The sequence below is a fragment of the Nicotiana sylvestris genome, chromosome 5 (genome assembly GCF_000393655.2).
Source record: "Nicotiana sylvestris chromosome 5, ASM39365v2, whole genome shotgun sequence".
Classification (NCBI taxonomy): domain Eukaryota; kingdom Viridiplantae; phylum Streptophyta; class Magnoliopsida; order Solanales; family Solanaceae; genus Nicotiana; species Nicotiana sylvestris.
In genome coordinates this window covers 20,341,322-20,485,500 of record NC_091061.1, presented here as the reverse complement: position 1 = coordinate 20,485,500, position 144,179 = coordinate 20,341,322, and the positions used below count along the sequence as shown (strand labels likewise).

The following is a 144,179-nucleotide window of genomic DNA, read 5'->3' as shown; positions in this document are numbered from 1 at the left end:
TTATAAGGAATTCATTAATCATTGAAATGTGCGGAAAAACATTACAAAAAATAGACCAACACAGTCCAAACATCTGGTGTCACGAGTCTAGAGCCTCTAAATATATAAATCTGACTGTCTAATACATAACCAGTCTAAAATGCAGAAAGAAACAAGATAGGAAGGGGAAAAGCAGGGTTGCGAACGCTATACAACTACCTTGCAATCTCCGACAAACTCCAACAATGTTGGGGACCCTCACCCTGCCGCTCGGTCACCTGGATTTGCATACAAGGTGCAGGGAGTAACATGAGTACGCCAATTCAGTAAGTAACTAAAGTAAATAAGGTCTGAGTGCAGCGACGAGCAGTTAAAAATGATATATAAGAGTACACAACAGAGTATCAAATCAAACTAATAATTTAAAAGCCAGTTTCTTCATAAAGTTTCAGTTTCAATTGAAATACTTTTAAATCACTTACTTAGCGGTTTTCAACAGAGGCTCGTTATAAAAGAAGAGTGAAATCAGCAAAAATATCATCAATGGGCTCCTCGGGCAAGGTATCACTCATAAATTTAGCCTCTCGGTCAAACCTGACTCATCTCTCGTCACTCAGTACTCACACTCAGCACTCAGGCTCAATAATATCTCATAATAGTAATAATCATAATAACTACTGCGGCGTGCAGCCCGATTCATAGTTTATAATCGACTACGCTAACTGGGCGTGTACAAACTCCGGAGGGGCTCCTACAGCCCAAGCGTCATATCGCTACGGCGCGCAGCCCGATCCAATATATATATCGTTGCGGGGTGCAGCCCGATCCATATAAGTATCGCTGCGGCGTGCAGCCCGATCCATAATATATATATATATATATATATATATATATATATATATATATATATCCTCACCATTAGGTCCTCAACCTTCCTCAGTCATTAACCTCACAGCCACTCGGGCATAACAGTGGAAATCAGGGAAATGCAGCCCAAACAGTTCTCATATTTTAAGAAATACAGTGATAAAAATCAGATTTAAACAATAAACAGGTAAAAACATGACTGAGGATATGCTTTCCAACAAATAGAGTGAGGGAAACAGTAAAAATACCTCTAAGACTAAACAGGTCGGTACAAGGCCCCAAACATGGCATACATCCCATAATATAGTATCAATCCCTAACATAAGTGATATCATAAGATTTAGAATCAAATACGCAGCTTAATAGTCGCTACAGGACGGACCAAGTCACAATCCCTACAGGTGCACGCCCACACGCTCGTCACCTAGCATGTGCGTCACCTCATTTAACAAAACAATACAAAATACCGGGTTTGTACCCTCAGTTCCAGATTTACAATGGTTACTTACCTCAAACTGGAAGAAATACTACTCCACAATGCCTTTGCCTCTTGCCTCGGCCTCAACTCGCACCGAATCTACCCAAAATCAGAATCATAATATTAGAATATGCTAAGGAATCGAAGCCCAAGCGAAAATAATCAAATTATACCAAAAATCCCGAAATTGGTCCAACCCGACCCCCGGGCCCATGTCTCGAAGTAAATAACATCAACAGAATCCTTATCCTCCCATGAGTCTATACATACCAAGAACACTGAAATCGGAGTCCAAATGAACCCTCAAATTCTCATTTTAAGGTCGCTTAATCTCAAGCCCTAATTACCCATTCTTGCACTGATTTCTCCAAATTCTCACCACTAATTAGACTTTTAATCACATATAAATGAGTTATGAAGTCAAAAATATTACCTCCAAATGATTCCCCTTTGGTTTCCTCAAAAAAAATCTCTCAAAAGCTTCAATCCCGTTCAAGAATGGTGGAAAAATGGAGAAGGGTTGCGGATTGGGCTATTAAAGCACTGCCCAGCTTTTTATAAAATTCTTCAGTGTGTTCGCGATCCATCACACGCATTCACGTAGCACTGGCTCTCCTCCCTCTAGGCGATCATGTACCTCCAACCGCATTCGCATAGAGTAACCAATCACCCTCTGCCACACGCTCCCATATTGTGTGTTCGCGTACAACCTCATGCGACCGTACTGCTTTGACTCCTCTCACTTCGCGATCGTGGACCAATTCTGGCGAACGCATAGCACAAATTCTGCCGCCTCACCAACAAACCTATGTGATCGCAGCCCCACTATTGCGATCGCATATAAGGAAACTAGAACCAAGAAATACAGCAGCAACAACAGTTCTTTTAAGGCCAAACACACTCTATTAACCACCCGAAACACACCCGAGGCCCTCAAGACCTCAACAAAACCTACCAGCATATCCCATAACGTCATTCAAACTTGTTCCAACCTTCAAAATGCTCAAAACAATATCAAAACACCAAATTTGTATCGGATTCAAGCCTAAGAATTCTAAAAACTTTCAAATTCCGCTTTCGATAAAAAAGTCTATCAAACCACGTCCAAATGACCTGAAATTTTACACACACATCCCAAATGACACAACGGGCCTACTGTAACTCCCAGAATTCCATTCTGACCCTTATATCAAAATTTCACCTATCAATCAGAAAATGCCAAAATTTCAATTTCGCCAATTCAAGCCTAAATCTACTTCGGACCTCCAAAACAGATACCGATCACTCTTCTAAGTCCTAAATCATCTCCTGAAGCTATCCGAACTATCGGAATGCACATCCGAGCCCTTATTCCCATAAGTCAACATCCAGTTGACTTTTCCAACTTAAGCTTACTCAAAAGAGACTAAGTGCCTCAAACCTTACCAAAATCACTCTGAACCCGAATCAATCAACCTGATAACATATAATACAACTGAAGAAAGCAATAAGAAGCAGAAATGGAAAAAACGGAGCGGTAATTCATGAAACTACCGGCCGGGTTGTTACATCCTCCCCCTCTTAAACAAACGTTCGTCCTCGAACGAGTCAAGAAACATACCTGAAGCCTCAAATAGGTGAGGATATCTGCTCCGCATCTCCCGCTCAGTCTCCCAGGTAGCCTCCTCTACGGGCCGACCTCTCCACTGCACTTTTACTGAAGCTATGTCTTTTGATATCAACTTTCGAACCTGACGCTCCAAAATAACCACTGGCTTCATCATAAATCAAATCATCATCCAACTGAACCATGATGAAATCCAAAACATGAGACGGGTGACCAAAATACTTCCGGAGCATAGAAACATAAAATACCGGATGCACACTCGACAAGCTGGGTGGCAAAGCAAGCTCATAAGCCACCTCCCCAATCCTCCGAACCATCTCAAAAGGCCCAATGAACCGAGGACTCAATTTACCCTTCTTCCCAAATCTCATAACACCCTTCATGGGTGAAACCTTCAATAGAACCTTCTCACCAACCATGTAGGACACATCCCGAACCTTCCTGTCAGCATAACTCTTTTGTCTCGACTACACTGTACGAAGCCTCTCCTGAATCACCTTCACCTTTTCTAAAGCATCAGGCACCAAGTTTATACCCAATAGCTTGGCCTCACCTGGCTCAAACCAATCAACTGGAGATCTACACTGCCTCCCATACAAAGCCTCATATGGAGCCATCTAAATACTCGACTGGTAGCTGTTGTTATAAGCAAACTCTGCGAGCGGTAGAAACTGATCCCATGACCCTCCAAAATCAATGACATAAGCACGCAACATGTCCTCCAATATCTGAACAGTGCGCTCGGACTGCCTGTCCGTCTGAGGGTGAAAAGTTGTGCTCAACTCAACCTGAGTACACAACTCTCGTTGCACAGACTTCCAAAACTGCAAAGTAAACTGAGTGCCCCTATCTGAAATAATGTAAACTGGGACACCGTGCAAACGAACAATCTCTCGGATATAGATCTCTGCCAATTGCTCTGAAGAATAGGTAGTACACATAGGAATGAAGTGCGCGGACTTGGTCAGTCGATCCACAACCACCCAAATAGCATCGAACTTCTTCAAAGTCTATGGGAGCCCAACTACAAAGTCCATGGTGATCCGCTCCCACTTCCACTCGGGAATAGCTCATATTTCACATGCTGACAATTGAGACACCGAGACACAAATCCCACAATATCTTTCTTCATTCTCCTCCACCAATAATGATATCTCAGATCCTGATACATCTTTGCGGCACCCGGATGAATAGAATACTGCGAGCTATGGGCCTCTTCCAGAATCAACTCCCGAAACCCATCTACATTGGGCACACATATCTGTCCCTGCATCCCCAACATCCCATCATCACCAATAGTCACATCTCTGGCATCATCATGCTGAACTCTGTCCTTAAGGACAAACAAATGAGGATCATCATACTGGCGCTCTCTGATGCGATCATATAAGGAAGACCAAGAAATCACACAAGCCAATACCCGACTGGGCTCCAAAATATCAAACCTCACGAACCGATTGGCCAAGGCCTGAACATCAACTGCAAAAGGTCTCTCCCCAACTGGGATATATGCCAAACTCCCCAAACTCACCGCCTTCCGGCTCAAAGCATCGGCCACCACATTGGCCTTCCCTGGATGGTATAAAATGGTAATATCATAGTCCTTTAGCAACTCCAACCATCTCCGCTGCCTCAAATTGAGATCCTTCTGTTTTAACAAATGTTGGAAGCTACGATGATCAGTAAACACCTCACAAGGCACACCATACAAATAATGCCTCCAAATCTTCAACGCGTGAACAATGGTAGCCAACTACAAATCATGAGCAGGGTAGTTCTTCTCATGGGACTTCAACCGGCGAGAAGATTAAGCAATAACTCTACCCTAATGCATCAACAGACACCCAATACCAACTCTCGAAGCATCACAATACACGGTATATGAACTTGAAGCTGATGGCAACACTAACACTGGAGTTGTGGTCAAGGCAGTCTTGATCTTCTGAAAGCTCTCCTCGCACTCATCCGACCACCTGAATAAAGCACCGTTCCAAGTCAACTTGGTCAAGGGCGATGCGATAGATGAAAATCCATAAACAAACCGGTGGTAATAACTCGCCAAGCCAAGAAAACTGCGAATCTCTATAGCTGAAGACGGTCTGGGCTAACTCTGAATCGCCTCTATCTTCTTTGGATCAACTTGAAAACCCTCGCTGGACACCACGTGCCCCAAGAAAGCCACTGAACTGAGGCAAAACTCCCATTTGGAGAGCTTTGCATAAAGCTTTTCTCCCTCAACCTCTGCAACACAACTCTCAAATGCTCCATGTGCTCCTCCTAACTACGCGAGTATACCAGAATATCATCAATGAAAACTATGACAAATGAGTCGAGAAAAGGCCAAAACACGATGTTCATCAAATGCATGAATGCTGCTGGGGCATTAGTCAGCCCAAAAAACATCACCAAGAACTCATAATGGACATATCGGTTCCTGAAAGCCATCTTAAGAATATCCGAATCCCTAATCTTCAACTGGTGATAACCTGAACGGAGATCAATCTTGAAGAACACTCTCGCTCCCTAAAGAACAAATCATCGATACGAGGCAAATGGTACTTGTTCTTGATTGTTACTTTGTTCAACTGCTTGTAATTCATGCACATCCTCATCGTGCCATCCTTATTCTTCACAAATAGAACAGGCGCACCCCAAGGCGACACACTAGGCCGAATGAACCCCTTATCAATGAGTTCCTGAATCTGCTCCTTCAACTCCGTTGGTGCCATACGATACGACGGAATATAAATGGGTTGAGTGCCCGGCACCAGGTCAATACCAAAATCAATATCCCTGTCCGGTGGCATGCCCGGCAGGTTTGCAGGAAACACATCGGAAAAATCCCTCATAACAAGAATAGAGTCAATACTAGGAGTCTCTGCACCGACATCCTCACAAAGGCTAAGTATGAAAGACAACCCTTCCCAACCATACGTTGGGCCTTCAGAAATGAAATCACCTTACTAGGGACAAAATCAGTCAAACCTCGCCGCTCAATCTATGGCACACCCGGCATAGCCACTGTCACTGTCTTAGCATAACAATCCAAAATAGCATGACATGGAGATAGCCAATCCATGCCCAATATAACATCAAAGTCTACCATACATAACAACAACAACAGATCTACTCGGGTCTCCAAACCCCCAATAGTCACCACACATGACCGGTACACACGATCTACAATAACAGTATCGCCCACCAAAGTAGATACAAGAACAGGTGTAACAAGAGACTCACGGGGCTATCCAAATAATGAGCAAAGTATGATGACACATAAGAAAAGGTGGAACTGGGACAATACCTGTAATGACATCATCGGAAGCAATAACATCAGGCCTAGCTAGAAGTGCATAGAAACGGGCCTGACCGCCACCTGATCGACCTGCCCCTATGGGGCAACCCCTAGCTGACTGACCCCCACCCCTAGCTGCCTTAGCGGGTGGTGAAGTAACTGGAGCTGAAGTCGAGGGCTGACCACTCTGCTAAGACGGACCCTCAAGAAGACGAGGACACTTCCTCCTCATATGCCCAAACTCTCCACACTCATAATAACTCCCCGGTGCTGGAGACAAGGACTGAAGGGAACCCCTGGCACCAGAATGACTAGTAAAAGGACCTAGCATGGAAGAACCCTGAATTGATGGAACACGGGACGAACTCTGGGCTGGAAGGGCACTGAGTGATGAATGGCCCTGATGAGAACTGTGATAACCATGACCCGACGATGGCCCACGATAACCTGGGCGAGCTGACTGAGCCTGTCTGAATGGACGACCCCTGTCGTGCTGAAACTGACCCCTCGAAGGAGCACTACCAAAGCTACCAGATCCCCGAGGCCTCTTGGCCTCCCTCTCCTCTCGCTCCTGGCAATGAACCGACTCAATCTCGCGGGCGACGTCAACAACCTCCTTAAAAGTAGAACCTGACATCCTCTCCCTAGTCATGAGAATCCGAAGCTGATATGTGAGGCCATCAACAAACCTCATGATCCTCTCTCAATTTGTGGGAACCACCAGACCGCATGATGAGCTAAATCAGAGAACCGCATCTCATACTGTGTCATAGTCATATCTCCCTGACGCAACTGCTCGAACTGCCTGCGCAGCTCCTCTTGGTGAGACTGTGGCACATACTTCTCTAGAAAGAGAACATAAAAATGTTGTCAGGTAAGGGGCGCTACACCAACAGGCCTGCACCTCTCATAAGCCTCCCACCAAGCAAAGGCAGCTCCAGAAAACTGAAATGTAGTAAATGCTATACCACTTGTCTCTAGAATACCCGGCGTACGAAGAATCCTCTGACACTTGTCTAATAAACCCTGGGTATCCTCGCCCTAAGTACCGCTGAAAGTCGAAGGCTGAAGTCTACCAAACCTCTCCAATCGATGCTGCATGTTGTCAGGCATAACCGGTACCACATACTCCTAAGCTGGTGCAACCGGCTGGGCTGGAGGTGCCTCTGGTGTCTGAAGTCCTTGCTCAGGTGTGCGAGCAACGGGAGTCTGAGTACCTCCCCTGGCCCGAGAAGTAGTTGCGGCCGTAGTAACTGAGACCGCTTGAGCCAAACCGATATACACTGATAGAATCTAAGCTAAAGCCTCCTGAGGGCATGGAACTACAATAGGCACAGCTGGTGCCTGAGCTAGTGCTGCTGGAGCGTCCGCAACTGGGACCTAATCCTGAACTGGGGCAGCTAGTAGATCTGCAGGTGCTGCCCTAGCTACTGTGCGGGCTACACCCCTGCCCCTACCACTGCCTCAACCGCGTCCTCGGCCTCTAGTGGCCCCATCTAGTGGTACTGGTGGTCTTCCATCCTGATCGGTAGCACGTGTCCTCACCATCTGTGAGAGAATGGAATAACATAAGTTTAGTACTCGGATCAACAGATTTGTACGACAAAAATTTCAAGAATATGACATTTTTCCTAAAGGTTTTGCAGCCTCCCGAGGATAAGTACATACGTCTCTGTACCGATCCGCGAGACTCTATTAAACTGGCTCATGACTCGCGAGACCTATGTAACCTAGGCTCTGATACCAACTTGTCACGACCCCAAATACCCGGTCGTGATGGCGCCTATCACAATACTAGGCAAGCCAACCCAACAAGTAACCACTGTCAATTTCTTTTAATAAAAACATTTTTCTAATATTTAATTAAGTCTCAACCTTTATAAGGAATTCATAAATCACTGAAATGTGCAGAAAAACATTACAGAAAATAGACCAACACAGCCCAAACATTTGGTGTCACAAGTCTAGAGCCTCTAAATACACAAATCTGAGTGTCTAATACATAACCAGTCTAAACTGCAGAAAGAAATAAGATAGGAAGGGGGAAAGCAGGGCTGTGAATGCCATGCAACTACCTTGCAATCTCCGACAAACTCCGACAATGCTGGGGACCCTCACTCTGCCGCTCGGGCACCTGGATCTGCACACAAGGTGTAGGGAGTAACGTGAGTACGCCAACTCAGTAAGTAACTAAAGTAAATAAGGTTTGAGTACAATGACGAGTAGTTAAAATCATATATAAGAGTACACAATAGAGTATCAAATCAAACTCAATAGTTTAAAAGCCAGTTTCTTCATAAGGTTTCAGTTTCAATTGAAATACTTTGAAATCATTTACTTAGCAGTTTTCAACAGAGGCTCATTATAAAAGAAGAGTGAAATCAGCACAAATATCATCAATGGGCCCCTCGGGCAAGGTATCACTCATAAATTTAGCCTCTCGGGCACTCATGACTCGGCTCTTGTCGCTCAGTACTCAAACTTAGCACTCAGGCTCAATAATATCTCATAATAGTAATAATCATAATAACCGCTACGACGTGCAGCCCGATCCATAGTTTATAGTCAAATATGCTCACTGGGGTGTACAGACTCCGGAGGGGCTCCTACAGCCCAAGCGTCATATCGCTGTGGCGCGCAGCCTGATCCAAATATATATATCGATGCGGCGTGCAACCCGATCCATATAAGTATCGCTGCGGCGTGCAACCCGATCCATAATATATACATATAATATTAATGCGGCGTGCAACCCGATCCATAATATATATATATATATATATAATCCTCACCATTAGGTCCTCAACCTCCCTTAGTCATTAACCTCACAGCCACTCGGGCATAATAGTGGAAATCAGGGAAACTCAGCCCAAACAGTTCTCACATTTTAAGAAATAGAGTGATAAAAACCAGGTTTAAACAATAAACGGGTAAAAACATAACTGAGGATATACTTTCAAATAAATAGAGTGAGGAAAACAGTAAAAATGCCCCTAAGGGTCTCAATAGGTCGGCACAAGGCCCCCAAACATGGCATACATCCCATAATATAGTACCAACCTCTAAAATAAGTGATATCATAAGATTTAGAATCAAATACGCGGCTTAATAGTCGCTACGGGACGGACCAAGTCACAATCCCTACTGGTGCACGCCCACACGCTCATCACCTAGCATGTGCGTCACCTCATTTAACAAAACAATACGAAATACCGGGGTTTGTACCCTCAGATCCAGATTTACAATGGTTACTTACCTCAAACCAGATGAAATACTACACTGCAACGCCTTTGCCTCTCGCCTCGGCCTCAACTCACACTGAATCTAACCAAAATCAAAATCATAATATTAGAATATGCTAAAGGATCGAAGCCCAAGTGAAAATAATCAAACTATACCAAAAATCCCGAAATTGGTCCAACCCGACCCCCGGGACCACGTCTCGAAGTTTGATAAAAATCACATTAACAGAATCCGTATGCTCCCACTAGTCTATACATACCAAGAATACTTAAATCAGAGTCCAAATGACCCCTCAAATTTCCATTTTAAGGTCTCTTAATCTCAAGCCCTAATTACCCATTATTGCACTGATTTCTCCAAATTCTCACCACTTATTAGACATTTAATCACATATAAACGATTTATAAAGTCAAGAATATTACCTCCAAATGATTCCCCTTTGGTTTCCTCAAAAATCTCTCTCAAAAGCTTCAATCCCGTTCAAGAATAGTGGAATAATGGAGAAGGGTTGAGGATTGGGCTATTAAAACACTGGCCAACTTTTTTATAAAATTCTTCACTGCGTTCGCGATCCATTACACGCGTTCGCATAGCACTGGCTATCCTCACTCTATGCGATCGCGTACCCCCAACCGCGTTCGTACAGAGTAACCAATCACCCCCTGCCACACGCGTCCACACTGTGCGTTCGCGTATAACCTCATGCGATCGCACTGCTTTGACTCCTCTCACTTCGCGATCGCAGACCAATCCTGGCGATCGCATAGAACAAATTCACCCGCCTCACCAACAAACCCATGCGTTCGTAGCCCTACTATTGCGATCGCATATAAGGAAACCTGAACCAAGAAATGTAGCAGCAACAACAGTTCTTGTAAGGCCAAACACACTCCGTTAACCACCCGAAACACACGCGAAGCCTCAGGAACTCAACCAAACCTACCAACATATCCCATAACATTATTCAAACTTTTTTCAACCTTCAAAACTCTCAAAACAACATCAAAACACCAAATTTGCATTGGATTCAAGCCTAGGAATTCTAAAAACTTCCAAATTCCTCTTTCGATAAAAAAGTCTATCAAACCACGTCCGAATGACCTAAAATTTTACACACACATCCCAAATGACACAACAGACCTATTGAAACTCCCGAAATTCCATTCCTACCCCTATATCAAAATCTCACCTATCAACCGGAAAACGCCAAAATTCCAATTTCGCCAATTTAAGCTTAAATTTACTCCGGACCTCCAAAACACATTCCGATCATGCTTCTACGTCCCAAATCATCTCCCGAAACTATCCGAACCATCAAAATTTACACCTAAGCCCTTATTCCCATAAGTCAATATCCGGTTGACTTTTCCAACTTAAGCTTACTCAAAAGAGACTAACTATCTCAAACCTTACCAAAACCTCTCCGAACCTGAACCAATCAACCCGATAACATATAATACAACTGAACAAAGCAATAAGAAGTAGAAATGGGAAAACGGAGCAGTAATTCATGAAACGATCGGTCGGGTTGTTACAACGTGTGTATATACAAATCTGAGGTGTAATTAGGGATGGAAATGGTCGGGCCGGGTCGGATATGAGCGGGTTAAAATGGGTAATTTAAAAGAACGGATTAATTATCCGACCCGGCCTGTATTTGAGACGGATAAAAATGAGTTTATTCGGCAGTAATATGGATATCCATATTATCCATGGCTTCTTAAATATGATCATTTATGAGAGAATTCCTAGTCTTCTAAACTTGATGAACTCCAATTTAAGGCTTTACAAATGTAAAAGTTAAAACACATTTGTTATCCATTTGGTTAATCATTTTCTAAATAGATAATATGGTTCTTTCTCCATATTCGACCAGTTTTTAAATGGTTCATTATCCAACCCATTTTTTGATGGATAATATGAGTGGATAACTGTTTTCTTTTAACCATTTTGCCACCTCTAGGTGTAATAAATATCCAATTAAATATTGTCACTTGGTTTTTCTGTCCATGTCAAACGGGTCAATGTTAGAATACCCGAACCCGACCGTATTTGGGTAAAATTACGTCTGCTTCTTATTTACACAAGAAAATGACAACACTGAAAATAAAATTCGAAAATGGTTCACTTACTTTGTCAAATTTATACCCATAAAAACGACGACCTGAATTTCTCGGTGTCCATGATACTTTCAATTCAACTTGAAATCCACAAGAACAAATATCCATTCCATTTTGAAAAAATAATTTTCTTGAGACATGGATTCACTTTAAACTTCAAGCTTAGATAAAAACCCACAAAAAAATTAATTAGAACAAATAAAGGAACAATAAAATTGCAAAAGTTTGAAGTTTTCTGGATGGCCATGTATGAAATCGGCAGATGAAAACTTTGGAACTTTGAGAATGAAGATGGGGCAACGGTGAATGGGAAAGGAAATAATGAAGATGAAATAAAGGGGAAGGGAGTTGGGGGATTAAATATGGGGCCAATAGTTATTTTATTACTATTGGGAAAGGAATTTTGCCAAAATGAATCTGCCTCACGCGCCTACCAGGTGAGTCAATTCACACTATGTGACTAGTCAGCTTTTGTGTTAAAGTGAAATATAAGAAATAGAGCTAGAGGGCCAAAATGGAACAAGGTTGAGATAGAGTGCCAAAATAAAAAATGAAACCAAGTTGAATGGGCTGTATATGTATTTGGCCAAAAGCTTATCATGAAAAAAGAATATTGAAAGTCCTTACCGAAATCTCGACGCTCTTACATGACTATGAAATAAAATCACTTTAATTTTAATTACTACGATAAATATTTTTTAAGGGAATACATATTGCATGAGTATTTTTGTCTTTAGATGTTCTTATCCATATGTTGTTAATACACATATAACTTATTTAATCTCCTATCTTTTATATAAAATTATACTCCTAACTTATACCTGCATTAGTTATAAGATGTTTGGGTTTTGGTGTTAAGATTCACATAAGTTATGGAGATTATAATAAATACAAAAATACTTTAAAATAATAAAATAATAAAAGTTTGGGTCTGTTTGGAAATTTCTGTGTAATTACTTGGGTAATAATTACACAGCCAAGTAATTACACAGTATAGTAATCACAATGACATATTTATTTATCCTGATGTAATTACAGCGTAATTACATATATTGTTTGGTTGTACAAGTGTAAGTATATAGATATATATAAATATTTTTTCAAATTTACATATAAATAATCTTTACTATGTGATAAATATTTATATATAATAATAAATATTATTTATTATAAAGTACCTATAATAACTATTTTGATCCTTCTTTTTCAATGCATTATATATATTCTACTTTCAGATATATATATATATATATATATATATATATATATATATTAGGCAAGATCTTTAGTTTCCCGCCGTTAGCAACTCTAAGACTTTCTTTGATTTTTTTCAAAGAATTTGGTTGGAATAAGCCCTTTTTATATGCAGTTGAGATCTGCACCTGTATCAAATAAGGCAATGATATTCAAGGTGAAAGACTTATTGACAATTAAGATGACTCTCATATGCTATTTTCTTATGTAAATTCTGGAAAGGTGGTTGCAAAAAACTTCTTGTTCAACTGGTTTAGCTTCAGTTGGTTTGGTCTCTTCAGGTTTGCTAGAGAGCTGTTGGAGAACAAGACGGTCTAATTCTTGTTTAGCCTTAATTTCTCGGATTTCTTCCTTAAGAAATGTTATCTCAGTTTAGAGATCTTGAATAGTTATTACCTTAAGCTTTTGGGAAGGGAATATACTAAGGATATCAGTAATATTGTAAGTATTAGCAACTTGAGGATATTGGTAAAGACACTAGAGGAAGATGTAGAAGACTTATCTATTATTCGTTTGAATTGCTCGAGATAATACTTCTTTTGCTCAGAGTCTTGGAGATTGCTTATTATTTCATGAAGAAGATCTTTTTCTTTAGAGAGAACATTAATCATAGGTTTTTCTTGACTAGACTGCGATGAAGATGATTTTGTGTTATCATCTTCGATTTGGTTAAATTGTTGATCAAGTTCATCATCAGCAACATCAGAAGTGTCACTATCTTCTAATAAAAGTTGTTCGATCTGGTTAAGAACAGACCCATCTAAATCAAGATTTCTAACTTTGTTAGACAACTTGCAGTATTTGGCTATATGACCTGGTTTTTTGCACTTGAAACATTTGCCAGAATTGGAAGTTTGGAAGTTTGTTGGTTTATGTTTACGGGGAAATGTTTTGGATTTAGAAGGAAACGGTTTGGTTTTCCTAAACTTAGGTGCAGAAGACCTATATTTCGTAATCTCCATATCCTTGGTTATTCGTCTCTTATGAGGATTTTTACTACAAGGTGGTAAGCCAAATTATTCACAGAAACTACCTAAATCTTGGCGAGTCTGTGTTCTATCTTTAGCTAATTTTCTCAATATCTTATCATGTCGACATATTTTGAGAGCGACATATTGAATGAGACTGGTAAGTTGCTCATAGGTGATTTGTTCATAAGGAATAATATCACAAGAATGCTGATTTTGGAGTTCTTCTTTAACTAAATCCCTAAGAGACTTAGGTAGGATCTAGGAATTTTTCAGCCCAAAATGGGACATTTTCATCAGGTTTTTTGTAGATTCGGGTAAGAAAGGAATCTTTATACCATCTAAAATCAGAAAGGGTTTTACACTTAAAGTTGTTAATTATCTCAGAAGATCTTTCCCTAAAGATACCTGGACTACCTATGAATATTTTGATAATAGTATAAATCGGGGTGTTGGTTGAATCAGAAATGGTAAGGCCATCCGTAAGAATTGGTTCTCCCGTTGAATCAACTCGGACACTTAAGAGAATTTTATTCTTATCTTCTTTGCTAAGATGGGTATCCCACCATCTTTTAAATTGACCTGTGAAACCTGCTACTAAGACATGGGTAGTAAGATGGTCAGAACAAAGTTATAAGAAGTTCGGTATGCGGTGGCTACCATAGTCATTTGTTGTAATTTGGCCAAAATATTGTATTCAGAACAACCATCTATGTTCCATTCATAGATATTATTGGCATTATAGTTGTTTTGCATAACATTGGGTCTCTCTTCTAAGGCTACATCAGGATGGGTAGCTCCAGAATAGTAAAGTCTTTGGGGCTGACGCCAGTTGAAGGATCCTATTCTAACAAGGTTAATTTCTAGGGAAGGATTTTCATGAAATTGTTCTGACTGCGAATTGGTTTCTTGGTCAGAATCGGCTTCTCGGAGAACATGTACAGAAGAATCCTTAGAAGGAGTATCCTGAGCTATCTGGGTTTTCTCCCTGATATCTATACCACAAACATATGTATGGCATTCCAACCACGAATCACATCTTCGCTGGATTATTCCAAGCCTTAGCAATTTGCTAAAACCTCTCCACGATAGGTTGAAAAAACCTCCACCTCCGTGGACTTCAGTTCACACCAATGTTATCAAAGAAATTAAATTAAAAGTCAAGGACATTCCTTGCTTATCTCTTCCTGATCCTTCTACATTCAAAATAGTTGAGACTGATGCATCAGACATTGGTTATGGTGGCATTTTAAAGCAAAAAAATAATGACAAGGAACAAATTGTTGCATTTGCATCAAAACATTGGAATAATTCCCAGCAAAATTATCCTACAATTAAAAAAGAAATTTTAGCAATTGTTTTGTGCATTTTAAATTTCAAGCTGATTTATTAAATAAAAATTTTTTGTTAAGAAAAGATTGTAAAGCTGCAAAATCTGTTTTACAAAAGGATGTACAAAATCTTGCTTCTAAACATATATTTGCTAGATGATAAGCTATTTTATCTATCTTTTATTTTGATATAGAATATATCAAAGGGAGCTCAAACTATATTCCAGATTTACTTACCCGAGAATTCTTGCAAGGAAGATAAAATGCCAAGAAAAAAGAAAGCAGAAATTTCAGATCCCCCACTACCTGCTCTTCCATCGCCGGAGGTAAATATAACTGAAGCAGTACCAGAACAGTCTGCTACATATGTTGTTTCCAAACAACAAACCATTTCAGTTGCCTCCAAGAAACTCTCAAAAGGCGCAGCTGGACCAAGCCAAACCAAATATAAAAAGCCATCAGACTACGTCATGAGCGGAGTCCCCCAAATTCATATGATAGAAAGTTCAGGACCCATCCCAATTTCCTATCCAAAAAGATGGGCAAACCTAGTTGAGGAAAAAGAATCTCAACAAGCTCAAACTCAATTAGCACAGAACATGTCTTCTCTTTGGACAGAAGAAGAATTCATGCAATGGCGCCAACTCATGGGAATTAAAGATCAAATGACCATGCATGGCCTATTTAAAAAATAAGTGAGAGATCAGTACCAATTATATAAAAATTATTGTTCCAATGTGGCGGCACAAAGACACACATCCTCTTCCAACCCCGTGGTGAACCGAAATCACATGGACTCTTCACTTCATGTGGTTGCTCGAAGCACCACACAAAAAATATTGGAGAATAAAAACCCCATCCCCATTGCAGGTATTGGATGTCTATCCAACTTCCCAAAAACTATAAAGGCACTCTCTTCACCAGTGCCACAACCTATTTCTTCAAGCAAGGACTCCTTCTCAGAGGAACCCACTTATATTGAGAATGACGGTGTCTACCCACTCTTTCAAATTGAACCAGAATTCTGGCATTCCAACCCCCAAGATACAACTAAAAAATACTTAGCCTTTCAGCAAATTTCATCCAAATTACTCACAAACATACCCAAAAATACTATGAGTTCATTCTCACAGATGCCAGATCTTTCTTGTTTAAACCCCACAAAGAAAAGCAAACCCAATCGTATGTCACACATACTACTGTGTAGATTAACAAAATAATCTCACTAAAAGAATGGGGAACCCATCCAGCCAAATACAAAAGACTTACTCAGCATTTTGATCCAGAATTTTACAACTATTATGACTACCAAGCAGCATGGATGAATGTTTTCACCTTCCAAAACCAACTTAGAAAACATTCATGGTTTATCCTCTGGAGTAAACAATTAATCTCTGAATTCCCTCAGTGGTTTATACATCAGTGGTGGCCTGCTTGTGATCATAGAGCTGAAATCCTCCCAGAAAAAAAGGGTATGATTATTTTTGCCACAAGTTTTCTAGTGAGCAACAGATACCCATACTCCTCCAATTTTCCCACAGATTTCATATCCATAGATATACTCATAGAAGGTTTCCTTCCACAAACCAGAAGGACGTAAAGGACAATCGTGGCTAGCCCTCCAAGGTCAATGCAAATGGTACAAAATGTGAGATTCATCCGAAGCCGATGTGCCAGCACTAGAAAAGTGATTTCTGTCTCATCCGCAGTATCTAGCTATAACAGAAGCTGCCAAAATTTTATTTTTACAACAAAAGTCCATTGGAAATGCACAATTGGCCGATTCCAGTAGTAGGCATGATTTTATTCAGCAAATGGAGAAAATTCTTGATATCCTCAAGACACAAGTTCCAGGTCAACAAAATCAAACATCTTCATCTGAAAAATCATCAGAAGATGAAGAAGAAGAAGACTCGGATTTAATATTCTGAGGAATTAATCAGAAATTACATCACCGTGACAGCACAATGACATCACACCTGACATCATCCATGACATCAGCTAGCACTTACTCGTAATGATATCATGGATGATATTAGAAAACACTATGTAATTTTTAGTTTTTTTTCTATAAATAGCCCCCCATATCACTTGTAAGACACGCACCTTACACTGCCATTTTGAGAAAGAATTCTCTCCCTCTCTCTAGAATTGGTTAGATCTCTCTCTCTAGTATATTAATATAAGTTTTAACTTGTATTATCAATTTTTCAGTTTCAATAATAATCAAGTTTATATTTATTTTACTCTTGTCCAAGTTTACATTTACATTACTCTGCATTATGGTCGGTTATACCACCTAATTACTTTATCGCATTTTATTTACATGGTCGGACCTGCCCCATAAATTTATTTACTTGCACTCTAACTATATCTTCTGTAGATTTAATTATCATATTGTTATTTGCTTTCTATCTTATCTATTTATTCCCTAATCTTTTAGGGGCTTCGCTTCCAGTCCCCTTGGTTATAAATAATCATCTATAAGACAACTGAGAATTATCATATCCACTTTTCTCAGAAAAACTGCTTACAATGTAGATCCGGAGGGATCACAATGCCATCCTTAAGAGATCTTTTAAAAAAAGAATAAGATTTAAGAAAGATATATAAAAGAAGCCATATACCTATAGATCACTTGGAGCCAAGTTTCTTATACATACATACATACATGCATACATACATATATATATATATATATATATATATATGAGAAAGGGAAAGAGAAAAATATCTTACCTGGAGTTATTGAGACACGTTGGAAAGAAGTGAAATGCTCTACGTTATTTACTTCCTAGATAAAAAATATTAAGAGGGAAAAAAGGTATTGAAAAGGTTAGATTGCATCATGTAATTACATCCAATTTTTTACCCTCCCTTGAGAATTGAAAAGTGTAATTACTCTCTCCCAATTACACCCAATTCCTCACTCACCAAGTAATTACTGACAATCGCAAAACAGAACACGAAATTGATACTCGCTAGCCAAAGATTGTATGTATAATTTAATGATCATCTCCACAAGAATTGGATTTAAACAATGTTCAAGTAATTTTTGGTTTAATCGTTATTCAGGATGATTAACACTTGAGTTAAATGATTATGATCTAAGTTTAATTACTAAAATAACGTAATTGACAATTTACAACAAGGAATCGGGGATTTGTAGATTGGTTTCTTATCAATGTGAGGGATAATGCATTGATAGGATTGGTTGAAGATAGTTATTTGGGACTTAACTCTAGTTTAATTCACTCTAATGTTCTAATGATTCTCACGAATTCAATCGATAATTAGTTCAAATGTGCAGTCAAAACTCCTCTCTTGATGAAATCTTAACTATATGAGATGAACTAATATAAGCACTGTGAAGTATGCAAGCATGTGTTAATGTTCGCTGCTAGATAGTTTGAAGCAAACCTTGCTTCAACTCAAAATTGTTCGCTGCTACTGTTGGAGGTCTAATACTGGACAGTCTCTGATTGTAGACTGGTCTGGCGTAATCACCCAATGCTCGACCAGGCCTGGGTACTGCATTCTCGAACTAATCTTCAATTAAGAGTCGATTCAGATCGAATCTTCGACCCCCATCATCATTGATGGTCTCATCAGCAGCTCCACGGGCTGCCTCAACTGCTATCCTTGCAGCTTCTTCTCTGTGGTGTGTTGCTTCTCTTGTAGCTAAATTATTAGCCATGTGTTCTTGGTTTGAAGGTTGCCCTAAGAACTTTCCGGTGAGTTATTTCCCTTTCCTCAACTTTTGCAGACTCTTTTCTACCTCTGGATTGTATGGAATCAATTCCTTTGGAGAAGATCGAGTCATACACCAGAGACGTCAATCTGTTGCCTGCACATGAAAGAGGAACTCGTGAAGAATAAAAAAGAAAAATATAATAAAATAAAATAAATTCCTTAATTAGCACCAAAAACTAATTCGAATACTATTGATTGCCAATCCCCGACAACGGTGCTAAAAATTTGACGAGCCCAAACACAACACAATATTGATACTCGCTAGCCAAAGATAGTATAGTTTAATGATCGTCTCCACATGGATTTGATTTAAAAAATGTTCAAGTAATTCCTAGTTTAATCGCTATTCAGGAGGATTAACACTTGAGTTAAATGATTATAATCTAAGTTTAACAACTAAATAATGCAATTGACAATTGAGAGAAAGGAATTGGGGATTCGCATAGTGGTTTCTTATCAATGTGAGGGATAAGGGTTTGACAGGATAGGTGCGAGATAACTATTTGGGACATAACTCTCGTTTAATTCACTCTAATGTTTTAAGATTCGCACGAATTCACTCGATGATTAGTTCAAACGTGTAGTGAAGACTCCTCTCTCGATTAAATCTTAACTCTACGATATGAACTAATATAAGCATTGTGAAGTATGCAACATGCGCTAATGGATTGGTCCTTAGGAAACGTGTCTCATATATTTTGCTAACTTGATTTAATCAACAATTCAACAACCTCTTCCAATTACTTAAGAGAATCAATGAATTAAATCAAATAAAATAATGCAAATATAACCAAGATATTCATCTTTCGATTAAATAAACTGATGAACAAAGTTGCAACAATTCAAAACTCCATAAACGAATTCAAGCACGAACTAGAGTTAAAATCCACAACTATTTATCAACACACCATATCCGTCAAACCCTAAGGTAAACTACTCTATAATCATGGAGAGGTCATCACAATTATAATTGAAGAATAAGAAAGCATCAATCTAACTTTACAATCCAAACTCTCGTATTAAATTGATGGGAAGATGATGGAATCCCGTGTCGTGTAGCCTCCAATGCTCTCCCAAAGCTTCCAAGGTCAAAAGTCCATTCAAAAACATCTTTTTGCATGTAGGAGTGGACCCAGGTGAAATTACCTTTTCCAAGTCTAAACAAGACAAATACTCTGATAAATTTGCAAAGGCACGCCATGCATTATGTCGCCCCATGCGGGGCGCTAGTGGGGAAGTTCAAAGAGCAAGGTTTGATAGACAACAGTAAAATGTACTATCGTGCTGCCCCATGCGGTGCGCCAATGGATGCTTTCCAGAGTGAAGTGTTTTTCTTCGATTTTTGAAATTCAGACGGAGCTCCCGACCCCCGAACGCGATCCCGGTTTAATCCCTTGGACTTTTACTTAAACTCAAAGGTCCAACTTATTTCATTTAGCTCTTGAATATCTTTTTAACTCGAAATCACTTCCTACAAGGTATTAAACACATAACAAGTGCAATAAACTAGCATTTAAGCTCAAACACAAGTAAAGTACATTAATTAGGATGCAAACTATGACTAAAATATGTGATTTTAGCCTAATACCAATTATTTGGCCAAACAAACATGCCAAAGTGTGTAATTACATCCAATTACACCCAAATTTAATTCCCTTATGGCTTTTCAAACATGCTTTTTGATAATTTTGAACTAAGACATGAAGGTCGTTAATAAGTGACTTTGTATTTTAGAAGAATTTTCAGTAACAATAACAACAAAAAAAAAATCTAGTATGTTCCCAACATGTGGGGTCTGGGGAGGGTAGTTTTTATGCAAAGCAGGTAGAGAGGATGTTTCCAGTAGACCATCGACTCAAAAATGGTGAAAAGAAGAAGAAGGTGGAGGAGGAGAAGGAGAAGGAGGGGAAAACAAGAAAGGAAGAGAGAAGAAAAAGAGGGAGATAAAAAGATCAGTAGTACCAAATAATAGCAACAGAGAATACAGTACCTGAGACAAACAAAATTACATAATGCAACAAAAATTTAAGAATATGAAGGGACATGCTTGATACTAAGACTATCGGTGAGCAACTAAGAAACTACCTACTATCCTTCAACCCTAATCCTAGACCTCCAGACCATCCTATCAAGGGTAATGTCCTCAGTGAGCTGAAGCATCATCGTGTCCTGCCTAATAATCTCCTCGGTAGTTCTTAGGCCTACCTCGACCTCTTCTCAAACTCGCCATGGCCAAACTCTCACACCTACTAATGGAAGCATCAGTGCTTCTCCTCTTAACATGTCCGAACCATCTAGCCTCGACTCCCGCATCTTGTCCTCCACGAAGGCTACTCCTATTATGTCCCAGATAGCTTCATTCTTAATCTTATCTCTCCTGGTACACCCACACATCCATCTCAATATCCTCATCTCTATTATTTTCATCTTTTGCATGTGGGAGTTCTTGACTGGCCAACACTCAACCCTATACAGCATAGTCGGTAAAACCACCACTTTATAAAACTTACCCTTAAGACTTCGCGGCACATTCTTATCACATAAAACACCGGAAGCAAGTTCATCAATCCCGCTCCGATGCGATGAGCGATATCTTCGTCAATCTCCCCATTACCTTGGATAATGAACCTGAGATACTTAAAACTAGCTCTCTTGGGGATAACTTGAGCATCAAGCTTTACCTCTACATCTGTTTCATAGATCCCATCATTGAATTTCCACTCCAAGTATTCTATTTTGGTTACGCTCAACTTGAAATTTTTAGACTCCAAAGTCTGTCTCCAAACATCCAACCTCGCGTTCACTCCGTTTCGTGTCTCGTCAATCAACACTATATCATCGGCAAATAGCATGCACCAAGGCACCTCCATTTGGATGTGTCGCAACAAAACATCCATCGCCAAGGCAAAAAAAAACGGGCTAATAGCCTATCCCTGGTGTAACCCTATCACAATAGGGAAATGCTCCGAGTCACCTCCCATAGTCCTCACCCGGATCTTAGTACCTCCATACATATTCTTAATCACCCTAATGTATGCTACTGAAATGTCTCTAACCTCCAAACACCTCCACAGTGTTCTTAGTTAACGAATATGCAATATTATAACTCATATTTGAGTTACTCTTAATCTTATAGATGAATAAAATTTAATTTTTTTATTTGTTAAAGAATTTTGAGGGTCCACAATGCTAATTAGGAAATTTGACACATGATTTGAGTAATAACTATTGGACGAATCCCAAGTGTTAGGTATTAGACGTGTTTAGGGCGTACTTGAGGCATAAGCATCATATAACTAAGCCAAAATTTTGATGAGCCTAAAACACAACATGATATTTATGTTCGCTAGCCAAAGATAGTATAGTTTAATGATCGTCTCCACAGGGATTTGATTAAAAAAATGTTCAAGTAATTCCTAGTTTAATCGCTATTCAGGAGGATCAACACTTGAGTTAAATGATTATGATCTAAGTTTAACTACTAAATAATGCAATTGACAATTGGCAGTAAGGAATTGGGAATTCGCAGAGTGGTTTCTTATCAATGCGAGGGATAATGGTTTGACAGGATAGGTGCAAGATAGCTATTTGGGGCTTAGCTCTAGTTTAATTCACTCTAATATTTTAATGATTCGCACGAATTCACTCGATGATTAATTCAAACATGAACTAATATAAGCACTGGTATGCAAGCATGCGTTAATGGATTGGTCCTTAAGAAAGCGTGTCTCATATATTCTCCTAACTTGATTCAACAATTCAACAACCTCTTCCGATTACTTAGGAGAATCAATAAATTAAATCAAACAAAATAATGCAAAGATAACCAAGATCTTCCTCTTTCGGTTAAATAAACTGATGAACAAAGTTGCAACAATTCAAAACTCCATAAACGAATTCAAGCATGAACTAGAGTTAAAATCCACAAATATTTATCAACACACCATATCCGTCAAACCCTAATGTAAAACTACTCCATAATCATGGAGAAGTCATCACAATTATAATTGAAGAACAAAAAAACATCAATCCAAACTCTCGTATTGAATTGATGGGAAGATGATGGAATCCCGTATCTTGTAGCCTCCAATGCTCTCCCAAAGTTTCCAAGGTCAAACGTCTATTCAAAAACACCTTTTTCGTGTATTTATACCATGTAGGAGTGGACCCGAGTGAAATTACCTTTTCCAAGTCGAAATAAGACAAATACTCTAAGAAAATTGCACAGGCATGCCACGCATTGTGCCGCCCCATGCGGGGCGCTAGTGGGGAAGTTCAAAGAGCAAGATCTGAAGACAACAGTAAAATATACTATCGCGCCGCCCCATGCTGTGCGGCAGTGGATGTTTTCTAGAGTGAAATGTATTTCTTCGATTTTTGATATCTAGATGGGGCTCCCGACCCGAACGCGATCCCGGTTTTATCTCTTGGGCCTTCACTCAGACTTTAAAACTTCAACTTATTTTATTTAGCTCCCGAATATCTTGTAACGCCAAATTACTTCCTACAAGGTATAAAACACTTAATAAGTGCAATACACTAGCATTTAAGCTCAAACACAAGTAAAATACAATAATTAGGGTGCAAACTATGACTAAAATATGTGATTCTAGCCTATCATCAATTACTTAGTCAAACAAACATATCAAAGTGTGTAATTACATCCAATTACACTCAAATCTAGTTCCCTTGTGGCTTTCCAAACATGCTCTTTGATAATTTTGAGAGACATAGAACTAAGACATGAAGGTCGTTAATAAGTGAATATATAAATTTTGGTTTATTTTAGAAGAATATCCAGTAACAACAACAACAAAAAAAATCCAGTATGTTCCCAATAGGTGGGGTCTGAAGAGGATAGTTGTATGCGGAGCAGGTAGAGAGATTGTTTCCAATAGACCTTTGACTCGAAAATGGTGAGAAGAAGAAGAAAGAGGAGGAGGAGAAGGAGAAGGAGAAGGAGGGGAAAAACAAGAAAGGAAGAGAGAAGAAAAAAAAGGAGATAAAAGATAAGTAGTACCAAATAATAGCAACAGAGAATACAATACCTGAGGCGAACAAAATCACATAACGCAATAAAAATCTAAGAATATGAAGGGACATGCGTGCTACTAAGACTATCGGTGAGCAACTAAGAAACTACCTACTAACCTTCAACCTTAATCATCGACCTCTATACCCTCCAATCAAGGGTTATGTCCTCAGTGAGCTGAAGCATCGCCATTTCCTGCCTAATCACCTCTCCCCGGTAGTTCTTAGGCCTACCTCGGCCTCTTCTCAAACTCATCATGGCCAAACTCTCACACCTCTTAACAGGAGCATCGATGCTTCTCCTCTTAGCATGTCCGAACCATCTCAGCCTCGATTCCCGCATCTTATCTTCTACGAAGGCTACTCTTATTATGTCTCGGATAGCTTCATTCTTAATCTTATCTCTCCTGGTATACCCACACATCCATCTCAATATCCTCATCTATGTTATTTTCATCTTTTACACATGAGAGTTCTTGACTGGCCAACACCCAAATTCATATAGCATAGTTAGTCAAACCACCATTCTATAAAACTTACCCTTAAGACTTGGCGGCACATTCTTATCATATAAAACACCGAAAGCGAGCCTCCATTTCATTCATACCGCTCCGATGTGACGTGTGACATCTTCATCAATCTCCCAATTGTCTTGGATAATGAACCTGAGATATTTAAAATTAGCTCTCTTGTGGATAACTTGAACATGAAGCTTTACCTCTACATTTGTTTCATGGATCCCATCACTGAATTTACACTCCAATTATTCTATTTTCGTTCTGCTCAACTTGAAATCTTTAGACTCCAAAGTCTGTCTCCAAACCTCCAACCTCGTGTTAACTCCGTTTCGCGTCTCGTCAATCAACACTATATCATCGGCAAATAGCATGCACCAAGGCACCTCCCTCTAGATGTGTTGTGACAGTACATCCATCGCCAAGGCAAATAAAAATGGGCTAAGAGCTTATCCCTGGTGCAACCCTATCACAACAGGGAAATGCTCTGAGTCACCTCCCATAGTCATCACCCGAGTCTTAGTACCAACATACATATCCTTAATCACCATAATGTACGCTACCAAAACGCCGTAAGCCTTCAAATACCTCCACAATGTTCTCAATTAATAAATATGTAATATTATAACTCGTATTTGAGTTACTCTTAATCTTATAGATGAATAAAATTTAATTATTTATTTGTTAAAGAATTTTGAGGGTCCACAATGCTAATTAGGAAATTTGACACATGATTTGAGTAATAACTATTGGACGAGCCCCGAGAAAAAAGGCGGGTCACAAAAAAATTTTGACCGCGAAATCTCGATCCAACATGGAAGTGGGGTCCTGGAGAAACTAGTTGGGCCTAGCCCATAAGAACCACGAGACCCTATATGTATTAGGGGTGGCAATTAGAGCTCAAACCCATCTAACCTGCCCAGAGATTAATGGATTGGGTTACAAACATTTTAGCTCATGGGTCAATTTGGGCTGAGCCCAAGTTAATCCATTATATTTTATAGCCCATTCTGACTCATTGAGCAGCCCAAATACAACCCATGAAACTCACCCAAAACAAAAGGTATCTCAACCCAACTTATATAGAAATTTATTTAGTTGCCTCAATTTTATTTTATTTTTTGTATTTTTAATTTTATGTTCTTTTGTTTTTTTGCACCACCCCCTCCCCCCGCAAAACCCCCCTCCCCTAAAAAAAAATTACTTTTATTTTTGTATTTCAAAAAAAAATTACGTTTTTTAAATAATTTTAAATTTTTTATTTTCTGTTTTTTTTCTTTTTTCTGCATCACCCATCCGTCCCACCTCCACCCCCAATTTTTTTTCGACTTACACATTTTAAGGTAAAAGGTTTTTTTATGCAAGATGAACATGGTTCTAAAACATGGGTCAAGTTGGTTGGGTTATAACCCATTTTTAGCCCATCTTGACCCAGCCCATCTTAGCCCGAATACACTTTGGGCTGGGTTGGGCAATGACCCATTTATTGACCTAACCATCTTAACCCGCCCAAATTCAGCCCAACCCGCCCATTTACCACCCCTATTATATGAACACTGCTTTTGGTTCAGTCTATGTAAGATCTGGTTTTCTCTCTTTCCCTTATATTTTTTGAACACTCCATTTGTTTCGAAAAATTTTAATTTGTGTCTCATACAACTGACACTAATTGTATGAGGCAATTTTTTTGCCTCACAGTTTTGTGGTCCCAGATTTATGTGGACCCAGAAATATAAGATTGGGATCCACAAATTTGTGAGACAAAAAGTAGCCAGTTGTATGACACACAAAATAAAATTTCTCGTTTGTTTCCGAAGAGCAATCTTTGTTCTTTCAATCGAAAAAGATCATTCGTCTTTGTTCTGCTCCTTTTCTTCCCAGGTAAGTGTATTTCAGTTTTAATTTCTACTCAAATCTATATATTAGTCTTCTGACCTTGAGCTCCTTTTTCTCTTTCTTTTTAAAAATAACTCTTTGCACAATTTAATACGCACACACAAACACAGTAATCAAGACTCCTCTTTTCCCCTACCTATTTGTACTTGTAATCCAAATTTCTGTAATCAAGACTCCTTTTTTTGTTTTGAGAGCACTGATTGACTCTGGTGGTTGGAAGAAGAAAGAAAAATTTAAACTTTTATCTCATTCCGTTAATTGTTGTGCTGCAGGAGACTCTCATGGCGAAAAGACCGCAGCTTTCCAATAATTTTGCTCTAAAGAAGGTAAATCCTACTACAAGATTTGTGCTACTATTCTTTTCTCATTGATTGGTTTGATGAAACTTGTATATTTCTAGTGTTCAAGACGAGCTTGCACTGCAAAGGATCGCATTAGTCAGTTGCCTGATGATATTCTGGTACATATACTGTCTTTCCTTAGCGTTAAGGAAGCAGCAGACACCAGTGTCCTCTCCAAGCGGTGGTTACCCTTGTGGAGATATGTTCCTCGGCTTGATTTTGATGCTACCAAACAATTGGGTGAAGTAGCAGTGCATGAAAAGCTTCAGAAAAGGTACATGAAGAAGTATGTGAGATGGGTCAACCGTACTTTGCGAATGTGTAAAGCTCAAAGATTAGACCTATTTCGTGTTCGTTTTGACTTAAACGAACTTGCCCAGCATGATATTGACAAGTGGCTTGAGTTTGCCTTTTCTAGGCAAGTTCAAAGGCTAGAGTTAGACTTGTTAGAAGGTGGGGAGAGGATTCAAGCTTCAGATTATTGCTATACGTTTCCAGCGCAGCTCCTTGGTCTCAATCATTGTGCTGGTCAGCCTCAGTCAAACAATGTCCACAAGTTGCCACCTCTTTGGTATAATTTTAAGTCTGTAAAGGTACTGTTATTTAAGTCAGTACATGTGACAGGTGAAGTTCTTGAGTTCTTTCTGCACAATTGTCCATTTGTTGAAGAAATGGTAGTTCATGGATCGGGAACTCTGGTTAATTTGGAAGTTGTTGGTCCTTCCCTCAAGTTGAAACACTTGGAGATATGGTTCTGCCTTGGTTTAAAATCACTTAAAATTTGTGATACAAACATCGTAACACTTAGGACTTCATCAGCCCACAAATTATTGCTTTCAAATGTTCCAATGCTGATTGAGGTAGACGTTGGGGGTCACCCGTTCCGGCATATTTTGGATACCATAATGCCTCGGGGTTCCTGCATACTCTCTCAGCTGGAGGTCCTTAAAATACATGCTTATGGGGGATTGGTCAGTCTACAAAAATTTGAAATGTCAATATACCTTTACTTTGCTTGTACTAACTGGTGTGTTTTAAATATTTCCCAGGAGTACTTGGAGCATTACAAGTTCCCTCAACTCGCCAAGCTCAAGAAATTTGTCGTAGAAGTTTTAGCAAAGGAAGACATGAGTGTCTTAGGTTGCACACATGTCATAGGGGCTGCTCCACAGTTGAAGGAATTTGAGTTGAAGGTAAGTGTCAAGTCTGATTTGATCATTTCGAGTTCTGGTTCAAGAAATTAGTGCTGATTTTGCTTGTATACTGTAATTGAGTTACATCACACGTCAAGCTCGAATAAAATAGGTTATGACAATCTGGACATGAATGTGTGTTACTTAATAGGTGCTGTCTCTTTGAAGAGGGAAGTTGACCCTTTTTTTATATAGTAAAATGGTGAAATAGAAAAAATATAGTAAAAATTTAATAGAACCCTTTTTTCTTCATGGGTACTTTCACTGACTCCAGCTATTTCTTTGGTAAACCTATTTCAATTTTGAAAGTTCCCAGTGGATTCCAATGCCATCTCAAGTTTTCAATGCATATGACCTGGTATGGGATGAACCAAGTAATCATTTTTATCCGTTCTGCAGCCTATTTGATAGGATCCTTTAATAGATCTTTCAATTTGATATGAAGTACTTAGTAGACATCTAATTCGACGATTATGTCTTTTCCAGCACGTTAGACATTTTTTCAGTTCTTGTGTATTGGCCTAGGAAAAATAAAGGAAAGGGAAAGAGGTGGGGTAGCACTCGTTCATTCCCTGTGGAATCATTGATTTGAGGTATTGGATAACATTTGAAAATCTGTAAGTTAGCTCTTTGGATGTGCACGTGCTGGCATAAATATGACGGTTGAATATTAATCACTGGTTTAATGGCTTCCAAAATTCTTTCATTATGACTTCCTTGGCTTAAGCCCTTTTGGTAGAATATTAACCCGAAGTGTGATCATAGTAGGGCTGTGCATGGATTAGATCGGATGGGATTTAGCACATTTCGGATTTCGGATTCCATGCAATCCAAATCTGATCCGAATTAATATTGGATCAGATTGGATTTTAAACTTCAGATCGATTAATATTTTGAATTTTTCGGATTGGATTATACGTATTATTAAGAACTTTTTCTTTTATCCTTTTTTGCCTTTTTCCATTTGCGGTATTAGTTAGGTAAAAAGATTAACTGCAAATCACCTTCACATGGCCACTTTTTCCAGCCAAAGATTCAGTAGTTTTCTGGATTGAAAGACAAATCTGAACAAGGATAAACAGCTAAGGACTAAGCCTTTGTTGTAGTGATGGGAACTAAAGTCAGATAGTGACTAGAGCTTCAACATAAACTAATTCTCCATGATTATAATGTTTAAATCTGCTTAAGATTGTAGGCCTCTTATTGTGAACTGGGTGTCAAAGTAAAATGTTGATATCTCTGAATACCAATAAACAGTGTGTATCATCGTTTGTCAAAGTGCCACACAGAGAAGAGACAGAGGAAGCGAGCAGCAATCTCGGACTCTCGGTCTGTCGGAGTTGTAACACAGAGAAGAGTAAAAGACTGAAATGAAATAGACCTAACCCTAAAATTAAAGTTGGTATTTATATTTGCCCTAATAGTTTCAGATTTCGGATTGGATCGGGTTAAAATTATACCATTCTGAATCCGATCAGAATATCCAAAATTTTAATAAACTAAATTCGGATCCGATCCAAATATCCTAAATCCGAAATTGAGCGGATTGGATTGGATTTCGGATATCCGATCCAAATGCACAGCCCTAATCATAGGCAGCATGTAGCTCTTTATTTGTTGCAGCCTGTAGATCTCAATTGTGATTTATCTAGGGCCTGCAAGGTTGGCCACAAGGCTGTGCTAGCTTATACTTGTGGTAGGTTAGTTCTTTGAACGAGTTAATAAAATTATGGTGATAGTTATGAGTTTGACATGAACACCAAGTGATAAGTCACTTATGTCTTAATTCGTGACCTTATTTCTGGGCTTGTTTTAGAATTTGCTTTTTTTTCTTTTCTTTTCAAGTGATAATGGGCAACTTATAGATGATGATTGCAAAATGTTGAATTTGTCAACTCGAGAACGAGTTATGTTATGTGGTACTGGGAGCAGTCAAACAGGGCTAATAGGTTTATAAAAACCAAGTCCCTGGTGCTTTTGCTAGCCCTTGGAGATTTCTTGGTTATAAAAAAAAGCTCCATTTTCATATTCTCCTGATTTCTTTCTGTGGTTTAATTTTCTTATATGGATGGCAGTTATTGTGGGTCGACCCCTCGAGGTCAGAAAGAGAGTGTAGGAAGGCTGTAAGATGTCCACTCCATCACCTCAAAGTGCTCAGATTGTCTGGATATTATGGCCGCACTAGTGAAGTTGAACTCGTTAGGTATTTTCTGGAAAATGCTATGGTGCTTGAGAAAATCATCGTTGATCCTTCTACTCAGTATGTTCATCGTCACAGGGTGGCACCAGATGAAATTTTAAGAAATTTCGCTAAGCTGCAGCTTCAAGGTGAAGTACCTCCACATATTGAGTTGGTGATATTGTGAAAGTAAGTTAATTACGAAAATAATAATACTATATGTTATTTAAATTTTCTGCTAGAGAGGAAATGTGGTTTAATATAATGATTGTATGTATGATCTAATTTTTATATATAGAAATTTGCTTATCTTGACCTTATTTTCTAAGCTCCAAAGCTTTGGCATTCAACACTTTTTATGCATTTGTAAATTTCATAAACTAGTACGTAGGCCATCAATCAAAGAGTTTAGCGTTTGACTTCTCCAGGATTAAAGACTGGAGGCTATTTATATATGTTTTCTCTTTACCCAAACAAATACTAATGGTGGCTGAATTTTATAATTGAAGAAATATTATATCAATTAGGCGTCGGAGAATTTGAGCTAGTTTAAAAATTACTATTGAGTCAACTAAAACAGTTTTCTTTTTTCGCTTCTAAAAGTTATGCTAACCACTTCTTTGTTTTTTTTTATAAGAAAAGAAATGTTAATCGTCAATAAAATTACTGCTTATAGTTTTGGCCAATCTAAAATAATCTTTTTTATCAGCTATTGTTGTGTGATCTTCTCCCTCCAAATTGGGAAAATCCTTGATATATTGAAATATTTAGATGTTATGGTGAGTGTGGAGTGTTATTCTAATGAGTTCCACTAGATGTTCCGCTATGTGAACTTGAAACATAACCTTTTCTTTAGGATCTCAGGAAATCATGTAAATTAGTTATCAATTGGGTTTTTCTTTTATCCTTCTGTACTTTAACTGGCTTTTTCTTTTTCACCTGAAATTCTAAGTTTGATTCGTCCATTTTGTCTGTGTTTGTCTTTTGTTGTTTTGGCGTAATCCTTTCTCTTGGAAATCTCGAAATGAGTATCTTTTCTTAAACTTTACCGAAATGCTGTAAAAGATACTCAAAATTTGTTGTTCAACAATGGAAAATGTGGTGTATTATTTTGAATCGAACTATTAACGGAATGAATGCACCTTTTTTTTCTTGCATATTTAACTATATTTATTACTCCTATATATAAGGAAATGTAATTGAAGTAATTACTCCCATATTTAACTATATTTATTACTCCTATATATAAGAGATCAGCTACATGTAGTATTCAATAACATGGAAGATGCACCTGCTGATACAATCATCATATCATCATCACCACCACCAGCACCAGCTGTCGAAATCTGCACTCGTCTAAGACAAATTAAAGCAGGGATGTTGGGACCTGAGATCAAGCAGAAGTGCCGTTGATGATAGCATCCGTATTAGAAATATAGGATTCCCCATCTTCCATGGTTGTGTCCATAGACATCTCTCTAAAACTCATCTTTTTCTATTTTAATAAATTGCTGGAGTCACCCTTCTAATTCGCTTAAAAAAGAGTGACTATCTACTGGAAAAGCCATGAATCCTCTAACGTTCATTGCAGCTTCTAATAGGTCTTTTCCTATTACGAGTGATTTGCACTAATAAGACACTTTGGTGCCCACTCTTGATTTTTTGACTCTGCAAGCTCCATTCACGCAACTTCAAATTTAGTAAGTGTTACCCCTCGCTTGTCCCATAGGCAACCCTGTTGACTTTTGATTTTAAAGGTTTAATTGATTCAGAAAACAATTATCTATCCATATTATTCATTAGAAAATAAGTTGGATAATAATTTTTTTTAAAATGGATCAAATATAGATAAGATCCATACTATTCCCTTAAAAATGAATAACCAATGGGTTTAACTTTTACATTTACTAAGACTGAAAGTTGGGGTTCCTCAAGTTTGGAAGACTATCATATCAAAAAGCCATGGATAATATGGATATTCATATTATCTAGTTAAAATAGCACGGTCTAGCTAGTTTTCGGACTGGTCATTCAAAAATAGTCAGCGTTTGCCAAGTCAATGAAAAATAGCCGCTATTTTGCTGCAACATAGACCGGTCCAGCATAATATATTGGAGTTTGGTGCATCTGTGTATGAACTTCCAGTATATTATGCTCGACCGGTATATTATACTGGCACTCCAGTATATTATGCTGGAGTATTTTTCTAGATTTTGAACAATATTTTCGTTCAAATTTATCTTTACATGAAAAGTGGCTAATTTCGATTACTTTTGAAACTGTGGTTATTTTTGAATGACCACTTGTAAATCTGGCTATTTTTGAATTTCTCCCTATTATCTACCATATCTATATTATCCGCCAGTTAACCCATTTTTTATTTATATTAAATATGGGTTGGATCAGATAACTTAACCATTTTTGCATTACCCATTTCGTCTCGCCCATATCCAATCTGTCTCGCCTATTTGCCACCCTACTCATGAGGTAGGGAGGGGGGGGGTCAGAAAATCAAGGACATCCATTTTCAAGTCATTGGGTATAATTTCCTGCATTCTAATAGGAAATAGCCCAATCCAACATATTATAGGGTGCTGCCCTACCCCTTCAATACAAAGAGGCTGTGTTCCTTATTCCAAAGTTTCTGTGACCTCGCATCCTTATTTAATAAAGATCAAGATGAGTAGCACCAGGTAAGGTATCTCCCTCTGAAATCGCCAACATCAGTCTAAGTAGCTTAAATTTTTTAAGAAAAAGGTAGAGAAGGAAAGGTGGTTGACACCTACCTCAGTCTCGTTATGCCTTCGGAAAAATTACAAAACCCAAGTTTCATTAAGCAAACTTTCTCGCTTTCATGCTACTTACAAAACTATGTGTGTAATCTGCAAATAGACGCATTCTCCCTCTATATGTTAAGTTAACTACTTTTTTTATACACAAAATATAACACTTTATTTTTTACCTTTTTATCATCAAAACCATGCATCGTAAATCGTTTGGTTGGTCGCATAAATGAAAATGATCTGCCAATAATTATGCATACATAGTACTAAAGTACTCAGGTGGCTGCTTAAGGAAAAAAATATCAGCATAGCTAACTCAAATCAATGTTTGGTTGGCGATATTAAACTCTCTATAACTTATGCAATATTTGACTGGCAGTATTAAATCTAGAATAGCTAATACGCGCATATGTGTAGGGATAGACCAAGAAGTTCAGGAATCAGAACAGACGCTTATATTCTCCATATCCTTCAAAGAGGAGCAGCAGACTCTGATAAGTTCTTGGATAGATCATGGCGATCAGGAACAAGGACAAGTGACAAACAACCACGAAAAATAAGGCGACATTTAAATAGTTATTTCAAGAATTAAGACTAATAATTCAGTAAAATATCGTCCAGTGAGAAAACACCCTCTTTCATTTACACATACAACAACATCACCTGATAGTTGAGGAACTACCTAGTCTGAGTTCAAGAGAGTTCCTTGGTTTCAAGAGCTGCAATTTCTTTGACAACCTGCGTTTTCTCAGCCTCAAAACTGCTTATCCTCTGCAGATAAAGTTAGGAAAATTATGAGGCATTCTTTCACAAGATACAGCTCTGTATTCATATTTATTGTGCATGTACCTATTCTTAATCGATATCTACTGTGTACGTATCTTTGTCAGTCTTAAAATCAGCAAAGAGGCGCAGGAGCTTGCTTCTGCTAGCGACAAGGATGCTAACAATATCTGGAGGCTTGTTCTGGTTTGCAGCAAATAACTGCAGAACTTGAAAGTCAGAGAAAAAGCCGCTGCTAATGAAACAATCAGCAGACATGGTAAAAATATTAAATCAATAGAGAATACCTTGAAAACATGGAATGCTTCTATCTGGATACTCTTGCTTGACTCCTGCAAAAGTAGTAATCAAGCAATCAACAAAACTTGACAGCAATTTAAGAAGATAATTTAATAAGGTCATCAGCTAAAGTGATGGGGAAAGGAGCCGCACGACTTTCTCTATCCTCGTATAACATACCACTCTGCCCTAATGCTGCACTGTGGGCCGGTCCCGAACCGGACCGACCGGGCCCGCGGTCTTAACGGGCCTCACGGGCCTAGTGGGCCGGTCCTGGTGGGCCGGTCCTAGCGGTCTCTTAAAGCCCGAGGCGGGCTGGTCTTCCTTGGTAAGCCCACGAGCCCGGGACCGGCTGGCGGGCCTGGTCCGGGCCTAACAGCTATAAATTTTTTTTTTTTCTTTTTTAAAAAACAGCCCAACGGCCATATTTAAAAAGTAGCCGTTTGGGGCTTTTTTTGACCGTTTGGTAGTTTAGAAAATGGCCATTTGACCCCCAAACTTTATTTTAACCCCAAACTTTATATAATTACATTTTTCCTCATTTCTCAACTATAAATACCCCCTCATTCTTTCATTTTTATTCACCAATTCATCAATATCTCTCAATCTCTCTACTACAATTACTTAATTTATTGTTGAAATTTCGTAAAAAATTGTGAAGTTATTGAATTGAAGTTTTCAAGTGTTCAACGATTTTCAATTTTCAAGAAGTTGTTCGACAATCCGGTAAACTCGTTTCAACTCTTACGTTTTAAGAATATATTTTTATGTGGTTTAGTTTGCATAATTATAATTAATATGACATTTTCTTTGAAAAAAATGTTTGGTAAAGGAAAAGATAAAACCGGTGAAAGTAGTGGCCAACCAACTACCCTTCCCCCGGCTCCCCGACCTAGAAAAGATAAGCAAATTGAAAGTAGTCGCCAACCTAGACGTCCCCCTCCTTCCGTAATTCTTGATAGTGATCACCCTTGTTTTCAATTTACCGATAGTGAATTTTGCCATAATGTTGCACCAGGTGAAAGATTAGATGATGAAATTATGAATGCTCTTTATCCTAATGAAACTATCTTAGAAAATAATGAGGAAAATGAGGATGATGATGAAACCCAAGCACCGGATTTAGATGATACACCTACTAGTCCTCTTAATAACCCAACTGATGCACCGGCCGACCCACCTGTAGAAACTCCTACTTTTAATAGAGAACCTGCTAAACGCCTAGAAACATCATTAGTTTGGAATTTTTTTTTACTCAAGTAAGAGAACAAAATAAGGCTAAGTGTAAAGCTTGTGGGAAATTAATGGCGCATAAATATACTGGAGATCGTAGCGGCACGGGTAGTTTGACTAGGCACATAAAAACACACCCTAGAGATAAGGCTAGATTTTTACAAATGAAAGCGCAGCTAGAGGGACAAGTGTAGATTCTGCGGTTAACCCTAGTACAGGTTCAAATCTAGTTCAACCAGGAATTAACACTGTCACCGGAGGTATTTTATATTACGATCCAAATAGAGATCGTGAAGAATTAGCAAAGATGATTACTGTTATGTGCTTACCTTATACTTTTGCTTCTAATCCTAATTGGGTTCATTATATTAGAAGAGTTTTTAATCCTACTTATAAAGGTTGGCCTCGCGCAACAGTTAAGAGTGATATTTATAAATTCAAACATGAATATGAACAATATTTGCGGTATTTATTTACTCATATACCTAATCGGATTTCTATTACTACTGATATTGGTAGAAGTGGTAATGATTGTGATTATCTAACTGTTACAAGTCATTGGATAGATGAGGAATGGACAATGCAAAAACGCATAATTGCGTATAGAATAATTAATTCGCGTCACACAGGTAAGTTTATAGCTAACACTGTTGCAGATATTTGTAGATATTTTTGCTTTAGCGATAAAATAATGGCAATTTCTATGGATAATGCTTCTAGTAACACTAGTGCTATAGGCATGCTTACAACAACACTAAATCCTGCATTTACTAATATTTTCCATGTTAGATGTATTTGTCATATTTATCATTTAATTGTCGGTGATGGTATGCGAATTTTAAACATAGAAATTGAAAAGGTTAGAATGGCTCTTAATTGGCTTTTTTATTCAAACCGTAGAAGTAGACTTAGAGAGTATTTTAAAAAATGTGATGAATATGGCCTTAGAGAAAGAAAGGTTCCTAAACCTTGCCCGACTAGATGGAATTGTATGTACGAAAGTTTAGTAGTTGCATATGAATATAGAAACCCAATTAATGCAACGTTTAATTCTCGGGTAGGTGGTGAGGATGATGATGAAATGCTTACTACTCAAGATTGGACGAATGTTAAAATTCTTTTAGATTTTTTAGAACATTTTCAAATTGCTACAAATGCATTTTCTGGGCAATATTATCCTACTATTTCAAACTGTTTAGTTTATATTGCAGCACTATCTGATTTGTTTGTTGAATTTGGTGAGGGTGGGGACATTTATGAACTTGCTATAAATGAAATGAAACAAAAGTTTAAAAAATATTTTTTCCCTATCCCTCTTATTTATGGTGTTGCTGCAATGTTAAATCCTACAATGAAATTAGGAGGTCCTCATTTTTGGTACTCAAATATTTATAAGGCTTTAGACCTTTCAAATGAGGAATTTGCTACACTTGCAGATGCAAAAGCCTCAATTAAAATTAATGCTCAAACAGTTTATAATGCTTATCAACTTGCCTTAGAGCATGCTAGGCCAACTATTCCAACCCCTACTTCGTCTAGCTCACAATCGTCTAAAAGAGCTGCGGGCTTAAAAGCTCTTAAATCTTGGACGGAGTTCAGGGGTTCTCAAGGTGATAATTATGATGAAACTTCACATCTAAATGAGCTTCAAGTTTATTTGTCTCAGGGACTTGAAAAGGAGAATCCAGACGGCTCTTTTGATCTTTTGGAATGGTGGAAGGCAAGGGAAAAACATTTTCCGGTTCTTGCAAGGATGGCTCGGGATATTTTATCAATTCAAGCTTCAACTGTTGCATCAGAGAGCGCTTTCAGTCAAGCAAGACTGCAAATAGGTGATCATAGAGCGTCTATGAGGGATAGCTTGGAAAAATCAGTATTGTTTAGAGATTGGATCCGCTCGGAAAGAAGAAACTTTGGAATTGCAGAAGCACAACCGGCGATAGATGAAGCTTATGAAGAAATGATAGCGGAACTTGCGGAGGATTCGGCTTCGCCCGGAAGTGGTGATGAACAAGCTTCTTTTCCACCACCACCAACGCAACCTCCTCCGAACCTTGAAGGATTTATGAGATTTGTTAGAGATAATACATAGACTAATATGTAACTTGTATTTTGGCACATCTTCCTTAGTTTTTTTTCCTTCTAATGGTGGTATTAGTACCTTGTTGTGCTCATTCCATTGGGGGAAGGATGACTAAGAAAGATATGCCATTTTTGGTAATAAAATTTATTGCTTCTACCCTTGAATATCTTTTCGCAATATTTCTTTGTCTTTACTTAGAATTATTTATAAGCTACAATATATACATAACATACAATATATACTACAAGAAAATATATAAGAGAATATATATACATAAGATACAATATATATACTATAAAAATATATATAAAAGAATATATATACATAAGATACAATATATACTACAAGAAAATATATAAGATAATATATATACATAAGATACAATATATATACTATAAAAAAATATATAAGAGAATATATATACATAAAATACAATATATATACTACAAGAAAATATATAAGATAATATATATACATAACATACAATATATACTACAAGAAAATATATAAGGGAATATATATATACATAACATACAATATATACTACAAGAAAATATATAAGTAATAAGTTATAATATATATATATATATATATATATACACATAAGATACAATATATATACTACAAGAAAATATATAAGAGAATATATATACATAAGATACAATATATATACTACAAGAAAATATATAAGATAATATATATACATAACATACAATATATACTACAACAAAATATATAAGGTAATATATACACATAAGTAATAAGTTATAATATATATACATAAGATACAATATATATATACTACAAGACAATATACAAGAGAATATATATACACATAACATACAATATATACTACAAGAAAATATATAAGAGGATATATATATACATAACATACAATATATACTACAAGACAATATACAAGAGAATATATATACATAACATACAATATATACTACAACAAAATATATAAGTAATAAGTTATAATATATATACATAAGATACAGTATATATACTACAAGAAAATATATAAGAGAATATATATACATATCATACAATATATACTACAAGAAAATATATAAGGGGATATATATATACATAACATACAATATATACTACAATACAATATACAATGAAATATATATACATAACATTCTATACTAGTATACTATATATATATATATATATATATATATATATATATATATATATATATATATTAATATGCTTCATGTTGTACTTTGTTATTAATTTATTATGCATGACAATTTAGTGTTTTACTATTGTTTTGTTATTTTTCTTTTTCGTCAAGCACTTTAATAATTAGATTTCTACATATATACTACATATATATTTTTAATATAGCCATGATACTACAATAAATTGCCTTACAAAAAAAAAAAAAACCCGCTAGGCCCGCGAAGCCCATGAGCCCGGCCCGTTTAGCCCAGGACCACATGGGCTTAGGCCCGTTACAGGCCGGTTCCACCCAGTGAGCCCACGAAGCCCGGGACCGCCAGATCTGGGACCGCCAGAGCCCAGGCCACGAAGCCCAGGCCCGCGAAGCCCGGCCCGTTTGGCCCACGAAGGCCCGGGCCCGGCCCAGAACCACACGTTGACTCGAACAATTCATTGTGGCAATTTGATACTGTTCACGTGAGTGAGTGAGTGATAAAATCAACTTCAAGTCTAGTTGTGCTAAGCAAAGAGTGGTGCATCTAATTTTACTCATTTCACAAGTTCACAATTTGTCCATTGGGTTGAGATGGACTTATCACACACAAAAACATGAACTGGTGCGGTGAAGCAGAATATCAACTGCCAAACTTTAACACAAGATTTACTTGTTCAGAATGTTGCTTTCTTAACTAATTAGTCTTTTACAGTTTCCCATATTCTACGATAGGCTTTCTAGTTGAGAGGGCAATAAAGCTTGAATACCATGGGAGACTAGGGCTCAAATCTCAGTAACAACAAAAAATTTGGTGATTCTTCTCATCTGTCTAAATATTGGCGGGCAAAGTTATCACGAAACCTTTGTTGGAGGTAACAGGAGACCGGTGGATTAGTCAAGGCGCTCGCAACTGGACATTTACACCACCATTATCCAAAGATTGATAGGCTTTTAAGTTATAATGGTGTTTTTTTTATTTAGTAAATTTTTTTTGGTTTTTTCTTTTGAAATATAAGGGTTTCATATAGCCGAACATAACTTGTTAGAATTGCAGTGCAGTTGTAATTTATTCAAAAATTACAAGGCACTTGTAGGCTAGTTATCAATAGTGGACCAACCCAAAGTTGACCCCTAGTATGCGTGGAATGTCACTGTATACCATTCTTGTACTGTATTAGCTCAATGTTGACCTGTCCAAATTACCTGCCCAATTGGCACCCATTAACTCTAGTCTTGTCTAACAATGAACTTGAATTGCACTATTGCAGCAAGGGTTTCATGATCAATATTATAAAGCCCCCACCACCCACAACATCGGAAGAGAACATAATTAAATAAAATACAGCAACAGAAACTTCAAGAGAATACAAGATTAAAGAAGAGAGTAGAATAACAGGAAGATAGGGCTGAAATAAGAATGATACGACCAAATATAGCTTAATACCCTGAGAAGATTCATAAGGATCCTTAAGTTGTCTCTTGAACTAACACAACGCGTCATTACTGCAGAATTCGAGTGGCCAAGCAGGATATCTCCCAACAGCTGCAACAGTAAAACAAACATCTTTAAATATGTAAAGAAAACAACCAAAAGAGATCTCCATCAGGCTACAAGTCACAATTGCCTGAACATAAATTGGAACAAATATGACAGATCTGAAAATAAATATCTCAATACACAGGAAAAGCTCTTCCACTTGTCACCTCAATAATAAATCTCTCAATGTTTTTGTGCTTTTTTCCTAAGCACTGATATCTTAATGCAATACCAAGAAAAACCATACTGGCCGACTTAGTTTAAAACCTGAAGGAGATTTAGTCAGACAAGAGTTAAAGAGCAATTAAGGCAAACCAGCAGCAATTCAAAATCTCAAAGATATGATCCATAGTTTGCTAAATAGAAGCTCAATAGACCTAAAATGGTACGAGGGAAACACCAATTCTCTAAAGCACATACCATGATTCTGCATGACCTGGAACATCGACTTCTGCCATACCATTGATAACTGTCAAGTAATATTGCGGTTTAGAAAAGGACAAAATATTCATTCTATTAACTTATCAAGAAAAGTGCAGCCGCATTGCATTAACCAACAATCAAAAAGCTTTTAAAGATGAGGTAATGAAACATTTGCGTAGACTTCAAAGATGTCGCATACCTCTCATCTCAGCAAAGCTTCAATTTGATAAGACATCATGAAGAGAAGAAACAAGGAGAACTCTGTCAGCATCAGTTTCTAATATAGGAACATCTGATGAGAAGCAAAAACAGAACAAACAACTGAAACAAATAATAACATAACAGATTATCATAGTTCTAGGAACAAAGAATTGTTTCATTTTTTTCCTGGAAGCTTTACCAATACCCAGAAACAATTTGAATAAAAGCCTGGTTATTAAAATTAAATAATCAATGTTGCCAGAGCACCCTTTACGCTATGGCTCTTCTGGGATGGTATGAGAAACAACCTTTTTTTGACCGTCTTAAATGAAAGGATAAGCTTGCAACGTTTATGAAAGTTGCCCAACTAATTGGATAGTTTTAAAGGTAAATTGATAGCAATCAGAAATTCAGAAATAGGTAGCAAAAAGGAAGCTAATTGTAGATCATATAAATGAATCTTCTTTTTAAAATTTGTTAAATTAAATAGATAAATTGCTAAAATAGAAAAATAATTTTTTTTTGGTATCTTTTTAAAAGTATTTTTTATTTTGTTAAAACTATAGTGCACGGGACTTTACAATGACTTTGTTTTGAGATTGTTTTAAGAAGAAAAAAAAGTGATCAAATTCAAACGTTGTATGTTTGTCATACCCAACACTGCTTATATTAACACGTATCGTTACTTTTTTCTGAACCCGTTTATGTAAAATTTTGAGTCCGCCACTAATAATAAAGATGTTATTTCGACGAAAGATAATTTGCGATGAATCACTTATGGAGAAACGCCAGACCATCGATAGATTTGGCTTGAGCTTCAAGATATAAGGAATGTCAATTAATCCTTTTGCTTTTATACAATTTTGTTGATAAATATAATTTATTATTAGTTCCTATAAATAATTGACTAAATAGCATGTATATAGAAACTAGTGATTCTAAAAGAGAAAAAGGTTATTACAAAGAATTTTCGATGTTTTTGCTTCATTTGTCATTATCGCGCCAAATGTTATCGGGAACATAGATTATTACTCCTCATTGACTACAGTTAGATAAAGAGTAAAACGGACAAAAGTTGGCAAGCCCCATATGTATCAATCATACCTATAAAAGATACTGTGAACTCATTTGACTGAGTACGGAATTTAAGAAAAGAGATAAGACTTTTAAACTTGTGGTGTAAAATGAAGCATATATATTTTGTGTGGTTATAAATCATTGCATAAAGATAAATTGCTTCAAAATAGGGAAAGAGATTATTCTTTTTAGTACGAACTAAAAAGAAAATAGATTGATATAAATTGAAATGGAGAGAGTATTGTACTATTATAAAGCAGACCAATGAGTACCTTCCAAAATTGTGGTGAATAGTGTAGTTTACTTTTGTTTTCAAACAGCTAAATAGAACCATTAGATTCACTCTCATATATATATCTATAATATATCATAATAAAGTTACCATATATACTTGGTATTGTGGTTATTTCAAGTGGCAAACTAATAAATATTAATAGTATATGCTAATTTTATTTTATATTTGACTATGTTAATCAAATACATATATATAAGGATATTCCGAATGGTATATGCAGAAATATCACATGCCATACAGATTGAGATAAATATGAGGATCTTTGAAAAAAGGGGCTCGAGATTGGAATGTTATTGCACGTGAAGTAGCATACATACGCAACATTAGAGCTACTACTGGCATTCAGAGAGTAGTATAGAGTTATATTTTTGTTTGAGTGTATAGAATTCAAGTTACATAGGTGATAGAGTTGTAATGAGATAGCTAGCTGTGTAAGCGATGCTATGATTATGTACAGTTTTATCGGTTATTAATATAAAAGCGATTAATTACCCAAAAAAAGAAAATTTTGAATTTATAGATATAGTATTTAAATTTGAATTCAAATAAAAAAGAAACTTATCTTTTGTTATCATGTTATCATACTTAATTCGGTTAATGATCATATGCAATCATATTAGAGACTTTTGTTATCTTAATTCAATTGTTTAAATACTACTTCGCCTCTGACAAAAAGGAAAAAAAATACTCCTTATAACTATAAAACTCTTTTACATTTGAAATCCTATAGTTATAGTTCTTTAAAATGCTATAATTAGATTTGAATAAGCTAATTTCCTTTAAAATAAATATAATATATAGGGTACACGTCTATGTTTATCGAGATAACAAAAAAAGTGTAAAAATCTCTCTCTCTTACTCTCTATCTATCTATCTATCTATCTATCTATCTATCTATCTATCTATCTATCTATCTATCTATCTATCTATCTATCTATCTATCTATCTATTTATCTCTCTCTCTCTCTCTCTCTATATATATATATATATAGAGAGAGAGAGAGAGAGAAAGAGAGAGAGAGAGAGAGGAATTTGATCGCTGCCTCGATGGAGGTGAATTGCATCAGGCGAAAGTGGTTATCGGAAATCGATATCCTTTATTGGGATTGAGGAAAGAAGTGGGATGATTAGGCCGTAGTGGTTGGTGAAGTCGTAATTTCTTTCTTTTCTTGCTTCCGTCGCGAAGTTTGACTTCGGGCAGCAAGCGGCACAGAGTGATTTTCGCTTCGCCATCGCAACACCAATCTCTGTTGATTCCGGTACAAACTTGCCTCGGCAAATACAGCTCTACCCGACCCCCAACCCCCTCTCCCCGGTCCGGTTGAAAGCCTCACTCCCTCCCTCGATTGGTCCAACCTTCTCTATCAGCTTGGTCCGGTAGAGGATCATGCTAGGATCAGATGATCCTCCCACCCCTGCTTCCGGATTTTGATCTGCTACTCTATCCGCATTTGCCGATGGATGTGTATGACACTCCTCCGTAATATCTTCCTATACCCTTTAGCACCTATGGTCTAACTAAAATCAAAGTACTCGTCAAGGGCCCAAGCGTGAACCTTGACTTACGCATCTAGCCAGCAAAAGAAGACGCAAGATCTGGGCAGCTTTATTATAACATTAGAGAAGCGGAACCCCCCAAGCTCAGACATCTCGAACTCTGAAACTACCCTTCCTCCAGCACCGAAAGCAAAACTATCTGATCGAAGGAGATAGACAAGAAGGGAAGAGGATGGCATAGAATCATCTATCGTATATGCGGTGGATGGTGTTGGAGGAATTACCAGTGCTATTGAATCAGATGTGAGGGAGGGAAGGCTTGTTTGCAAGACAAATCCCCAATGTCTTAGAAAACTGCAATTGGTATTGAATTCCTCCTACTCTTATAGATGTTCTCGTAACCGGTGTGACAGTATCCGTTGGTGCCGTTGTTTGCGTACCCGTTGTTCGAGAATCTATAGAATCAACTATTAGCAAGAATGGAATCAAATGCCACAGAATACGCTCTTTATTCCTCACAGCTACTTTTCTCAGTGCATTCGATGGAGCTAGAGGAAGAACTTCTACGCAAACAGAAAAGACTGGGACCGTCTACTCTAATGTGATAGGGGTAATGCCTCCAAGAGCTCCTAGGCAACAAGGGGATATTGCCTTATTCCTGTGAGCACGTGATTTTTGCTTCACACGACAATCGCTCCAAAAAGAAATAAAAAATATATAATTGGCCCCGCTGTACAATTTCGGATTTCTGTGCGGCACCTTGTGGATTTATTTGTGATTTTGGCCCATTCTTATTTATTTACTTTATTAAAATAAAGTTCAAAAAATATGTGTCCTGCGTAATTCAAACCGTAATTCGGTCATTAAATAGAAAATCGTGAATAGGCATTTTTCGTCCATGATTTTGTTTGGTTTGACTTTACCGGTTTTGAAATACTTTAGTATGTGCGCAAATAATTATATTTGAGTGTGTATTTAATTTTAATTTGATTTTTTTTAGTTTTGTTTTAAAATAAATAAGAAAAGAAATAAAAATAAAAAATAAAAAAAAAGAGAGAAAGAAAAGGCCCTTCCGGACTTGGGCCAATTTGTTAAAATTGGCCCAACGAACTCAGCCCAAGCGGACAGCCCAAGCCACCAGTCCAAACAGCCCACCCCCAGGCCATGAAACGACGTAGTTTAACACCAAAGCTACGTCGTTTCGATGCCAACCCATCACAACCGTTTAAACCAAGCCGATCCAACGGTCCAAGATCAATCCCCATAACCCACCAATAAACCCGACCCGTCTCACCCGGACCGACCCTAACCCTTCACCCTTGGAACGACGTCGTTCCCTGTTAGCCGAAGGATCCTGGCCCTTCATCTCGTCTCATCCAACGGCCAGGATCCATTTGCCCACTAACTATATAAGTACATAACACTACCCTACCCCCCCTATCCAATACCCCGGCTGCTTCGTCTCCCCAAACGAACAGCCCTAAAACCCTAGCCGCCTCTGCATACTTCCGCCATGAAAGCCGGCGGCATGGATGCCGGTGACCTTCCCTTGAACACCATAGGACCCCCAGGCCATCCTGAACCCAAATCTACCAACCCCATGTTTCGAATCACCCCCCAGGTCCTCGAATCTTCATTCGAAGATTCGAGTCAAAACTCGATCTGACCCAACCAACCCCAGTTTTGTACCAGATACTCCCCAGACCCCCCTCGTGACCGAACCATACTTGGTTTGGTCCGAATCTAACCAGGGAAACATGAATCCCGGATCTGAGTTTTGGAACTTTGTAGTTCCTCGTCACTAGTTCATACCCGTTCGAGCCAAAGAAATTAAGGTCCAAGGGACCTTAATCGAAGTGTTTCTCATCTGAGAAACACTTCGATTAAAGTCCGTTCAGCCTTAAGAAAGTCTGTCCAAGTCCGGTTCAAGGTTTCCGATTTTTCAAGATTTGAGGTGAGTCTGCCTTCTTCCCTTATTTGTTTGGTCCATGTGAGGGATTAGATGTCTGTTCATGTTTTGTGTCAATTTGTGTTTTGAATTTTTATCAACTTTTGTTCGTCCACTCTGTTTGAACATCTGTGTTTGTCTGAATCCTTCTCCTCCTATTCTGATACGGCATGCGTATTGGTTGTATTCCAATTTGTACTAACTAACTGATTCCTCGGATGCACCATTCTATTTTAATCAGTATAAGTCGAGTCATGTGTCCCATACTTCTGAATGTTTGATTTTCGGCTACGATTGTGTACGATAATGCTAATATAGTCGAGTCGACATGAGTCGTCAATTAGTTTCAACTATCTGAGCATAGCAAAGCGATTTGTTTCTGTCGAACATTTTTTTTTTTTTTGAATCAATTGAGAAACAATTTTGTTTACTTATAGCTGTTGATTTAGATCAGTAATGTAAAAGGGATGTTTGGTTAAAATGCTGAATTGGATGGCATGTGCACTCCTGCACAACATTTGCATTGGTGCACCTCATGTGCATTGGTGCTCCTCATGTGCTTTGTGCACAACCTGTGGCCTGCATAAAGGTCCTTGTTTGATTTTAAAATGTTTTGACAGCATATGCTATCCTACTGCCCATACTTGGCTTTAGTTTAAAGAAGTGTTTAAACCTTTTAAAAGTAAAATCTGCCAGGGAATGTTGATGGGGTTTAATATTTAATTAGCTAAAGTTTGGAATTGAAAATAGAAGGCACATGGGAAGGGTACTGGATTTCTGAAAACAGGCTGTTTAAAAAAGAGTAGGATAGGGACTTATAAAAGGGGGAGATATACAGAATTGGGAAAGGAGGGATCTGAGATTAGGACACAGGGATTAGAGAAGAAACACACACACACTGTGAAGATAGAAAGAAAAGAGAGAGTTGACAGAAATAGAAAGGGAGCAAGAAAGAGGAAAAACAGATTAGGAAATCAGAAATTTGGTCTTGTTTGTCTGAACTTCATCTATTGTCAATACATTAAGCAGTGTTGCTTCTTCTAAAATCCCATCGAGATTATTGTTAGTGTTTTGTGGCATTTGGTATATTCCGGAATTGGATTGTCTGAAGCATTGTTGCTATCACACTGTGTGCTATTTCGTTTGGCTGTCATTTTCCTTCAACTCTAGTTCCACCTCGCATCAGAATCCTTTTCTTTTATGCTGTTCTGTTTGTTGTTGCTATTCTGCTCACTGTTGTTGCTGCCCTGTCCTGCTGCTACTACTAGTCCTGCTTCTTTCTGCTGCTGATTTCCACATCTTCTTCTTCTTCTCCTTTGCATTTTCAGCATTTCCAGGTACACATTTCAAGTCCCATATTGATGTAATTAAAATAGTTGGAAAGCATGAAATGAAAAGAGGTTGAAGAAGTTCAAGTATTTGTCGTAGTATTCATAATACATTAATAGGCCTGTGAAAGTTGATTTAGCTTATGATTCAACAGTTCGAAAGTATGTATTGATATTTGACTGAGTTTACCCTGTTGTATTTTAATTCTGTAGTTGTTTGTCAGTAGGGGCATGTATATTTCGACTCTGTACAATACTGTTCTTGTTTCATTTAGTTTTTGTTTAGTTAAGACTAGTCCACATAAGTTTAGTTAAGTTAAACTCGAGAAGTGCTCGGATTAAGTGTTGTATTTCGTTTAGCTCGTACATGATTCCTTGCCAAACTAAAGTACTTTACTTTGCTAGTTATCCTTTAATCTAGTCCAAATAAGTTCAGTTTAGTTCAACTCAAGAAATGTTCGGATTAGGTATTGCATTTCATCAATCTCGTATGTAGTCTTTTGTTCGACTGAAACGTCCTCGCAAGGCATGGCGTTTTTACTTTATAAGTAGTTAATCAGAAACTGACAAAATCCGGATTAGGCAAAAGCCTATAATTGAATTAGCATGTACTTTTTCTTCTAGTTTTAAAGACAAATGCATTAGAAATGTAGCCATTTTAGGATATCCTTTTCTAAAATAGAGATGAGCCTCGCCAAATAAAGATGCAAAATTGCGGGGCCCTCAATAAATAACCATGATAATTATTCAGAATTCAAGATAGGCCATTTAATAAATTTCGTGGCCTTATACAAAGATAATAACGCGTTAGACTCTGTTGGCGCGGTTTAATTAAATCGCATTCTTAAATTCGGGTGCACATTGATGTGACCCAAATCCGAATCTCAACAAAGTCAAAATGTGTTAACAACTACGGGCGCATTGATTGTGACGTGGTTCGAGACGCATTTTCACGATGTTGCAATTCTATAAAATAAATGATAATAATAAAAGCGGTTTAAACTTAATAAAAGCACGTAAGTCATAACATGTATTTAAATCAGATATTTAGCCATTATAACAATTTAAGCGACCGTGCTAGAACCACGGGATTCGAGGGTGCCTAACACCTTCCCTCGGGTCAACAGAATTCCTTACTTAGAATTTCTGGTTCGCAGACTTCACTTGGAAAAGTCGAAAATTTCCTCGATTTGGGATTCAAGATAAACCGGTGACTTGGGACACCAAAAACCAAACCTTTCCCAAGTGGCGACTCTGAATTAAATAAATAATCCCATTTCGAATATTGTCACTTAAATTGGAAAAACTCCACCCGCGCATCTAACCCTTCGGGGCAGGGCGCGCAAAAAGGAGGTGTGACAGCTCTGGCGACTCTGCTGGGGAAGACGGACCCAGAACCACTGGTTCAGGGTTCAAGAATTCGAGCTTAGAATAATTGTTATATTTGGCTTTATTATCTGATCTTTATTACATGTTTTTGCATAATGTGCTAAATGCTGTCTTTTACCGCTTTGATATTATCTGAACTGTATATAAACTGTGCCGAAACCCTTCTCTTCTTACCTCCGGGGAGAAGCTCGCTGGTCGAGACTCCCTATTCTGTTAATGTCAATACCTAAAATAAGAAAGAGGACGGACAAGTTACAAAGCCGGACGATCTCGCGGGTCCCCGGTACGTAGCCCCCTCCTCGACTCGAGTTGTCCGCTCGGGTACACAGTCTAGAACAAATACCAAGGTTTAAACCTAGTATAACGAAACTTCATGCCGGATCCCTAATAGGAACGCTTATTTGCATCACATTGCATTTGACTTAGGGGACTCAACACAGGGGTTGGGTCCGTCTAGGACAGGCAACCTGAAATGGAAAGACCATCATGCTGCATTCCTATCTGTGTTATGCATTTATTTGCTTCGATTCCGCATGTCGACCGGTTCATAAAAAAAAAAGGGAAAGTAACAGCGTAGGGGAGATAATTACTTAATTTTGGAAAAATAAAACCAATGTCCAAGTAGTGTCAAAACCTTGCCGAAATTTTCTTAAAAAAAAAAAAAGAAAAAAAAACTGTCTTGTTTATTGAGAGTCATTAAAAAAAAATTTATAAAAATCTTCTTTTATCACTTTCAAAATCAAAAAAAAAAGGGGTATTTATTTTTAAAGTAAAAAAAAAAGAAAAAAAAAAAAAAAAAAAAAATTCATAATTCAAAAAAAATGTGTTGTTTCTTTCGTAGTGCCCCTTTTATGAATTCAGACTAAAGGTCCAAATTTTTCCTAAAAAGAAATACAATATAATCTTTATCTCTTTTCAAAAATGTAAAAAATACGCATTCTTGATTTCTAGGTTTATTCGATTTTTTCCCTATTTTACGATATCCCCGAACTACGCCGGTTTGATTCTCACCGGATGTGAGATACGTAGGCAACCCTCGTCGGGTTCAACCCCCATTTTGCTAAAATAGCCAAAATCAAAAAAAATATATGTTTCAAATTTTTAAAGAGTCATAAATAAGTCAGGTGATGCTGTTTTGACATGAATAGCCGAATGTTCCCGAAAGGGACGCCGGAAGGCTGACTTTGCATAAATAGCCACTTTTGGGTTTTGCTTAGCATTTTTAGACCCACACAGCCTTAAAATCTTCGTCCCCGAAGTGCTTAAAGGCCGTGTTCAAAGCTTGGTCCCCTCTGTAAAATATTTTGAGTCAGTCATTTTTGTTAAAATCACCTTAATAAATGTGCAGGATGAGCACGATGCAAAATGAACATTTTTCAATAATGACCAAAATCCCTATCAAGTTACGGCTATGGTGGAATGATCTAGGTGTTGAAGGGCAAAATGAGGTTAAGAAAAATCTGAAAGGTCTTGTGGGTCTGTTGGAAATCCAGCCTCGGGGAGATATCATAAGAGCTTTGGTTACCTATTGGGACCCGGCGCACAATGTTTTCCATTTCTCTGATTTTGAGCTCACCCCAACTTTGGAAGAAATGGCCGGATACATCGGGAATACTGAACTTCCGTTGAGGGAAAAATACTTGGTCGCCCCAAGAGTCGTCACGGTACATCGGTTCCTGGATTCATTGAAAATACCTAGAACAGTCCACAACCCGGATCTAGCAGCCGGATTCTGTACTCCATGCTTCATATATGATAGATACGGTCACGAGGGGGGATTCAATAATCCAATCAACAAACTGTGCAGCAAAGGAGTTCGTCAGAAGTGGGACGAGCACAGACGGGTGGCGTTCATGATAACGTTTCTGGGACTTCTGGTATTTCCCAGGAAAGATGGAAACATTGATTTGAAGATATCGGGGGTCGTCAGCACTTTACTCACGCAAAGTGACAGTACTCTCGCGCCTATGGTGGTATCCGACATCTTTCGAGCTCTCACAACTTGTAAAGCTGGGGGAAATTTCTTCGAAGGTTGTAACTTGCTCCTGCAGATATGGATGACCGAGCACCTTTGCCATCATTCCGAGATTTTGAGCCGTGGTTCCCCGGGTAAGACCCGCATAGAAGAATCTTACGCAAGAGCCAAAGAGATCAGTTTGCCCGAAGGAGTCCTGGCTTGGACCTCGTTCTTTCAAGCTCTTACTGCCAGCCAAATACAATGGAAGTTGGGATGGTTGCCCGTTGATGAGGTCTTATATATGTCAGCGACTAAAACTCATTTCTTGCTGATGGGGCTTAAGAGCATTCAACCTTACGCACCCGGCCGAGTTTTAAGACAGTTCGGAAAATGCCAGACAGTACCTCATGAGGAAGATCTAAGCACTCAAGCAATCGAGATAAGTCCTAACGGACAGTTCCCAGAAGCAAAGATTCGCCAAATCTGGAATGAGGGTCAATATTTGAAATCAGATACTTGCGTGCGGGATCAAGCCAAAGGAGAAACGGCGCCAGGTTACCTTGCATGGTACAGAAGGGAACTCGAGCACGAAAGGCCAGCTAAGAGACCCCACATCCGGAATTTTACCGAATCATCACAAAAGCAGTGGGATTGGTTAGCAAAAGAAAGAGGCTATTGCACCGAAATCAGCAGGTTAAAGCAACAAGTGGAAAAATTGAAATATGAACACAACGTGCAAGTTGCTACCGATCTGGGAGAACGGAACAGGTTGATTCAAGAAAATGAAATGCTCAGAGCCCAGATCAAACAGATAAGGTTGGATGCAGATGGACAACCAAGGCGTCGATCGGACGAGCAGTTGATAAAAGGGCTAAAAGGTGAAATCAGGGAATGGCGAGATGGTTTGGAGAAATCTGAAAACATCATAGCAGAGCTCAAAGCACAGTGGGGTACAAGAACAGACAAGCATCGCAGGTACTTGAATCGATTGGAAAGCGACCATGAGAAGACTGTTGCTAAGATAAAGAGAGAGATGGCTGCACTTGAGATCAAAACAGCTAATCAGGCCAAGGATTTCCAAATTGAGAGCAGATACTGGTATGACTCAATAGCCCAGATGAAGTTGGAAGTACGACGACTGAAGCATCAGCATGTACAAGATGCTCAAGTTTTCAAGATATGCAGCGATCAGACAAAACGCCTGCTCGTAGAGAAGAAGCAAACCAGAGATAGGATCAAGGCCATTGCCCATGCCATCACCAGACGATGCCTACGATGTGAGAACATGTCCAGCGCTACCGTCCTCTCGGCAGTAATGGGTTATGTCAAGCAGACTATGCACGAGCTAGAGCAACTTGAGTGGGATCTCACGCCTAGGACCGCGGCGAGGCCGAACGACGCCCCGCGGAAACCAATTTTTAAAACCATAATGCATTCATAGGTCAAATCTGTATCTATAGCATCTTCTGCCTTTTTTTTTCATCAGGGTGATTTTTAGTCTATTTTTGAGTCTAGGTTTATTTCCAAAGTTTGCTTTTTCTTTTGCAAATGTAGTTTGTAATAGACTGCTTCAATAATAAAGAGTTTGCTTCTTTCACGCTCATTCGTGTTTTCGAACTACGTAATGATCTGATTCACGTGAGTATCGTGATACGTAGGCAATCCTCATCGGATCCGATCGCATTTTATTTTGCTACAAAAAAATATATAAAAGAAAAATAAATGAAAATAAATAAAAAAAAAATATATATAAAAGAAAAATAAATGAAAATAATAAAAAAAAAAAAGAAAAAAGGGGGGAATAAGAGGAAAATACCGGAATGACGCATGCTCTCGTAGCAGACATATAGTAATCCACTTAACTGTATAGGTGCATCATGCCCAACGTGAGATTAACTATCTGTTATTTGCTACAAATTAACCGTGCGCTTGTCACTGAGCATGTTTCCAGGGTTTTTGAAAAGACGGTTGGTTTGGTGAAAGTCTGGCCTCGCACTCATACTTCACGAGGTCAAAGAGAGGTGTTCAACTACCTATTGTTAGGACCAGAAACAGTACTCACACCTACTTCACCAGGTCAAAAGGAAGTGTGGAAATGTCTTCGGAAATTCCATTGCAAACAGTCCCCGTCTCTGAGGAGAGCTCAATCTCAGCCGTCCTCACGCCTGAATCCGCAACTGCAGAAGAAAATAGAATCCTACGGCTCCGCATGTTGGAAATGCTGGATGATTGGAACAACGGGAAAGAGCCGCCAAGTGTCGTCCCCGGATTCCCTGAATTATTCTCCAGGTCAGGTGGGACTTCTAATGTCCCCATAAATTACCCTGCTACCCCATTCGGGTATCCAGCCAACTCCGTTTTCTCCGCCGGATCACCTTCTGAGCCTCATCCCCGAATGTCGGCCACCGATGCAAGCATGAATATCTTTACTGCATCGCCTTGCCCAGCTACGGCACAGCCTGCCACATACAAGCCAAGCTTTGACTCATCCTCTTTTACATTCCAAGCACCATCGTTCTCAATGGAACCAACCAGGTTCGCTACCAACAATAATCCTCTACCGCCTCAGTGCGAACTCGCACCGGGACAGGAACAGAACCCCAGGATTGCAGAACAAAATGAGATTGCTAAGAGAATGAGAAGCCTTGAACAAAGTTTGAAGAATATGCAAGGTTTGAGCGGGCAAAAGAGCGTCTCTTACACCGACCTGTGCATGTTCCCTCACGTGCACCTGCCGACGGGTTTCAAGACCCCCAAGTTCGAGAAATACGATGGGCACGGTGACCCCATTGCACATCTTAAAAAATACTGCAACCAATTGCGGGGAGCCGGCGGAAAGGAAGAACTGCTAATGGCATATTTTGGGGAAAGCTTAGTAGGGATAGCTTCGGAATGGTATATGGATCAGGAAATGTCCCGATGGCATATATGGGATGATCTCGCCAGAGATTTTGTAAAACAATTCCAGTATAACATCGACATTGCGCCAGACCGAAACTCTCTGTCGAATTTGAAGAAGAAGCCTTCGGAAAGTTTTAGAGAGTATGCTATCAAGTGGCGTGAACAGGCGTCGAGAGTAAAGCCTCCCATGGATGAAGTGGAAATGGTCACTACCTTTCTCCAGGCTCAAGAGTCTGACTATTTCCAAAACATGATGTCGGCCATGGGTAAGCCATTCGCGGAAGCAATCAAGATAGGAGAAATGGTAGAGAATGGGCTGAAAACGGGTCGGATTCTGAGTCAAGCAGCCCTAAGGGCAACCTCTCAGGCCATCCAAAGCGGGTCTGGAGGGACGACAAGGGGGAAGAAGAAGGAAGAAACGGCTATGGCAGCCTCTGAAGCAAGGGAGTATCGTCATCACAGGCCCCATTTTCCGGAAAGGGCCTCACAACACTACTACCCCCACTCAAATGCGGCATATGCTCATCAACCTTATATGGTCATGAATGCCCAACCTTATAACCATTCACCACAACAAGCTAACCGAGGCCCAGCTCCACCTCCCAGAAATCAGCCTCCTTACCGCAACCACTATAACCCACAACCCCCGCAAAATAACTACCGCCCCCAAGAGCCACCTCGACGGCGGACTTTCACGCCCATCGGTGAGCCATACTCGACTTTGTTCCCAAAGTTGGTTCAGTTGGGTTTCCTACAACCCATCCCTCAAACAAGGCAAAACCCGACATCTCCTTCTTACAAAGCCGGAGTCAGATGCGCCTATCATTCAGGGGCCGAGGGGCATGATACAAACGACTGCTGGTCATTGAAAAGAGTGGTCGAAAATTTGATAGAGCAGGGGAAGATAGTGCTAAGGGACGAAGAGATCCCAAATGTAACTAACAATCCATTGCCCGCTCACAATAATGGGCCGCTGATCGGCATGATTTGTGAAGACAAAGAGTTCGACCCTGCCTTGAAAGCCATAATTGCCATTGTCGACACAGCGAGGAGGCCTGAAACAGACCAGAAATCAGAAAGGGGGGAGGAGGCCAAGGCTGCAGAAAGCAAGCCCGAAAAGAAGGTGGAGAAGAAAGTAGTACCAGCAAAGGGTGGAGTTCTTTACATACCACGAGGTCAAGCCAAGAAGACGCAGAACTTCGGGATCAAAAAGACAAAACCTATGTATGTGCCAAAAGGGGCCTATGTGGTCCGGGGGACGATTCAACCACCTCGGCTGAATGAGCCAGTGGTTATCGGACGCGTGCCACAAAAGCCAATGACCAACCCGTCCACAGTACCGTGGAATTATCAAAAGACTTTGGTAACATACAAAGGTAAGGAGGTCATGGAAGAACTTCCAGAAAATACTTTCGTTGGAGGGTACTCAAATACCCAAGAACTGAACAACGCCACACAAAGGCGCTTCCCTCCAAAGGAGCCTGTGAGTGTTGAAGAAGCGGAAGTGTTCTTCAAGCAGATGAAGATGCCGGATTATGAAGTGATAGACCAGCTGCGCAAGCACCCTGAGCAGGTGTCCATGCTGTCACTATTAATGAGGTCAACCGAGCATCAAAAGATCCTGCTGAAAACCCTGAATGAAGCATACGTACCGGTCGAAACCTCGGTGGAGCAACTAGAGCGGATGACCGAAAGATTCTTCGCCGTCAACCAAATCTCCTTCAGCAAGAACGATCTACCCCCGGAAGGAGCAGCACACAACAAGGCATTGCATTTAACAGTCAAATGTGAGGACTACTATGTCAAGCGGGTGATGCTGGATGGGGGATCAGGTGTTGACATCTGCCCGCTCTCCACGCTGCAAAGAATGGAAATTGAGACCGGAAGAATCCGACCCAACAACGTCTGCGTGAGAGCTTTCGATGGTATCAAGAGAGACACCATGGGAGAAATAGACCTGTTGCTGGTCATAGGACCAGTCGAATCTCGAGTCACTTTCCAAGTGATCGACATGGACACATCTTACAATTTCCTCCTTGGCAGGCCTTGGATCCATGCGGCAGGAGCCGTGCCTTCTACTCTTCACCAGATGGTGAAGTTCGAGTATGAAGACCAAGAGATCGTGGTCCATGGAGAAGATGAACATGCCATTTATCGGGACCCATCTATCCCGTATCTTGAACCAAGAGAAGGGAGTGAGCATACGGTCTATCAAGCTTTCGAGGTGGTATTGGCAGAGCAGCACGAAGAGGGAGTACCTTGCCCCCAGCCTTTCTTGTCTAACGCTTCGGTTATGGTGGCCAAAGAGATGATCCGACACGGATTTAGGCCAGGGAAGGGGCTTGGACGAACCCTTCAGGGAATGACGGAACCCATTACTTTACCAGTCATCAAGAAACCTTTTGGACTAGGTTTCAAACCTACTCCAGCAGACGAAAAATGGGCAAAGAAAAGGAGAAATGAGGGCTGGAAGTTGCCTCAACCACTGCCGGATTTACATGCGACTTTTGTCAGGCCAGGGTACACTGAAGAAGAAGAAGATGAGGTCTTCACAGTTGAGGAAATCGAGGAAATATGTGGGGCAATGAGGGAAATGCTCTACGAGGTCCACATGGTTCAACCAGGCGAAGGCACGAGCACTGCTGAGATGATATACATGGGGCCAAACGCCAAGCTCCAAAACTGGGAGATCACGCCATTCCCAACTAGACGGAAGTCCGGGTAGACTTGTCCTGCCACCTTTCCTGTATCACAAGTTATCCCCGGGACATAACTTGAACGTTTTCTTCTTTTCATTTGTTATTCCGAATTCCTAGTTGTAAACGTTGTTGTCTTCCAATTTTCCAAAGAAAATGAAAAAAAAATCTTCATTGCTTTCCTTTCTTTCTTTCGTTCTGATTTTATTACTTTTCCTCTTATCTTCCTTTTCAGTCCTAATAATGCGGCTTTAAATATGACATGCTTGCGGACTTCACGCCCGGATCACAATGAGCTATTTAACTGCGAATTAATGGATCCAGAACCAGAATATGATGCGGAAGAGGCTTTTAGGGAGATAAACCGAGAGTTGGAATATTTCGAGAATAAACCTAAGCCAAATCTGAATGACACTGAACCGGTAAATTTAGGAACCCCGGAAGAAATCCGGGAGACCAAGATAAGCATTCACACGGACAAGAAAACGCGAGAGGCGATAATTCAACTTCTTCTTGAATTTAAAGACGTGTTTGCTTGGTCATATGATGACATGCCGGGACTAGGTGTCGATCTAGTGGTTCACAAATTGCCGATTCATCCTGATTGTCCTCCGGTTCAACAAAAGCAACGAAAGTTCAAAACCGAGGTCAGTGACAAAATTAAAGAGGAGATCACCAAGCAACTGAAAACAGGAGTGATCCGAGTAGTCCAATATACAACATGGTTGGCGAATGTGGTTCCAGTACCGAAAAAGGACGGGAAAACTCGAGTATGTGTAGATTACCGAGATCTGAACAGAGCAAGTCCTAAAGATAATTTCCCGCTGCCCAACATCCACATCCTCGTTGATAATTGCGCCAAGCACGAGATACAGTCTTTCGTAGATTGTTACGCTGGGTATCATCAGGTATTGATGGATGAAGAGGATGCCGAGAAAACTGCCTTCACCACGCCTTGGGGCACCTACTGTTATCGGGTCATGCCGTTTGGTTTAAAGAATGCTGGGGCTACTTACATGAGGGCCATGACCGCCATTTTCCATGACATGATGCATCAGGAAATAGAGGTGTACGTGGACGATGTAATAGTCAAGTCCAGGACACAGGATAATCACATCCAAGACTTGAGGAAATTCTTCGAGAGACTAAGGAAGTATGACTTGAAGCTAAATCCAGCAAAATGCGCTTTCGGAGTTCCGTCAGGTAAACTTTTGGGTTTCATCGTAAGCAGGAGAGGTATCGAGCTAGATCCGACTAAGATAAAATCTATCAAAGATCTACCTCCCCCAAGAACGAAGAAAGACGTGATGAGTCTTTTGGGCAGGCTGAACTACATCAGTCGGTTTATTGCCCAGCTGACAAGCACGTGTGAGCCCATATTCAAGTTGTTAAGAAAGGATGCGGCGATTAAGTGGACAACGGAGTGTCAAGAAGCCTTTGATAAAGTCAAAGAGTACCTTTCGAATCCCCCAGTCTTGGTCCCTCCCGAACCAGGGAGGCCACTTTTCTTGTATCTGACAGTCTTGGAGAACTCCTTTGGCTGCGTCCTGGGGCAACACGATGTGACCGGGAAAAGGGAACAGGCGATCTACTACCTGAGCAAGAAATTCACCAGCTACGAGGCCAAATACACTCTGTTGGAGAAGACATGCTGCGCTCTCACATGGGTTGCTCAAAAGCTGAGGCATTATCTCCAAGCCCACACTACATTCCTCATAAGCAGGTTGGATCCCTTGAAATATATATTTCAGAAACCAATGCCTACTGGGAGACTGGCTAAATGGCAAATCTTGCTTACGGAGTTCGACATAGTTTATATCACTCGCACGGCAATGAAAGCCCAGGCGTTAGCAGATCATTTGGCCGAAAACCCGGTCGATGAGGAATACCAGCCATTGGATACCTATTTTCCAGATGAAGAGGTAAACACCGTAGAAGCGATCTCGGAGGAAGCTCATGTTTGGAAGATGTTCTTTGACGGAGCCGTGAATGCCAAGGGTATAGGGATTGGGGCAATTTTGATCTCACCTGCCGGTCAGCATTATCCCGCCACAGCTAGACTTCGTTTCTTCTGCACAAATAATACAGCTGAATATGAAGCCTGCATTATGGGCATACATATGGCAATCGATCAGGATGTCAAAGACTTACTGATTATGGGAGATTCTGACCTGATCATCCGGCAAGTTCAAGGCGAATGGGAAACTCGGGATGTCAAACTTATCCCATACCGACAACATGTGGAGGACCTCAGCAAGCGCTTTAACTCAATAGAATTCAGGTATATTCCGAGGTTTCACAATGAACTGGCAGATGCACTTGCTACTCTGGCTTCTATGCTACCCTACCCGGGCGACGCCCACGTCGATCCTTTGGAAATCCAAATCAAGGAAAGACACGGTTACTGCAGTGTAATCGAGACGGGATCAAATACGCAGCCTTGGTACCATGACATCAAGAAATTCTTGAAGACACAAGAATACCCCGAGCATGCAACTGGAGATCAAAAGAGGACCATTAGGCGACATGCAAGTGGTTTCTTTTTGAGCAGTGAATTGTTATATAAGAGGACTCCGGACCTCAATCTCTTAAGATGTGTCGATATCGAGGAAGCGAGAAAGATCATGCACGAAGTACACGCAGGTGTGTGTGGACCTCACATGAACGGGTATGTCTTAGCGAAGAAGATCCTTAGAGCAGGTTATTACTGGATGACCATGGAAAAGGATTGCTTTAGCTTTGTCCGGAAGTGTCATCAGTGTCAGGTGCACGGTAATTTGATTCATGCACCTCCCACGGAACTGCATCCCATGTCCGCACCTTGGCCATTTGTCGCTTGGGGCATGGACGTCATTGGACCAATTGAACCAAAGGCTTCGAATGGACACAGGTTTATACTGGTTGCCATCGATTACTTCACAAAGTGGGTAGAGGCTGTCACTCTCAAGTCGGTCACCAAGAAAGCTGTAGTGGATTTTGTACACTCAAATCTTATCTGTCGCTTCGGTATTCCTGCGACTATCATTACAGATAATGCAGCAAACTTGAACAGTCACTTGATGGGAGACGTGTGCGAGCAATTCAAGATAACACACAGGAATTCCACTCCTTATCGGCCAAAAGCCAATGGTGCTGTAGAAGCTGCAAATAAAAACATCAAGAAGATTTTGAGGAAAACAATACAAAGTTCCCGACAGTGGCATGAGCAGTTACCTTTTGCGTTATTGGGGTATCGCACTACGGTGCGCACATCGGTGGGAGCGACTCCTTATCTTTTGGTTTATGGAACCGAGGCCGTAATACCGGCAGAGGTAGAGATTCCTTCACTTCGAATCATTGTCGAAGCAGAAATCGAGGACAGCGAGTGGGTTAAGACTCGACTGGAGCAATTGACGTTGATTGATGAAAAGCGGATGGCTGCAGTTTGTCACGGACAGTTATACCAACGAAGGATGGCCCGTGCTTACAACAAGAAAGTCCGACCTCGGAATTTCGAAGTAGGACAATTGGTACTGAGGCGTATTCTGCCGCATCATGAAGAAGCAAAAGGAAAGTTTGCCCCAAATTGGAAAGGCCCATACATTGTGAGGAAGATACTGCCGCGGGGAGCATTGTATTTAGGTGATATCGAAGGAAATGACCCCGACACAGCAGTAAATGCAGATGCAGTCAAGAGGTACTACGTCTAAATCATACTCCGGTGGTCCTGACACATTCGAAAATGGCAAAGGTTTTATTCCCCACTACTCCCTAAACACTACCCAATCCTCTCAAAAAAAAAAAAAAAAAAAAAAAAAAAACATTGATTGAGGCCTGAACTACGTTTGACTTGGTTCCGAAAGGATACGTAGGCAGCCTCTCCCTGAGGTTCAGTCACACCAACAACAAAATCCCATTCACCCTGAAATGGAAAACCGGGGCATGTCAGACACTTGAGAAGTTTAGTATCAGCTACCTCTCTTCACCAGGTACAAGCCTTCAAATCAATTACCAAAGATGGTGGGAAACCAATAAGCATCACAAAAGGAAACCAGCACACCCTGAGTTGAGAGAAATAAAATGAGAGAGTCTCGGCGGTGAAAACCTTCGGGCACCACGAGGCGACGGGAGAAGAGAAACCAAAATGAGAGAGCTTGTTTAGTAAAAACTCGCAAAGAGTGCTATCAAGCGACGACAGGAAGAGAAATGAGAGAGGTCAGCCAGCGAAAACCCGCAAAGGGCGCTGTTGGCCGAAAAGAATGACGCCACCCCAAGAAGGTCGCGGCAAAGTTCCACCAGTTTTGGAACCACAGATCTGTTCTGGTCTAGGAAAACGCAAGTTCATGGAAGGTCAGACGTCCAGTCCAAAAGGCATGTCATGTCATTTAAAGCCAGCATTATCTTCCTCAGATAAGTCTTTCTCTCCCCGAAAAGGGTATTTCTTTTCTGATTTGTTTTCCCCTTTTGTTTCTTTTCGAATCCCTTTCGCATTTTAACCCCGAGTTCAGGACACACCGGAAAGGGTAGGTGGCATGGTTTGTTTACACGGAATCCCGTCTCATGAAGGAAAGCACCTCATCTCGTTGATATGATTACCCAAGCATGATGAATCATGACGTTTGATGGTGTTCCGGAGAAAAGGAAAAGAGAGAAATCTTGAAATCTTCCCCAGCAAGTCCACCTTCGGACAAATCCCCACAGAGTCTCCCCCTGTACAAATCCCAACAGAGTCTTGTACAATCTCCCACAGAATCTCCTCGATATATAAAAAAAAAAAAAAAAAAAAAAAAAAAAAAAAAAGAAAAAAATGGAATCTCCCCAGCACATCCCAGCGGGTCCTTTGGTAGACATCCCCAACAAGCTTACCCCAACAAATTCTAGAAATCCCACTTTGAAATAAATCCCCCAGCATGCCCATTGTACAAAATCCACACAAAGAATCCACTTTGTAAATATTCCCCACAAAGCTTCCCTTTTGTACAAATCCCCACAAAATACCTCCAATAAAACCCCCGTTGAGAACCTCCAAGCAAAACGGGACACAAAAAAAAAGAGCCTTACGAGGCAAATCATCACAGAATCTGGAAATACAAGCCTGAGCGGTCCAAAGGGTTTCGGCATATGAATCAAATCAATGGCGGGACTTCACAACAGAAATGAAGACGCAACAAAGCAACTGGGAACGATCGAGGTCACCGAACCGACCGTCATTTCCGAACTAACAATTGTTCTTTATCTGAAAAGTTGAAACAGGTATAATCCAAGACAACCGTGCAAGAAGCAGGTGTCGCCCAAAGAGGAAGGTACAAGAAACATTTTGGCAATAAGGAATTCACTCGAAAGGTAAGCTTCCACGAAACTCCCTTTTATCTAAAACAAGAAAACTCAAAAATAGATCGTGTAGTATTCTCGAGCTTTATCCCCAGCCAGTCAGCATTAGGGTTTTAAACCCTAAACTGAACTTTTCCCTTTCAGCCAGCATTAGAGTTTTAAACTCTAAACTGAGCTTTTCCATGCAATCAGCATTAGGGTTTTAAACCCTAAACTGAATTTTCCTTTAGTCAGCATTAGGGTTTTAAACCCTAAACTGAATTTTCCTTTAGTCAGCATTAGGGTTTTAAACCCTAAACTGAATTTTCCTTTAGTCAGCATTAAGGTTTTAAACCCTAAACTGAACTTTTTCCTTTTAGCCAGCATTAGAGTTTTAAACTCTAAACTGAGCTTTTCCATGCAATCAGCATTAGGGTTTTAAACCCTAAACTGAACTTTCCTTTAGTCAGCATTAGGGTTTTAAACCCTAAACTGAACTTTTTCCTTTTAGCCAGCATTAGAGTTTTAAACTCTAAACTGAGCTTTTCCATGCAATCAGCATTAGGGTTTTAAACCCTAAACTGAGTTTTCCTTTAGTCAGCATTAGGGTTTTAAACCCTAAACTGAACTTTTTCCTTTTAGCCAGCATTAGAGTTTTAAACTCTAAACTGAGCTTTTCCATGCAATCAGCATTAGGGTTTTAAACCCTAAACTGAATTCTCTTTTAGTCAGCATCAGGGTTTTAAACCCTAAACTGAACTTTTTTCCTTTTAGGCAGCATTAGGGTTTTAAACCCTAAACTGAATTCTTCCTTTGTTTGGCGTAAGGGTTTTAAAACCCTACACTGAACCTTTCCCCAGCTAGTCGATATTAGGGCTCCAACCCTGAACTGAGCACGCATATCCTCTTTCATCAATTTTATGAACTTCCTGGTGAATAAGTAACGAAATTTTCCTAGTGGAACTGGGGCAGAAAATTTCGTTTGTTTGTTTCTTTTCTCCCACAGGTCTGACCTCGAGCCACATGGATCGAAATGACCCACGAGATAAATCCCAGTTCGGAATCAAAGAAGAAAAAGACAAAAAGAGATATCCCGAGATATCAGAGTAAAGGGAAAGCAGATCGACTCCAACATTTGACTAAGGTCCTGACCTCTGCCGGTCACATTTTATTCGGTATCCTGGGGATTAAAAAACAAGTCGCCGCAACTCGCAAGCATCAAGATTCAGATCAGAGTCTACAAGCAGAATCAGCTAAGACCCAAGATCAAGTCGTAAAAGAATCATAGATAGGAATCTTGTAACTAGCAGTTGACATACATAAAAGTAGTTAGTTCAGTTTCCAATTTTCGCTTGGTTGTAATAAGGCGGTCAGTGACGTAGCAGTGACAACAGCAGCAGCAGTAGCGGCAAGCATTGCAGTCCCATGGTAGCCCCAGCTACCAAAACTTCTCGAACTACATTGACCTGATTCCTGTTTAGCCCAGGATATGTAGGAAATCTTTGAAGCAAGATTCGGTCAGATCTTTCAAAAAATGCTTCATACGGAGTGGTCTATAGGCAAAAATCGCTCATACACGCTCACTTGATCTTTGCACGAAAACCCTTCGTGTTTCCGAACAAAGAGGGGCAGCTGTGAGCACGTGATTTTTGCTTCACACGACAATCGCTCCAAAAAGAAATAAAAAATATATAATTGGCCCCGCTGTACAATTTCGGATTTCTGTGCGGCACCTTGTGGATTTATTTGTGATTTTGGCCCATTCTTATTTATTTACTTTATTAAAATAAAGTTCAAAAAATATGTGTCCTGCGTAATTCAAACCGTAATTCGGTCATTAAATAGAAAATCGTGAATAGGCATTTTTCGTCCATGATTTTGTTTGGTTTGACTTTACCGGTTTTGAAATACTTTAGTATGTGCGCAAATAATTATATTTGAGTGTGTATTTAATTTTAATTTGATTTTTTTTAGTTTTGTTTTAAAATAAATAAGAAAAGAAATAAAAATAAAAAATAAAAAAAAAGAGAGAAAGAAAAGGCCCTTCCGGACTTGGGCCAATTTGTTAAAATTGGCCCAACGAACTCAGCCCAAGCGGACAGCCCAAGCCACCAGTCCAAACAGCCCACCCCCAGGCCATGAAACGACGTAGTTTAACACCAAAGCTACGTCGTTTCGATGCCAACCCATCACAACCGTTTAAACCAAGCCGATCCAACGGTCCAAGATCAATCCCCATAACCCACCAATAAACCCGACCCGTCTCACCCGGACCGACCCTAACCCTTCACCCTTGGAACGACGTCGTTCCCTGTTAGCCGAAGGATCCTGGCCCTTCATCTCGTCTCATCCAACGGCCAGGATCCATTTGCCCACTAACTATATAAGTACATAACACTACCCTACCCCCCCTATCCAATACCCCGGCTGCTTCGTCTCCCCAAACGAACAGCCCTAAAACCCTAGCCGCCTCTGCATACTTCCGCCATGAAAGCCGGCGGCATGGATGCCGGTGACCTTCCCTTGAACACCATAGGACCCCCAGGCCATCCTGAACCCAAATCTACCAACCCCATGTTTCGAATCACCCCCCAGGTCCTCGAATCTTCATTCGAAGATTCGAGTCAAAACTCGATCTGACCCAACCAACCCCAGTTTTGTACCAGATACTCCCCAGACCCCCCTCGTGACCGAACCATACTTGGTTTGGTCCGAATCTAACCAGGGAAACATGAATCCCGGATCTGAGTTTTGGAACTTTGTAGTTCCTCGTCACTAGTTCATACCCGTTCGAGCCAAAGAAATTAAGGTCCAAGGGACCTTAATCGAAGTGTTTCTCATCTGAGAAACACTTCGATTAAAGTCCGTTCAGCCTTAAGAAAGTCTGTCCAAGTCCGGTTCAAGGTTTCCGATTTTTCAAGATTTGAGGTGAGTCTGCCTTCTTCCCTTATTTGTTTGGTCCATGTGAGGGATTAGATGTCTGTTCATGTTTTGTGTCAATTTGTGTTTTGAATTTTTATCAACTTTTGTTCGTCCACTCTGTTTGAACATCTGTGTTTGTCTGAATCCTTCTCCTCCTATTCTGATACGGCATGCGTATTGGTTGTATTCCAATTTGTACTAACTAACTGATTCCTCGGATGCACCATTCTATTTTAATCAGTATAAGTCGAGTCATGTGTCCCATACTTCTGAATGTTTGATTTTCGGCTACGATTGTGTACGATAATGCTAATATAGTCGAGTCGACATGAGTCGTCAATTAGTTTCAACTATCTGAGCATAGCAAAGCGATTTGTTTCTGTCGAACATTTTTTTTTTTTTTGAATCAATTGAGAAACAATTTTGTTTACTTATAGCTGTTGATTTAGATCAGTAATGTAAAAGGGATGTTTGGTTAAAATGCTGAATTGGATGGCATGTGCACTCCTGCACAACATTTGCATTGGTGCACCTCATGTGCATTGGTGCTCCTCATGTGCTTTGTGCACAACCTGTGGCCTGCATAAAGGTCCTTGTTTGATTTTAAAATGTTTTGACAGCATATGCTATCCTACTGCCCATACTTGGCTTTAGTTTAAAGAAGTGTTTAAACCTTTTAAAAGTAAAATCTGCCAGGGAATGTTGATGGGGTTTAATATTTAATTAGCTAAAGTTTGGAATTGAAAATAGAAGGCACATGGGAAGGGTACTGGATTTCTGAAAACAGGCTGTTTAAAAAAGAGTAGGATAGGGACTTATAAAAGGGGGAGATATACAGAATTGGGAAAGGAGGGATCTGAGATTAGGACACAGGGATTAGAGAAGAAACACACACACACTGTGAAGATAGAAAGAAAAGAGAGAGTTGACAGAAATAGAAAGGGAGCAAGAAAGAGGAAAAACAGATTAGGAAATCAGAAATTTGGTCTTGTTTGTCTGAACTTCATCTATTGTCAATACATTAAGCAGTGTTGCTTCTTCTAAAATCCCATCGAGATTATTGTTAGTGTTTTGTGGCATTTGGTATATTCCGGAATTGGATTGTCTGAAGCATTGTTGCTATCACACTGTGTGCTATTTCGTTTGGCTGTCATTTTCCTTCAACTCTAGTTCCACCTCGCATCAGAATCCTTTTCTTTTATGCTGTTCTGTTTGTTGTTGCTATTCTGCTCACTGTTGTTGCTGCCCTGTCCTGCTGCTACTACTAGTCCTGCTTCTTTCTGCTGCTGATTTCCACATCTTCTTCTTCTTCTCCTTTGCATTTTCAGCATTTCCAGGTACACATTTCAAGTCCCATATTGATGTAATTAAAATAGTTGGAAAGCATGAAATGAAAAGAGGTTGAAGAAGTTCAAGTATTTGTCGTAGTATTCATAATACATTAACAGGCCTGTGAAAGTTGATTTAGCTTATGATTCAACAGTTCGAAAGTATGTATTGATATTTGACTGAGTTTACCCTGTTGTATTTTAATTCTGTAGTTGTTTGTCAGTAGGGGCATGTATATTTCGACTCTGTACAATACTGTTCTTGTTTCATTTAGTTTTTGTTTAGTTAAGACTAGTCCACATAAGTTTAGTTAAGTTAAACTCGAGAAGTGCTCGGATTAAGTGTTGTATTTCGTTTAGCTCGTACATGATTCCTTGCCAAACTAAAGTACTTTACTTTGCTAGTTATCCTTTAATCTAGTCCAAATAAGTTCAGTTTAGTTCAACTCAAGAAATGTTCGGATTAGGTATTGCATTTCATCAATCTCGTATGTAGTCTTTTGTTCGACTGAAACGTCCTCGCAAGGCATGGCGTTTTTACTTTATAAGTAGTTAATCAGAAACTGACAAAATCCGGATTAGGCAAAAGCCTATAATTGAATTAGCATGTACTTTTTATTCTAGTTTTAAAGACAAATGCATTAGAAATGTAGCCATTTTAGGATATCCTTTTCTAAAATAGAGATGAGCCTCGCCAAATAAAGATGCAAAATTGCGGGGCCCTCAATAAATAACCATGATAATTATTCAGAATTCAAGATAGGCCATTTAATAAATTTCGTGGCCTTATACAAAGATAATAACGCGTTAGACTCTGTTGGCGCGGTTTAATTAAATCGCATTCTTAAATTCGGGTGCACATTGATGTGACCCAAATCCGAATCTCAACAAAGTCAAAATGTGTTAACAACTACGGGCGCATTGATTGTGACGTGGTTCGAGACGCATTTTCACGATGTTGCAATTCTATAAAATAAATGATAATAATAAAAGCGGTTTAAACTTAATAAAAGCACGTAAGTCATAACATGTATTTAAATCAGATATTTAGCCATTATAACAATTTAAGCGACCGTGCTAGAACCACGGGATTCGAGGGTGCCTAACACCTTCCCTCGGGTCAACAGAATTCCTTACTTAGAATTTCTGGTTCGCAGACTTCACTTGGAAAAGTCGAAAATTTCCTCGATTTGGGATTCAAGATAAACCGGTGACTTGGGACACCAAAAACCAAACCTTTCCCAAGTGGCGACTCTGAATTAAATAAATAATCCCATTTCGAATATTGTCACTTAAATTGGAAAAACTCCACCCGCGCATCTAACCCTTCGGGGCAGGGCGCGCAAAAAGGAGGTGTGACAATTCCTACTCAATGTAGGTCACTCACTGCTCTTCTAGCAGGATTAAACTAAGTAAGTCATAGCTCTAAAAGAGTGATTTTTTTATTTTTTAGGGATGCCCTTGATGATTCGGATCATCTCAATGAATTGATTGGGAAGAGATTACTTATGAGCAAAAGGGGAGGACGAAGTCGTAGGAGATTCGGTATTATTTAAACTGTAAAAATAAGGGATATCGTTGACTAGTACAAGAATAGAATTCCTTGCTTATACTTTCTTTCTACTGGTTGGCTTACCTTGTATTTCAAGAGTAAATACCGCAGTGAGGAATAGTGGTTCCTCTGTTTGTTTGGTCTAATAAAAAGATTATTCATCACCGCAACCACTCTCGCTTAGCTACCACGTGTCTTTGCTTGCTTACTTCTAAAGCAAACCAGACTGAAGACAGTAGAGAAAGACTTTTTCTTACGTTATCCAGAATGTGATGCCCCAAGGCAAGAAAGTAGCAATCGGCTTTCAATCCTATGATTTTACTCAAATAGCTAATATCAGAGTAGCAGATATGGTTTTAGCGGAAGCTGCTTTCCCCGGATGCAGAATTGAAAGAACCATGCCTTTTTTCTTATAAAAGCCTCTTCATCAACTCTCTATCTTTCGAACCCACCTCACCGAGCTTAACGCCCTGTGGACTTTTTTACGAAGGCCTAACTTGACAGGCCCGGACGGTCGATTCATAAGGGTCTGAGCCTTGGTCGGCTGCCCTACTAGGTAAGACAAGTGCTCACCGATTTCTTTACATCTTTTTGACCGTGCTTTCCGTGATTGAAAGGGGGAATTAATTATCCAGCAGAGATGGCATCCATTAGCTTATTGTCGGCTCTCACTTTGGCTTATCATCCAGAGGCGGGTTGAGCCCCTTGCACAACTTTTTAGCAGATGATTCCAGGCAAGACAAGATCAGGGTCAATGAAGTGTTTAAGGACAATCAATGGCACTAGGATTGTCTGCACACTCAACCTCCAGACTTTGTGAAGAACATCATCTCCTCTATGCAGCTTACTCTCAGTCCAGATGAAGATGATTTGGCAATTTGGTCTCCAACTGCATCAGGTAAATTCTCTCTTGCTTCAGCCTAGAATATGCTTAGACAGAAAAAAGAGGTGTCCTTTTTAGATTCAAAGATATGGCATGGGGATGTGCCTTTTAAAATGGCATTTCTTACCTGGAGAGCAGTCCATGATAAACTCCCAACTGATGAGAGAGTGTCCAGGTTTGGTCATTCTCTTTCCCCTAAATGTTATTGCTGTGTTGACTCTACTGTGAACTCAAGCTTAGAATCTATTGAGCATCTCTTTTGCTCTGGTGTTTTTGCTTAACTGGTTTGGGAATATCAATTGTTGAATGCTACTTCTTAATTGGTGGAACCACAAGGTCCTTAATCCTGTGGCTTCATATATTACTAAGGTCATGCCTTCTTTGGTTTGCTGGGAGCTGTGGAGGTCCAGGTGCAGCAATAAATATGGTTCTGAAAAACCATCACTCAATAGATCCAAGGCATTGATCACATACTCCTTATCTCACCTGCTGCATTCTCAGTTTGTCAAGGTTAGAGTAGGTGAGAGCTGGAAGAGTATTTGTTATCTGTGTGATGCTTAAATGACTTAGAAATCTGTGGCTTTGGTTAGGTGGATCAAGCCACCACTGCTTTTTGTCAAGCTTAATAGTGATGGTAGCTGTAAAGATGGTATTTGTGGAGGTGGTGGTATTGTCAGAAATAGTATGGGTACTCTTATTATGGCTTACTCCATTCCCTTGGGTGCTGGAACCAACAACTGGGCAGAAGCAAAGGCCATGCTTTTTGGCCTTAAATGGTGCATTAAAAGAAGGTACAGGTTGGTGATAGGGGAGACTGATTCCTTATTGCTGTCAAGCTACACTTCACGAATGTGCCTTATGCTGTTGAAAGCCTAGCTCATCCTCATCCATCCTAGTTAGCAGTTCCAGCTCCATCTCAAGGTACTATCATCAATATCGATCTCATCAAGAAGAAAACTTTTAGGCTTCTTATCCAGGAACTTGTCCAGAAATACCGTAATGAAAGGAACATAGGAGTTTGTCGCTAGGTATTTGACCAAATAGGATTGTCCAGTTCCTATAGAACCTATTACTAAAATACCCCTAGAGGGTGGATAAGGCTAAGCGGAGCGAAAAGGGTTTTCCATGAAAACGATTTTCCCCACACGAAGTTTGTGAATAAGTGATTGTCTGATAATGAGCAAGGAATATTTGTCTTTATGCTAAACAGGATGGATTGAACTTAGAATTCATTAGATGCTTTTTATGAATTTCAATTAAGTATCGTAAGTAAATTGCTCCTGGTTGTTCAATCATTTGATAACCAGAGTCATTCTTTGATAAATAATCACTATGAGTCAGACTCAATATATATATATATATACACACACATTAACAAAATAAAATTATCATATATAATTGGCATTGTGATTAAAGTGGTAAGCTAGTAATTGTCAATAGAATATGGTAACTTTATTCAATATTTGACAATGTTACCATATTCTATTAACAGTTACTAGCTTGCCACTTTAACCACAATGCCAATTATATATGATAACTTTATTTCGTTAATATATATATATTAAAGGATAATTTTGAATTTATAGGTAAAGTTTTTAAATTTGAACTAAAATAAAAAAAAGAAATTTATCTTTTGTTATCGTGTTATCATGCTTAATTCGGTTAATGATCATATGCAATCGTATTAGGAAATTTTGTTATCTTAATTCAAATTATTTTAATACTGTTTCGCCTCTAGGGAGCGCTGGGGATAAGAATGGGGTAGGTATTTTAGTAGACAGGGAGCTCATGATTGAGGTTAGGAGGGTAAATGACAGGTTGATGAGGATTAAGCTGGTAGTTGGTGGGTTTACTGTAAACGTGATTAGTGCATATGCTCCTCAGGTAGGTTTGAACCAGGAGGTCAAGAAGCAATTTTGGGATGATTTGGACGAGATGGTGCGTAGTATCCCGCACATAGAGAAGTTATTCATTGGTGGAGATTTCAATGGTCATATTGGGGCTAGTGCTGGGAGTTATGATGATGTGCATGGCGGGTACGGTTTTGGGGATAGGAATGAGGGAGGTAATTCACTGTTGGAGTTTTCTAGAGCTTTTGAGTTGGTTATAGCTAACTCGAGTTCCCCGAATAGGGGAAGAGCACCTGGTCACTTTTTGAAAGTTAATGGGCAAGACTCAGATTGATTGTCTTCTCTATAGGAAATGCGATAAAGGTTTGTGCACTGACTGCAAGGTCATCCCGAGTAAGCACCTTACGACCCTACATAGGCTCCTAGTTATGGACCTGGAGATCAAGAGGAGTAGGAAGAAGAGGGCGGGGTGCAGGCAACCTAAGATCAAATGGGGTGACTTAACCAAGGACAAAGATTAGGAATTAGGGGAGAAGTTGTTGGCTACGAGGGCCTGAAAGAGTATGGGGGACGTATCTAGTATGTGGTCCATGACTGCGGATTGTATTAGGGTAGCTGCTGGAGAGGTCTTAGGGGTAATGAAGGGTTCTCCTGGGGGGTCATAAAGGCGACTGGTGGTGTAATGGAGAGGTTCAAGGTAAAGTGGAAGCTAAGAAAGTTGCTTATTTGAAGCTAGTAGAGAGTACAAACGAGGAGGAAAAAAGGACTTATCGGGAGTGTTACATAAAGGAGAAGAAAGAGGCAAAGTTAGCATTTACGACGGCTAAGAACACATCGTTTGCTCGTTTGTACGAGGAGCTTGAGGGGAAAGGCGGGGACAAGAGGTTGTCCCGGTTGGCCAAGGTGAGGGAGAGGAAAACCCATGACTTAGACCAAGTCAAGTGCATCAAGGATGAGGATGGCAAAGTGTTGATGGACGAGGCACTCATTAGGAGAATGTGGCAGACATACTTCCAGAAACTGTTGAATGAGGAGGGGGATAGACACATTGTGATGGGTGAGTTGGAGCACTTGGAGAGTCGACGGGATGTTGGGTACTATGGGAATATTATGGTAGAGGAGGTGGAAGGGGCGATGCGTAAGATGTACAGGGGCAGAGCAACGGGGCCAGACAAAATTCTGGTGGAATCCTGGAAGAGCGCGGGGCAGGAAGGTTTGGAGTGGCTCAATGGGTTCTTTAATATTATTTTTAAGACAAAAAAGATGCCCGAAGAATGGAGGTGGAGTACGATGGTTCCGCTTTACAAGAACAAGGGTGATATCCAAAATTGCAATAATTATAGGGGCAAGTTATTGAGTCACACTATGAAAGTTTGGGAGAGGGTGGTGGAGGCCAGGGTAAGGAGGTGCGTGTCTATTTTCGAGAATTAGTTTGGAGTCATGCCGGGGCTTTCGACTACGAAAGCAATTCATCTGGTAAGGAGATTAGTGGAGCAGTACAGGGAGAGGAAGATGGATTTGCATATGGTGTTTATTAACCTTGAAAAGTCATGCAATAAAGTTTCGAGGGAGGACCTGTGGAGGTGTTTGGAGGTTAGCGGTGTCCCGGTAGCATACATTAGGGTGATTAAGGATATGTACAATGATGCTAAGACTCGGGTGAGGACTGTGGGTGGAGACTCGAAGAATTTCCCTGTGGTGATGGGATTGGAGGTTTGGAGACAGACCTTGGAGTCTAAAGGGTTCAAACTAAGTAGGACCAAGACAGAATACTTAGAGTGCAAATTCAGTAAGACCCACGATGCAGACATCGAGATTAAGCTTGATGGTCAAGTTATCCCCAAGAGAGCGAGTTTTAAGTATCTCGGGTCTATTATCCAGGGTAACAAGGAGATTAATGTCAAGACCCAATTTTCCCTCCGTTGGATTTTGTGACGGCACCTAGTCTTAAGGACTAGGTAAGCCTAATATTTACAGAAGAACAACAATAATAAATAAAATCTTAAAATTTTTCTGGAATGAATCCTTTATATAATGAGCATATTCCCAAAACCCAGTAGTACAAGTCATAAGGTCTACAAAGATAAATCACTTCTATATAAACTGTCTGGAAAACAGTGAAAACAGTTGAATACAAGTAAGAAGGTGACTTCGAAGCCTGCGAACGCAGCAACAAGTTTACCTTGAGTCTCCTCAGCAATGATCTGCACAGCTACTAATAATCGACACCTGGATCTGCACAATAAAAATGTGCAGAAGAGTAGCATGAGCACACCGCAGCGGTGCTAGTAAGTATCAAGACTAACCTTGGTGAAGTAGTAACAAGGAACAGTCAAAACACCTACCAGTCTAATAAACTGTACAAATATAAGCATAGGAATAACGGAATATGATGTATACATATAAAGACTATACACTATGGCCAACAATACAACAATCACAGTAAGGGAAGAAAAATAGCAAGTAACAACAGAAATACCATAATAATGACATAGAAAAGCGAGCGAAATCACAAACCCAAAACCTAAATCACAAATATAGTAAAGGTAAGCAATAACTCAGAACCCACAACAGTGTTCACATTAAGTCTTAGCCAACAGATTCCACGAAATACCGAACCTCGAAAAACTTACAGCTCACGGGTCCCAATACCTAAACCTTAACACTTGGCATCCTGTGCTCCCGTCACAACTCATGGTCACGTTGGTAACTCACTTACTAACTAGATCTACTCTCACATATATGACAAGTAGATGAGGGTGTACATCTATACTCAGAAAAATATCAATAGAACTTCATATCCAATGGGAGTGTTCAACTACGTGTATGCTTGTGCAAATGCTTTAACATAGTTCCTACCAGCTAATAAGCATAAGGAAAAGAACGCACATAAGATATTTTATCACAACTTCCACGAGATAGAACTCATACATGTAAGGGTACCACAACACAATATCAAACAACAAGAATGCCCCCAGGCCATCATAAATCATCACAATCATTCCCTGACATAGCCTACCTTGTCTCGCCACGTGTGCAAATAATAACATAATAAGTGCCCGCCTTGTTTCGCCACATATGCATCATAATGTTCTCACCTTGTCTCTCCACATGCGCAACCCACATATAAGTATATATATATATATATACACACCTCCTTGTCATGCCACATGTGCAATATGTCAATAGTAGCAATAGCACGGCAGAAACCTCGTGCAACCCCATAATAATAACTGTACGGCAGAAACCTCGTGCATCACAATATCAACAACAACACGGCAGAAATCTTGTGCATCACAATATCAACAACCGCACGGCAGAAACCTCGTGCACCACCACGACAAGTAACACATCAACAATGACAATATATACAAGAGCATGACAAGTAAATCAACTCGAGAACTTTCGATCATAAGGATACATTTAAACTAGCTCACAAGGAATAACCACAATACAGAATACTAAGCGTAATAAGAAAAGCTCAACAAGGGAGAAAATAATATGAAGCAACGATCCCACAATATGTAGTTCAACAACAAGGAAGCTAACACGAATCAAATAATTTCAAATAAGAAAATATCAACTAAATATAGGATACCTAAACTTCTTTTAAGATTGGGCAAATTATGAAAAATATACAACAATTTCAATTAAGGATGAGCAGCGGGAAGATAATCATAACCTCAATTAAGACTAAATAATTGCATGAGAAATAATAATGATTTCCAATAAAGACAAGCAGTTATGAAAGATAGCATGACAATAGAAGAGGTAAAAATCTTCAATTAAGCAACATAAGCTTGAAAGTAGTGCTTCAATTTTTGAATTGAGAAGACTAGCGCCAAACACAACTTTTCAATTGGTGAATAATTCAACTTGTTAGGTGTCATCATCCTGCTCAAGTAGTAAAGAGAGTTTTCTTTCCCCTCACTATTTTCTTGGGCCAACAGTGCTCCAACAAACCTTTTCTGCGCTGCAATGTATAGTATCAGTGGCTTTCCAGGTATAGGAGCTGCTAAAACTGGAGGCTTCATCAAGTAGGTTTTGATACTTTCGAAGGCATTGCTACAAGCTTGGTCCCACTGGGTGTGCCAGAATTTGTAGACAATAAATTTGCGTTAAAAAAATAAAATCAAGACCGAAAAATATCGCAACAATCGCAGTATTTTATTTCGAGTATTTGAGTGTTACAATCTCTATGAATCCTCTGATTCTTCTTTCCAATGGTAAATAAATTCAAGGGCCTTTGAGCTTGATCTTGAATCTATGTTTGTTGCCACGAACGATAATCTTGTTCTTGAGCTTGAGCTTGATTGCTGGGACTTAAACTTGATTTGGTCTTCGTTCTTGAGCTTGAAATTGTTTGTTCTTCGTTCTTGAGCTTGAACTTGATTGCTTGAAGCTTGAAACTTGTGGAGAAATTTTCAACGTTTGATCCACGAGCTCTTTCTTGCTTCTTGTTATAACTTCTGGTCCATTTTCTAGGTTATGAAGACTCCTATTTATAGTTGTGGCAGGGAAGAGTTGTGATAAGAACAAACTCTTTCCGACCAATCAAATTGAAGTGACATGGCCGCATTTGATTGGCCAGAACATGTCACTTGCACACGTGGCGCGATTTCATTGGCCTTTTAGTGTGACTTGGCATACCTTGTCATTTTGACACGTGGCATGATCCCATTGGCTCTTCCGTTTGACTTGGTGTGCCACGTCATTTTACACGTGGCACCAAATTGGGGCTCTAGGAAGATGACATCTTGGGCCTAATGAATTGGGCTCATCACTTTAGCCCAATTAGCTAGCCCAATGAATTAAGACTTATTTATTTAATCCATATATATTAGACTTATATAATTAATCCATATATATTAGACTTATATAATTAATTCAATTATATTAGCCCGTAGTATTTATCGGACCAATATATCTTGAATTTAAAATATAGTCCAAATTCTTTTATGAATTTAAAATTTATATGCCTACAGGAATATATATATATATCTATCTATCTATCTATATATATATAAGTTTCGTCGAGTGACCAATTTTATATTTTGCTTTTTATTTTATGTGAACCTATTTGATTGAAGACAAAATTTAAGAAAAAAATATTTTCGACCTTGTGATTTTAGGCATATCATGATATTATGTGACTGTAAAATCATGTCATTAAGACCTAAAAAAAGTTAAAAGTTAAATTATTTAATATAAAATTGTGTAAAAATTTTCGGAATAATTACGTCATGACAAAGAGAGTAGTAGCCAATAAATTTGAATACAGATTTCATTTATCAGTGAGGTATTATTTAATAAAATGCATATTTACTATTATTATTCGTGATTTTTCGTTGCAAATGACCTATTTATAATCATATGTTTTGCCTCATCAGATACAGTAAGTCAAAGATAAAAACAATTTTTGTAATTGAGGAAAAAATAAAGACGAAATATACGGTTAAGCCCTTTGAAAATGCTCACTTCTCAAAAAAAATACCAATATTGCAATTAATGTGTATATGTTTTCCTGTTAGGAGGAAAATCTACCTCCTTTCTAATTCTCAATAAGAGCTTGTTTGGAAAGTCGTCTTGAAAATGGATTTGGGTGTAATTGGATGTAATTACACAGTTTGGCCATGTTTGTTTGGCCAAGTAATTACTTGGTCAGCATGTAATTGGGTATAATTAGAGGAGTGTAATTACACTCTCCAATTCTTAAGGGGAGGTGAGAATTGATGGTAATTACACTGTGTAATTACAAGGTTTTTTTTTAGTTTCTTTTTTTTTTGTTTGTTTTTATTTTAATTTATTTTCCTTATAAATTTTTATTTCAATTATTTTTATTTTTACTTTTTAATTTCTTTTGAAATTTTAAAATATATTTTTCCTTGTACATTATTTATCTTTTATTTCTCTACCTTTACTTCTTGTGATTCGATGTAACTGCTTATATTTTATATAACTTTATTATTCTATTTTTGAAACTACACCTCCTAATATTAAAAAAATGAGTCATTAACAAACTTGGCATATAATGAGTGATGCAATTAACGTGGATTTTCGTTGTTGAATATGGTTATAAACTTATTATGTTTCCTAATCTTAAGTTATAGTGGAACTTACTATTATTATGTTGGAATTTGACATATGTTAAATAATTATTTTTTTGAATTTTGAAATTGTAATATTCATGGTTCCAATTTGCTTGTTTTAGTAGTATTGGCTCACATTTCATGTTATTCATTTTTAGTTAGAATTGATAGATTAGTTTAGTCAAACATTTGAATAATGCTATGATATTATATTAATAAATATTAATTTATTTTATCATACATGAATTCCATGATGTTCATACAAGACGTATATTTTTAGTTTTTGTAAGTATCAAAAGTAAATGTTATTAATTTGAAATATATATATATATATATATATATATAAATTATTTTTATAATATTAGTTATAAATATATGATTGCTAATTAATGTATATACACGAAAAAATATACATCTTAAATACCAAATATAATATCATTTATACTTATAAAACTTTATAGGCATATATTATTATATTAACTTTAAAGTTTTGATAATTATTTTATTTAAAATTTAATCTAATTACGTAATTACACTTGTGCAACCAAACAGTATACTTGTAATTACACTGTAATTACACTATGACAAACAAACAGGTCGTCGTAATTACACAACTGTGTAATTATTAGACTGTATAATTACTACCCTAGTAATTACACCAGTTCCAATTACCTAGTGGCTTTCCAAGCAGCCCCTAAGAATACATCAACAAAATTATAATTCTATATAGATCGTTGTGTCATAAACTTAGCAGAAATTAAGTGTTGTTAGTTTGAAATTACTCCAATAGTTGACTACCAGTGGGGGGGGAGGGGGGGAGTCATCTTATACAGATGACTATGAGTAATTCATTACTCAAAAAATAGAAATTAGTGACAGGCGAATTCTATAGCTAGACAACAAAATCCATCAGTAATTCTACTTAGCAACAGATTATCAAAAAAAAATATGTTAGTTTCCAACGATTAACTACAGACTAGTAACGAAGTTTGTAGCTAAATTTCTACTTTTTTAATAGTGATTGTGTGACGACTCGGCCAGTCGTCTCGTGGGTTACCGCTCTGTTTTCCCCCTTTCTGTTTCTTATTGCTTTGTCTATCGGTTCTATATGTGATCGGGTTAGTTGGTTCGGGTTCGGAAAGGATTTGGTAAGGTTTGAGACACTTAGTCTCTTTTGAGGAAGCTTAAGTTGGAAAAGTCAACCAAATGTTGACTTATGTGTTAGAGCGCTTGGATATGAGTTCTGATGGTTCGGATAGCTTCGGGAGGTGATTTGGGACTTATGAGCGTGATCAGAATGTGTTTTGGAGGTCCGGAATAGATTTTGGCTTGAATTGGCGAAATTGGATTTTTGGCGTTTTCTGGTTGATAGGTGAGATTTTGATTTAGGGGTCGGAATGGAGTTACGGGAGTTGCAGTAGTTCCATTGTGTCATTTGGGATGTGAGTGCAAAATTTCAGGTGATTCGGACGTTCTTTGGTTGAGTTTTTTTATCAAAAGCGTAATTCAGAAGATTTTAAAAAATTAGGCTTAAATCCGATGTGTTTTAGTTGATTCGATGTCATTTGGGGGTGTTTTGAAGATTGGTACAAGTTTGAGTAGTGGTGTATAATATGTTTGTATTTTTGGTTGAGGTCCCGGGGGCCTCGGGGTGATTTCGGATTGTTGACGAAAAGAATGGAAGTTTGAATGGGAGTTGGAGTTGGAATTCTACTGTATAACCGCATATGTGGTTGGGAGGCCGCAGGTGCGACCCCCGTAGATGCAGAAAAAAGTCGCAGAAGTGGAAGATAGTGAAGTTGGCAGGAACCGCAGAAGTGGTAGAAGAACCACATCGCAGATGCGGAGTCTGAGTGGTTTAAGTGAAAATCGCAGAAGCGGCTCAAGAACCGCAAAAGCGGTACCACAGAAGCGGGATTTTGGCCGCAAATTGGAAATCTCTGGGCCAGAAGGTATAAATTATTTCCTTCGTGATTTTGATCAACTCTACCATTGCTAAGTCGGTTTTTGGAGCTTTTTAGGCGATTTGAGGAAGGATTTCAGGGGACTTCATTTAGGTAAGAATTTTGGACCTAAAACTCGTTAATATGGTATTATTTCACGGATTAGAATTGTAATTAATGAAATCTAAGGGTTAAAATTGGAAAAACTAGGGGTTGGTATTGGAGACCTAGACTTGGGGATTTGAGGGGTCATTTGTGGTCGGATTTTGGTACTTTTGTTATGTATGAACTCGTAGGGAGATAAGGAATTTATTAATGTAAATTTTATCGAATTTCGAGACGGGAGCTCGGGGGTCGGGTTTTGGTAATTGGGATTTATGTTGTAAATTAATTATTTTCACTTGGGCTTCGTTCCCTTAGCATATTTTGACGTCGTGATTCTGATTTTGGATAGATTCGACGCGAGTGGAGGCCGATTCGAGTTGCAAAGGTGTCGCGGGCTAGAGTTTGCAGCGGTTTGAGGTGAGTAATGATTGTAAATGTTGTTCTGAGGGTGTGAAACCTCGGATTGTACATTATTGTGCTATATTGAGGTGACTCACACGCTAGATGACGAGCGTGAGGTCGTGCACTATTGAGGAGTGTGACTTAGTCCGTCCCGAATGACTATTTTATCGCGTATTTGACTGAAAACTATTTGCTTTCATCATGTTTTGGGCTGAATGCCATAATTGGGCCTCGTGGCAACTATTTGAACCCTTAGGGGATTTTTACTGATATTTTCTCACTGCTTTGACTTTATACTTGTACTCAGTCATGTTATATTCTACTGTTTTCATAACTCGGCCATGTCTACTATACTTTAACACTTAAAATGATATTTTAAATGATATTTTGGGCTAAGCACCATATTTTTTTACTGTTGCCCGAGTGGCTTGTGAGATTTTGACTGAGTAAGGCCAAAGGCCTATGTTGTGAGGAAACACTGATTATGATTATGAGGCCGAGGGCTTGAGATTTGTACGCCACGAGGTGGCTTGTTGATATGAGGCCGAGATCCTAGTGATGATGCCACGAGATGGATTGAAATTGCGCTTGGGCCGTAAGGGCCACCCTCTAGGAGTCTGCAAACCCCCAGTGAGCGCGGGTACCCATTGTGATTTGAGATAGAGCCCGAGGGGCTGGTTATTATTCCATGTGTTGCCCGAGGGCTGATTCTGTTGGTATTATGCCCGAGGGACGTTTCTTTATGTGTTTACCTTTTCTAGTTGTCTGTCTTTACTTGCTTAACTGTTTAAAAAGGGATTTTAAGAAGGTTAAACTGAACTAAAGTGACATTGCATAATTTCACTGTTTCACGACCTTTTTTTTCCTGGCTTTTACTGCTTCCTTATAGCATGTGATGTGCCTTACATGATTTATTATTTCTCAGTCTTTATTTATGATTATTACTCACTAAGTTGGAGTACTCACTTTACTCCCTGCACCCCATGTGTAGATTCAGGCGCTGCTGATCCTTCTTTCGAGGGTTGAGAGCTCCCGGCAGATTTCAGAGTTCACGAGGTAGCTTCTCGGCGTTCGCAGCTCCGTGCTTCTCCCCCTTTATCTCATTCGTTTCTTTTTTTAGTGATTCTGTAATAGCTTTGTAGACTTTTCAGACTTGTAGTATATTGATAGATGCTCTTGGCTGGTAACACGCTGGTATCGGGTTGTGTTGGTGTTAATTTCGCAAATTGTACTGTTAACTACTTATTTTGGGATTTTATCGTGTTTAAGGCTTAATACTTATTATCGTAATTGCTTAAAAATTGAAATAGGAATGTGTCTACTGGCCTTGTCTTCATGAGATGCGCCATCATGACCGGGTCCGGGTTCAGGGTCGTGTCAAAGCCTAGGTTACATAGGTCTCACGAGTCATGAGAAGGTTTAATAGAGTCTCGCGGATTGGTACGGATACGTTTGTATTTATCCTCGAGAGGCTGCAGAACCTTTCGGAAAACTTCATATTCTTGAAATTCTTGTCGTGTGAATTTGTTGATCCGAGTACTAAACTTCTGTTATTCTATTCTCTCACAGATGGTGAGGACACGCGCTACCGATTAGGATGGACGACCGCCAGTACCACCAGCTATGGCCACTAGAGGCCGAGGGCACGGTCGTGATTGCAGTAGGGGCATGGGTGTGGCCCGCACAACAGCTAGGGCAACACCTGCAGATCCACCAGTCGCCCCAGTTCAGGATCAGGTCCCAGTTGTGGATGCTCCAGCAGCACCAGCTCAGGCACCAGCTCTGCCTATTGTGATTCCGGGTCTTCAGGAGGCCTTGGCTCAAATTTCGTCAGTTTGCGCTGGCCTAGCTCAGGCAGTCTCAGTTACGACAGCCGTAGCTACTTCTCAGACTGGGGGAGGCACTCAGACTCCCGCTGCTCGCACACCTGAGCCGGTCGTGCAGGGACTTCAGACACTGGGGGCACATCCAACCCAGTCGTTTGCAGCTGCTTAGGACTATGCAGTTCCTGCCATGCCAGAGGACGAGCAGCGTAGGTTGGAGAGGTTTGGTAGACTTCAGCCTCCGACCTTCAGTGGTGCAGAGGGTGATGATGCCCAGAGTTTCTTGGATAAGTGTTAGAGGATGCTTCATACAATAGGTATTCTGGAGACCAGTGGGGTCGCTTTCACTACTTATCAATTTTCTGGGGCTGCCTTCACTTGGTGGGAGGCTTTTGAGAGGCGTAGGCCTGTTGGTGCAGCACCCCTTACCTAGCAGGAGTTCTCCCTTCTCTTTATGGAGAAATATGTGCCGCAGGCTCGCAGAAAGGAGCTACGCAGTCAATTTGAGTGGTTGCATCAGGGAGAGATGACTGTGACGCAGTATGAGATGAGGTTTTTCGAGTTAGCTCGTCATGCTATTTGGTTGGTTCCGACAGATAGAGAGAGGATTAGAAGGTTTGTTGATGGCCTCACTTATCAGCTCTATATTCTCATGACCAGGGAGAGGGTGACTGGTGCTACTTTCGAGGAGGTTATGGACATTGATCGTAAGATTCAGTCTGTTCGTCGCCAGGAGCGAGAGGAGAGGGAGGCCAAGAGGCCTCGAGGATCTGGTAGTTATAGTGGTGCTCCTTCGAGAGGTAAATTTCATCACGGTAGAGGCCATCCATTCAGGCATGCTCAGCTAGCTCGCCCAGGTTATCGTGGGGCGCCATCGGGTCATGGTTATCACAGTTCTTATTAGGGCCAGTCATCACTTAGTGCCCTTCACGCTTAGAGTTCATTTTTTGCTCCCTCGGTTTAGGGCTCTTCTATGCCAGGTGCATCTACTAGTCACTCCGGTGCGAGGGGTTCCCTTCAGTCCCCTTTTCCAGCACCTGGGAGTTGCTATGAGTGTGGAGAGATGGGTCATATGTGGAGGCACTGTCCTCGCCGTCTTACGGGTTCATCTCAGCAGATGAGTCAGCCATCGACTTCAGCACAAGTTACTTCACCACCACCACCCCAACCAGCTAGGGGTAGAGGTCAGTCAGCTAGGGGTCTCCCTAGAGGGGGAGGTCGATCAAGTGGCGGTCAGGTCCGTTTCTATGCACTTCCAGCTATACCCGATGCTATTGCTTCTGATGTTGTCATTACAAGTATTGTTTTAGTTTTCCACAGAGATGCCTATGTATTATTTGATCCCAGTTACACCTTTTCTTATGTGTCATCATACTTTGCTCATTATTTGGATACGCCTCGTGAGTCTCTTGCTTCACCTGTTCATGTATCTACCCCGGTGGGCGATACTGTTGTTGTAGACCGTGTATACTGGTCATGTGTGGTGACTATTGTGGGTTTGGAGACCCGAGTGGATCTTTTATTATTGTGTATGGTGGATTTCGGTGTCATTTTGGGCATGGATTGGCTATCTCCGTGCCGTGCTATTCTAGACTGTCATGCTAAAACAGTCACATTGGCTATACCGGGTGTGCCACGGATTGAGTAGCGAGGTGTGACTGATTATGTTCCTAGTAGAGTGATCTTATTCTTGAAGGCCCAACGTATGGTTGGGAAGGGTTGTCTTTCATATCTATCCTTTTTTAGGGATGTCGATGCAGAGACTCCCCGTATTGATTCTGTTCTAGTTGTGAGGGATTTTCTCGATGTGTTTCCTGCAAACCTGTCAAGCATGCCACCGGACATGGATATTGACTTTGGTATTGACTTGGTGTCGGGCACCCAGCCCATCTATATTCCGTTGTATTGTATGGCACCAGCGAAGTTGAAAGAATTAAAGGAGCAACTTCAGGAACTCCTTAATAAGGGGTTCATTCGGCCTAGTGTGTCGCCTTGGGGTGTGCCGGTTCTATTTGTGAAGAAGAAGCATGACACTATGAGGATGCGCATTGATTATAGGCAATTGAACAAGGTAACAGTTAAGAACAAGTATCATTTGCCTTGTATTGATGATTTATTCGACCAGCTTCAGGGAGCGAGAGTGTTCTCCAAGATTGATCTCCGTTCAGGTTATCACCAGTTGAAGATCAGGGACTCGGATATTCTTAAGACGGCTTTCAGGACCTGATATAGTCATTATGAGTTCTTGGTGATGTCTTTTGGGCTGACCAATACCCCAACAACGATCATGAATTTGATGAACAACGTGTTCCGGCCTTATCTGGACTCGTTTGTCATAATCTTCATTGATGATATTCTGGTGTATTCGCATAGTCAGGAGTAGCACGCGGATCATTTGATAGTTGTGTTGTAGAGATTGAGGGAGGAGAAGCTTTATGCAAAGTTCTCCAAGTGTGAGTTTTGGTTTAGTTCAGTGGCTTTCTTGGGGCACGTGGTGTCCAGCGAGGGTATCCGGGTTGATCCGAAGAAGATAGAGGCGGTTTAGAGTTGGCCCAGACCGTCCTCAGCTATAGAGATTTGCAGCTTTCTTGGTTTGGTAGTCTATTATCGCTGGTTTGTTCTGAGATTCTCATCTATCACATCGCTCTTGACCAAGTTGACTCATAAGGGTGCTCTAATTGTATGGTCGGATGAGTGTGACGAGAGCTTTCAGAAGCTCAAGAAAGCCTTGACCACAGCTCCAGTTTTAGTTTTGCCATCAACTTCAGGTTCATATACTGTGTATTGCGATGCTTCGAGAGTTGGTATTGGTTATGTATTGATGTAGTAGGGTAGAGTTATTGCTTATGCTTCTCGTCAGTTGAAGCCCCATGAGAAGAACTACCCCATTCATGGTTTGGAGTTGGCTGCCATAGTTCAAACGTTGAAGATTTGGAGGCATTATCTGTATGGTGTGTCTTGTGAGGTGTTTACTGATCATCGTAGCCTACAACACTTGTTCAAGTAGAAGGATATTAATTTGAGGCAGCGAAGATGGTTGGAGTTGCTAAAGGATTATGATATCACTATATTGTACCATCCGGGAAAGGCCAATGTGGTGGTCGATGCTTTGAGCCGAAAGGCGGCGAGTATGGGGAGCTTGACATATATTCCAGTTGGGGAGAGAGCTCTTGCGGTTGATGTTCAGGCCTTGGCCAATCAGTTCGTGAGGTTGGATATTTCGGAGCCCAGTCGGGTATTGACTTGTGTAATTTCTCAGTCTTCCTTATATGATCGTATCAGAGAGTGCTAGTATGATGATCCGAATTTGCTTGTCCTTAAGGACAGGGTTCAGCACGATGATGCCAGAGATGTAACTATTGGTGATGATAGGGTGTAGATGATGCAGTATGTGTGCCCAATGTAGATGGGCTTCGGGAGTTGATTCTGGAGGAGGCCCATAGCTCGCGGTATTCCATTCATCCGGGTGCCGCGAAGATGTATCAGGATCTGAGACAACATTATTGGTGGAGGAGAATGAAGAAGGACATTGTGGGATTTGTAGCTCGGTGTCTCAATTGTCAGCAGGTGAAATATGAGCATCAGAGACCAGGTGGCTTGCTTCAGCGGATGGATATTCCAGAGTTGAAGTGGGAGCAGATCACCATGGACTTTGTAGTTGGGCTCCCACAGACTTTGAAGAAGATCGAATCTATTTGGGTGATTGTGGATCGGCTGATCAAGTCCGTGCACTTCATTCCCGTGTGTACTACCTATTCTTCAGAGCGGTTGGCAGAGATCTATATCTGGGATATTGTTCGTTTGCATGGTGTCCTAGATTCCATCATCTCAGATAGGGGAATTCACTTTACTTCACAGTTTTGGAGGTCGGTGTAGCGAGAGTTGGGTACTAAGGTTAAGTTGAGCACAGCTTTTCACCCTCAGATAGATGGGCAGTTCGAGCGCACCATTCAGATATTGGAGTACATGTTGCGTGCTTGTGTCATTGATTTCGGAAGTTCATGGGATCCGTTTCTACCGCTTGCAGAGTTTGCTTATAACAACAACTACCAGTCGAGTATTCAGATGGTTCCATATGAGGCTTTGTATGGGAGGCAGTGTAGATCTCCAGTTGGTTGGTTCGAGCCGAGTAAGGCTAGGCTATTGGGGCAGACTTGGTGCAGGATGCTTTAGAAAAGGTGAAGGTAATTCAGGAGAGGCTTCGTACAGTGCAGTCGAGGCAAATGAGTTATACTGATATGAAGGTTCGGAATGTGTCCTACATGGTTGGTGAGAAGGTTCTGTTAAAGGTTTCACCCATGAAGGGTGTTATGAGATTTGGGAAGAAAGATAAGTTGAGTCCCTGGTTCATTGGGCCTTTTGAGGTGCTTCGGAGGATTGGGGAGGTGGCTTATGAGCTTGCTTTTCCACCCAACTTGTCGAGTGTGCTTCTGGTATTTCATGTTTTTATGCTTCAGAAGTATATTGAGGATCCGTCTCATGTTCTGGATTTCAGCACGACTCAGTTGGATGGTGATTTGACCTATGATGTGGAGCCAGCAGCTATTTTGGAGTTCAGGTTCGAAAGTTAAGATCAAAGGATATAGCTTTAGTGAAAGTGCAGTGGAGAGGTCGACCCGTATAGGAGGCTACCTGGGAGATCAAGCGGGAGATGCAGAGCAGATATCCTGACATGTTTGAGGCTTCAGGTATATTTCTTGACTCATTTGAGGAGAAACATTTGTTTAAGAGGGGGATGATGTGACGACCCGACTAGTCGTCTCATGAGTTACTGCTCTATTTTCCCCACTTTTGGTTCTTATTGCTTTATCTATAAGTTCTATATGTGATCGGGTTGGTTGGCTTGGGTTCGAAAAGGATTTGGTAAGGTTTAAGACACTTAGTTTCTTTTGAGGAAGCTTAAGTTGGAAAAGTCAATCGGATATTGACTTATGTGTTAGAGGGCTTGGATGTGAGTTCCTAGGGTTCAGATAGCTTCGGGAGGTAATTTGGGACTTAGGAGCGTGATTAGAATGTGTTTTGGAGGTCCAGAGTAGATTTTGGCTTGAATTGACGAAATTGGATTTTTGGCGTTTTCTAGTTGATAGGTGAGGTTTTCATTTATGGGTCGGAATGGAATTTCGGGAGTTGCAATAGTTCTGTTGTGTCATTGGGAATGTGTGTACAAAATTTTAGGTCATTAGGACGTGGTTTGGTTGGGTTTTTGATCAAAAGCATAATTCTTAAGATTTGGAAACTTAGGCTTGAATCCGATGTGTTTTGGTTGATTCGATGTCGTTAGAGGGTATTTTGAAGATTGGTACAAGTTTGAGTAGTGGTGTATGATATGTTTGTACTTTTAGTTGAGGTCCCGGGGGCCTTGAGGTAATTTCGGATGGTTGACGGAAATAGTGGAAGTTTGAATGGCAGTTGAAGTTGGAATTCTACTATCATAATCGCATTTGTGGTTGGGAGGTCGCAGGTGCGACCCCCGCAGATGCGGAAAAGAGTCGTAGAAGCAAAAGATGGTGAAGTTGGCAAGAACCGCAGAAGCGGTAGAAGAACCACACCTGCACCAGGTTCGGCATCGCATATACGGAGTCTGAGTGGTTTAAGTGAAAACTGCAGAAACGGTTCAAGGACCGCAAAAGTGGTACCGCAAAAGCGGGATTTTGTCCGCAGATGCAAAATCCCTGGGCCAGAAGGTATAAATTATTTCCTTCGTGATTTTTGAGCTATTCCACCATTGCTAAGTCGGTTTTTGGAGCTTTTTGGGCGATTTGAGGAAGGATTTCAAGGGGACTTCATTGAAGTAAGAATTTTGGACCTAAAACTTGTTCCTATGGTTTTATTTCACGGATTAGAGCTGTAATTAAGGGAATTTAAAGGTTAAAATTGGAAAAACTAGGGCTTAGTATTTGAGACCTAAACTTGAGGATTTGAGGGACCATTTGTAGTCGCATTTTGGTACTTTTGATATATATGAACTTGTGGGGAGATAGGGAATCTACTGACGTAAATTTTATCGAATTCCGAGATGGGAGCCCGGGGGTCGGGTTTTGGTAATTTCGGGATTTATGTTGTAAATTGATTATTTTCACTTAGGCTTCATTCCTTTAGCATATTTTGACGTCGTCATTCTGATTTTGGTTAGATTCGACGCCAGCGGAGGCTAATTCGAGGGGCAAAGGCGTCGCGGGCTAGAGTTTGTACTGGTTTGAGGTGAGTAATGATTGTAAATGTTGTCCTGAGAGTATGAAAACCAGGATTGCACATCGTTGTGCTATATTGAGGTGACGTACACGCTAGATAACGAGCGTGGGGTCGTGCACTATTGGAGATTGTGACTTAGTCCGTCCCGAATGACTATTCTACCGCGTATTTGACTGAAAACTATTTGCTATCATCATGTTTTGGGCTGAATGTCATATTTGGGCCTCGTGCCAACTATGTGAACCCTTAGGAGATTTTTACTGATATTTTCTCACTGTTTTGACTTTATACTTGTACTCAGTCATGTTATATTCTACAGTTTTCATAACTCAGCCATGTCTACTCTGCTTTAATACTTAAAATGATATTCTAAATGATATTTTGGGCTGAGCAACATATTTTTTTACTATTGTCCGAGTGGCTTGTGAGATTCTGACTGAGTAAGGCCGAGGGCCTATGTTGTGAGGAAACACTGATTATGATTATAAGGCCGAGGGCCTGATATTTGTACGCCACGAGGTGGCTTGTTGATATGAGGCCAAGAGCCTAGTGATGATGGCACGAGATGACTTGATATTGCGCTTGGTCCGTAAGGAGCCCTTCCAGGAGTCTGCACACCCCCAGTGAGCGCGGGTACCCATTGTGATATGAGATAGAACCCGAGGGCTAGTTATTGTTCCATATATTGCTCAAGGGGCTGATTCTATTGGTATTGTGCCAGAGGGGAATTTCTTTATGTGTTTACCTTTTCTAGTTGCCTGTCTTTTACTTGCTTAACTATTTAAAAAGGGATTTTAAGAAGCTTAAACTAACTAAAGTGACTTTGCATAATTTCACTATTTCACGACTTTTTTTCCTGGCTTTTATCGCTTCCTTATAGCCTGTGATGTGCCTTACATGATTTCTTATTTCTCGGTCTTTATTTATGATTATTACTCACTAAGTTGGAGTACTCATTTTACTCCCTGCACCCCGTGTACAGATTGAGGTGCTGCTGATCCTGCTTGCGGGGTTGAGATCTCCCAGCAGATTTCGGAGTTCACGAGGTAGCTGCTCAGCGTTCGCAACCCCGTGCTTCTCCCCCTTTATCTCATTTCCTTTCTTTTGTTAGTGATTCTGTAATAGCTTTGTGGACTCTTCAGACTTGTAGTATATTGATAGATGCTCATGACTGGTGACACCCCGATATCGGACTGTGTTGGTATTAATTCCGCAAATTGTTCTGTTCACTGCTTATTTTGAAATTTTATCGTGTTTAAGGATTAATACTTATTATCTTAAGTGCTTAAAAATTGAAATGAGAATGTGTCGGCCGGCCTTGTCTTCACGAGAAACGCCATTACGACCGGATCCGGGTTCAGGATCGTGACAGATTATTTATCATATGTTAATGTATTTCAATTAGAGAATGGGAAGGTGAAGTTAAGTAGGGATTTCAGAGTGAAATTATATCAGTGTTTGACCATAAAATTTTCAATTTTCATATGAAGATATTTTAGAATTTTTTGAAAATTTGAAAAACTCCAAAAAATATTTTTCAAAATTTTCACTCAATCACTCACAAAACTTTAAAAATAACCCAAAATTATATTCATATCCGAATACAACTTTACTTTTTAAATATCATTTTCACTTGAAAATTTCCTTAACTTTTGTTTTTTAGAATTTTACAATTCTTATGACCAAATGCCGCTATATTTGAAAGGTGACAAAGGCAGGGAGTTAGTTTGGCAAATGGCAGTACTGTAAAGTCTGCCATTGCCTTGAATAACGGAGTCAAGTTTACCAACTCGTTAAAGGAGTCAAGTCACCCCGCTTCCTCTCTTTTCTCCTTTTTTTTAATTTTTTTTTTATATATTTAAATTCGAAAAAACATGTGAATTATACTCAAGTTAAAAATATTATGGTGTAAACTATAATATATTTAGTAGATTTAAACTTATAACTTTAAAAGTTTAATGGATTGATATTAAAAACATTAAAAGATAAACTCATAAAGTATAAATTCTGAATTCGCATTTGTCAAAAAAGAATTAAATCTAAAATAGGTCTAACACATGCCATGTTCATTTAACTTTTCGATTTGATTCAAATCCACTATTTGGAAAGATTTACTTGGAAAGACTCTTGGAGATAATTATATAGGTCTTCAATTCTTGTGAAAATATTTTTGAGTTTGGTATTTGAACTTAACTTAAAGGGAACAATTCTTTTTGAAAATATTTTTGAGTTATGACTCTACGGTACAGTGTCAGTGCCGAGGACATCAATTTGCCGATAAATTTTCAATGTATTACAGTTGTCAAAGCATCTCATAGTCACCACTATGAAACAATTTGGATTTATTTTTGTGTAAATAAAGTTCTATATTAGTGGTTGAAAAAAAAAATTATTTCTAAAGTGTATGAATACTCTTAAATGAAGCTTTTTGGATAAATTGTGCGAGTTTGATCCAATCATCCAACACAAACAATATCACACTACAGTGTTGGATTTGGGATATTAAGTTAATCGGTTCTAAACTCATAGTCGTTTTTACTTTTATAAGGTCAGGACAAATTTTGCTTACAGGGTCAAGGCAGAAATTAGCTTTTGGTTCAGCCGAACTCATAATATGTACGTAGATCCGTCTAACTATTTTAAAACTATCTTTGGATTAGACTTGTACAACAAATTTTTATACACTAATAAATGAAATTAATAAGCTAAAAATAAGACAGATACTTTAGCTACAACAACTAATTAAATTATACAGATAGTGCAAAATTCATTCACTATATATATATATATTAATTTCATTCCGCAAGTAAGGGGCTGCCAACTGGTTAAGTCATATACTCGTACGTATGCATGTTAGTTTAACACTGTTGGTTCAATCACATGTCAGAAAGGAATAAAGCTAAGGGAATCAAACACTGTGAAAGTATAATATATATATATAATTTATGTATCACGTGTGTATAATTATATATATATAATTAATACATAATTTATGTATATGACTAAAAAATTAAATAAAGAATGAATATTGCGGGCTATTTGTGAAAAATCCCTTTTTGGCTGATATTTACCGTACTATTCTTGTAGTTAGGAAAACAATGGAAGGCTACAACTTTATTCTTTTGTCTATTATTTTAACTTTTGGAACTATGAGGATTTTTCTGACTATTCACATGCCAGTATTAGGCCATAGCCAAGGGAGCTCGCAAAATATATATTTGTTTTATTTCTTATTGGCTAATACTCTATTCGTTTCAATTTACGTAGCGAAGTTTGAACAGATTTGTAATTTATAAAGAATGAAGTCTTTTGAATTTCGAGTCATAAACATGTCATATTATTTGTGTTGTTAGAAGACTTTTGAAATTTATAATTTTAAACATTCAATAATTTTTATGTGGTTTTAAAAGTTTCTTATTCAAGGTAAAATAAGAAATTAAAATTAAATTATTTTTAAATTTAAAAAGTTGTCATTTTTTTTAAATGGACAAAAAGAAATATCTCCACATAAATTAAAAAGGAAGGAGTATTTTTTGTTGTTTTTTTTTTATGTATTTAGTTGATATATTAAATACTTAAAAGAGGGTGAATGGAAAATGGAGGAAAATGAAATTTTTGAGTGAAATTTTAAGTTTTTTCCCTTGATAAATGGACATTGTCCCATATTGGAAGAGGAAGAGGTTTTTTTATGGGTATATAAGCAATTGCTCTTCTTCTAGCTCTTAAAGAGTTAAGAAGAAGGCAAGCCTCACACCGTCGTCGTCGTCGCTGGGCTCGGCTGGGCTCGGCTTCGGCTTCGGCTTCGGATTTGAAAACTTCAAGCACTTGGGCTTTAAAGTTGCAAAGACTCCAATTGACGTGAATCTTGCATTAGCAAACAACAAAGGCCAAAGCATATCACAATTGGATTATGCTCGTGTGTTGGGTTGCTTAATGTACATCATGAATTGTACACGACCAGATATAGCTTGTGCTATAAGTAAATTGAGTCGATATACGAGCAATCCAGGTCAATCTCATTGGATGACCATGAAACGAGTTTTGGGGTATTTAGTACATACCCAAGACTTTGCTTTGCACTACAGTAAATATCATGCGGTCATTGAGGGATACTGTGATGCAAATTGGATCACCAGATCAACTAATTCCAAGTCCACAACTGGATATGTATTCACTATTGGTGGATGAGCGATATCTTGGAAGTCGTCCAAACAAACTTGTATTGCCCGCTCTACAATGGAGGCTGAATTTATAGCCTTAGATAAAGTCGGTGAAGAAGCTGAATGGCTCCGAAATTTCTTGGAAGATATTCCATTTTGGCCCAAATCGTTGGCACCAATATGTATACATTGCGATAGTCAAGCGGCAATTGGAAGGGCTGGGAGCGTTATGTATAACGGTAAATCTCGTCATATATGACAAAGACATAAAATCGCTAGACAATTACTCTCTAGAGTAATTATCACGATTGACTATGTAAAATCAAGTGATAATATGTCGGATCCACTTACAAAAGGCATAACTAGAGAGGTAGTTGAGAAGTCATCAAGGGGAATGGGACTGTGGCCGAGAATAAGTCATAGTGGCGATAACTCTACCTAGAAGACTGGAGATCCCAAGATCTAGGTTCAAGGAGATCAAACAAAGTCATTAATGACGGTTCAACATTGTCAACTAAACTTTTGGTCATTCTCGTGATGAGACAATATTCAGTACCAAGGATAAAGCATTAAGGCTTTTTAATGATTTCTAATTTTGATACGGGATATATCAAATAGTGTATCTACGGGATGACACATTTAGGAATCACCTATGTAAGTGTGAAGTGTTAGCCGCTTCAAGGAGAACTTTGTAAGGCCAGTTCTTTACGCACTTATGAAACCAAACAATGTCCATGGCTGAACGAACACAACAATGAGAACCAAAGATGGTCAGAGTTGGTTGTGCGACTTGTGGTTGTCTAGGTATACACCAAAGTTCGATTGTTCAAAGATATCAAATCTACCGATTGATCGAGTATATCCGACATAAGTTCACTACGGAAAGTTCAAAGGGAAACCTACTTATCCAAATGTAATTAATCCTTACTTGCGAATCACATATTTTTTCATGCATACTTCCGTGATATAGTCATTCCCCATTCATGTGGGGGATTGTTGGGTTTTTTTGTATTTAATTGATATATTAAATACTTAAAAGAGGGTGAATGAGAAATGAAGGGAAATGAAACTTTTGAGTGAAATTTTAAGTTTCTCCCTTTGATAAATGGACATCGTCCCATATTGGAAGAGGAAGGGGTTTTTAATAGGTATATAAGTAATTGTTCTTCTTCTAGCTCTTAAAGAGTTGAGAAGAAGGCAAGCCTCGTGTCGTCGCCGTCATCGCTCGCTCGGATCGGCTTCGGCTTCGACTTCGGCTTCGGCTTCGACTTCGACTTCGGCTTCGGATTCGGTCAAATGATCGATTGATTGATTAATTTTCTGGACAAAATTTATTTGTTAATAGTAAATTATTAACAGAAATGTTGTTAAATATTTATTTAATTATAAAATATTAATATTAAATCCAATCCGTTTTTCTATTTTGGTAACAGAAAATTAACTATCCTCTTAAATTTTCCCTCTTTATATATTAAATACTTAAAAGATGGTGAATGGAAAATGGAGGGAAATGAAATTTTTGAATGAAATTTTAAGTTTCCCCCGTTGGTAAATGGACATTGTCCCATATTGGAAGAGGAAGAGGGTTTTTATGGGTAGATAAGCAATTGCTATTCTTCTAGCTCTTAAAGAGTTGAGAAGAAGGCAAGCTTCGCGCCGTCGTCGTCGTTATCGTCGCTCGCTCGGCTCGGCTTTGACTTCGGCTTCGGATTCGGATTTGAATTTGGTCAAATGATCGATTGTTGAGTAAATAGCCATTTATTTGTTAATAGTAAAATATTAATAGAAATGTTATTAAATATTTGTTTTAATAACAGAATATTAATATTAAATTCGTTTTTCTGTTTTGGTAACAGAAAATTAACTACCCTCTTCAATTTTTCATCTTTATTGTTGAGTAAATAGTCATTTATATAATGACATTTATCTTGTGGCCATTTTGCAGAAACATTCATTCTGAAGAGTTGCACCTCTTTAGATTTCAGCCCAACTTTGGCTATAAATACAACACTATTCTGCTCAGAATTTCACCACGATTTTCTGAGTTTCTTCTCCTTCTTCTGCATACTTTTAGCATCAAACAAAGCAAAAGTAAGTGTGATTTGCTGCCGAATTTTGTGTTCGCTGAAACAATGGGGTTTGAAGTACCACTACACTAGTGTGTAATTCGTTCTATCCCGGAAGGAAATAATCCATAACCTTAGGTACTAGGAGGAGATTAAATTCCTTAAGGAAACACTGTGAATTCAGTGGGCTCGAATTGGTTTTCTGTCATTTTTATTTATGTTCATTTATATTTCCAGAATTATTTTACAAATACAGTATACTAACATTTTTTTTTTTGTTAAATTGTCTAGTATCTGAAAATTATTGTTCTGAATAATTCATATTCACGCCAGGTAAGGTTCATTAAAAAAGTGCTCCTTACTATGAGTTTCTCTATTTCCAACGCTCAACCTTAGACCTTGGTTATGGGAGAGAACTTCATACATCCCAATACCATAATAATACTTGATGATTGATCATTTCTATACTTATTGCGCCTTAGGAAAACAATGGAAGATCATCTTTTCTTTTTGTATATATCACTACTATTTTGTCTTTTTAAAATTTGAAGTACTTTTGGCCATTTTGGCATAAAGATTCCACTAATCTGAGAAATTTCGAAAACTGCTGCAGTTATTCTTCAATTATCTCCGAAAAGCAACCACCTCATCTCTGGAAAAAGAAAAGGAGACAGTAATACTTGGTTCTTTTTACAATTTAATACTAAGAAATTTTAAGAGTACTATTTTTAGATAAATTTTCTTTAACGAGATTTATTCAAATAGTATCTAAATATCTTTATTACAGAATTTTATGTAATTTCTGAATAAAGAGCAAGAAAATTAAAGCATCAATGTCTAAGTTCTTAAATATATATATTTTGTAACACTGCAACCTCACAAAGTCAAGATGGCCGAGTTGGTCTAAGGCGCCAGTTTCAGGTACTGGTCCGAAAGGGCATGGGTTCAAATCCCATTCTTGACATGACCTATTTTTTTTAAGCTGTAATCTTTTGAACATCCGAGGGGAAAAAAATCTTTTGAATTTCTGAGAAAATCCAGCCATTTCTCTTAAATTAATGTTGCACTTTAGAAAATAAAATAATTTGTCACTTAATATTACACAATCATTACAATAATGCATGTATTTCTTGTAAATGACATAACTTTTTTAGTAACGATTAATTGTGGTGTTTGGATGAATTCTGCATTTTGAGGCATTAAAAGTCTCTTTTAGCATTATCTCGATTTGCGTACGCAGTCCGGATGCGAAGCCGGAAAGCCTATATGTTAAAATCTATGAAAAATGATAAATTTTGACTTAAAATGCATTTTAGTTGACTACGGTCAACATATTGGGTAAACGGATCTGGACCCGTGATTTGACGGTCCTGGAGGGTCCGTGAAAAAATATGGGACTTGGGCGTATGCCCGGAATAGAATTCTGAGTTCCGAAGCCTGAGAAATAAATTTTTAAAGAAAATTATTTTCTGGAAATTTCTATGAGTTTTGGAAATAAAATGCATTTAGAATTTGATGGTATCGGGCCCGTATTCTGGTTCCGGATTCCGGTACAGGTCTTATATATGAAATAATATAAGTCTGTGAAATTTGGTAAGAAACGGATGTCATTTGACGTGATTCGGACCTTAAATGCAAAATTTGATGTTTTAAGAAGTTTTGAGAAATTTCATTGATTTTGAGGTTTAATTCGTTGTTTAAGAGGTTATTTTGACGATTTGATCGCAAGGATAAGTTCATATGATATTTTTAAGTTAGTACCTATGTTTGGTTTGGAGCCCCGAGGGCTCGGGTGAGTTTCGGATGTATTTCGAAAGGTTTTTGAACTCATAAAAATTGCAGGTTCTTCAGTTTCTGGTATGCTGGTATTTTCTTCTTCGCGTTCGGGGGAGGACCCTCGCGAACGCGATGAGTTATTCATACTGAAGAAAATTTCCTTCTACGCGAATGCGAGACCCAGGTCGCAAACGCAAAGCTTTGGGGGGTCTTCCCTTCGCGAACACGGGCCTCGTATCGCGAACGCGAAGGCTTATGAGCCTGTGTAGGGGGAGGGGTATTATACCTACGTGAACGCGACCACCTGGACGCGAACGCGAAGGCTTGAGGAGTTAGTGCTCCGCGAACGCGAAGGTCTCTCAGGCCTAGCTCATCGCAAAGGCGATGAGCCTGTCGCGAACGCATAGACCAAATTCGCCCAGTTATTTTTATGTTAAAAAACAGAATGTATTACGGGAATTTCACCATTTTTCATAAACTTCATCTTCTCCATACCTCTTGGGCGATTTTTGAAGAGGAACTTTACCATAGCTTCATAGGTATGTAATCCTAAGCTCGTTTTCTTTCATTTTTATCAACACCCAGTAGATTTCTAGGCCTAAAACATGAGATTAAGGTTGAAAATTAGGGATTTGGGTAGAGTTACGGCTTTTTGATTATTTGGAAATTTGACCTCGTTTTGGGGTCAGATTTCAAAATAAATTATATATTCGGGCTCGTGGGTGAATGGGTGATCGAGTTTTGGTCCGAACCTCGTGTTTTGACCAAGACTTTTTGGGAGGGATGATGGGAAAGCTATAATTAAGCATTGGAATTGGGTTGTTTAGCGTTTATTGATGTTATTAAGTCGATTAAATCTAGATACAATTGATTTGGAGCGGAATTCAAAAGGGAAAGCGGTGTTTGAGGCTTGAGTTGGCCGTGGAAGTTCGAGGTAAGTGTTTGGTCTAACCTTAGCTTGAGGGATTAGGAGTTGTGTCTATTTTCTACGTGTTAATTATGGAGTACAACGTATAGGCATGATGACGAGTATCTAAACGTCGGTGTCAAGCATGCCCGTGAGTCTTGTGTTATAAATGCTTATGACTCCGTTGTGGTTTATTGTGCCTCCCATGTTATTTTGATATTATTGTTCCCTTGCCGGGATGTTGTTGAGATATTATTTTTCTCTTGCCGTGATATTGTTGAGATATTATTGTTCCCTTGCCGGGATGTTTGTTTGATATTATTGTTCCCTTGCCGGGACTCCTCGTGATTATTATTGGCTTGTAACTGGGAGCGGGTGGTACGCCCATCATAAGATATGATGAAATGGGAGCGGGTGGTACGCCTACCACAAGAAATGATGAAATGGGAGTGAGTGGTACGCCTACCACAAGATATGATGAAATGGGAGATATATGATGAAATGGGAGCGGGTGATACACCTACCACGAGACATAATGAAATGAGGTTGGGTGGTACGCCTACCACAAGATAAGTAAAATGGGAGAATGTAATACAGGAAATGGAATCGGGTTGCACGCCTGCAACAAGATGTGGAAAGAAAGTGAAATCTGCCTTTGTTTTCCTTATTCTTGTTAGTGGTTGGATTTTGATTCATTTATAATTCTCTTGATATCCTGTTTTTACATGTTATTCCCCGAAGCATGTTTCTCCCTCCCAACTTTACTTGTTTATTTCTGTATTTCTTTTTCGCTGTATATATTTGAACTTCACAGGTTTATTTGGTAGTGTGGTACTAGCCTCGTCACTACTTCACCGAGGTTAGGCTAGACACTTACCAGCACATGGGGTCGGTTGTACTGATGCTATACTTTGCATTATGTGCAGCTCCTGGAGCAGCTTTTGGACCGTAGTTGGAGGCTAACTTCAGTCCAGGCGGAGATCCAAGGTAGACATTCAGGCGTCCGCAGGCCCTGGCGTCTCCCTCTATCCTTATTTCTTGCTTCATTTCCCTTTATTCAGAAACAGCGTACTATTATTTCTTCAGACTTTGTATGTAGAAAATCTTAGACTGTCTGTGACACTGTGACACCAGGTTTTGGGTGGTTCAGGCTTAAGTATTTGTAATAGATTCAGATTTCATATATGTTATTGTTGTCTTCCGCTTAAATTTGGATTTTTTCGCTGTTATCACGTTATCGCCTTATATTTGTTAAAAAAAATATTAATTGGATAATGAAGTAAGTAGTTAAAGGATTGGCTTGCCTAGCTCACGTTAGTAGGTGCCATCACGACTCCCGAGGATGGAAAATCCGGGTCGTGACAAGTTGGTATCAGAGCTCTAGGTTACATGGGTCTCACAGTTCACAGACAAGCTTAGTAGAGTCTGAGGGATCGGTACGGAGACGTATGTATTTATCCCCCAGAGGCTACAGAGTTAGGAAAAACTTCACACTTGTTCTTTCTTGTCGTGCAGTTTGGTTTCTCAATGCTAATTGAATTTCTACTATGTTCTTTCGCAGAAGGTGAGAACATGCGCTTCCTCATCCACCAATCAGCAGCCCGAACCCCCAGCAACAGCTCCCACGAGGGGCAGAGGGCGAGGCCAAGGTCGTGCTAGAGGCCGAGGCAGGGGAAAAGCTCAGCCCATAGCAGCATCACCGGCGACGGAGCCTCAGGTTGATTTTGATGATGAGGTTCAGGCCCCAGCAGTTCCGGTGGGCCCAGCTCAGGTCCCAGAGGGGTTTATTGCTACCCTGGTACTCCAGGATGCTCTGGTCCATCTAGTGGGCCTTATAGAGAGTGTCACCCGGGCAGGCTTGCTTCTTGTAGTACCAGCCATCTCTCAGGCTGGAGGAAGAACCCAGACTCCTGCTACTCGCACTCCGGAGTGGATGGCTCCCCAGTTTCAGACTCCATCAACTCAGCTAGTTAGAGCGGTTCAGCCAGGTGTGGTAGCTCAAATCGGTGATGGAGCAGCTATGTCCGCCGATGCTTTGTGGAGATTGGACAGGTTCACCAAGCTCTTTACTACTACTTTCAGCGGCGCATCTTCTGAGGATCCCTAAGATTATCTAGACAGTTGTCATGCGGTTCTCAGGAACATGGGGGTAGTTGAGACCAATGGGGTCAATTTTTCTACTTTTCGCTTGTTTGGATCCGCCAAGACTTGGTGGAAAGATTATTGCTTGGCTAGACCAGTCGGATCACCAACTTTGACTTGGGAGCAGTTTACTCAGCTATTTCTAGAGAAGTTCCTCCCTGTCACTCAGAGAGAGGTCTATCGGAGGCACTTTGAGTGTCTCCAGTAGGGTTCTATGACTATTACCCAGTATGAGACAAGATTCATCAACCTAGCTCGTCATGCTCTTGCCATACTTCCCACCGAGAGAGAGAAGGGGTGAGGAGGTTCATTGATAGACTTATTCAGCCGATTTGTCTTCAAATGGCTAGGGAGACTGGGAGTGAGATATCTTTTCAGAAGGCGGCCAATGTGGCCAGGAGAGTGGAGATGGTTCTGTCGCAGAGAGGTGGTCATGGGTCGGACAAGAGGCCCCGTCATTCAGGCAGATTCAGTGGTACTTCGTTTGGAGGTAGGGATTCATATGTTAGAGGCCATCCTCCTAGGCCTTTTCAGTCAGCACTTCAGGTTTATCACGGTGCTTTAGGCGGCCGTGGTTCTCAGATGCAGTATTCTGATCAGCAGTCCTACAGTGAACCGTCAGCTCCTATCAGTGCGCCGCCGCTTTAGAGTTTCCAGGGTCGTCAGTCCTAGCAGCTGAGGGCTTGTATTACTTGTGGCGACACGAGTCACATTGCTAGGTATTGCCCTCGAGCACCGAGTAACTCTCAGCATCAGGGTTCTCGTGCCATGGTTCAGGCACCAGGTGTTCCACAGATCGCATAGCCAGCTAGAGGTAGGGGTAGAGGTGCTAGAGGTGGAGGTAGAGATGCTAGAGGTGGAGCTCAAACCGCTATAGTTAGAGTCCAGCCAGCTGCAGGTCGTCCCAGAGAGGTAGTCCAGGGTGGTGAGGCCCAGCCCCGATGTTATGCTCTTCCAGCCAGGCCTGGGGATTAGGATTCCGATGCAGTTATCACAGGTACTGTTCTGGTTTGTGGCAGCGATGCTTCAGTTTTATTTGATCCAGAGTCTAGTAACTCTTATGTGACATCTTATTTTGCACCGTATCTGGTCATGCCTAGTGATTCCTTGAGTGCCTTTGTATATGTGTCTACACCAGTGGGTGATTCTACTATGGTAGATCGAGTCCATCACTCTTGTATGGTCGTGATTGGAGGTCTTGAGACTCATATCGATTTGTCGCTTCTGCACATGGTTGATTTCGATGTCATATTAGGGATGGACTGGTTATCACCTTACCACGCTATCTTGGACTGTCATGCTAAGATTGTGACCTTAGCCTTGCCGGGTTTACCTCGTTTAGAGTAGAGAGGGACTCCTGGTCATTCTACCCGTAGTGTCATCTCTTATGTGAAGACTTGGCGTATGGTCGAGAAGGGGTGTTTGGCCTATTTGGCATATGTTTGTGATTCTAGTGCCGAGGTTCCTTCTATTGATTCTGTGCCTGTTGTTCGTGAGTTCCTTGAGGTATTTCCTTCAGACATGCCGGGTATACCACCCGACAGGGATATTGACTTTTACATTGATTTGGCTCCGGGCACTCAGCCCATTTCCATTCCGCCGTATTGTATGGCCCCACCTGAGTTGAAAGAGTTAAAGGAGCAGCTGCAAGACTTGCTTGAGAAGGGTTTCATTAGACCCAGTGTTTCAACTTGGGATGCGCTGGTGTTGATTGTTAAGAAGAAGGATGGGTCGATGAGAATGTGTATTGATTACCGTCAGTTGAACAAGGTTATGATCAAGAATAAGTATCCATTGTCGGGGATTGATGATTTATTTGATCAGCTTCAAGGTGCTAAGGTATTTTCGAAGATTGACTTGAGATCTGGCTACCATCAATTGAGGATTAGGGCATACGATGTCCCTAAGACAACTTTTCGCACTCGGTACGGGCATTATGAGTTCTTGGTGATGTCATTCGAGTTAACAAATGCCCCAGTAGCTTTTATGGATTTGATGAACCGAGTGTTCAGGCCTTACTTGGATTCGTTCGTGATAGTCTTCATTGATGATATTTTGATATATTCCCGCAGCCGGGAGAAGCATGAGCAGCATCTTAGAGTGGTTTTTCAGACCTTGAGGGATAATCAGTTATATGCTAAGTTCTCGAAGTGTGAATTCTGGTTGAGTTCAGTTGCATTCCTGGGTCATGTTGTATCAGCATAGGGTATTCAGGTTGATCCGAAGAAGATTGAGGTAGTCAAGAACTGGCCTAGACTAGTATCAGCTATAGAGATTCGGAGTTTCTTGGGATTGGCAGGCTACTATCATCGGTTTGTGGAGGGGTTTTCATCTATCATAGCCTCGATGACCAGGTTGACCCAGAAGGGTACCCAGTTCAGGTGGTCGGATGAGTGTGAGGCGAGCTTTCAGAAGCTCAAGACAGCTCTGACTACGGCACCGGTGTTGGTTTTGCCCACAGGTTCAGGGCCTTATACAGTTTATGGTGATGCATCTCGTATTGGACTTGGTACAGTGTTGATGCAGGATGGCAAGGTCATTGCCTATGCTTCGCGGCAGTTGAAGATTCATGAGAAGAACTATCCGTTTCATGATTTAGAGTTGGCAGCTATTGCTTACGCGTTGAAGATTTGGAGGCATTATCTGTACGGCATGACATGTGAGATGTTCACGAATCACAAGAGCCTGCAGTACTTGTTCAAGCAGAAGGAGTTGAATTTGAGGCAGAGAAGGTGGTTGGAGCTATTAAAGGATTTTGATATCACCATCTTATATCATCCGGGAAAGACCAATATGGTGGCTGATGCTTTGAGTAGGAAATCAGCCAGTATGGGCAATCTTGCTTATATTCCGATCGATGAGAGGCCGCTTGCTTTTAGATGTTCAGGCTTTGACCAATCAGTTCGTGAGGTTGGATGTTTCTGAGCCCACTCGGGTGTTAGCTTGCACGATCGTTCATTCTTCTTTATTGGAGCGTATCCGTGATCGGCAGTATGATGATCCTTATTTGTGTGTCCTTAGAGACACGGTGCAGCATGGAGGTTCCAACAGGTTACCTTAGGTGATGATGGAGTTTTGAGATTGTAGGGTCGAGTTTGTGTGCCTAATGTGGATGGTCTTCGAGAGTTCATTTTAGAGGAGGCCCACAGCTCCCGGTACTCTATTCATCTGGGTGCCGCGAAGATGTATCAGGATTTGCGACAACATTATTGGTGGCGGAGAATAAAGAAGGATATTGTTGCATATGTGGCTCGGTGTTTGAATTGTCAGCAAGTTAAGTATGAGCATCCGATGCCTGGTGGTTTGTTCTAGAAGATTGAGATTCCTGAGTGGAAGTGGAAGTGGATCACTATGGAATTCGTTGTTGGACTCCCACGGACTCAGAGGAAGTTCAATGCAGTGCGGGTTATTGTTGATAGGCTGACCAAGTCAGCGCATTTCGTTCCTGTGGCAGTCTCCTATTCTTCCGAGAGGTTAGTTGAGATCTATATTCGGGAGATTGTTCGTCTTCATGGTATGCCCAAGTCTATCATTTCGGACCGAGGTACGCAATTTACCTCGCATTTATGGAGAGCGGTTCAGCGAGAGTTGGCACACAGGTTGAGTTGAGCACAACATTTCATCCTCAGACGGACGGGCGGTCCGAGGAGATTATTCAGATTTTGGAGGATATGCTCCGAGCTTGTGTCATTGACTTTTGAGGCTCGTGGGATCAATTTTTGCCTTTAGCAGAGTTTTCCTACAACAACAGCTACCAGTCGAGCATTCAGATGGCTCCTTACGATGCTTTATAAGGTAGGCAGTGTCGGTCTCCGATTGGATGGTTTGAGCCGGGAGAGGCTCGATTTATGGGTACGGATCTGGTTCAGGATGCCTTGGACAAGGTCAGGATCATTCAGGATAGGCTTCGTATAGCTCAGTCCAGGTAAATGAGTTATGCCAACCGCAAGGTTCGTGATTTGGCATTCATGGTCGGTGAGCGGGTATTGCTTCGAGTGTCGCCTATGAAGGGCATGATGAGATTTGGGAAGATGGGCAAGCTTAGCCCTAGGTTCATTAGCCCGTTTGAGATTCTTGATCGAGTGGGAGAGATGTCTTAGAGACTTGCATTGCCGCCGAGTTTATCAGCCGTTCATCCAGTGTTTCATGTGTCCATGCTTCGGAAATATCACGACGATCCATCCCACGTGTTAGATTTTAGCACTGTCCAATTGGGCAAGGACTTGTCTTATGAGGAAGAGCCGGTAGCTATTCTAGATCGGCAGGTTCATCAGTTGAGATGGAAGAGTTTTCCTTCTGTTCGTGTTCATTGGAGAGGTCAGCCTGCAAAGGCATCGACCTGCGAGCCCGAGTCTGATATGCGGAGTCGTTATCCCCATCTTTTCCTCGACTCAGGTACTTCCTTCTTATGTCCGTTCGAGGACGAACGATTGTTTTAGAGGTGGAGTGTTTAAAATGTATTTCGCATTCCAAGGCCTTAAAAACCTCTTTTAGCATCACCTCAATTTGCGTACGCGGTCCGGGCATGAAGCTGGAAAGCCTATATGTGAAAATATGTGAAAAATAATAAATTTTGACTTAAAATGTATTTTAGTTGACTACGGTCAACATATTGGGTAAACGGACCCGGACCCGTAATTTGACGGTCCTGAAGGGTCTGTGGAAAAATGTGGGACTTGGGCGTATGCGCGGAATCGAATTCCGAGGTCCCAGGCCCGAGAAATGAATTTTTAAAGAAAATTATTTTCTAGAAATTTTTATGAGCTTTGGAAATGAAATGCATTTGGAATTTGATAGTATCGGGACCGTATTCTGGTTTCGGAGCCCGGTACAGGTCTTATATGTGAAATAAGATAAGTCTGTGAAATTTGATAAGAAACGAATGTCATTTGACGTGATTCGGACCTTAAATGCAAAATTTGATGTTTTAAGAAGTTTTGAGAAATTTCATTGATTTTGAGGTTTAATTCGTTGTTTAAGAGATTATTTTCGCACGGATAAGTTCATATTATGTTTTTGAGTTAGTACCTATATTTTGTTCGGAGCCCTGAGGCCTCGGGTGAGTTTCGGATGTGTTTCGAAAGGTTTTTGATCTCACAAAAATTGCAGGTTCTTCAGTTTCTGGTGTGCTGGTATTTTCTTCTTCGCGTTCGCGGGAGGACCCTCGCGAACGTGATGAGTTATTCATGCTGAATTAAATTTCCTTCTATGCGAACGTGAGACCCAGTGAAATGGGAGCGGGTGGTACGTCTACCACAAGACAAGTAAAATGGGAGCGGGTGGCACGCCTGTCACGGGATACAGGAAATGGGATCGGGTTGCACGCCTGCAACAAGATGTGGAAAGAAAGTGAAATTTGCCTTTGTTTTCCATATTCTTGTTAGTGGTTGGATTTTGATTCCTTTATAATTCTTTTGATATCTTGTTTTTACCTGTTATTCCCCGAAGCATGTTTCCCCCTCCCAACTTTACTTGTTTATTTCTGTATTTCTTTTCCGCTGTATATATTTGAACTACACATGTTTATTTGGTAGTCTGGTCCTAGCCTCGTCACTACTTCGCCGAGGTTAGGCTAGACATTTACCAGCACATGGGGTCGATTGTGCTGATGTTACACTCTGTACTATGTGCAGATCCCGGAGCAGCTTTTGGACCGTAGTTGGAGGCTACCTTCAATCCACGCGGAGATCCAAGGTAGACCTGCAAGCGTCTGCAGGTCCTGGCGTCTCCCTCTATCCCTATTTCTTGCTTTATTTTCCCTTTATTCAGAAACAGTGTGCTGTTATTTCTTCAGACTTTGTATGTAGCATATCTTAGACCGTTTGTGACACTGTGACACCAGATTTTGGGTGGTTCAGGCTTAAGTATTTGTAATAGATTCAGATTTCATATATGTTATTGTTGTCTTCCGCTTAAATTTGAATTTTTCCGCTGTTATCACGTTATCGCCTTATATTTGTTAAAAAGAAATAATTGGATAATGAAGTAAGTAGTTAAAGGATTGGCTTGCCTAGTTCACGTTAGTAGGCGTCATTACGACTCCCGAGGGTGGAAAATCCGGATCGTAACACTATCAAATACATGTTACCTCTCATCTGCATAGATACTAGGTAACTCTGTCCAGCTGCCTTCATCGCAAGTATTGAATAACTCTGCTCATTATTAATGTTTAGGTAGATGAGATAAAATCATCTCATATTATTTTCTTTGCTGTTATTTGGACCCTGATCACCACAATGTATCATCTCGAGCTTTCTATTCAGTGTAACCAAAGGCCGATTCAGACTTTTAATTTAGTGGGTTGAAAATTCTCCATTCTTTGAAATATATGGGTATAAAACATAATTTTTATATTGCTCTTCATACTTTCACACACACATATATATATATATATATATATATAGACTTTCACACACACACACACACATATATATATATATATGTGTGTGTGTGTGTGCGCGCGCGCGCGCTCTCTCCATTTAAAAAAGAGCGAACCTTTTACTATATGGGGAGTCAAACAATGTTTTCTTCGACCGTGTTTTTGCAAATAACTTTTAAATACGGAATGGTCATATATGCCATTGAACTATGCGAATTAGGACAGATATGCCCGTCGTTAATAGTTTGGCACATATATGCCCAATCCATCCAATACTTGCTCATTCATGCCCTTAGTTTAACGGTACCTCTATTTTTCTTTATTAAATAATTAATAATTGGACCCAACCGAAATTTGCTGACCCGATTCGTCAGGACCCGATCCATCCTTATTTCAAAGATATTTTTTGATATATTATTTTTGTTTGATTGAGAAATTGTGTGATAATCATATTTATTTGAGTAATTTGATAATCAATTTTCTTTATACATCATTTTGGGAAGTACTCCTATTAAAAGTAGTAATTGATATTTATTTATTATTTTAATAAAATAATATTCGAATTAATTTGTATTTTCTTCAATTATTTTACCATTAATCAATACCCTTTTGCCGAAAAATTACATTATGTAGCTAGGTTAATTTTTTAAAATTTTATGTAGATACATTATATGTTAAATCTCCTTAACTTTTTCTTTACTTCTTTATATTTTGATACCCTCAATGAAATTCCTAGCTCCGCTACTAATATTAGGTATAAACTAATACATGAATTTTTCAGGATTAGCAATTCAAGTTTCAAAAAATAGAAACCAAACACCAGTAAAAAGAAATCCCAAATTTTACACCCTATCCTCCACTTTTACAAACTACCATATGTCAGCTACCTTTATACACAATTAGAGACTGAAAAAATCTGTGAATTCCAAAGTAAACTATTTCTCAAAATGCAAAATATTTTTTATGGAAAAGGTTCCAAATTTTCTTAAAAAACAATAATGAATTAGTTTTATCTAAAGTTCATCCAGTTATATGGGAAAAAGAAATTTCAGTGACAAAGACTAAAAATTAGTAATAATAAAAAGGAAAAAGGAAAGACCTTTGAAGATTATCGGAGGGTTTAAGTTTGAAACCAGCTAATTTGAAGATTATAGATGGTAAAATAATTAAAGAAAGCACAAATTAATTCGAATATTATATTATTAAAATAATAAATAAATACTACCAATTACTACTTTTAGTAGGATTACTCCCCAAAATGATGTATAACAAAAAAATCGATTATCAAATTACTCGAATAAATAAATATGATTATCACACAATTTCCCAATCAAACAAAAATAATATATTAAAAAATATCTTTGAAATAAGGGTGAGTCGGGTCCTAACGGATCGGGTCAGTAGATTTTGGTTGGATCCAGTTATTAATTATTTAAGAAAGATAAAATAGAGATTCCGTTAAACTAAGGGCATGAATGAGCAAGTATTGGACGGATGAGGCATATCTGTGCCAAACTATTAACAACGGGCATATCTGTCCTAATTCTCATAGTTCACTGGCATATATGTCCCTTTTCCGTTTTAAATATTTTGAATTGTTAACTATTATAACTTAGTAAATTTTTTTAGGTAGTTTCAAACTTATAGTTTATTTCTCAATGGGAACTAGATGCTGGATATTTTCCTGATTGCTCGTAAGCTTGAAAAATTTTCTTGAAGGAATTAGACATAATTATAATAGAGAAGATACTGCAGGTATTAAAACTTGTCAGGATTCATAGAGAAGTGTACATGCAATCAACATTTGCTTATTTCTAATGCAGCCTTTCATACTTTAACTACAATTCTAAAGATTCAAAGAGATTCTTTTTCCTTTTTTAGATGAAGAGATTCAATACATTCAAATTTTTTTCTTTTTTCTTTTTGATAATCGAGAAATCCTCGAGGGCTATAAAAAAGAAATCTCTGATGGCAGTAGCACAAGTTCCGAACCTCGGCGGATAATGGGCTCGATGTTCTATTCTTACCCACTTAAATACCAAATTTTTTCAATGTGGTATTCAAGTAAGTGACGTGTGCCTAACCCACTCATCATGCACTAGAGTTTTCATACAAAAAAAGGTGAAGTTCTATTAGTAATTAATTTCAAGAACTAAAACTATTGTTCAGTAAAAAATTGTTCAGTGAGAAAACTCATCTCATTTACACATTAATTTCAAGAATTAAAACTATTGTCCAGTAAAACATTGTTCAGTGAGAAAACTCCTCTCATTTACACATTAATTTCAAGAATTAAAACTATTGTCCAGTAAAACATTGTTCAGTGAGAAAACTTCTCTCATTTACACATACAACTACGGTATCTGCCATCTTAGGAACTACTAACTACGTAGTACTGAGTTCCAGAGAGTTGCTTGGTTTCAAGGGCTCCAATTTCTTTGAAAACTTGGGCTTTGTCAGCCTCAAACTGCTCATTCTCTACATATAAAACGAAAATGAAAGGAAAATGACACTATATAACCGCTTTCAAAATAATAATCGAAAAAATATTTTTTTTTGTGTACATATATATAGATATTATGTATGTTATATACGAAAATTATACAAATTTTATACATTTTTTTAGCTACTAAATATAAATAGTTTCTGGCAGGGGCGAAGCTACGTGTTATAAAGGGTCGTCGTCAGTTGACCACCCTTCGTTGGAAAATTACACTGTGTGTGAACACCTAATTTTTGACAATATTTAATTTTTTATCACCTCTTTTATGTAAATATTTTAGGGGGTTTTAACCTACTATTATTTTAGCTTTATTACACTTTTTATTATAGGATAAAAATACCAAAAAAAAAAATAAAAGCTGAATTATCACTATTAAATTTTTTTTAATCTTTTTTTGTTTTTTATATAAAAAAATCCGAAAATATTTTTTTTTTAAAACAAAAATAATAATTTCGGGAATGATTTAAAAAATAAGAAAAAGGGAAGTATTGAATAAAAAAAATATAAAAGTAAAAATAGGTGGAATTCTCTTTTAAAAAAAGTAAAAGAATGTAGAAAATTTAAAAAAATAAAAAGTTTTGTGGAAATTTTTAAAAAATTAAAAAGTAAAAGAAGGTTGGAATTAAAATATAAATATAAAGGTATCTGAAAATTTAAAAAAATTAAAAGTAATTGAAAGTAGCATTTTTAAAAGAAAAAGAAAAGATAGTGGTTTGTTTTTTAAAGAAAAGTTAAATAAAGTGAGATGCTCTTTTAAAAAAATAAAAAGTGGGATTTTAAATAAGATAAAAGTAATTAAAGTTGGATTTTTAAAAATAAAAGTAAATAAAGGTGGGATTTCTTTTTCTAAAAAAATAAAAGCAATTTGTAAGTGGGATTTCTTTTAATTAAAAAATAAAAAAATAATAAAAAACAAATCTGAAAATTTCGAAAATTTTGCTATAAATAGAAGAGAAAATTTAGGAAGAAGGGGGTTGAAAAAAGAGGAAAAACTAGACAGAGAGAAGAAAAAAAGAGGGGGCGGAGAGAGCAGTATACACTCGATATACACTCCAGATACACAGAATATACAGGGACATAATTCATTTTGGAGAGAGTAAAAAAGATAGAACCAAATTTTCTGAAATATTGAGAGCGGAAGAACACCATAGAGAGTTCAAATCTAGAAAGAAAAAACAAAGAGAGATTTCCGCACTATTTGTCTTCTCCATTTTTACTAGTTTTCTCCATGTTGCTGGGATTTCTGGACTGAGGTGTTGAAGCTACTGTGTTGGGCTTTCTGCTGCTGTATGTTGCTGTGTTACATACTACTTTGCTGACCTTCTTCTTCTTGTATTGACAATACCAGGTACACAAACGATACACTGGTTCATCTTGTAAGCTACTCGAAACATGAATGCAAAAAATGAGAAAGATTTGAAGTTGTAGTTTAATGTAGTCTTTTCTTTCTTTTACTGTCTGTATGTAGAACATTCTATGCGCTGCCCATGTAAACTCTTTAAACGACTCACTTTCGAAACTTAACTATAATAACTCGAAAGTATGTAAATAAAGTAGGATATTTTCTTCATTTATTTTAGAGAAAAACGAAAAATAAAAAATGTAGTCATTCTAAGATTATCTTTTTTTTAAAAAAAAAAAAAATAATGAGACGAGCCTCGCCAAATAAAAATGCAAATTGCGGGGCCCTCAATAATTGGTCATAATAAATACTTAGAATTCGGGATGGACTGTTTAGTGAATTTCACTGCCTTCCCCAAAGATAATAACGCGTTAGACTCTTTAGACGCGATTTAATTAAATTACATTCTTAAACTCGGGTGCACATTTATGTGACCCAAATCCAAATCTCAACGGAGTCGAAATGTGTCTCTAATCACGGGTACATTGATTGTGACGTGGTCCGAGATGCATGTCCATGACGTTGCAAATTCCTTTAAAAAATAAGAATGAGATGAGCCTCACCGAATAAAAATACAAAATTGTGGGGCCCTCGGTAAATATTTGCTTTAAAATTGCTTAGACTTCGGGATGGACCGTTTAGCAAAATTTCACGGCCCTACCCAAAGTAAATGATACGCTAGTCGCTTTAGGCACGCCTTTTAATAATTTAATTTTCTTAAAACTCGGGTGCACATTTATGTGACCCAAATCCAAATCTCAACAGAGTTGAAATGTGCCAACAACCACGGGTGCATTGATGTGACGTGGTTGGAGATGTATTTCCATGATGTTGCAATTCTTGAAAAAATATATAATAATAATGACGAAAGCGGTTAAAAGTTAAAACTTGCACATGAGCTCATAATTGTATAAAATCAGATAAACAAGCCGAATATGACAGTTGAGCGACCGTGCTAGAACCACGGAACTCGGGAATGCCTAACACCTTCTCCCGGGTTAACAGAATTCCTTATCCGGATTTCTGGTTCGCGGACTGTAATACAGAGTCATTCTTTTCCTCGATTCGGGATTAAATTGGTGACTTGGGACACCCTAAATCTCCCAAGTGGCGACTCTGAAATAAATAAACAAATCCCGTTTCGATTGTCCTTTAATTGAAAAAACTCCTTCACCCCTCGCGGGGGCGGAAAAAGGAGGTGTGACACTGTGTATATAGGTAAAATATTAGGTTTTAGAAGTATATAACATATATTGAACACTCTTTGTCGGAGAACTTTTTTCAATTCTTTCAAGTTTGAACACCCTTAAATAAATTTCTGACTTCGTCACTAATTCCTGGTGTGGACTAAAAGTGAAAAAAAACCCTATTATGAAAGATAGAGCAAAAATAATTGTGAGGCATCCTTTCAAATGATAAGATACAGCTCTGTCTTCATATTTACTGAATTATTGTGCATGCAGTTTTTCTTAATCAGGGGAAAGATTTGATTTAAACTATCAAAGTCTCTTTTATTTTGCAAAAAGTTTCTCTTTCTATTTTATTAAACAACAAGCGTATTAGCTGCTATAAAACAATATTGCTAAATAGAAATTGTATACAGTCGAAATCGGAGAGCTCGATTTTGAAGACTTATAATCATGCCCCGAGCTTGAGTTAGGAAGCTCGAATTAAGAATCAAGCATGGATTGGATGCGCGCACCTGATAGTAGGCTATATAGACGCTATTTACACTCTAAATGAACCATACTTTATTGTTGTTTTAAATGCAAAATGATAACAAAATACTCTAGTTAGTGTTCTTTTGCTTTGCAGGAACTAATCCAAGTTAGGAAGATACTATGGAGTATTTTGGAGTCAATAACGTGGATATAAGGCCAATCAAGAAGAACCCAAATGAAAATAAGAAAGAAAAAGGCAAAGGATGACTGGACAAGAGCCCACCGCGACCGCGGTCGACAACAGCTGGAACGCGGTGGACCAAAAACGCGAGAAAAAACAGATGCATTTCACCGCCGTCACGCCACGACCGACTTTGGAATTGCCCGAAAATTTAGGGACTTAAGTGTAAATTGTAGGAAACTTATCCTAACCCTATATAAACTCAACAAACTCGCCCAAGCAGAGGTTAGGCTTGTTTTTAGACTAAATTGGGGACAAGAACAAGTGTGAGAAGATCAAGAAACTATTAGATTTTTTCAATCTTCTTCTTGTTATTATTATTTGCGAATTATGAATAATTTTATGATTTTATCTTGCTTTTCTATGAGTAGCTAATTATTTAGTCTAGGGTTTTGTTAATATAGTTTACCCAGTTAATCTTTATTTGTTCAACTACATTCTTGTTGTAGTTAATTGATAGGATCATCAATTAGCTGTGCCTATTTAATAAGTATTATTTGGGAGAGAGTGCATATTTAGGTAGTTGTTGAACAACACCACTCCCAAAGTATATGAGGAATCAATAACCGAAGGTTTAAAGGTGGGATTAGGGATAACGAAACCTTGGGTGCGATCTAAGTGAGATGTAATACAAGCCAGCTAGCGTAACTCGGGAGAGTACGTCTAGTAAATTGTCTTAATTACTCGTTAGAGATTTATGGTAGTAAGAGTGCTCATGATCTATAGAGACAATTAGGCAAATCTATGCGAAACATAACAGGAAGGGATTCCATCAATAGGGGAAATCACAATCGTAGATCCTTCTTTTATTTGTTTACAACTCAGTCATAGTTAACTTTTAGTTTACTTAGTTTTATTCAGTTATAGTCAGTAGAAATATCACCAAGTGTTATTCAAAATATCTCGAAAGTGATTACGGAGAATTCAGTGAGTCTGACAAAAGTAATTGGTAGGTTAATTCCCTGTGAGATTCGACTCTGAGCTAAATAATCGGATTATATTTGCAATGACCGCTTGTCCTTTTTATAAGTCATAGTTGGGCGTGATCAAATTTTGGCGTCGTTGCTGGGGAGTTAACGGTATTATCAATTACAGTTGAAAGAAATACAAAAATTCTTAGTGTAGTCAGTTTTCTTTATTTTTAGTCCATACATTAAATTTTAACGTTTGTTAACTTGGTTGTACAGGTCCATGCCTAAAATATCATCGAGAACTGGTGAAATATTTAAAGCATTATCAGAGCTCGAGAAAGTCTTCAAGGCCTTGAATCGGGCCAATCGGAAAAACAAACAGCAGCAATCAACTGAACAACTTGAACCAGACATGGGGGATCGCGAGGTAGACCCGGTTGCGCCGGTAGTAGAGCCTCTTGTGCCAAAGGCTCCTTTATATTACTGGGGGCAACCCACAGCAGAGAATTTGACCACAGCGATATTAGTCCCACAGATACAGGCCGAATCTTTTCAAATCATTAACAACATGTTGCACTTGTTGCAAAACAAGGGACTATTTTCGGGGTCGTACATTGAATACCCTCAACAGCACTTGAAGAATTTTCTATCAATTTGCAAAACTCAAAGGCATCCCAACATAACTCAGGAATCAATAAAGCTATTGTTGTTTCCATTCTCAGTGGCAGAAGCTGCCCAGACTTGGCTAAATTCACTACCTATTAATTCCATCATGATTTGGGAAGAGTTAGTCAAGCAATTTGTGAATAAGTTTTATCTACCCAACAAGACTACTCAGCAAATTGATGAAATTTTGAGCATCAGACAGAAATCAATGGAAATATTGCAAGAAACATGGGAACTATTGAAAGGGATGTTGGTTATATATCCGACCATGGTATTCCAGAGCCGATGTTGGGGCAACGATTTTACATGGGTCTGACAGATAGCGTGAAGGCTAATGTTGATGCTTCAGCTGGTAGAGCATTCTCAAGCAAATCATGGAGTGAAAGCCAGATCCTGCTTGAAAAGATGGCACAAAATTCGGGGTAGACAACCAGGAATGCACCTATAATTCCAGTAGTTCACTCAGTGCCCTTAGATCCAGCCAACACTCTTGCTGAAAATATGGCCACCTTAATGACACAAATGAGCATACTCACCAAAAAGGTGGAAGAGTCAGGGCAGAAGCAACATGTGCACATTCTAGATACAACCAATTGGTGCTTATGCACATCTTGCATTAGTCAGCCAATTGGTAGCCAATGGAATACAGAAAGTAATTATCATCATTACCCCGAGGACATGAATTATGTGTCTAATTATGGGGTCAGAGACAGAGTGGTCAGAATTGGAGCCAACAAAATCAGCCATACAGGCCAGTCCAGCCACAACACAACAATGGAAATATGGAAGCCATGCGACCTCACAATAATGTGGCACCCTACCAAAGGCTACAGGGGTACAACAACCAAAATCAGCAGTAGGGTTATGATCCTCCTCAGCAGTAACATAGTGGGAGTAAGGAAGATGGGTTTGCTAGACTCGAGGCAATGATGCAGCAGGTTATTGGGTCAAATGCGAATGAGTGAAAGAGTAGATGCACATGATCAACCATAAAGAATATTGAAGTGTAAATGGGCCAAATTTTGATGTTTTTAAATAATCGTCCTTTGTTGTTCAACAACTACCTAAATATACACTCTTTTCGAGGTAATACTTATTAAATAGGCACAACTAATTTAGGATCCTATCAATTAACTACAACAAGAACGTAGTTGAACAAATAAAGATTAACTGTGCAAACTATATTAACACAACAAGAAGTCCATCCCTCAACAGGTTCCATCAGAACCCTAGACTAAATAATTAGCTACTCATAGCAAAGCAAGATAAAACAATAAAATTCATAATTCGCAAATAATGATGACAAGAAGAAGATTGAAAAACTCTAATAGTGTCTTGATCTTCTCACACTTGTTCTTGCCTCCAATTCAGTCTAAAAACAAGCTTAACCTCTGCTTGGGCGAGTTTGTTGAGTTTATATAGGGTTAGGATAAGTTTCCCATGATTTACACTTAAGTCCCTAAATTTCTAGGCAATTCCAAAGTCGACCGCGGCAGAAAGCATGCATCAGTTTTGCCTCGCATTTTTGGTCCACCGCGTTCCAGCCGCTATCGACCGCGGTCGCGGTGGGCTCTTGTCCAGTCATCCTTTGCCTTTTTCTTGCTTATTTTCATTTGGGTTCTTCTTGATTGGCCTTATATCCACGTTATTAACTCCAAAACACTCCATAGTATCTTCCTAACTTGGATTAGTTCCTGCAAAGCAAAACAACACTAATTAGAGTATTTTGTTATCATTTTGCATTTAAAACAACAATAAAGTATGGTTCATTTAGAGTGTAAATAGTGTCTATATAGCCTACTATCAACACCCCACACTTAAACCGTTGCTAGTCCTCTAGCAACAAACCACACTCTATAGGCCTAGTCATCATAGGATACCTCCCTTACTCTTTATACCAAGAATACTTCACACGGGTAGACTACTTCAACGCGACCTCCTCGCCTCAAGAGTGGACTCCTTTCTAGCCACGCAATACCCTTAAACAACTCTCCTACTCTCAGTTAGAGGTCCAGACTTACCTTTTCCTTCATGAATCATGTGCCTACTCACTACAAAAGAGACTTATATCATTTACAAATCACATACTGAGGAACTCGAATACAACATTCCACTCACCCTCAGAAACAAATTCTTATGCCACAAACAACACACCATAGGCTTGCTCGTAGTGTAATACTCAACTAATCGAGTTATTCGGTCTAGAATCAAATAGGACTTTATTTGGTTGTAATGTTAGCTGCGGGACGGGTAGGATACATCTGGGCATAGTGACTACACCTCCCTAAGTACTCCACTACATTGTGTACTTTTAAGCTCTTAACTTTGTCACACCTTCATTCCACCATTACATTATTGTGTTAACCCCTTTTTTTTTTCTTTAAGCACACTTTTTCTTTTAATAGATACCACCAATTTGAGACTTCTCTTCTCTTTTTTTCTCTTTTTCTGGTGGCCTCTAATATTGTTTATCAACCAGTGCACCTTTTTCTTTTTATGTCCTCTTAATTTCACTTAACAGCCCAACCAACCACCCCACACTTATATTTTTCCATATCCATTACACTTTGAGTGCTTCTAAGAGGTGATAGGGTTCAACAAGATAGGCTATTTAAACTCGGATTAGAGCTTATAATGTGGTTGCCAAGGAAAACAGGCTTACCGGCTCAACGGGGTTGACTAAGGTATACACAATTAGGTGGGAGCAAGCATACATAGAAAGGTTAAGCAAAGAAACGCCTATATCACTTTCCAGACCAAACGAGACTACCATTTTGCTTTGTACACATACATGACAAGTTCTGGGAATTGAACATTAACACAGAATACAGAAAACCTCACTCACACATGGCACATGACTCAATTCAGTTAGGGTCATCAGACACTCTGCTCTAAGTACTTGAACCATTCAGGAACACATAATTTAAGGCCTTATTTGAGTCAACTAAAGAGCCTAAGTGTCATACTAAAGCAGTCTTTATTCAAGGTACCATAGAGTTAAGGGTCCCTATTTCTATTTTTGTTTCTCGCCCAAGACTTCCTAAACTAAAAAGAAAGAAAAAAACTAACTACACCCGGTTCAAATGGAAACCTTGGAAAAGAACCGTGGTTTAAAGAAAAACTAACGGGGAGTTGATACACTACCTAACAAACAAAAATCTTTTTTTTTCGACTTAGGTCCCTCAAGAGACCCGTCGAGAGGTGTCCATCTTTGGTCCAAGTCGAAGTTAACTAACATCAACCAAAAATACCAAAAAACAACAACACCAAATAAATTTATACAATTGTACAACAACAACCATCCCCCACCCCACACATAAAGATTTGGCATGTCTCCATGTCAAAGAATTTTAAGCAGAGTAAGGTAAGGGGACTTCCCTGGTGCTCAGTCCTAATTAGAGACGGTGCTAGGATCAAGGTGACACGCTCGTCCTAGTGCCCGGAGCCAGTCCATGATCTTTTTCTCTGACCTAGCGTGTTGAGTAGTTAAATTGTCAACTCTAGTACCCAGGTCAGTGACCGAAGTGCGTAGGCCAGCCATTTCTTGCTCCAGGGCTGTCATGCAAGTACTTCGGTAGGCCTGGGATAGGCCCGCCTCATCAGCACTCGGCTCTAATGGGGCGGTAGCATGCATAGGTCCCTCAGCATCCTCATCAACATCATTATCATCATCAACCACCACTACCGGCTCTCTCCCAACTATGAATTTGCTAGCCCTAAATGGGGCCTTCAATTGCAACTTCCTATCTACTATGGGATTTTCAAGAACTCGTGCAACACGACACAGCTTGGTGACCAGGGAGGGGAAGTAGAACCCTTTGAGTACTTTCGGGGAGCGAATGAACATTTTATCCTGAAGGAGCTTGGCTATATCAAAATCATGGTGGGTCATAAAACAGTAAATAGTTGCTACTCATGGCCCATTTACATCTGTAGAGTGGCTAGAGGGCAGCAAACGACTGTTGACGATTGTGAGCCGGTACTTAGCTTCCCAAGTGAGAGACTAGGAGTTTAGTGTAATTCGGTGCTTTATCCATATTGGCTCCCGGTCAGCCACACAGATTGCTTCAAGAATCGGTGCCCACCAGATAGTTGGGTGGTGATAAACATGGTAATAATCCATCCCTCCAGTGAATACTGGCAGCTTGTACATTCGGCGAATGGCCTCAAGAGACGCATTCACCCGGGTGTTTCGTACTGTGACCACCCTATCAACATGCTCCGGGCAGTTTGCATAAAACTCTTTTACCGTCAGTACATTTTCCTCTTTCGGTTCATCATAGAAGATCTCCAGCTGACACCTCCCCAACTCTTCAAATATACTTGGGCATTCAGCTTGCAAGGCATGTTTGTCTGTGTACTTCAGGTAACAACTTCTTGGATGCCTTGGCGTTAAACCTATCTTGAGATTCTTTGGAAACAAACCTAGTGCGGTCAAACTGATCCGCACTAGCTTGACCCCGAGCTCTAGATGAACCTCCAGGTCCACTAGCGGAGGACCTTGTGGTACGTCTCTTCCTGGACTGATGCATTGCACCTGACAAAACTGAGGCTCCTATTAGTGTGGGTTTGAGTTGTGTGAACCTGGGTGGTTACTCAAACTTCACCACCACCATGGTCACATTAGCCATTACAACTCCATTGGGGTAATTTCACAAATACCTTGTGAGAATGGTCTCTAATTTAACACACCTATCCCTATGGAAGCATAAACTCTCCCCCCAAATCAACCATTCTCACTTTACCACTCCACCCCACTACAATTAACTTTACACAACAATATCACGCTCTTCTAAAACATTTTACACATAACCCACTAAAAAGAAGAATAAAAAAACCAATAAATCTAATTATAAATACTACAACAATTCAAACATCAAAATTGCAAAATAGTGAATTACAAGAAGGGAGATGGAAAACTTGACATACCTGGGTCTTGTAGAAGTTTAGAGTGATTGAAGATAGGGAGGAGTTAGGCGAAAATGTGTGTGGGAGAGAAGTGGAGTGGTGATAGATGGAGAGAAGAAGATGAATAAGAAGAAATGGGGTTAGGGTTTGAGGAGTAAGAGGAAGAGAGAAGTGAGGGAAGGGGGGATGGGTATTGTTAGTGTTTTAGAAGAGGAAAAAGAAAAGAAAATAATAATTTTTTTTTAAACACAACTTACCAGGGCGACATAATTGTTGCGTGTCGACCGCGGCCGCGGTGAATAAGGGGGGGGGGGACAGAATGTTTGCTAATAACCGCGGTCGTGCCGCGGTCGCGGTCACAAGCTTTTTTTTTTGTTATTTTGTTTTATTATTTTTTATAAGAGTGTTAGTTTCCTACACAGATGGTACAACATAAAACAAAAGAAAAAGAAATAAAAGAAAAAATGGGTTGCCTCCCACACAATGCCTGATTTAACGTCGTAGCACGACACAGATGAGCGCATTTAAGGCTTGCTCGACCTCTGAGGTTCAGTCAGATGGATCACTGACACTTACTTGGTTTCATCCATGCCCACATATGGTTTCAATATTTTCCCATTGACTCTAAGTGTGTGGGAATTTTTTTCTGAGGCAATCTCTATGGCACCTGAAGGGAGCACTTTGACCACCCGAAATGGTCCAGACCATCGTGACTTGAGTTTACTCAGAAATATCCTTAATCTTGAGTTATAAAGAAACACCATGTCTCCGGGATTGAAATTTCACTCAACAATGTTCTTGTCGTGCAACCTCTTCATTCTCTCTTTGTATAACCTCGTTCTCTCAAAAGCAAGAAATCGGAACTCGTCTAGCTCATGCAATTCTGTGACTCTATTAGTTCCCGCAGCCTCAATATCGAGATTTAGTTGTTTTATTGCCCACCAAGCTCTATGTTCTAGTTCCACTGGCAAGTGACAGGCCTTCCTGAACACCAACTTGTATGGTGACATACCAATTGGTGTTTTAAAAGCGGTTCTGTAGGCCCAGAGTACATCATCTAGCTTTTTTGCCCAATCAGTTCTTGTGGAGTTCATCGTCTTGGTCAGCACACTCTTTATTTCTCTATTCGACACTTTGACATGTTCATTGGTTTGAGGATGATATGGGGTTGCCACATTGTGGCACACATCATACTTTGCTAGCAATTTCTCGAAGGCTCGAATGCAGAAGTGAGTGCCTCCATTACTGATAATAGCTCTAGGAGTCCCAAAATGGGTGAATATATTCTTCTTCAACAATCCCACCACCACCCTTACATCATTGGTGGGGAATGCTGCAACTTCCACCCATTTGGACACGTAGTCTACAGCAACAAGTATGTACTTATTACCAAAGTAGATGACAAAGAGTCCCATAAAGTCTATCCCCCATATATCGAACACTTCAACCTCTTGAATTGGGTTCATGGGCATCTCATGGAGACGGGAGATGTTCCCGGTTCGCTGACATTCATTACAGCCCTTCACCCATTGATGTGCATCCTTAAACACTGTTGGCCAGTAGAACCCGACTTCTAGAACTTTTGGTGCCATCCTGACTCCTCCAAAATATCCGCCATATGCCGATGCATGACATGCCTGCAAAATAAAAGATTGTTCTATCTCGGGGACACACCTCCAGATCATATTGTCAACACAAATTCTAAAGAGATAAGGTACATCCCAGTAATACAGGCGGTAGTCGCGATAAAACTTTTTCTTTTGCACAGAGAAAAGGTCATAGGGAACTATACCGCTTGTTAGGTAATTTGCAAAGTCTGCATACCATGGCACTTCCTTAAGGCTTGTGGCGAGGAGCAGCTCGTCTGGAAAGGTTTCCAGAATATCCTCTGCCTCAACTGAATTTTCAGCTCCTTCAAGTCGCGATAGATGATCAGTGACCTGGTTTTCCATGCCCTTACGGTTATGAATCTCTAGGTCGAACTCTTGCAGTAACAACACCCAATGAATCAGGTGCGGTTTGGACTCCTTCTTTTTAATCAAGTACCTGAGAGAAGTATGATCAACATATACAATTACCTAAGAGCCAATCAGGTATGATCTGAACTTGTTGAATGAGAACACCATAGCCAGCATCTCCTTTTCATTCACAGTGTAGTTCAGTTGAGCTTCACTCAACGTTCTAGTGGCATAGTAAATTGGGTGCATTATCTTATCTTTCCACTGTCCTAGTACTGCCCCTACTGCATATTCACTGGCGTCACATATGAGTTCGAATGGTTGCTCCCAGTCGGGAGCAACAATGATGGGTGATGTGACTAGCCTCTTTTTCAAATCCTCGAATGCTACCCTGCAATCATCAGAAAATATGAAAGGGTGATCTTTTTCTAACAACTTACAGAGAGGGTTGGCAATTTTTGAGAAGTCTTTGATGAATCTCCGGTAGAAACCGTCATGCCCGAGGAAGCTCCTGATTGCCTTGACTGGTATGGGGGGTGGCAACTTTGCTATTACATCAACTTTAGCACGATCCACCTCGATTCCCTTACTTGATACCCGGTGTCCCAAGACTATACCCTCTTGTACCATGAAATAGCACTTTTCCCAATTAAGTACAAGGTTAGTCTCCATACATTTTTTCAACACTCGGGTCAGGTTTGTAAGGCACTCATCGAATGAGTTTCCTACCACTAAGAAATCGTCCATGAACACCTCCATTATGTCTTCAACCATGTTAGTGAATATGGCCATCATGCACCTTTGGAATGTGGCGGGTGCATTGCATAGGCCAAAAGGCATCCTTCGAAAGGCATAAATTCCATATGGACATGTGAAGGAGGTCTTCTCTCTATCCTCTGGTGCAATAGAGATTTGATTGTACCCTGAGTACCCATCCAGAAAACAGAAGTGGGACCTCCCCGCCAGTTTGTCAAGTATCGGATCATTGAAAGAAAGTGGGAGGTGGTCTTTTTGGGTGGCCAGATTTAATTTCCTATAGTCCATACAAATTCTCCAGCATGTGACGGTTCTTGTAGAGGTTAGCTTATTGTTATCATTTTTTACCACTGTCATACCACCCTTTTTAGGAACACATTGCACCGGGCTAACCCAGTTGCTTTCAAAGATGAGAAAAATGATTCTCGTATCCAACCACTTAATAACCTCCTTCTTCACAATGTCCTTCATGTTGGGGTTCGGCCTTCTTTGGTGCTCCCTGGAAGGTTTGTGCCCCTCTTCCAGCAGAATTTTATGCATACAATATGCCGGGTTGATCCCCTTAATGTCTTCCATGGTCCATCAAATAGTAGTCTTACGCTCCTTGAGTACCTGCAAAAGATGTTGTGCCTGCATATCTAACAAACTAGATGAGATAATAACAGACAATGTGGAGTTCGGTCCTAGAAATGCATACCTGAGATGGGCGGGCAGTGGCTTCAACTCCAACTTTGGTGGTTCTTCTATGGATGGCTTGGCTGGAGGAGTTTCTCTTTTTTCTAAGTGCAGGGGCTCAAACTCAAGTGTTCTCTCCCAAAATCCTTTGCCCTCTAGAGTCGGGACCCATTCTGCCAATTCTTCCCCATTCACCTCATCTAAGCTCATAAGGCATGCAAAAAGAAGATCCTCAATAGTCAATGTCTCATCATCCTCTTCCATGATTACATCCACGGCATCAATAAGAGAACAATTGGCGAATTCACTTGGTCACCTCATAGATTTCAACACTTGAATGTTATCTCTTCATCGTTCAACCTCATCTTGAGCTCCCCGGTTTCACAATCAATGAGGGCTCGCCTTGTGGCTAAGAATGACCTTCCCAAAATTATGGGAATTTCTTCATCCACTCTACAACCCAGAATCACAAAATCTGCAGGGAACACAAATTTTCCTACATATATCAACATGTCATCCAAAATACCTGAGGGTCTTTTCATAGTTATGCCAGCCAGCTTCAACAACATAGACGTGGGTCGCTCTTCCAATCCCCAACCTCTTATAGATCGGCAGGGGCATAAGATTTATGCTAGCCCCAAAATTATGGAGTGCCTTGGCAAAGACAAAGTTACCAATGGTGTAGGAAATTGTGAAACTCCCTAGATCAGACAATATTTCAGCAATTGGTCTAGTCACCACAGCACTGCAGGTCTAAGTTAGAGTCACTGTGGCCAAGTCTTGGAAGTCGAATTTTTGGGACATCAAGTCCTTCATCATTTTTGCATAACCAGGCATCTCCTTCAAAGCATCAATCAATGGAATATTTACCTGAATTTGTTTCAATATCTCAAATAATTTCTTGTATTGTTCCTCTTTCTGGTATTTGGCCAGCCTCTGTGGGAATGGTGCTGGAGGTCTCTTCTTCCTAGTGATTTGGGTTTTCTTTTTGTCGGACACCACCTCAACTACCGATTCCTGGGCTGTCTCAGCTTCTCTCTCGGCCTCAATCTATGTGTTGGCTTCTTCCTGGGTAGGCTGTACTGTCACCTCTGTCAGTTTTGCTGAATCATCTAGCTAAATGGGCATTGGTACAATTGTCTCAACTGTCTGTTTTCTCGACCCCTCTCTTGCTCCACGTCTAGGTCTCTGCCATTACATAGACTCACTGCCATCAGCTGCTTCAGGCCTTGATCTTTTGAATTTACCTGAGTGTCTGCGGGCAATGTCCTGAATATTCTAATATGCTTTTCTTGTTTACCTCACCTCGAGGCCCCCGAGATAATCAAGCTCGAGATCCTCATTGCTCTAACAACACTGGTTTTGTTTATCAATTATTCTTACTTAAACTTAATATTACTTGTATATTCATTGGTATTATAAATCACATATCTTTAAAACCATAAATTATCTTTAATATTTACTCACATTTTTCAAGTTAAACAGTTTGGCACCCACCGTGGGACTAAAGATAATAGTGACTATTTTAGTGCTAGTTTTCCGATAACACACATTATTCTTCACACTTTTTCTTGTCAAAGATTCATTGATTTCAGCCTAAGATATGTCTAGCACACAAAATGCACCTGCTCGTGACAGTGAGAGACTCGGAGAAAATAGTGGCATAGGGGCCGAAGTACCACCCCATAAACCCTGAGGGAATGCCAAATATGGAGCTAGTTGATATCAGTTTGCATAACGCTTTAAACACAGACGCAGGCACAGACCCCGTAAGGAATGCACATAGGGAAGCTCGGCCGAGGGACCAAGGAACGCCGGAATGGAAGAAGGGAGAGTTAGCCTGCAAGTGATATTCGAGATGTTGCAAGCTCAGCAAGTCACCATCGCTCAACTTCAGAGTCAGAATAGAACTCCAAACACAGCCGAACTAGTGAACACTCGGCATGTTGAACCAATGCCGCTATTATGAAAATTCTCGAATAACTAACCAAAAGGATCGATTCCAGAGAAAAGAAAATTGAAGAAAATGACAAAAAGGTACAATTCAAGGTTTGACCAGATACCGGGAGCACCTCCGATTTTGAAAGGACTGGACTCGAAGAAGTTCGTGCAAAAACCATTTCCCCATAGTGCGGCTCCGAAGCCCACCCCGAAGAAGTTTCTGATGCCAGATATCCCAAAATACAACGGAACCATTGATCCCAACAAGCACATCACCACATATGCTTGTGGCATAAAAGGAAATGATTTGAAAGACAATGAGATTGAGTCTATTTTACTAAAAGAGTTCGGGGAAACTTTGTCTAAGGGTTCCATGATTTGGTACCATAACTTACCCCCGAACTCTATTGATTCGTTTGCAATGTTAGCAGACTCATTTGTAAAGGCACATGCCGGTGCCATAAAAGTCGCAACAAGGAAGTCCGATGTATTCAAAATAAAGCAAAGGGAGAACAAGATGCTGATGGAGTTTGTATCCCACTTCCAATCAAAACGAATGGAGTTACCACCAATCTCCGATGACTGGGCCATACAAGCCTTCACACAGGGGCTAAATGAATGAAGCTCGATAGCTTCGAAGTAGCTGAAGCAGAACTTGATCCAGTATCCCTCCATGACTTGGGTGGATGTGCATAATAGGTACCAATCAAAAATTAGGGTCGAGGATGACCAATTGGGAGCCCCCTTAGGCTCAGTTTATTCGAGTAGGTCGCTAGCAAAGGAGTCAGGAAACGCAGACAAGGAGTCAAGGTCGAATAAGGAAAGCTATCAACCATACGTAGAAGATCGAAGGAATATTTCAAGGCATAACATACCTCGGAATGATCGAAGAGCAGATCGAGGCCAAAGTTCCCAGGGACTCGTGAGCAAAACTGGGTTTGATAGGCACTCGAGATCGGTGGAGGCACCCAAATTATTAGAATACAACTTCAATGTCGATGCCTCGAGTATCATCTCAGCCATTGGGAAAATTAGAGATTCTAGATGGCCCAAGCCTATACAAACCGATCCTTCTCAGAGAAACCCCAACTTGATGTGTAAGTATCATGGTACTCACAGGCATAGGACCGAGGATTGCAGGCACCTTAGAGAGGAGATAGCCCGGTTGTTCAACGAGGGTCATCTTCGTGAATTTCTCAACGACCGGGCCAAGAACCATTTCCGAGAAAGAGTTGCAAACAGGAAGAATGAACCTGAAGAACCTCAAATGTCATTCACATGATCATTGGTGGAGTCGACGTCCCACAAGGACCTATATTCAGACGTACCAAAGTATCCATCACAACAGAGAAACGAACTCGGGACTATATACCCGAGGACACCCTCACATTCAACAAGGAAGACATCGAGGCCTTATCTCAGCCTCACAACGACGCCCTAGTAATATCTATCCTTTTAAATAAAATTCAAATTAAACGTGTTTTAGTGGATATAGGTAGTTCAACAAACATAATTAGATCGAGGGTCGTGGAACAACTCGGCCTGCAATGTCAGATCGTACCTGCGTCTCGAGTCTTGAATCGCTTCAACATGGCAAGATAAACAACAAAGGGAGAAATCATCTTGCCAGTAAACGTAGCTGGGACCATTCAAGACACGAAATTCCATGTGATCGAAGCCGATATAAGGTACAATGCACTCCTCGGGAGACCGTGGATACACAACATGAGGGCGATACCTTCATCTCTTCACCAAATGATAAAGTTCCCAGCGGAGGAAGGACTGAAAACATTCTACGGAGAGCAACATGCTGCAAAAGAGATGTTTGCTATCGAGGACCTGAGCCCTTGACCTCGAGCAACAAAGGTAAGTGGGCAGCTAAATAGCCACCACAGCAGGTAACCGAACTTCTTAAAATAGGGCCTATTCGGGAAGTAAAACACGCCGAGAGGTTAGCCAACATGGTTCTAAAAAGGGAAAATAGACTTAGAATGTGCATAGATTATAAGGACTTGAACAGAACATCTTTTCCCCTTGTCAGGCATTGATCGTATGATCAATGCCATAGTTGGCCCCAAGACCCTAACTTTTCTCGATGCTTACCCCTGAAACCATCAGATTCAGATGAACCCGGAGGACCAGGAAAAGGCTTCATTTATTATTAAGGGCATCATAACCTATAGTTACATCGCAACACCCTTCGGGCTAAAAAATGCAGGAAGCTACGCCTAGTTAAAAAAATGTTCGAACAACGAATATGCAAAACAATGAAAGTTTGTAGTGATGACATGTTGATTAAGTCCATGTGCGCAGAGGACAATTTAATTCATTTACAGGAAAAATTTACGATCTTGAGGAAATACAGCATGAAGTTAGCCCAGAGGAATGTGCCTTCGGGGTTGGCACAGGTGAGTCCCTCAACATCACGACATAAAATCGAGGTACCAAAATCAAGGCTATCGGGGATATCACGATCGAGGATAGCGTGGAGGCCATGCAAAGGCTAACAAGACAAATGGCTATTCTAGGTCAATTCTTGTCAAGGTCGTCAGATCGAAGTTACCAGTTCTTATCTTTGCTCAAAAGGGAAAAGGACTTCACGTGGACCCCAGGATGTCAGCGAGCCTTAGAAGAATTATAGCGATATCCACCAAGACCCCTTTTGCTTAATACCCCGATGGCAGATGAAAAAAGAGAGGCAACACTTATTCGAATGATCGCGCGTAAGCAAAGGATCAAAAAGCACTACAATAGGAGGGCTAACCTCCGACATTTCGGAGTCGGGAACTTAGTTCTACGAAAAGTCACCCTCGATACCATTGCTAAGGTACGATTTTATCCTTTTGTCCATTTGAGTTTGAAGCTAACTCATTACAGATTTTGGATCAACGGCATACAATCTCGGAGGCATCATTTTCTACACAAAGGCCCTAGGTTTTAAAAGCATGCATTGCACTCTTTTTTCCTTAAACTGGATTTCGTCCCAAATGGGTTTTACCGACAAAGTTTTTAACGAGGCAATAATTATATGCTACCTAAGGAAAAATCAACAGTATTCAAGGCTTCTTTTCAATCAACCTCGAATACTGGGGGGAATCACCCTCGGAGGCCATATTTTTGAAAAATACTTCACGCCTAAGAGGGCCTCGATAGGAGAACTTTGTAATAGGCCAAACGGTCAAATGAACCGTGTCCATGTAGAATAGTCGAGCCCCGATGGCAAAACATGTACGCATATATCGACTATTTGAAGAAGCATCCCGGTTATATCAAAAACACTTTGTATCTCAAAGAAGTTTACTATCATACGAGCTCTACACTTACAATCCTACGGGAAGCGGCTTAAGGTACAAAGCACCTCGAAATACTCAGAGACTGTCACTGACAACCAATACATCCAAATCATCGAAAACTCATACTCATAAGACCTCAAAGAGGCACCCCCTCGAAACAAAGGTCAAGGCCAATATACTCGAGGACTAGCTTTACGAACAAATTCGGAAAAGTTATCGGGAAACAAGTCCAAATGATGTACCCGAAGGCTACAGCCACACTAAAGGATACGACCACACTAAAGACTACGGTCATATAAAGGCTACAACCAAAATAACGTGGCTCGGAGACGTCTGACTTCCGCTATAAATAAAAGACCATCAACTATTGAAAAACCAGTTAAATCAGCCTACCCTCGGCAAAAGCAAAATATGAAGGGCGTCGATAAATTTAGCCCTCCAAAATCTGAGGGCCTCGATAAATCTAGCCCTCAATTAATCCAAGGGCTTCGATAACATCGTCCTTTGGAAATACCCCAAGAGGTATTCAATTATGTTTACACAAAAAAATAGCCAATAAGGTTCCGATACGTCAAACCTTCGAAAAGACCCAACGGGTACAAAAAACACATGCTATGGCATAACTAAATTTTCACTAAGTCTTTTAGCCAAAATGAGGGGAAAATTACATAGCCATTTTAAAGGCCGAAGCGGCCCAACTTAAAGATCTAAAGGGACAATTTTAAAAGAGCCTAAGGACCGATATATAAGATCCCAAGGACCAAATTCGAAAGGCTTAAGGGCCAAAAACTTATAGTTTGAGACTTCGCTCTTGTTTCGATCCGGACTCAAGGTTCACAATATCCCGAGCTCACATCGGATTGGTTTAAAATTAGCTCGAAGATTACCATACCCATCGATAAAGATCTAAGGGTTTTTAATACCCCGAACCCCAAACCAATCCTCGAACTAATCATTCAAATGAAGTCTTCCATAAATAAAGGCACTGTTAAATCCAGCACAAACCAAAGACGAGATAAGAAGTTCCCCTCGTATTTCCAAAAGATGATAACGGGAGATATTTACAAAAGGAAGATTTACAAAGAAACAAAATAGAGTAACCTAAAACTACTTCGGGGTCATATTTTTGGCAGCTCCACCTTCAGGAGTTGCGTCTTTGAAAGCATCATCCTCGGGGACTTCATCTCCGTCTCCTTCACTCTCAGAGCCACTGGCTGAATCATCATCATCGAAAAGTAGAGCGGTAGCCTCTTCTTCCAAAATCTTCGTCGTTTCAATATCGGTTGGAAGATCGAAACTGCGAGCATGTACCTCCTCGAGGGTTATCCTCCGGGATTTTCGCCTAGCATGTTCAAATGTACTTGATAACTTATCCTCCGCCGCAAAATAAATCTCTTTTTCCCGAACATTAGCTGCTTCGGCATCGGCTCGATACGAAGTCATGATTCCCTCAACATTAGATTTGGCCTTGGCCAGCTCAGCAGCAGATCTGGCTTTAAGCTCGTCGATATTGAGGCCCCGAGCTAGGCTCTCCTCCTTCACACCTCGAAGTTGGTGTTCGAGTGAAGCTATCTGCTCTCTTAGAGTTTCCTTCTCGGAGGTGAGATTGTCCATACCTTGTCTCCACCCTAGGGTCTTGGCTTCTTTCATCTTAAGCTCCTCCCAAAGTTGTGCTTCCAAGTCGGCCTTCTGATGAAACTGCAAAATTAAAAGTGTCAATCGCCAAAACAAATTAGTGTGTAACAAACCCTCGAGAGTTGTATTACCTTCTCAACATATTCGGCCTATTCTTGGCATACCTGCGCCAACTCAACTCGTAGATCATAGATCTCTATCTTTTTCTTAGCATAGAGATTTTTGACAACGTCCCTCTCCTCCAAAATCTTCTTAAGCTCAGCCTCGCATCGACCAAGATCGGTTTGGGACTTGGAAAATGCCCTTTTATGGAGCACCACAGCCTTCGTAAAGAGGGAGGAAAGAAAAATTCAGAACAGCTAAAACAAAGGCATAGGCATAAAAACAGAAAACTCACTTGTTTAAAGAGTCTACGAGGCTCGTCTAAAATGAAAGAATCATCTGGGTCAGGGCCATCCTCAAGCCCTGCGAGACATTCTCGAAAGATGTCATGCCCTTCATGGCTTGCTTCCACTTCAGAAGACCTCATATTCTGAGCATCTCGGATTTGTCCCTCGGAAAACTCGGGGCTAAGAGGTGAATCATCAACGTTGATTACCGCAAGTGATCCATTCAGGGCATTCTCTTTTATTTGAAGAGGCTCGGGATCAGGGCGTTTGGCCTCGCCTTCCAAATAGCCTCCTAGGCGAGGTACCTTTTTTCTGCACAGTGGCTCAGGAACTTTGTTTGAACTCCCTTTGGAGATTTCTTCGGCTCTAGAATGAGCCAAATCAACCGTCACCGGCTCGATGGGTTTCGAAGAACCGACATTTTTTCTTTCACGGGTTACCAGCAGACAGTCGCCATCGTCTTCCTCCTGATCCAGAAGGCGTTGGGCTATTTCCGGAGATAAGGCCAATGTATTGGCCTTCGAGACACGCTCTTCTTTGGCTTCAGAGTATTTTCAGATGACTCTCTTCTTCTTTTTCTTTCTTTAAAAGACTTCCGAACCTGTACTTCATCAGTCGGGGCCGGCCGCAAATCAACGGCATCTCCAAGACCTACAATGAACCGAGGTAAGTATCCCATGACAAAAGTACAAGAAAACAAACAAGAGAACTCACCATGGTTTTTGGCCTCCCATCGACCCTTGGCTAGATCTCGCCAGCAACGCTCTGAATAAGAAGAGGCGGAGGCCATCTTTCGGACCCCGCCCTCGAGGTCCGGGACCCCATCAGGAAACCAAGCAGCGGCTACACCATCGTAAAGGGGTTAGACCAATGAAAAATATATAGTTGAGGAAAAGAAAAGAAAGAAGGTTATAAACCCGCTACGTACTCACGTTTCATGTTCCACTCCTAAGGGAAAGATATCCAATCAGCAGGAATCAGATCAGAGGTCTTGACTCGGACGAACCGGCTTATCCACCCACGGTCTTTGTCCTCATCGATACTAGAGAAGAGAGATTTTAAGGATCGGCGTTGCAATTTTATCAAACCTCGCGATAAAGTCGGAGACTATATAGTCTGATCAGATGATTGGGGGTGAAAGACATCCCCTCAACTTGGCTCGAAAAGAACCTGATTAAGTAAACGATTCGCCAGAAGGAGGGGTAGTCTCAATAACGTTGGAAAAAGTCAAGAATAACTGGATCTATGGAACCCTGAGCCGGAATTGCAGGACCCAACGTCAATGGGTAGGTATATATGCTCAAGTACCCCGCTTTATATGTAGTGATGTGCTCCTCAGAGGAAGGAATCAATATTTCTTTATTATCCACTTGCAATCCTCCTTTACTTGCCCAAGCTCGGCCTTGGTCACCAAACAAACATATCGAGACATGGGCTCGCATCGGCCTGGTGTCGATGCAGGTTTCTCAATTTTGAAATTGGATGTTATTTCACATGGCGGGGGGATGCACTCCTCAATGCGAGGGGGAACTACCGGTTTATTCTTGGTCGATCGAGAAGATGAAGAAGCTTTTTTCTTTTGGGAAACCGGTTTAGAGGTTTTAGCCATCACAATGTGGAAGATCCAAGAAAATGAAGAGTGTTGATAGTGAAGAGAAGATAGAGGTCAAGGAAATTGAAAATGCTAATGAGACTTTGAGAAAAATATGAGAATAAAGTTTGTAAGGTTGTGAAATTTATCTATTTATAGAGGTCATTTAAGCGTGCTGGGAAAGCCAAAAGGCCGACCGTCAGCCGCCTCCAATTAATAATTTTGGGAATCGCACAAAAAGAAACTTTTTAGTCGCTTTAACCGCTGATGTCACGATATTGGCATCAGGACCAAGGCATCACGGATTAATTCGTCAAAAATCATAAAGGGCAGCCTATAAGTCGAGTTCGAGCAGAGTATCCATTCGATTACTAAGCCCAAGGCTATCCGAGTTTGAGGAATTTCTCGCTCGAGAATTGTGAAAAGTCCTAAGGGCCATCCTTATTACAAGTTTGAGCAAATACCCGCTCGACTGCAAAGCCCAAGGGCTACCCGAGTTAGATAAATTTCTCACTCGAGGACTGCAAAAAGATCTAAGGATTAACTTCATTTCGAGATCTTGCTCTCACCTAACTCGGGATCGGGAATCACGATGTTCCAAGTGCACATTTAAGCTCAGCTCGAGGATTAACGAGAACCTCGAGGGGTATTATATTGATCAATTAAAAACCTAAGGGTTTATTATGTCCTGAGCTCGATATTTGGGCTAGCCACTGAAACCATATAATCGAGTCTTTTACGAATAAAGATAGAATAAAATTCAGCATGGGCCAAAAGGGATACAGAAGGATCCTTTTATACTTCCAAGAAATGTTTACAAAGTATAGCTAAGGCACCCACGAAGGATACTTACACAAGAACAAAGAAGCAAAAAATAAAAGCCAAAGAACCTAATCCACTTTTAAGACCACGTCCTCGAGAGCATCATCTTCGGAAATCCTCTTCTTGAGGGCACCATTTAAGATCTTTGGAAACGTTTGTATAGGGCAGAAGGTCCTCGATGGATGTAATTATATCTCCAGCAGTCAAGATTGAGCATTCTGTTGAAGTTTTGGGCCACAATACATTAAGAACGAGCAAGCAAAAGGAAAAAACCAAAAAGAGTTGCAAGATGCACGAGCAACAATCCAAGAGTGTTCATCCTCGGAACGCTGTTACGGTGTGGGATGCAAAAGTTAGTAGATAATAGTGGCACCTCATTCCTTGGAAAGCAAAAGGAATGAATCGCCACACCAGGTTGAAGTTAAGAGAGATGAGCAGCAGTGTAAAGTTCACATATCTTCTGATACGGGAGGGATTTAGTGCCTTTCTCTCGTTGTCTCGAGCCGAAGCTTTGAAAAAGGAAGCTTTGGCGTAACTGGTAAAGTTGTTGCCATGTGACCGTGTGGCCACATATTTGAACCATGTAAATAGGTGATTAGAGGAAGAGGTAGAGAAGGGAAAGGACTAAAAGTAGATGAAGAGGAATAAGTGTAGTTTTTGTTCAGCCAACGACGACACTTCAAGCGCCTACGTCACGGGCATGACATCATCACGAGAGGTTCTGGAAAATTGAGGTTCAAATCGTTTCTTATCATCTTATTCTAATAAATGCAGTGACTATCTGTATACGGTCGAAATCGGAGAGCTCGATTTTGAAAACTTAATCATGCCTCAAGCTCGAGTTTGGGAAGCTCGAAGTAATAATCAAGCCTAGACTGGATGCGCTCACCTCGAGAAGCAAGTCGAAGACCCGTCATGATCTGCCTCGAGGGCAGTACAAATTCGACGACACTCAAGAAAGAGTGAGAATTTCCCAAGAACACGTGGGTCAGGATATAAAGTAAGGGATAAGATTTGTACGAAATAGTACAAGTCCGTACTAGGTTGTTATACAGCTGTACCAATAGAATTCTTTACCATAATTGGAAATGTACCATATTAGGGTTTTCACCTTCTATATAAAGGGACCCCAATCTTTGTAAAGGATATCTCATTCACTACAATAGAATATTCTACTCTGCTTTTCTTGTTTACCGTGCTCAACAATTGTTCTTCAGCTTTGTTATCTTTGTTTTATTGTTCATACTTTATTGGCTCTTAGCTCACCTCGAGGTCCCCGAGATAATCGAGCTCGAGATCCCCATTTCTCTAACAACACTAGTTTTGTTCATCAATTCGTCTTGCTTAAATTTAATATTACTTGTATATTCACTGGTATTAGAATAAATCACATATCTTTAAAATCACAAATTATCTTTAATTGTTACTCATATTTTTCGAGGTAAACAGAAATAGAAACTGCCTCTGGAAGAAAGGAAAGTTTTTTCTCTAAAAACTGTCCAAACATTTCATAAGTTCAACCGTTGACCCACTAGCCTAGAGTCGGAGGCGTAAGCTGCCAAGCCGAGGTGGCAATGAGCGGTTGACTATCCCGACTCAACATAAGAAACCCATCATTCTCTTCCACTCCACATCCATGCCTATTATGAAACAAGGACAAAAGCTTGCTTGCTTGGTTGCACGTGTTCGAATTCAAGCGTACCGAGTTGAATCCAACTGAGTTCATTTTCACTCTCCATTGACTAAGAGTGTCGTGCCTCTCAATTCGATCACTCCCTTTGCAAGTCACCGCATTATGAATCTGCCGCCCTGGGTACTGCTCCGCCATCTCCGAGTCTCGGCTGTAGGACTGAGTCCACTCTGAGTTTGTTGCTTCTTGTTTGATGATGGTCGTCACAATCTTCGGTTGCATCTCTTTGATTGTATTCAGCAATTTCTCAATTGCGCCTGGCCTGGACATCGCATGGTGAGGCTCGAAAATAGAGTTCACAGCCACTGCTTCCACATTACTTGATCTAATACTCAGAATCATAGCGTCAACATCGGTTAAAGAATTGGCTAGGAATCCACGGAATTCAAATTCTAAACCTATTTTCTCAGCCAACTGCACTAGCATATACCGGACTTCCAAAAAGGAGTGTTGTGGTAGTCCAATTCCGGTAAGCCTAAAAGCCGGTGGAGCCCCATGACGCAAGGCGAGAGCCTGCATTAGCACCGGCCATTGCGAACCTTGATTCAAACTGAAATCAATTACATGTACTCTATTTGAATCGGCAAAGGCCTCAAGAATGGCTTGATTGGCAGTGAAGTGGGCGAATTTGAGGTAGGGGCTAGTCTCATAGAAGTACATCTGCAAGAGTTCATCCGTGCAATAGGAGGATTCAACAATATACGGTGCATTCATTCCGTTAATAGTTCGATCCAAAGTGTCGTCAAAATAATACACCACCTTTTTCACGGCTCCAGATTGTTGAACCGCAAGTCTTTTTATGTCGCTGACGAGTGCATCAGCTAGATTTAAGTTGTTCTGTTGGATTGCCTCGGCACAAGCCATCAATGTATATATATTGACAAACCTAAAGCTGGTTTCCTCATTCACTGCCCCACCAATATTCGAACCTAAACCAAAGCGACATTCCAATCGCTTACTGCTCTCAGCTGATCCTTTCTCCTCAATTTTATCACTGTTATTGCAAACAGCAACCGCCCTGAAATCAACATTAAATATCATAATCTCACTTTGCTTATTAGTATTGGATAACATGGAAGATGCACCTGATGATACAATCATCATATCATCAGCAGCAGCAGCACCACCACCACCAGCCGTCGAAATCTGCTGCTGGACGTCGTCTGCACTCGTCCAAGACGAATTAGGGATGTTGGGACCTGAGATTAAGCTCTCAGCCAACGCTGAAATATCAGAAGTGCCGTTGATGATTGCATCTGTATTAGAAATAAAGGATTCCCCATCTTCCGTGGTTGTGTCCATAGACATCTCTGATCTATAACTCATCTTCTTTTTGTTTTTTTAATAAATTGTTGGAGTCACCCTCCTAAGTCGCTTAAAAAAGAGTGAGGTCTTCGGTCAACTCCTTTTCTCTTGTCATTCCAAGAAATTTCGCTTTCATCTGTTACATCAAAATTTCAGACGTGTAACAAGTAATCAACTTTGTCTTTATCTATCAACGCGCTTATGTGAACCCGGAATGACTATCTACTGGAAAAGCAATGAATCATCTAACGTTCATTGCAACTTCTAATAGGTCTTTTTTTATTGTGAGTGATTTGCACAAATAAGAAAATTTGACAAGTGTTAGTGTGTTACCCTCGATTTGCCTCATAAGCAACACTTTTGACTTTGACCTTAAAGATTTGCCCATGGAACAAACAAGGGTAGAAAATCTAAATAATTCAATTTCAAGGTCACTAGGTGTAATTTCATGTATTCTAATTGGAAATAGCTCAATCCAAAATATTATAGGGCACTGCCCTACCCCTTCAACTACAAACAGGTGGTGTTGCTTATTCCAAAGTTTGCATGACTTCACATCCTAATATAATATCATCCAGTTCATAATAAGTGATCATTTTACTTCGGTCCAAAATAAGTATTTATTTATGTAATCAAGAAGGAATTAATTTTCTTTTTCTAAAATTTGCCCTTATTTACATATTCAATTGTGTCAAGGTAACAATTAACTAAGGTTAATTTAGTGAATACATCTTCTTTTTCTCTAGAAATTCGTATTGCCTTAATGGGTGTGCCAAAAGTAAAATAGTGCTTATTCTGGACCGGAGGAAGTAAAGATGAATATGAGTAGCACCAGGTCAGGTATTGAGATCGCCAGAATCACTAAGTAGCTTAAATTTTTGAACAAAAAGGTAGAGAAGGAAGGGTGGTTGACACCTACCTCATCTCGTTAAGACTTCGGAAAAATTACACAACCCAAGTTTCATTACGCAAACTTTCTCGCTTTCGTACTTCTTAACAAAACAATATGTGTAATCTGCAAGTATATGTAAATACTTTTTTTTGGTACAAAAGATGATACTTCATTTCCTTTTTAGCATCAAATCCATGCATCGTGTGCTTGGTCGCATAAATTAAAATGATCTCACAATAATTAAGCATACTAGGTACTATAGTATTCAGGTGGCTGTTTAAGGGAAAACAAATCAGCAAAACTAACTCAATCAATGTCTGGTTTGCGATATCAAACTCTGTATAACTTGTGCAATAATTGACTGGCGGTAAATCTCGAATAGCTAATACGCAGCATATGTATAGGGATAGACCAAGAAGATCTTGGATAGATCAAACCCTCCAAATAGTAGCATCAGACTGATAAGTTCTTGGATAGATCAAGAAGATCCGGAACGAGAACAAATGACGAACAACCACGAAAAAGAAAGTGAAGTTTAAATAGCAATTTTAAGAATTAAGACTAGTAATTCAGTAAAAGATCGTTCTGTGAGAAAACACCGTCTTTCATTTACACATACAACAACATCACCTGACAGTTGAGGAACTAACTAGTCTGAGTTCAAGAGAGTTCCTTGGTTTCAAGGGCTGCAATTTCTTTGACAACCTGCGTTTTGTCAGCCTCAAACTGCTCATCCTCTGCAGATAAAGTAAGGAAAATCGTGAGGCATTCTTTCACAAGATACAGCTCTGTATTCATATTTCTTGTGCATGTGCCTATTCTTAATCGATATTTACTATGTATGTACCTTTGTCAGTCTTAAAATCAGCAAAGAGGCGCAGGAGCTTGCTTCTATTAGCGACAAGGATGCTAACAATATCTGGAGGCTTGTTCTGATTTGCAGCAAATAACTGCAGAACTTGAAAGTCAGAGACAAAGCCGTTGCTAATGGAACAGTCAGCAGACATGATAAAATGTGTCAAAATCAATAGAGTACCTTGAAAACATGGAATGCTTCTATCTGGATACTCTTGCTTGACTCCTGCAAAAGGAGTAATTCAGCAATCAACAAAACTTGACAGCAATTCAGGAAGATAATTTGATAAGGTCATCAGCTATAGTGATGGGGAAAGGAGCCACACAACTTTCGCTATCCTCGTAAAACATACCACTCTGCCCCAGCAAATCTTTATGCATGTTGTAAAAGGTCAACTTGTAGTCACTCCAAAACCATACATTCACTCAAACAATTAAGTGTGCCACGCTGATAGTCATGGTTCCTGTTTAGGGTGGCAGTTTTATACTGTTCACGTGAGTGAGTGATAAATTCAACTTCAAGTCTAGTTGTGCTAAGCAAAAAGTGGTCCATCTAATTTTACTTATTTCACAAGTTAACAATTTGTCCATTGGGTTGAGATGGACTTATCACACACAAAAACATGAACTGGTGCGGTGAAGCAGAATAGCAACTGCCAAACTCCAAGACAAGATTTACCTGTTCAGACTGTTGCTTTCTTAACTAATTAATCTTTTACAGATTCCCATATTCTACGATAGGCTTTCTAGTTGAGAGGTCAATAAAGCTGGAATACCATGGGAAACCATGGCGCAAATCCCAGTAACAGCAAAAAACTAGGTGATTCTTCTCATTTTTCTAAAAATTGGTGCGAGAGTTATCACGAAACCTCTGTTAGAGTTAACAGGAGACCGGTGGATTAGTCAAGGTGCTCGCAACCTGACATTGACACCACCATTATCCAAAAATGATAGGATTTTAAGTTATAATGGTGTCCTTTTTATTTAGTTAATTTTTTTTGGTTTTTTTTTTTTTTGAAATATAAGGGGTTCATATAGCCGACCATAACTAGTTAGGGATTGTGGTGCAGTTGTGATTTATTCAAAAAGTACAAAGGCACTTCTAGGCTAGTTATCCATAGTGGACCAACCCAAAGTTAACCCCTAGTATGCGTGGAATATCACTGTATTAGCTCAATGTTGACCTGTCCAAATTACCTGCCCAATTAGCACCCATTAACTCTAGTCTTGTCTAATAATAAACTTGAATTGCAGCAAGGGTTTCATGATCAATATTGTAAAGCCCCCACCACCCACAACATAGGAAGAGAATATAATTAAATGCACCAACAGAAACTTCAAGAGAATACAAGATTAAAGAAGAGAGTAGAATGACAGTGAGGAAGATAGGGCTGCAATAAGAATGAGCCGACCAAATATAGCTTAATACCCTGAGAAGATTCATAAGGATCCTTAAGTTGTCTCTTGAACTAACGTAACGCGTCATTACTGCAGAATTTGAGCGGTCAAGCAGTATATCTCCCAACAGCTGCAACAGTAAAACAAACATCTTTAAATATGAAAAGGAAACAACCAAAAGGAGGTCTCTGTCAGGCTACAAGTCACAACTGCCTGAACATAAATTGGAAACAGTCACTGTCTGAAAGAAATGAAGAAAGACTCCAGAATTATAACGACCTACTGGTGATGTATAACATTATGAATTTCCGGCAAAGAAAAGATATGAGCTTGAATAAATGATAAAAAGCGACTGCTGGAAATTTCTCCTCAAAGTCGTAAGGTTCAGCTTCCCGTCAATCAACAGAATGAATCTCATCCATTCTAGTGAAACAACAAAACAGCTTAATTCTGAAAACACGAATTTCATTCAATTTTTCTATTATCCAAGCCCCTTAGTTTCCTCCTCTTCCCTTCTTTCATCATGGAAAGAGGATTCCTGCTAATCCCAGCCTAAAAGGTACATGTAAAGGTATCTCCTAAAGGAATTATGATGTTGAATGCAAAAACATAGCCCTCAGTAAAAGAAGACGCAAGAACAACTCTTTTAACAAAATGAGGATCAGCATATAAGGGATAGAGAAAAATTGCTATCCATGTAATATGAGGAGGGCTTGAGGTATAAAATGTACATCAAGCATTTATGACCTACCATGTACTAGATTCCACTGAGATACTTTGCAAAAGACGTGAGAAATTTTCTGAAGGAACATAACTTTTTCCAGAAGTATATTATTCAGCAGAAGTTGTCCATAAGAAGAAGGAAGGCTTCCCTTACCTTGATAGCTTGCCTTCTGGTGATGTAATTACTGGACTCGAGCAGTTTTGAGTTATACTCGGCAAAGAACTGAAAACGGAACCAGCAGCGAATAAGTTCGCCATAATTAATTATTCGAAGCAAGAGTAGGTGATGAGAAAATCCAAGTATAATGGAAAAACCTATTAGAAGTAAAATATATGTTTTGACCACATTTATGTATCAATCACTAAGCCAAGTAGTGCAAATCAAAACACTGAAAGTCGACATAGCTGGCACCAAAATCCTCCTTAACCCTATCCCAGTTGATCCATCCATCCATCCCCTCAACTACATAAACCTGGATGAAAGAAAAAGGGCAGCAACAAGAACAAACTCTGAGGTTCTTAACACACCTTCTCTTTCCATTAACATGTCACAATTTTCCCTTTTTTGATGATGGAAAGGGGTCTCAAGAGGCACCATCGGGTGAAAGAATAAGTTTCTAAGATAATAAAGCAAAGCCTGATAGTCATGAAGTCCCAAGAAATAAAGGTAAAAAGTGCATATAACTGAGTGCTCCATCAGTACTACAAGAATCATTCATAGTAACAAAGAACATAACAGAATCAACAACGGAAGGTGTTAAGAGTATCTTGAGAGCATAGTTGCAAAAATCAGATCTGCAAGAAGCAACAAGTTTCCAGAGAAAAACTTTTAAATATAGTTCACACAACAAGCTTGCATGTGTACAACTAACATACACAAGTTCACAGAGAACTCCCGGTAACTATGGTTCAAACAACTTACTTCCATGTCTACAATAATAAGTAATTAGGCAAATATATTAAATCTATTACCCAGTCATAATTCTTCGAAAGAAACTCAGCTACTGTTGATTTGTGCCTCGTCAAGAGTTCCTGCCAGAAAATTGCAACTGAATCAGGATAATGCCACAGTAGGCATGACAAGCAACTCTTAGGAAAGAGCAGAAGCTTCTGTTGCAGAGTCATAATAAATATGCCGAAACCACAATAAGCTTTGGAGAATGATTATAGCACGACCAGCCCGCTGAATTTCACTAGGAATTAATGCAGCAAGTTCCTACTGCAGTTACTACGGAGACCCAATCATTTGATTTGATAAGCAAGCTAACCACACCATGGACAGCCAAGGCTGTCATGTGGAGTAGCAAATTGGCTTCTTTTTCTAGTGCAATAGGGAATTAACACTGATGGCATATTTACTTAAGTAGCCATTGAGATGACAATAGAATATTTTCAGTGAACAAAATTATCTATCAGATATTCATTCCATTAACATAATTAAAAGCACCCAACCTTGAAAGTTGCAGCGGCATCAGCAGCAATGTCAAAATTTGGCAGCTGAATATAATCAAAAAACTTCTTCATGTGCTCTGATTCCAAGACGTACCTAACAACAGAAGCACACATATAAGTTCTCAAAAAACAGATTCAGCAGTAGCAGCACACACTAGCAATATGCCTCATTTGCACTCAGAAATTAAGAAATATATAGCAAAAAGAAAGCTAATTAAGTAGCTCAGATAAATGAATATTCTATTACCAGTCAATTCAAAGGGTATACAATTACCCCCCCCCCCCCCCCCCACACACACACAAAAAAAAAAAAAAAGAAACATCAGATAAGTTCATGTGCCTGACCTTGCAACACTCTGGTGCCGAATGCATTCCCTCAGCATTGTACCATAATGCAAAGCCATATCTGTGTTTTCATACCTAAATGACAAGGAAAAAGAATTATTGGAAATCCATATACCAATAGCCAAGAGATTAACAAAATGATCTTCAAAAACATCTTTTGGTTCCCAGGAAACGGATGTGCTAGAAGAAGCTATCCCACCAAGGCTTGTAAGAATTGACACAATAAACTACCTCAGTCCCATTTTTAGGTGAAAAAAACTTGACTAGACATGTCAATCAATAAAGTTACTTTGATTATATATAACAACAACGCCTCAACCCCAAACAGTTGGGGTCAGCTATATGAATCCCTAATGACCATGTAGCTCCACGAAGCTAATCTCCGGCAATATTATACATCCAATCCTATATAACAATGTTCGTCCTACAACTATTCTATATAACATATCTTTTACTTTGGTAAGCATCCTTCTCTCACGTACATGGGCGGATGTACCGTTATAGGTACGGGTTCAATTGAACCCATAACTTTCGACGCGGAGTACAAATTTAGGTGTAAAAAATTATTAAAATTATAATAAATAGTATAGATGAACCCATAACTTTAAGAATAATATGTTCAATGCTAAAAACCTAAAAGTTGAACCCAAAAATTTAAATCCTGGATCCGCCTCTGCTCACGTATATAGCACCCTGGTAGCACATCTCCATTTCAGCTATCCTGTTTTGATTCTATGTATAACATATTCATTTATCATAACGTTCTCCTGGAATATCGAGCCTTAATATCTGAATTGTTTGCATTTACTTACCACAATTCCCTGTAATCTCACTTTAACTTTACTCTTCTTATACGGACTAAACTTGCAGTTCATATATTTAGTCTTACTTCAGTCCCTTGTTGGTTGTCTAATTAGTATAATATCCTAAGCAAATAGCATAAATCATGTACCTCATATTGTATATTATTAGTTAGCTCATCGCCTTATCCATAACTAAGGTAAACAAGTATGAGCCCAATGCCTATTCCTTATGTAAACCACGGTTACAGGAAACTCTTTTATATCTCCTACTATTGTTCTCAACACTAGTGACAGCTCTTTCATACATATCTTTTATGGCATCTATATATTTAGTATGAAATACTTTCTGCCCTGACCAAAGGACTTTTTGGTACTCTATCTTATGCTTTCTCAAATGAGTTGCTATGATTGACATGTAATAATTGAGAATATAGAATAAACTATTCAAAATAATTGCAAGAGCATATACAACAGTGGTTTATATAAAGAAAATATCAAATTTGTAGTTAAATTTATAAGCTCTTGAAATTGGTCTCTTAGGGGTCGTTTGGTTGGAAAACAAGTTATCCCATGATTAATTATCCTGGATTAGTTATCCCACCCTCCCATAGGAATAAAAAAATACTACAATCCCGGGATAACTAATCCGGATTAGTTATACCATGATTTTATCTCAACCAAACGTGGGATAAACTCATCTCAAATTTAATCCTGGGATTACCCCTCATACCAAACGAGCCCTTAGTATCACTTCAATATTTCGAGATAGCCCAAAGTGTTTCAGGAGAAATGGAGTAAACAATTAAACATAACAGTTCACACAAAGTTTAATGACAAAATATGTCTAATAAGAACATGCAAGAACAACTCTGATTTCTTTCGTTAAGATAATTTGATCTAGTTTTCCCATGGATAGGGATCAGCAATGTGCATTAGAAAAGAAAAGCCCAAAAAATAATTTGAATATTTTAAACCTCATAAACATGAAGCAATTTGATAATGCAATACGACACATGATAATAACATGTCACCACATTTGTAAACCTCTATTTTGTCACTACTTACCCTGATACTAATATATCCATCAGATCAATGTTTGCTTCCAAGTAATCACAAGCAATCAACCGTGATTGGACCTGCTGTCTCTGCAGATTTGCAACTACTTGAGTAGCATCTTTACGAGCCTGAAAAAAGTAAATCTCCTTGTAACAGGAAGACAAGAGATGGAAGCAAGATCTTACAACATAATAGGGTTAATAAACATCAAAACCCAAAAGCAAATTATCAAATCACACCCGGTCAAACAGCAGAGAAGACACCAGAGAACCACCAGTTGATACAATTCAAAGGAGGGTTAAGTATTACCTCTAAATTCAACTTCGGAACACAATTAATAAGCAGCCGCAGTGTGTTTTCTCTAAAGAATTCTTGAGTCAGCTGAGAACAAGCCTCAGAGACAGGTTCTGATTGACCATTTCCATAGAGAATAGACTTTAAGTCCCGAATTGACTTGCCTAACTCCATCATCTGCATATTTTGATAAGGAAAGAAGTAGACAAGTTAAATTTTCAGCGAATTGGTGTATGTAAATTCAATCAGAAACCGTATTAAACATGGCCATTCCATATTCTTCTAATGAAATTCATATTGATGACATTGTTACTGGTGATATGAGTAAAAGATGAGCTCAATGTAGTACTCCAAAAGCTAAAGCTAGAACCAAGCCAAAGGATGACACAAATTTGAAAATGGTTAAGTTTTATGCACTGACGGCGTAAAAAATATTTACACAATCAGGTTATTTAAAAGGCAATTGCATAACTCTGCTTAACAGCATGATTAATAGTAGTAAATGGCAAGTAACATGTTACAACAGGGAAATTTCACTGATGGTATAAAAAATCATTACACTGTGTGCGCATATAACTTAGTTCCATTTGGAAAAGAGTTTAAGTTTTGTGCATTGATGGTGTTAAAAATATTTCACAATCAGATTATTTTAAAATGTAATTGCAGGTAACTCTATTCAATAATAGCATGATTGGTTATCTTTAATAATTGGTAAGCAACATATTACAAGAGGTAAATTGCACTGATGGTGTAAAAAATCATTACATTATCGAACTTAAATCCGAGTACAACTAGCAAGTAGACTAAGTAACTTATCCACCAGTTTCATTACATTTAACCAACAAGAAAAAATTAGGCATAGTTACATTGATACATGGAATTTCTAAAACATTAAGTATCCAAGGAAAAATAAGGTAACAACTGACTTAAATTAAAAGGAAAATAATCCAGATCTAAAATTGAGCTAACTAAAAGACATTGAATCCTAACCTTTTCTTCTCGCTTGCTCTCGCGAGTATCAGAATTACGCTGTGCGTACATAAGGAGATCACGTGTTTGGCGAACAAGTTCAACAGGAGTTTTAGGCTTTGATTTGAATAAACCTTTCATTTTCGCCGGCGGCTTGTTGTCTCCGGCGCCGATGCTATTCGCCGGTAAATCCAAAGGTGGTGTAGCTGCCGGAGACCAGAGCCTGTGGACCACGATTGGTTCCGTGGCTCTGTGCACCGCAGCTCCTGTACCGCGCGTCCAGCAGATTCCTATTTTCAGTTGAATTTTTGCGGGGCCCACCACCCTGAAATTATCACGGATCTAACATTTTTTTGAGCAAGTGGAAGTAAAGTGTGAATTTAATATTTAATATTAATACATTAGTTTATCTTTTTTCTTTTTTGATTTAATCATTCGGCATTCGAAGTGCATCAATTTAATTAATTTATGTTCGCGCCGAATAAATTTATTGGGAGGAGTAAATTATTTTCGATCATTTTTTTTATTTTCAGAGTTCAAACTAAGACCTTCTTTTTCGATTAATTGAGAATAAATGAACTTCAAAAGTTGATAGGTCAGGACATTTTTCTCAATTAAAAATAAATGAACTTCAAATATATCTCAATTATTTTTCTTAGAAAAATCTCAATATTTCCTTAATTGTTAGGTCAGACATTCGACATGAAAAGTTAATCTAATCAATGGGAATGCAAGAAAGTTTGTGATGCTAAACAGAATTCCTAATTGATAAGAGAAAATCGAAAATACCCCTTATGTCAAATTGAGAGAAAAAAACATACAAAAAATTCTCATACTGAATTCGAGGTGTCATGCTATTATTACTTAATATTCATATAGCGAAATCATAGTCTTCTTTTCTCTCTTAAATAAAAACCTTATTGGCGTCAAGAGTCTCAATATTTTTAATATAAGCCTTATATACATGTTGCAATCAAACTCAACATTTTTAATATGAAATCCTATGAGTATATAGAGCCGTCAATATGGGCTTGGCTCTTTAGGCCAGCCTAGTCCAGCCCGTAATTTAGCAAGATTGGGCTAGAATTTTTGTAACTCATTTTAAAACAAAACTTTTAAGCTCGACCCAAGTAAGCTTGTGACCCCGTGAGGCTGGGCTGGACCGGCCCATGAGCCTAATAAAAATATTTATTTAAAATATAAAAGTATACTGCCTCTAGCGATGGAAAGTCATAATTTGATCTTTACTTATAGGAACCAAAGCTCGATCTTGAGAAGTTTCAAGAGAAGGATGTTGTCACGTATTGAAAGGACTATTCTAGAAAATATCCCGATCTTTCAGTGATGGCGCGTAATGAACTTAGTAGTCATATTACCCCTACAACATCGAAATCAACATTTAGCATTGATGGTGTGTTCTTACAAAGTACAGAAGTTGTATCCATCATGAAAATGTCCAAATACTTGTTACTACTCGAAATTGGCTGCATGGCTTTTCCCAAACTCAAACCGGTAATTTTTTTATGTGAATTTAAATATTAGTATTAATTTTTAAAATTTAATTATTCTTAATATTTAACTAATTAATATGGCATATGAATTCTAGATGTAGATGAAAGTGAAAATGTAAAGACAACCTTATCACAAGCGGATTCAAATGTATTTGATGAAGATGATGTGTTGGATATCCCATAAATGTAATGGACGTTCTCTTGAGTAATTTGTTTTGGGTTTTGACTTTTAGTAAATGAAATATAGTCTTGTCTTTTACTTTTTTAGTGTTTATTGTAATATATTTGAACAGTATAAAAAGTTATTAAGTTTTGCAAAATGTTTCCAATAAGATACTTTTTTACTTTTAAATAATTGTCTTTTTTTAGGTCAGAACTTAAAGAAAAAGCATAAAATTATATTTTAAAAAGGAATTTTTACATTCCTATTCCATATAGGAAATTATATTACGCTCAATGTTTAAGGTTTGATTTAATTACATTTAGTATACCTAATTATCAATTCTATACCATAATGTATTTTAACTGTACAATTAATGTACCGTTATCACTCCTTAATTAACGATACCGTATATTCCTCCAAATCCCCACCCCCCACGTTTCTCTCTCCCAACCCCCACGTTAATGAATTTGAATATGAATATCATCAAATCATCCACTTCTTCAAATAACAAGAGCACAAAACCAAGAAAGAATGGCAGCAATATAAGTAGTACTCAAAATGCACAGGAACAGCAGAACAAATGCAGATACTTAGGCGTACGGAGAAGGCCATGGGGTAGATATGCTGCGGAGATAAGAGATCCGAATACAAAAGAATTCAAGTTTGGGTTTTCAAAAATTATTATTTGTTTTGATTGGGTGTTGTTGTAAATAATTGGGAATATGTTTTGGAGTTTATATCTCAATTTTGAGGGGTTTTGGTGAAGATTTAGACTTGGTTTTGGCTGAATTTCAGATTGAAACTCGAAGAAGAAGAAGAAGAAGAAGAAGAAGAAGAAGAAGAAGAAGAAGAAGAAGACATATTGCAAAAATTGTAGAAAAATTGTAGATTATTTTTTGCAGAAGATTTGTAGTAGTTTTAGTCGTTTTTTATTTGCGAAAACAGAAAACAAAGCATCTACAATCAGAATACAAATAATCTACAATTCATCTACAAAATATCTACAAACTGGGCATATTGAATTTTAATATCCCAATTCTCATTCGATTGTAGTTTAATTGGGATTTTCGACATAATTGCGTTTTTGCAGAAGATTTGTAGAAGTTTTAGTCTTTTTTGATTTGTGAAAATAGAAAACAAAGCATCTACAATTAGAATACAAATAATCTACAATTTATCTACAAAATATCTACAAACTGGGTACATTGAATTTTTATCTCCCAATTCCCATTCAATTGTAGCATAATTGTGATTTTTGACATAATTGCATTTTTTCAGAAGATTTGTAGAAGTTTTAGCCGTTTTTTTATTTGTGAAAACAGAAAATAAAAGCACCTACAATCAGAATATAAATAATCTACAATTTATCTATAATTTCTGCAATATGTCTTCTTCTTCTACTTCTTCGAGTTTCAATCTGAAATTCAGTCAAAACCAAGTCTAATATTCACCAAAACCCCTCAAAATTGAGATATAAACTCCAAACCATATTCCCGATTATTTTCAACAACACCCAATCCAAACAAATAATGATTTTTGAAAACCCAAATTTAAATTCAAAGCTTTCAAACTTTTTAATGGCTGTCAATGGTGGAAAATATATGGAAGAATATTTACTTCCATAATTGTAGCGCGCCTAAATAGGAATATCTGAAAGAATATTTAGTTCTAGATTTGTAGCGCGCCTAATTAGGAAGGAATCAGCTCCTAATAATTGGTATTTAATGAATGGTATATATTTTGTAGAATAACTATGAACATGGCGGGTAAATATGAAACTATGCACATTTTTTGTTATAAGGTTTCATATATGGTATAGGAAGGAAAAAGTCTCTTTTAAAAATGATGGGTCAGCTTATGGGACCCACGATCCATATAGAGCAGGGGTGGGCTGACCATTCTAAGGTCCGTCAAAATAACGAGCTAACTCGAC

The 144,179-nt window shown here is 39.4% G+C and overlaps 7 protein-coding genes and 1 non-coding gene across 10 annotated transcripts; 4 read left to right on the top strand and 4 right to left on the bottom strand.

The window, feature by feature from the left end:
• Positions 1-26,242: 26,242 nt before the first annotated feature.
• Positions 26,243-30,366, top strand: LOC104226354 (FBD-associated F-box protein At5g38590-like). 3 transcript variants are annotated; one of them, XM_009778325.2, is made up of 5 exons: positions 26,243-26,321; positions 26,609-26,662; positions 26,737-27,648; positions 27,727-27,870; positions 29,946-30,366. In XM_009778325.2, exons 2-5 carry the CDS (start codon positions 26,618-26,620, stop codon positions 30,234-30,236), a joined length of 1,392 nt encoding a protein of 463 aa, XP_009776627.1. In that variant the 5' UTR covers positions 26,243-26,321; positions 26,609-26,617; the 3' UTR covers positions 30,237-30,366. The 3 variants fall into 3 exon arrangements, with proteins under 3 accessions (XP_009776627.1, XP_070030389.1, XP_070030390.1); XM_070174288.1 differs by lacking the exon at positions 26,243-26,321 and adding an exon at positions 26,375-26,484; XM_070174289.1 differs by lacking the exon at positions 26,243-26,321 and having other exon boundaries at positions 26,375-26,662; positions 29,946-30,073; positions 30,149-30,366.
• Positions 30,367-33,384: 3,018 nt separating this feature from the next.
• LOC104226355 (putative MO25-like protein At5g47540) lies at positions 33,385-40,567 on the bottom strand. The gene is made up of 6 exons (XM_070147443.1): positions 40,541-40,567; positions 40,339-40,387; positions 39,826-39,924; positions 33,903-33,947; positions 33,682-33,816; positions 33,385-33,603 (listed from the first exon to the last, which is right to left on the bottom strand). The coding sequence occupies exons 2-5, from the start codon at positions 40,339-40,341 to the stop codon at positions 33,688-33,690; spliced, it is 276 nt and encodes a 91-aa protein (XP_070003544.1). The 5' UTR covers positions 40,342-40,387; positions 40,541-40,567; the 3' UTR covers positions 33,385-33,603; positions 33,682-33,687.
• Positions 40,568-67,717: 27,150 nt separating this feature from the next.
• Positions 67,718-70,885, top strand: LOC138868346 (uncharacterized). Its single transcript, XM_070145897.1, has 4 exons — positions 67,718-67,779; positions 68,195-68,401; positions 69,293-69,669; positions 70,122-70,885. Exons 1-4 carry the CDS (start codon positions 67,718-67,720, stop codon positions 70,883-70,885), a joined length of 1,410 nt encoding a protein of 469 aa, XP_070001998.1.
• Positions 70,886-70,894: 9 nt separating this feature from the next.
• LOC104212534 (uncharacterized) lies at positions 70,895-71,389 on the top strand. Its single transcript, XM_009761829.1, has one exon. It carries the CDS (start codon positions 70,895-70,897, stop codon positions 71,387-71,389), a length of 495 nt encoding a protein of 164 aa, XP_009760131.1.
• Positions 71,390-93,117: 21,728 nt separating this feature from the next.
• TRNAL-CAG (transfer RNA leucine (anticodon CAG)) lies at positions 93,118-93,198 on the top strand. Its single transcript has one exon. It is a non-coding gene; the product is annotated as a tRNA-Leu (tRNA).
• Positions 93,199-125,460: 32,262 nt separating this feature from the next.
• On the bottom strand, positions 125,461-127,167 carry LOC138868345 (uncharacterized). Its single transcript, XM_070145896.1, has 4 exons — positions 127,092-127,167; positions 126,386-126,918; positions 126,153-126,311; positions 125,461-126,051 (listed from the first exon to the last, which is right to left on the bottom strand). Exons 1-4 carry the CDS (start codon positions 127,165-127,167, stop codon positions 125,461-125,463), a joined length of 1,359 nt encoding a protein of 452 aa, XP_070001997.1.
• Positions 127,168-130,184: 3,017 nt separating this feature from the next.
• Positions 130,185-131,840, bottom strand: LOC104244356 (DELLA protein GAI-like). The gene has a single exon (XM_009799769.2). The coding sequence runs from the start codon at positions 131,804-131,806 to the stop codon at positions 130,322-130,324; it is 1,485 nt and encodes a 494-aa protein (XP_009798071.1). The 5' UTR covers positions 131,807-131,840; the 3' UTR covers positions 130,185-130,321.
• Positions 131,841-133,196: 1,356 nt separating this feature from the next.
• LOC104244355 (putative MO25-like protein At5g47540) lies at positions 133,197-140,967 on the bottom strand. The gene is made up of 11 exons (XM_009799768.2): positions 140,594-140,967; positions 139,619-139,780; positions 139,319-139,437; positions 137,451-137,525; positions 137,106-137,199; positions 136,626-136,685; positions 135,808-135,876; positions 134,962-135,060; positions 133,714-133,758; positions 133,525-133,627; positions 133,197-133,414 (listed from the first exon to the last, which is right to left on the bottom strand). The coding sequence occupies exons 1-11, from the start codon at positions 140,711-140,713 to the stop codon at positions 133,338-133,340; spliced, it is 1,023 nt and encodes a 340-aa protein (XP_009798070.1). The 5' UTR covers positions 140,714-140,967; the 3' UTR covers positions 133,197-133,337.
• Between the last annotated feature and the right edge of the window lie 3,212 nt (positions 140,968-144,179).

What these genes read in the sequence shown, in the direction of transcription:
- LOC104226354 (XM_009778325.2), top strand. Translation starts at nt 26,618, where the DNA reads ATGGCGAAAAGACCGCAGCTTTCCAATAATTTTGCTCTAAAGAAG. An exon ending in TACATGCTTATGGGGGATTG is followed by an intron (nt 27,649 to 27,726) that starts GTCAGTCTACAA and finishes AATATTTCCCAG; the next exon opens with GAGTACTTGGAGCATTACAA. An exon ending in TGAAGGAATTTGAGTTGAAG is followed by an intron (nt 27,871 to 29,945) that starts GTAAGTGTCAAG and finishes TATGGATGGCAG; the next exon opens with TTATTGTGGGTCGACCCCTC.
- LOC138868346 (XM_070145897.1), top strand. Translation starts at nt 67,718, where the DNA reads ATGGCATTTCTTACCTGGAGAGCAGTCCATGATAAACTCCCAACTGAT. An exon ending in ACTGATGAGAGAGTGTCCAG is followed by an intron (nt 67,780 to 68,194) that starts GTTTGGTCATTC and finishes GGCTTTGGTTAG; the next exon opens with GTGGATCAAGCCACCACTGC. An exon ending in TGGGGATAGGAATGAGGGAG is followed by an intron (nt 69,670 to 70,121) that starts GTAATTCACTGT and finishes GGGGTCATAAAG; the next exon opens with GCGACTGGTGGTGTAATGGA.
- LOC104244355 (XM_009799768.2), bottom strand. Translation starts at nt 140,713, where the DNA reads ATGAAAGGTTTATTCAAATCAAAGCCTAAAACTCCTGTTGAACTTGTT. An exon ending in ATGGATATATTAGTATCAGG is followed by an intron (nt 137,526 to 139,318) that starts GTAAGTAGTGAC and finishes CTTGTCATTTAG; the next exon opens with GTATGAAAACACAGATATGG. An exon ending in CGGCACCAGAGTGTTGCAAG is followed by an intron (nt 137,200 to 137,450) that starts GTCAGGCACATG and finishes TTCTGTTGTTAG; the next exon opens with GTACGTCTTGGAATCAGAGC.
- LOC104212534 (XM_009761829.1), top strand. Translation starts at nt 70,895, where the DNA reads ATGCCGGGGCTTTCGACTACGAAAGCAATTCATCTGGTAAGGAGATTA.
- LOC138868345 (XM_070145896.1), bottom strand. Translation starts at nt 127,167, where the DNA reads ATGGCCTCCGCCTCTTCTTATTCAGAGCGTTGCTGGCGAGATCTAGCC. An exon ending in ATGGGAGGCCAAAAACCATG is followed by an intron (nt 126,919 to 127,091) that starts GTGAGTTCTCTT and finishes AATACTCTGAAG; the next exon opens with CCAAAGAAGAGCGTGTCTCG. An exon ending in CTCGTAGACTCTTTAAACAA is followed by an intron (nt 126,312 to 126,385) that starts GTGAGTTTTCTG and finishes CTCTTTACGAAG; the next exon opens with GCTGTGGTGCTCCATAAAAG.
- LOC104244356 (XM_009799769.2), bottom strand. Translation starts at nt 131,806, where the DNA reads ATGAGTTATAGATCAGAGATGTCTATGGACACAACCACGGAAGATGGG.
- LOC104226355 (XM_070147443.1), bottom strand. An exon ending in TCCTTATGAATCTTCTCAGG is followed by an intron (nt 33,948 to 39,825) that starts GTATTAAGCTAT and finishes CTACTTTTGCAG; the next exon opens with GAGTCAAGCAAGAGTATCCA. An exon ending in AAGCATTCCATGTTTTCAAG is followed by an intron (nt 33,817 to 33,902) that starts GTATTCTCTATT and finishes CAAGTTCTGCAG; the next exon opens with TTATTTGCTGCAAACCAGAA.